This window comes from Garra rufa, chromosome 7 (genome assembly GCF_049309525.1).
Source record: "Garra rufa chromosome 7, GarRuf1.0, whole genome shotgun sequence".
In the NCBI taxonomy this organism is placed as follows: Eukaryota; Metazoa; Chordata; class Actinopteri; order Cypriniformes; family Cyprinidae; genus Garra; species Garra rufa.
Window position 1 is genome coordinate 49925594 of NC_133367.1, and position 115663 is coordinate 50041256.

General features: G+C 37.0%; 1 pseudogene; it reads left to right on the top strand.

The window, feature by feature from the left end:
- The first annotated feature begins 14946 nt into the window (after positions 1-14946).
- Positions 14947-81749, top strand: LOC141338223 (NACHT, LRR and PYD domains-containing protein 3-like; annotated as a pseudogene).
- The last annotated feature ends 33914 nt before the right edge of the window (positions 81750-115663 follow it).

Below are 115663 nucleotides of genomic sequence, written 5' to 3' on the forward strand. Positions count from 1 at the left end.
AAGTTTAATTTTTCTTAATCTTTTGCTATGTGACTGAATAGGACAAGTTCATGGTATAGTTCAGTAAAAAAATAAAAAAATAAAAAAACAACAACTGCAAAATACAAACAATGAAAGACTTAGTGACCCTTTATATTTTCTCAAAATATCAGACTCTCAAAGATCAGACGTATTTATTTCGATTACACTATATATATATATATATATATGTGCATTTCTCAAAGATGGTCTATAAGCAAGATAGCATGTTTCACTTTCTACCCCTCTCTCCCTCTCTGCCTCTCACCCCTCCCCCCTGCAATAATGAGCTTCTCTGTGCCTGACTCAACGCACACACATACTGTAGAGACATTCACCAGAGTGACAGCAGGTTTCTGAGTTCTTTTTTAAATTTTCTTTAATTCATAGAAGCTTGTATACATTTTTTATTTCCAGCACTTGCTCAGAATGATTAGATCTCTGTGTGAAAAAAGTTTTAAAGAGTTTGGATGCTGCACTTTAAAGATATAAAAATATTTTTTACTATATCTTTAAAAAATCACCACGTCCACACCGTTCAAGATATCCAAAATCCGGTCGCAATTTTACATCTTCAGAATATTCTCTTCATGTTAAAAAAGTTTGGTGTGAACAGCTGGTTGTTCTTAGAAGTAGTGTGCATTTGTTTACAGCCTGATTTTTCCAAAAATCCACATTCAAATCAAAATAGCCGGCTTCCTGTTGGTCTCAGCTAATGAGTTTGATTTAGAAAGTTGTCCAAATTGATGAGATTAATATATGTACAGAGTTTAGTGACTGTAGGAAAAACTAACCCCCCAACTTTTGTCAAAAGATGGCGCTATAGAGTGCCTGCTCCACGCCCATTTATGACCTTTTGCCAGTGTCTAACTATCATTAATATTGATGTGTGTGTTGAGTTTCATGAAATTCTAAGCATGTTAACTGCCTCGAAAAGACAGGAATCTAATTTTAAAGTTTGACATGTTGCCATGGCAACAGCATTCGATTTATCATCGACCCCTTTACATATTCTTATCGGCCGTGTTTTGACATGATTTTGATGAAGTTTAAAGAAAATCGAGTAAAATTAAGAGGCTGATTTCAAAGCATTTTGAAAATGACACACTTCCTGCTGCCAGTTGGTGGCGCTATAACTTTGACTCATAATAGTCACATTTATGGAATCGGCATCATACAACGAACAAACTGGTGAAGTTTCATCAGAATCAGGCAATGTGGTCAACAGTTATTAGACACTTCCTGTTTCTCATTTCTCGCCATAACTTTGTCGCCTTGCCACGGCCAAACCGTTCGAGATATCAAAAATCTCCTCGCAATTTAGCATCCCCAATGTCTTGAGATCATGCTGACCGAGTTTGGTGACAATCCCATGGAATTCCTGGGAGGAGTACGTTAAATTCCAGAGCATGCGCTTTTTAAACAGCCCTAAATATCTCACTTCCTGTCAGGTGGAGCCTATGACATAGAGTACAAAAGTTGTTTGGCTCAGTGAGATCTATATGTGTACCGAGTTTCATATCAATACATGCAAGTATGTGTGCGCAGTACATCAAGTTTTCAAACTGTGTTCCAGGGGGCGCTGTAGAGGCCCTGAACCACGCCCGGGTCCCAGCCTCTTTGGCGTCCTGATGGCCGCAGATTCCGACGTGTGTGCAAATTTTCAAGAGTTTTTGAGTATGTTAAGGCCCCCAAAAGTGCCCGGAAGGTTGAAAAAAAGAAAAAAAAAAAAAAAAATTAAAGCTGCGAGCAGCGATGAACGGGCCCTCGCACCCGGGCTCACCGCCGACCGGTGGCTTCAGGAAAACAGCAAACGGGGGGCAGTATGCTTTTAATACAGTAAATGTAGGAGAAATATGTCAAAGTCACTTAAATGTGCCAAACTTGCCGCTGCCAGCTGGTGGCGCTATGCCTATAACTGATTATTGGCATGTAGATGTGTTCAGGCCAGCACTATTATCAAACATATGAAGTTTGGTGCAGATTGACCTTGGTATGTTTGAGTTAGTGAAATATATGAGATATCCTGCTGCCAACAAGTGGCGCTATGATAATATCTGAATATTGGTCTTTAGGTGTCTTCAGGCCAGGACTCTTACCAAACCTGTGAATTTTGTGGCAGATCAGACATTTTCAGGCTAAGTTATAACCACTTCTATGTCTATGCAGAAACATCAAACTTTGTCAGGCCACCACGGACATGCCCTTTAATGAAAACTCAAGATCTTCACAATTTAACATCTCTAAGGCCTCAAGATCAGACTGACCAAATATAATGTTGATTTAACTAAATGCAATCAATGCAAGGACTTCAGATAAATGCCAACTGTGAACCAGTATGCTACAAATTGCCTATTTTCTGATGATGATAAGAACATGTAATTCATGATGATAGCAAAATGTTATTATTGCTTCCTTTACATCCACCACTTCTGCTTAAATGTCATTGTTACCTATCTGTACAATTTTTGTGTGGATATTGCTTTGCTGGTGACTCCTGTTATAAGACATCACTCTTAAGTGCTACATAACTAAGAATCAATAAGGAAGACGGTGCCCAGTTGGCACATGCATTCACAGTAACCATCTGCTAGTTTTGATTTTAAGTTTACAGAATTGAAAGGGTTACACTTTAAAATCAACACACAGACACATACACACAAAATATAAAATGTTGCTATCCAGTTTCATTTGTTAAAATTAACTATATTAGTTAACATGACCAATAAATAAATAGCATTTATTAATGTTAATTAATATTAAGCTAAAAAAAAGTACTCATATAAAGTTTATGTACTGTGAATTAACATGAACATGAACACAGTTCATGTGGGTGTACAGCAATACACAATAAAGTGCTCTATAAACGCTTCATTCTTTCAAAATATCTTTAAAAATCAAGTTGAGTATTTTAACGGGGTGATATATATATATATATATATATAACTGATCTTAAAATTATGGTTTTCAGATGTTTTGAAGAGATAACAGTAACGTTTGTTTTGTTGTCAAAGTCTGTCTTAATTTTTTATTATTATTATTTTATATTCAATAAATAACACTATGTAAATATTGTCTATCAATGAAGATAAATTGATCATGCTAAAAAGTTGTATTTTTAAATCTTTTGCTATGTGACTGAATAGGACAAGTTCATGGTACAGTTAAGTAAAAAATAAATAAAAAACAACAACTGCAAAATACGAACAATGAAAGACTTAATGACCCTTTATATTTTCTCAAAATATCGGACTCTCAAAGATCAGACATATTTATGTAATTACACTACATACAGTACATGCATTTTTTGATCAAAGATGGTCTGTAGGATGGATCTCTACTCTGTCACCCTCTCTGCCTCTCACCCCTCCCCCCTGCAATAATGAGCTTCTCGGTGCCTGACTGAACGCACACACATACTGTAGAGACATTCACCAGAGTGACAGCAGGTTTCTGAGTTATTTTTTTAATTTTCTTTAATTCATTGAAGCTTGTATAAAATTTATATTTCCAGCACTTGCTCAGAATGATTAGATCTCTGTGTGAAAAAAGTTTTAAAGAGTTTGGATGCTGCACTTTAAAGATATAAAAAATTAGGGTTATGTTTTTTACTACATCTTTAAAAAATCACCACGTCAACACCGTTCAAGATATCCAAAATCCGCTCGCAATTTAACATCTTCAGAATCTTCTCTTCATGTTAAAAAAGTTTGGTGTGAACAGCTGGTTGTTCTTAGAAGTAGTGTGAATTTGTTTACAGCCTGATTTTTCCAAAAATCCACCTTCAAATCAAAATAGCCGGCTTTCTGTTGGTCTTAGCTAATGAGTTTGATTTAGAAAGTTGTCCAGATTGATGAGAACAATATATGTACAGAGTTTGGTGACTGTAGGAAAAACTAACCCCCCAACTTTTGTCAAAAGATGGCGCTATAGAGTGCCTGCTCCACGCCCATTTATGACCTTTTGCCAGTGTCTAACTATCATTAATATTGATGTGTGTGTTGAGTTTCATGAAATTCTAAGCATGTTATCTGCCTCGAAAAGACAGGAATCAAATTTTAAAGTTTGACGCGTTGCCATGGCAACAGTATTTGATTTATCATCGACCCCTTTACATATTCTCATCGGCCGTGTTTTGACATTATTTTGATGAAGTTTGAAGAAAATCAAGTAAAATTAAGAGGCTGATTTCAAAGGATTTTGAAAATGACACGCTTCCTGCTGCCAGTTGGTGGCGCTATAACTTTGACTCATAATAGTCACATTTATGGAATCGACATCATACAACAAACAAACTGGTGAAGTTTCATAAGAATCAAGCAATGTGTGCAACAGTAATTAGACACTTCCTGTTTCTCATTTCTCGCCATAACTTTGTCGCCTTGCCACGGCCAAACCGTTCGAGATATCAAAAATCCCCTCGCAATTTAGCGTCCCCAATGTCTTGAGATCATGCTGACCGAGTTTGGTGACAATCCTATGGAAACCCTGGGAGGAGTACGTTAAATTCCAGAGCATGCGCTTTTTAAACAGCCCTAAATATCTCACTTCCTGTTGCGTGGAGCCCATGACATAGAGTACAAAAGTTGTTTGGCTCAGTGAGATCTATATGTGTACCGAGTTTCATATCAATACGTGCAAGTATGTGTGCGCAGTACATCAAGTTTTCAAACTGTGTTCCAGGGGGCGCTGTAGAGGCCCTGAACCACGCCCGGGTCCCAGCCTCTGTGGCGTCCGGACGACGGCAGATTCCGACATGTGTGCAAATTTTCAAGAGTTTTTGAGTATGTTAAGGCCCCCAAAAGTGCCCCAACGGTTGAAAAAAAAAAAAAAAAAAAAAAAAAAAAAAAGAACCCTTAGAAGAACAATAGGGCCTTCGCCCTTTTGGGCTCGGGCCCTAATAATAATTAAAGCTGCGAGCAGCGATGAACGGGCCCTCGCACCCGGGCTCACCGCCGACCAGTGGCTTCAGGAAAACAGCAAACGGGGGGCAGTATGCTTTTAATACAGTAAATGTAGGAGAAATATGTCAAAGTCACTTAAATGTGCCAAACTTGCCGCTGCCAGCTGGTGGCGCTATGCCTATAACTGATTATTGGCATGTAGATGTGTTCAGGCCAGCACTATTATCAAACATATGAAGTTTGGTGCAGATTGACCTTGGTATGTTTGAGTTAGTGAAATATATGAGATATCCTGCTGCCAACAGGTGGCGCTATGATAATATCTGAATATTGGTCTTTAGGTGTCTTCAGGCCAGGACTCTTACCAAACCTGTGAATTTTGTGGCAGATCAGACATTTTCAGGCTAAGTTACAACCACTTCTATGTCTATGCAGAAACATCAAACTTTGTCAGGCCACCACGGACATGCCCTTTAATGAAAACTCAAGATCTTCACAATTTAACATCTCTAAGGCCTCAAGATCAGACTGACCAAATATAATGTTGATTTAACTAAATGCAATTAATGCAAGGACTTCAGATAAATGCCAACTGTGAACCAGTATGCTACAAATTGCCTATTTTCTGATGATGATGATAAGAACATGATTCATGATGATAGCAAAATGTTATTATTGCTTGCTTTACGTCCACCACTTCTGCTTAAATGTCATTGTTACCTATCTGAACAATTTTTGTGTGGATATTGCTTTGCTGGTGACTCCTGTTATAAGACATCACTCTTAAGTGCTACATAACTAAGAATCAATAAGGAAGACGGTGCCCAGTTGGCACATGCATTCACAGTAACCCTCTGCTAGTTTTGATTTTAAGTTTACAGAATTGAAAGGGTTACACTTTAAAATCAACACACAGACACATACACACAAAATATAAAATGTTGCCATCCAGTTTCATTTGTTAAAATTAACTATATTAGTTAACATGACCAATAAATAAATAGCATTTATTAATGTTAATTAATATTAAGCTAAAAAAAGTATTCATATAAAGTTTATGTACTGTGAATTAACATGAACATGAACACAGTTCATGTGGGTGTACAGCAATACACAATAAAGTGCTCTATAAACGCTTCATTCTTTCAAAATATCTTTAAAAATCAAGTTGAGTATTTTAACGGGGTGATATATATATATATATATATATATATATATATATATAACTGATCTTAAAATTATGGTTTTCAGATGTTTTGAAGAGATAACAGTAACGTTTGTTTTGTTGTCAAAGTCTGTCTTAATTTTTTATTATTATTATTTTATATTCAATAAATAACACTATGTAAATATTGTCTATCAATGAAGATAAATTGATCATGCTAAAAAGTTGTATTTTTAAATCTTTTGCTATGTGACTGAATAGGACAAGTTCATGGTACAGTTAAGTAAAAAATAAATAAAAAACAACAACTGCAAAATACGAACAATGAAAGACTTAGTGACCCTTTATATTTTCTCAAAATATCAGACTCTCAAAGATCAGACATATTTATGTAATTACAATACATACAGTATGTGCATTTTTTGTTCAAAGATGGTCTGTAGGATGGCTCTCTACTCTGTCACCCTCTCTGCCTCTCACCCCTCCCCCCTGCAATAATGAGCTTCTCTGTGCCTGACTGAACGCACACACATACTGTAGAGACATTCACCAGAGTGACAGCAGGTTTCTGAGTTATTTTTTTAATTTTATTTAATTCATTGAAGCTTGTATAAAATTTATATTTCCAGCACTTGCTCAGAATGATTAGATCTCTGTGTGAAAAAAGTTTTAAAGAGTTTGGATGCTGCACTTTAAAGATATAAAAAATTAGGGTTATGTTTTTTACTACATCTTTAAAAAATCACCACGTCAACACCGTTCGAGATATCCAAAATCCGCTCGCAATTTAACATCTTCAGAATCTTCTCTTCATGTTAAAAAAGTTTGGTGTGAACAGCTGGTTGTTCTTAGGAGTAGTGTGAATTTGTTTACAGCCTGATTTTTCAAAAAATCCACCTTCAAATCAAAATAGCCGGCTTTCTGTTGGTCTTAGCTAATGAGTTTGATTTAGAAAGTTGTCCAGATTGATGAGAGCAATATAAGTACAGAGTTTGGTGACTGTAGGAAAAACTAACCCCCCAACTTTTGTCAAAAGATGGCGCTATAGAGTGCCTGCTCCACGCCCATTTATGACCTTTTGCCAGTGTCTAACTATAATTAATATTGATGTGTGTGTTGAGTTTCATGAAATTCTAAGCATGTTATCTGCCTCGAAAAGACAGGAATGTAATTTTAAAGTTTGACACGTTGCCATGGCAACAGCATTTGATTTATCATCGACCCCTTTACATATTCTTTATCGGCCGTGTTTTGACATGATTTTGATGAAGTTTAAAGAAAATCGAGTAAAATTAAGAGGCTGATTTCAAAGCATTTTGAAAATGACACGTTTCCTGCTGCCAGTTGGTGGCGCTATAACTTTGACTCATAATAGTCACATTTATGGAATCGGCATCATACAAGGAACAAACTGGTGAAGTTCCATCAGAATCAGGCAATGTGTGCAACAGTTATTAGACACTTCCTGTTTCTCATTTCTCGCCATAACTTTGTCGCCTTGCCACGGCCAAACCGTTCGAGATATCAAAAATCTCCTCGCAATTTAGCGTCCCCAATGTCTTGAGATCATGCTGACCGAGTTTGGTGACAATCCCATGGAATTCCTGGGAGGAGTACGTTAAATTCCAGAGCATGCGCTTTTTAAACAGCCCTAAATATCTCACTTCCTGTTGCGTGGAGCCCATGACATAGAGTACAAAAGTTGTTCAGCTCGATGAGTTCTATATGTGTACCGAGTTTCATATCAATACGCGCAAGTATGTGTGCGCAGTACATCAAGTTTTCAAACTGTGTTCCAGGGGGCGCTGTAGAGGCCCTGAACCACGCCCGGGTCCCAGCCTCTGTGGCATCCGGACGACGGCAGATTCCGACGTGTGTGCAAATTTTCAAGAGTTTTTGAGTATGTTAAGGCCCCCAAAAGTGCCCCAACGGTTGAAAAAAAAAAAAATAAAAAAAATAAAAAAAAAAAACAAATAAGAATCCTTAGAAGAACAATAGGGCCTTCGCCCTTTTGGGCTCGGGCCCTAATAAACGAAGCAGATCCAATAGGGTCCTCACACCATCGGTGCTCGGGCCCTAATAAACGGAGCAGATCCAATAGGGTCCTCACACCATCGGTGCTCGGGCCCTAATAATAATAAACGAAGCAGATCCAATAGGGTCCTCATACCATCGGTGCTCGGGCCCTAATAAACGGAGCAATTCCAATAGGGTCCTCGCACTGCAGTGCTCGGGCCCTAATTATCACTCAACTAGCTGATGACACAGCATTGTTTTTAAAAGATTCATCCCAAGTTTCAGTAGCTTTAAATACTCTTCAAGCATTTTCCAAAGCTTCTGGTCTAAAACTTAATATAGATAAATGTGAATTACTGCCCATTAATAACTCTTGTCTTGCTTCAGTCTGTGGTATAGCGGTTAAAAACACAGTAACATACCTTGGCATAAATATAACTAAGAATAAAAACAGATGTGATGTAAATTTTAATCCAATCATCACAAAAACAAAGGAAAAATGTAATGGCTGGCTACAGAGAGATTTATCTCTTAAAGGAAGAGTTTTGCGCACTAAAGCTGAGGGGCTCACGTCTCTCGTATGCTGCACAATCTCTATATGTAGATAAGCCTACATGTAAATTGATTGATCGAACTTCAACAGACTTTGTCTGAAAAAAAATGCCATTATATGAAAAAGTCTGTTATACTAAATCTAACTAATCTAAATATAACAAAGGTGGCCTACATTTTATAGATTTCAATTCTTTAAATTATGCTTTTAAAATAAATTGGCTTAATCAGTATTTGAAAAATCAAAATTCAATCTGGTATATCTTTCCACAGCAAGCATTTTCATTTGTTGGAGGTATTACATTTTTGTTGATGTGCAATTATAACATATCCAAAATTCCGGTTAAGCTTTCAAATTTCCACCAACAGGTACTTTTGGCCTGGGCTTTAATATATAAACACAATTTTACCCCCCATAGATTTTTTATTTGGAATAATCAAAATATTTGATATAAAAATAGATATCTATTTCTTAATCAGTGGTTTAATAATGGTTTGATTTTGGCGAGTCAGTTATTTAAAAACAGAGGTTTATTAATGAATTATAGAGAATTTATTTCAGAATATGTGACCCTGGACCACAAAACCAGTCATAAGGTTAAATTTGACAAAACTGAGATTTATACATCATATGAAAGTAATTTAAATAAGCTTTCTATTGATGTATTGTTTGTTAGGATAGGACAATATTTGGCCGAGATACATCTATTTGAAATCAGAAATCTGAGGATGCAAAAAAATCTAAAAGACTGAGAAAATCACCTTTAAAGTTGTCAAAATTAGGTTCTTAACAATGCATATTACAAATCAAAAATTACATTTTGATATGTTCACAGAAGGAATTTTACAAAAAATCTTCATGGAACATGAACTTTACTTAATTTCTTACTGATTTTTGGCATAAAAGAAAAATCTAAAATTTTGACCCATGCAATGTATTTTTGGCTATTGCTACAAATATACCCCAGCGACTTAAGACTGGTTTTGTAGTCCAGGGTCACATATAAGATACCGGTTAGTCCAAAGGATTATGCCATTGTTATGGGAACATTAACTTCAGGAATTATTATGATCTTCAAAAATAGCAATTTCTCCCCTATTAAAAATGCTTCTTTTTCTGACCCATTAGAGACAACTATAGGTAAAATGTTTTTTCTGTTAAAAAAGATAGAAATTACAAAATTAGGTCTCTTTTCATTGAAAAAGTTTCTTCTTTGTCGCCTGTCATTCCTTATTGGAATAGTTTATTTAGAAATTTGAATTGGAAAAAAATATGGTCTTTACAACAGAGGTTTTTTCTTACTAATAAAGTTAAAGAAGTATCTTTCAAACTAATCAACAAATTTTATTTTACCCTGTTAAACTTTATATGAAGAAGTATAAGGTTAATATTGATACAAAATGTTCATTTTGTCAATTTAATACTCAAACTGTTTTTCATTTATTTTGGACGTGTCAGTATACTGTACAACTCTGGGAAAATATTGGTTTATTTATTAAGAATAATATCCAGCGAGATGTACCTATTACTTTTAAAGAAATCTTTTTAGGACATTATGACTCTGACTCAACTAAGAGGAATGCTTGTTTTGTTATAAACTTAATTTATTTTCTTTGTAAATTTTATATTCATAAATGTAAGTTTACTAAAAACAAACCACCTTTTCTTGATTTTTTGAAAGAATTTGGAATTTATCTAAATACTATTTCGTTGTCACAGAATAAGAAAGCTAGAAGAACTATTTCATTTTGTAATGACTTTGATTTGTATAATGTAATTAACGTTTAGGTGTCTTACCCTCAAGTTTTTATATTTTTGTCCTTTTTTTTGGTTCTTCCATGCTTTACCTTGTATTCTTACACTGTCATTTCAGTTGACATAATGCATATATTTGTTTCTTTGTATATTATGTGCAAACGATCTGTCAACTCTTTCCTGTATTTTTTCCTGCATTAATAATAATAATAAAAAACAACAGTAACGTTAAACTAATTACTAAAAGCTTTGAGATATAACGTATAAGTATTTTGCATTAATATACATAATGATGAATTACACTTACCACCGCAATCTTCTCTCGCCTAAAGGAAATTACTCAACGCTTCTTCTTCTTCTTCTTTTAAGTTTTATGGCGGATTGCATTCATGACACATCAGGTGCATACCGCCACCTACTGTATCGGAGTATGTAGCATGAATTATATCTTTCCACTTTATACAGACAAAAAAAAAAAAAATAAATAAATAAATAAATTAAAAATTTATTTAATCCGTGAGCAAATATTATTTCCTGTATCCTATAATATACCCCTGTATCCTTCAGATATTCCAAAACAGCATCCTGTACATCTTTAACCCTTTCTCCTGTTGTTCCCAAAATACCCTCAAGGTTCCAGTTTCTTCCTGTCTGATTAATCTTTTGCTTTAATCTAATCCTCTCTTCCCTATACTTCCCACAGTGCAACAGTATATGTTCTACATCTTCTGTAATTTTACATTCCATACATTCATTTGATTTACTTTTACCTAACAAAAACAATGTTTTATTTAACCCAGTGTGGTCAAATCTCATCCTGGTTAAAACTGACTCCTCCCTTCTATTCCTTCCATTCACACCCTGTGCATTGATAGATTTCTGTATACTATAATATTTCCTTCCACTCTTATCTGTGTCCCACCTCTCTTGCCATTTCTTCTTCATTTCTTTTTTAATTATTGTCTTAACTTCTCCTTTACCAAAAGGAATATTTATAGTATCGCTCATCTTGGTTGATTTCTTTGCTATTTTGTCTGCCTTCTCATTTCCTTTTACATTTACATGAGCAGGTACCCAGCAGAATCTCACATCTATCTGTAGGCTCCATAATCTAAATAAATTTTGATGGATCTCTAGCATCAAGTCTTCTCTGCTAGACTTCATATTTTGAATACTATATATAGCTGCTATAGAATCCACACAAAATACCACTCTATCTGGTTTTACTTCCTCCACCCACTGCAACCCTACAATAATCGCCATCATCTCTGCCGTATAAACTGATAATTGATCGGGTAGTCTTTTCCCAATACTTACATTCAGTGTTGGTATATGTATTCCTATGCCTACTCTATTTTCTTCATCTTTGGATCCATCTGTATAAATATCTAGATAACTGTAAAATGTATTTTTAATGTATTGACTTGCCATATATCCTTTCTCACTCTCTTCCCATTTATTCTTTAGTTCCATTATATTTAAATCTACATTAGTTTTAGGAAACAACCAAATAGGGATATTACTAATAGGAGTAGGATTGTTAAACCAAATACTGTCTAGTCTATATTCATCTGATTTAGCCTTTATTGCCCATCCAAAGCCGTTACCTTGAAAAGAGTTATACTCCCAACATTCTTTAATAATACTATTGGTGGGATTTTTATCACCACAACCGCGTAAACGACACCAGTATGTAAGCATTAGTTTGTCTCTTCTTAAATCTAAGGGCATTTCTCCTAACTCTACCTGGATTGCCTTAGTTGGTGTTGATCTCATCGTACCAGAACAAATCCTCAAAGCTTTATTAATAACTCTATCCATTTTCATTAAATGTGTTTTAGCTGCTGCTCCATAAACAAAACATCCATAATCTATTGTTGATCTCATTAGAGCCCTATACACATACATTAATGATTGTTTATCTGCTCCCCAATCTTTTCCAGCTAATGCTCTCATTAAGTTTATAACTTTCCTACATTTTGATTCCACCTTTTCCATATGTACTTTCCATGTTCCTTTTTGATCTAACCACATACCTAAATATTTAAAACAATCTACTGTTTCCATATTTTGACCATATAACTTCAATTCCTGTTTGCATATCCCTTTCTTCCTGGTAAATAACATATGGCAAGATTTACTTGGAGAAATCTTAAAACCCCAATTATATGACCATTGTTCTACTTTTTTAACTGCTTCCTTAATTATACTCATCACACCAGTGGGATCTCGTCCTCTTACCCAAATGGCCCCATCATCTGCATACAAAGCTGACCCAACTCTTCTATCCAAGTTCATAAAAATATCATTAATCATAACATTAAATAACACTGGGCTTATGACGCTCCCTTGTGGAATTCCATTACTAATTTCAAATTCCTCAGATACTTCTAATCCTACTTTAACTCTAAATCTTCTTTCTGATAAAAAATCTAAGACCCAATTATAAAACCTACCTCTTATTCCAATCTCATTTAGTTTAATTAATAATCCTTCTCTCCACATAGAGTCGTAAGCCTTTTCAATGTCGAAAAATACAATATTCATTAATTGTTTCATTTTAAATGTTTTCTCTATCTCATTACTTACTTTCACAACAGCATCCATTGTAGAGCGTCCTTTCCTGAATCCACTTTGGTATGGCGCATATATACCTCTATATTCAAGGAAATAATTAAGTCTTCTGACTAAAATCTTCTCCATCCACTTGCATAGATGTGATGTTAGGGCAATGGGTCTGTAGTTGCCAGCATTATTAGAATCCTTTCCAGGCTTTTTAAAAGGCAATATCAATGCTCTCTTCCAACTTTTTGCCATTTACCCTTCTTCCCATATCTTATTAAATAAATAAAAAAATAAATAAATCTCTAAAAAAAATTTTGGTAATCTTTGAAACATGATATAACTTAATTGATCTTCTCCTGTAGCAGTATTTCTGACATCATTTAATACTATCATTATTTCATTCATATTAATTCCTTCATCCATGATACTCATCACATTATTTATTTTCTTAAAAAGTACATCCCTATTTTCATTTAAGATTTTTTCTTTATTTTGTCTGTGAATATCATCTAAATGATCTCCACTATGCACACTAGCAAACTTCTTTCCTAATAAATTTGCCTTTTCTTTATCTGTTATTGCCATTATTCCTGCATCCTCTAATACTGGTATTTTATTATACACTTTATTCCCACTCATTTTCTTCAGCATTGACCAAATCTATCCTACTTGAACTTCTTTACCAATAGTTGAACAGTAATTCCTCCATGCATTTCGTTTACTATTCTTAATTTCTCTCCGAACTTGAGCCTTTTTCCTCTGATAATTAATTAAATTTTCTTGGTTCAAGTTATTTCTTAATATTCTCAAAGCATTATTTCGTTCTTTTATCAATTCTGTACATTTATCATTCCACCATGGAACTGTTTTCCTTTTTCCACCTACTGCTTTAATTGGTATGCTATTTAGAGCTGCATTTAGAATTGATTGTGTAACTTCAGCTGTATATTCCTCAATATCACCCTCCATTGAAATTAAACCTGCTGATTCACAGCATATTTTTTTTAATTTTTCCCAGTCAGCTTTTGTAAAATCCCATTTCTTATGACTAGGCCTTTCTTGGATATCTATTTCAACATTCATAGAACAAATTATTGGAAAGTGATCACTTCCAATACTTGTATTGTCTTTAATATTCCACTCACAAGAATTTGCCAGATTATTAGAAACTAGGGTAAGATCAATACAAGACATTGTGTTAGAACGAATGTCAATTCTTGTGCCATTTCCATTATTAAGGCAAACTAACTGCCTAACATCCATCAATTCTTCTACTACTTCCCCATTATTATCTGTATGCTTACTTCCCCAAAGGCTATTGTGTGCATTGAAGTCTCCGCACCATATTTCTTTCCTATTTCCTTTTGTTCTATTTATGTTCACTAAAGCATCTAGGCTTAAATTTTTACAAGGATTATAAAAGTTGATAACTACCAGGTTTCCATCTGATTTATATACTTCAATAATTACACATTCTATTTCTATTGAAATTGCTATTCTTTTAAATGATATCCCATCTCTAACAAATGTTGCACAACCTCCACCCTGTCTTCCATCTCTATCAAATCTGACAGACTCAAATCCAGGTATAATAAAATCAAGATGTGGTTGAAGCCAAGTTTCTTGAATGCAAATAATATCAGGTTGAACTTTAGATTCTACTACAAACTTTTTAAATTCTTGACCATTTGCAATCAAGCTTCTAGCATTCCATTGTAAGAGGTGGAATACCATCGATTAAGTAATATTCTGAGATCCTCCATCATTATTAGTACTCAACATGCCATGTATATCTTCAGCTTTTACATCTTTAATGCCTAGAAACTCTTCTGCAGCTTCCACCACTGTCTTGATTTTATCGCTTTTTCTCTCTTGTCGTGTTGCAACATTAATAACTTTACATATAAAAGCTATAAAGCTTTTCTTTTCTACAATCAAGGTGTTCTCCTCAACTTTACACTTATGGTTGCATGGCTGCTGTGGAGGTGCTGATCTTCCTGACAGATTTCTTCCTATGTCTGAACTCTGTGGTACTGCATATCTGGTATTGCCATCCAAGTTTTCCTGATGTATTGGTTTATTTTGTTTGTTTCCATAATTATCAACACCCTTTAATGCCTCTGCATATGTAACCTTATTCATAACTTTGAATCTTTGTATTTCTTTAGCTTGTTTCTGAACCACACATCCAGCATATGCAGCACTATGCTCACCTCCACAGTTACAGCATTTTAACTTAGCATCCTTTTCACATTTGCCATAGTCATGCTCTCCTCCACATTTTGCACATCTTTGCCTCCATTTGCACTGTTGCACTGTATGTCCCATTCTCTGACATTTGAAACACCTTAATGGTTGTGGAATGTATTCCCTCACTTTGTATTTGATCCAACCCATTTGGACTTCATTAGGCATTATCTTTTCAAAAACAAGCATTACAGACAGGCTATCTGATTTAACACCACCTTTATTCATTTGCAGTCTTTTGGCTTCTATTATATTCCCACCTTGAATCTCTTTCTTCACATCTTCCATAGACATTTCCATAGGTACATTTGAGATCACTCCTCTTAACTTTGCTGCCATTCCTGGTACATGGACTTCAATCTTTCCACCCCCTAGACTACTCATTTTCAGAATCTTCTCCTGTTGTTTCTTATTTACTGCTGAAATTAGAATTCTTCTGCTATTCAGTAATTTAGCATATTTTATTTTGCCTATTTCCTTCTCAATCGCTTTAGTTATCTGTACTGGATGAAAATGTCCTTTATCATTACTAAGCGTAACAATAACTTTCCACTCTTCCTGTTTGTCATCATCAATCCTGCTGATTTCACTGTGTTTAGCTCTGATTTTTTTGCTAGTTTGTCTTGGGGTGCTTTCTCCTCCACTACTTGCTTCAGACCATGCTTTTTTCCTTGCCTTTTTTGTTTTATTAACCTCCATTTCTAAAGGCCACTCGTCACCATCACCATCGGAATCATAATCCATTGCTACACTCACGATACAGTTTGATTACAATCCACCGTCTCTTCCAAACGTTTTCGTTCTTCTCCAGTCCTTCCTCATTACTCAACGCTGATTGGCCTTCTTCTTCTTAAAGTTTGTTTGGCGGTTTGCAAACCAACTGAAAAGTAACCGCCACCAGCTGGACTGGAGTGTGGAACAAAAGTTTAACGCTGATTGGCCAATACAGTAAAAGCGAGACCAATGAGAAACCTTTCGGCACGCCCATTGCTCCAGACTGCAGTCACCCCTGTCTCTGTTCAGTCTGTGTTTTCAGTCAACTACAGGAACACACATTCAGTCCTATTACTGAGTTTAATGCAGGTAAATACTCCTGTTATGGAGTAGAGAGAGGAGGATCACGCTGGTCACAAATGAGTGATGAAGTTACACTGACAGTATCAGGTAAGTTTGATCATCTCTTCATAAACACACACAAGTTAAACATGTTATTAATGAGTGATTTGTCAACTTCAGTTCCCAGAGCAGCTTTAAGTGTTTCTCCACAGTCGTGGTTGACTGAAGGAGATCCAGTGACTCTGATCTGTGAGGTTAATGACTCCTCTACAGGCTGGACATTCAGCTGGTTCACTCGAACTGGTCCATCAGGTATGATATAATGTGTTTCATGTAGTAACATCTGAATAAACTGGTTTCATAAAAAATATTACAGAGATTAAAAATATTTAGTCAATCAGAATATACTCTGATTATACCAACACAGGTCATTTTTAAGACTCATGTATAAATGACTGCTAATTTCTTGATGTAACTGCACATTTTCACTTCATACAGACAACAGCAATCGTTATGAGCTGCTCTCAGACAGCAGCAGAGGAGCTGGAGGAAACTACACTGTCAGATCTGCTGCTCTAAATCACACAGGAGTTTATGTGTGCAGAGCAAAGAGAGGAAAACCAGCCTATTACACAACCATCAGCAACAAACAGTTAATATGGGTCACTGGTGAGTTTAAAATGAACCACAGAATGAGTGAAACACTGGAAAGCTGAAAAAACTAAAATATAACTATTGTGGCATAACAGTGTTACTTAAATGGACTTGTGGGAAAATAATCAAATAGGTGTCATAAAAATGTATAATCTGACCTATTTATTAAATAGTGTTTTCATTATGAAATGTATTTTAAATTTTTATCTCTCTGACCACACATCGATTCTAGGAGGCACTTTAACAAAAACACAGGACACTCCATCAATGTGCACATCAGCAAATTGTATATTTTAAATTGTATAAACACTTATGGTTTGATTAATATCTGCCTACTGAAATCTCAGTAAATTAATATAATTTCACATTAAGAATGTGATCTCAATTCAATCACCCACACAATATTATTCCTAAATGACATCAAATCCACAAGACTATCCAACAAATCCAAATCTGAGAATATGTATTATTATTCTTGTTGATACTTTCTTACAGTATTCCTACTATTTGTCAGTTGATGTTTGCTCTGTTTCTGTAGCTGGTGTGATTCTGGAGAGTCCTGTTCATCCTGTGACTGAAGGAGATACTCTGACTCTACGCTGTTTATATCAATTTACAACCCCACCAAACCTCAGAGCTGATTTCTATAAAGATGAATCACTCATCCAGAGTCAAACTACAGAGATGAGCATCTCTACTGTCTCAAAGTCACATGAGGGTTTCTACTACTGCAAACACACAGAGAGAGGAGAGTCACCCAAGAGCTGGATCTCAGTCAGAGGTGAGAGTCAATGAAACTGTGAGCTGATTTATTTCTTCTTATGTTCTTGTTCAGATATGGTGCTTGATAAAGTGATTGTGTGTCTCTTCTTCAGTGTCTCATTCAGAGTCTCAGATCTCAGTTCTCCACATACTCAGTTCAGTTCTGGCACTTTCTCCATATTTGTTAGTGACAGTCGTGCTGATTTTCAAATGCTGCAGGATGAGAGGTATTTGTCTGATTTATTACATTATGTTCAATTGGTCAGCATTATTGTTAATACTGTGTAGTTTGTCATCCTTTGGGTTTGTAAGGTGCTTACTAAAGCTGCTTTGAAGCATGTATTTTGAAAATTGCTGTAAAACAAATAAGTTAAATTGAATCCGTCTCGCACCTCCTGTTTTATCTTTTACTCTACAAATACATAACTTTCCTCACTGACAAAACACGTAACGTCTTTGTTTTGTCTTTTCTAGTCAAATTTGATTACTTATTGTTAAAAGATGATGGTAGGAAGATTATAAAAACCATAAACAGAGATAAAGAAAGCACAAACCTGTTCAAGTAATTGTTTGATTGTTCTGTGTGTATTTAACAGTTGCATCTGTTGATGAGCAAGAAACTGCAATCTGATCTTAATTTGTTGTGATGATGAGAAAACTTCAGCTTCATCCTGGAGTCTCAGTATCTCAGTCACAAGTTCAGACTGAAAGTGATTTCTTACTGTAAAAGTCACTTTTTGAGAGTGACTCCTTTGGCATCTCACAGCATCGCAACCCTTTTGACTTCATGTACTGTAGTAAGTGAGTGAAACAGGATCTTCAATGAAAAAACATGTAGGGAAGTCTATGTCTACGTATATTGTTTCATATTTCTTGTTCTGCTTTACTATTATGTAAAAAGTGATACACTATATTTACTCAATAAAATTGTCAACAAATTACAAGCAATATTATTAATTAAATTCAACACATAAGGACTAATCAAATGAGATGCTTACAAATTCGCCATTCAAAATGAGTAAAATTGCACAAAAATTATAAGTAACAAAAATACTGGTTTAAAAAAAAGAAAACAACTATGCTAATGAATACTGTTATGCATGCCAGACCAATAGTTGGTGATCAAGAAACCAATGTTTAAAAAAATGTTTACATGGAGATGATACAGGCATCATGTTCAAAAGCTTGTGTTTTCAGGCCCCAAAACAGAGTTGTTGAAGACACCTGATGTTACCAAACAGAATCACTGAAGGAGAAAATCATTGTTTAGTTTACCATTACAGTTGTCAGTGTTTGCTTTAGTTGGGCTCTGGACACATGACTAGCGTTAGATATTGTTCGACTGCTGTATAGAGAGAAAAAAACAGTTGGGTGGTGTTAGTTGTGTTTAAAAAACAACAATTTCTTTGTTTGAAAAAATATAGCAAGAACAGTGAATTACAAGAAAAACAAATATTTATCTAAATATAAGCAACAGTGATACTAATTAAAAGTCTTATGTGTTTATGTTTTGGGAATGTAACACTATTTCTTATCACGTTATCAGTATTATCACGGTATTGTTAGAATGTGCTGGAAATGTTGGAAAAGTACTGACACATAAATCACTTACATTTAAAATCAACAAACAGCAAGTAAAATGATTTTTTGTTTCCATAATCACTAAAACAATAACAGTACCAGTGAATTTTTTAAATAACAACATTAAGGGCAACAGTTTATCTAATAGCATGTTCAAATATCTAATGCAAATGTTCAAATAACTAACTTATCTGAATTGTTTAAATGTCTAGAATCCACATAAGCTTGTTTTTCATCACTGGTCAAAATTTACAGCAGGCCATGAAAATTCGGTTTTTTGGCCTGACAAAATCTGCACACAAGCTGAATGTAAACATAAGTCTCTGTAAATCCACTCTATGTGCTGAATTAAAGCTGTTTCTGTCAAATTCCTGGGATCTTATTTTATTATCTGCTTGTAACCCAGCCAACATGCATATGTGGGGCCCACATGGTTTATGCTTGGGCTATATGGGTACCAAGTGGGCATGGTCCCAAAATGGGCTTCTTATCTGGGGCCCACTTGAGGTAGCTAAGTAGGTCCCACATGGGTCAAAAGAGGTGGGCTCCCCATGTGGGTCCCAGCTGGGTCACTAATGAGAAATGAGCATATGGGCTCAAAATGGTCTATACAAGTGGGGCCCATATGGGTTTAACATATGGGTCAGTCATGGGCAAACTCAATCAATCCCATACAGGCTGCCTACAAGGGGCCAAGGTAGTACCCATATAGTTACCGTCTATATGGTTTAAGAATGGGGAAACACATACGGGGCCCGCTTTGATGAACCATATGGGTTTGGCATGGGCAAACTCAATCAATCCCATACAGGCTGCCTACATGGGGCCAATGTAGTACCCAGATAGTTACCATCTATATGGGTTCAAAATGGGGAAACACATATGGGGCCCACTTTGATAAACCATATTGGTTTGGCATGGGTAAACTCAAACAATCCCATATAGGCTGCCTACATGGGGCCAAGGTAGTACCCAGATAGTTAACGTCTATATGGGTTCAGAATGGGGAAACACATATGGGGCCCGGTTTGATAAACCAAATGGGTTTGGCATGGGCAAACTCAATCAATCCCATACAGGCTGCCTAGATGGGGCCAATGTAGTACCCACATAGTTACCATCTATATGGGTTCAAAACGGGGAAACACATATGGGGCCCACGTTGATAAACCATATGGGTTTGGCATGGGTAAACTCAATCAATCCCATATAGGCTGCCTACATGGGGCCAAGGTAGTACCCAGATAGTTAACGTCTATATGGGTTCAGAAAGGGGAAACACATATGGGGCCCACTTTGATAAACCATATGGGTTTGGCATGGGCAAACTCAATCAATCCCATACAGTCTGCCTAGATGGGGCCAATGTAGTACCCACATAGTTACCATCTATGTGGGTTCAAAACGGGAAAACACATATGGGGCCCATGTTGATAAACCATATGGGTTTGGCATGGGTAAACTCAATCAATCCCATATAGGCTGCCTACATGGGGCCAAGGTAGTACCCAGATAGTTAACGTCTATATGGGTTCAGAATGGGGAAACACATATGGGGCCCACTTTGATAAACCATATGGGTTTGGCATGGGCAAACTCAAACAATCCCATACAGTCTGCCTACATGGGGCCAAGGTAGTACCCAGATAGTTAACGTCTATATGGGTTCAGAATGGGGAAACACATATGGGGCCCACTTTGATAAACCATATGGGTTTGGCATGGGCAAACTCAAACAATCCCATACAGTCTGCCTACATGGGGCCAAGGTAGTACCCAGATAGTTAACGTCTATATGGGTTCAGAATGGGGAAACACATATGGGGCCCACTTTGATAAACCATATGGGTTTGGCATGGGCAAACTCAATCAGTCCCATACAGTCTGCCTACATGGGGCCAATGTAGTACCCAGATAGTTAACGTCTATATGGGCTCAGAATGGGGAAACACATATGGGGCCCGGTTTGATAAACCATATGGGTTTGGCATGGGCAAACTCAATCAATCCCATACAGTCTGCCTACATGGGGCCAATGTAGTACCCAGATAGTTACCATCTATATGGGTTCAAAACGGGGAAACACATATGGGGCCCACTTTGATAACCCACATGGGTTTGGCATGGGCAAACTCAATCAATCCCATACAGGCTGCCTAGATGGGGCCAATGTAGTACCCACATAGTTACCATCTATATGGGTTCAAAACGGGGAAACACATATGGGGCCCACGTTGATAAACCATATGGGTTTGGCATGGGTAAACTCAATCAATCCCATATAGGCTGCCTACATGGGGCCAAGGTAGTACCCAGATAGTTAAGGTCTATATGGGTTCAGAATGGGGAAACACATATGGGGCCCGGTTTGATAAACCATATGGGTTTGGCATGGGCAAACTCAATCAATCCCATACAGGCTGCCTACATGGGGCCAAGGTAGTACTCAGATAGTTAACGTCTATATGGGTTAAGAAAGGGGAAACACATATGGGGCCCACTTTGATAAAACATATGGGTTTGGCATGGGCAAACTCAATCAATCCCATACAGTCTGCCTAGATGGGGCCAATGTAGTACCCACATAGTTACCATCTATGTGGGTTCAAAACGGGGAAACACATATGGGGCCCACGTTGATAAACCATATGGGTTTGGCATGGGTAAACTCAATCAATCCCATATAGGCTGCCTACATGGGGCCAAGGTAGTACCCAGATAGTTAACGTCTATATGGGTTCAGAATGGGGAAACACATATGGGGCCCGGTTTGATAAACCATATGGGTTTGGCATGGGCAAACTCAATCAATCCCATACAGGCTGCCTACATGGGGCCAAGGTAGTACCCAGATAGTTAACGTCTATATGGGTTCAGAATGGGGAAACACATATGGGGCCCGGTTTGATAAACCATATGGGTTTGGCATGGGCAAACTCAATCAATCCCAGACAGTCTGCCTAGATGGGGCCAATGTAGTACCGACATAGTTACCATCTATGTGGGTTCAAAACGGGGAAACACATATGGGGCCCATGTTGATAAACCATATGGGTTTGGCATGGGTAAACTCAATCAATCCCATATAGGCTGCCTACATGGGGCCAAGGTAGTACCCAGATAGTTAACGTCTATATGGGTTCAGAAAGGGGAAACACATATGGGGCCCACTTTGATAAACCATATGGGTTTGGCATGGGCAAACTCAATCAATCCCATACAGTCTGCCTAGATGGGGCCAATGTAGTACCCACATAGTTACCATCTATGTGGGTTCAAAACGGGGAAACACATATGGGGCCCACGTTGATAAACCATATGGGTTTGGCATGGGTAAACTCAATCAATCCCATATAGGCTGCCTACATGGGGCCAAGGTAGTACCCAGATAGTTAACGTCTATATGGGTTCAGAATGGGGAAACACATATGGGGCCCGGTTTGATAAACCATATGGGTTTGGCATGGGCAAACTCAATCAATCCCATACAGGCTGCCTACATGGGGCCAAGGTAGTACCCAGATAGTTAACGTCTATATGGGTTCAGAATGGGGAAACACATATGGGGCCGGTTTGATAAACCATATGGGTTTGGCATGGGCAAACTCAATCAATCCCATACAGTCTGCCTAGATGGGGCCAATGTAGTACCGACATAGTTACCATCTATGTGGGTTCAAAACGGGGAAACACATATGGGGCCCATGTTGATAAACCATATGGGTTTGGCATGGGCAAACTCAATTAGTCCCATACAGTCTGCCTACATGGGGCCAATGTAGTACCCAGATAGTTAACGTCTATATGGGTTCAGAATGGGGAAAAACATATGGGTTCCGGTTTGATAAACCATATGGGTTTGGCATGGGCAAACTCAATCAATCCCATACAGGCTGCCTACATGGGGCCAAGGTAGTACTCAGATAGTTAACGTCTATATGGGTTCAGAATGGGGAAACACATATGTGGCCCACGTTGATAAACCATATGGGTTTGGCATGGGCAAAGTCAATCAATCTCATACAGGCTGCCTACATGGGGCCAATGTAGTACTCAGATAGTTAACGTCTATATGGGTTCAGAATGGGGAAACACATATGGGGCCCGGTTTGATAAACCATATGGGTTTGGCATGGGCAAACTCAATCAATCCCATACAGGCTGCCTACATGGGGCCAAGGTAGTACCCAGATAGTTAACGTCTATATGGGTTCAGAATGGGGAAACACATATGGGGCCCACTTTGATAAACCATATGGGTTTGGCATGGGCAAACTCAATCAATCCCATACAGTCTTCCTACATGGGGCCAATGTAGTACCCAGATAGTTAACGTCTATATGGGTTCAGAATGGGGAAACACATATGGGGCCCACTTTGATAAACCATATTGGTTTGGCATGGGCTAACTCAATCAATCCCATACAGTCTGCCTACATGGGGCCAATGTAGTACCCAGATAGTTAATGTCTATATGGGTTCAGAATGGGGAAACACATATGGGGCCCGGTTTGATAAACCAAAAGGGTTTGGCATGGGCAAACTCAATCAGTCCCATACAGTCTGCCTACATGGGGCCAATGTAGTACCCAGATAGTTAACGTCTATATGGGTTCAGAATGGGGAAACACATATGGGGCCCGCTTTGATAAACCATATGGGTTTGGCATGGGCAAACTCAATCTGTCCCATACAGTCTGCCTACATGGGGCCAATGTAGTACCCAGATAGTTAACGTCTATATGGGTTCAGAATGGGGAAACCCATATGGGGCCCGCTTTGATAAACCATATGGGTTTGGCATGGGCAAACTCAATCAGTCCCATACAGTCTGCCTACATGGGGCCAATGTAGTACCCAGATAGTTAACGTCTATATGGGTTCAGAATGGGGAAACCCATATGGGGCCCGCTTTGATAAACCATATGGGTTTGGCATGGGCAAACTCAATCAGTCCCATACAGTCTGCCTACATGGGGCCAATGTAGTACCCAGATAGTTAACGTCTATATGGGTTCAGAATAGGGAAACACATATGGGGCCCGCTTTGATAAACCATATGGGTTTGGCATGGGCAAACTCAATCAATCCCATACAGTCTGCCTACATGGGGCCAAGGTAGTACCCACATAGTTAACGTCTATGTGGGTTCAAAACGGGGAAACACATATGGGGCCCATGTTGATAAACCATATGGGTTTGGCATGGGCAAACTCAATTAGTCCCATACAGTCTGCCTACATGGGGCCAATGTAGTACCCAGATAGTTAACGTCTATATGGGTTCAGAATGGGGAAAAACATATGGGTTCCGGTTTGATAAACCATATGGGTTTGGCATGGGCAAACTCAATCAATCCCATACAGGCTGCCTACATGGGGCCAAGGTAGTACTCAGATAGTTAACGTCTATATGGGTTCAGAATGGGGAAACACATATGTGGCCCACGTTGATAAACCATATGGGTTTGGCATGGGCAAAGTCAATCAATCTCATACAGGCTGCCTACATGGGGCCAATGTAGTACTCAGATAGTTAACGTCTATATGGGTTCAGAATGGGGAAACACATATGGGGCCCGGTTTGATAAACCATATGGGTTTGGCATGGGCAAACTCAATCAATCCCATACAGGCTGCCTACATGGGGCCAAGGTAGTACCCAGATAGTTAACGTCTATATGGGTTCAGAATGGGGAAACACATATGGGGCCCACTTTGATAAACCATATGGGTTTGGCATGGGCAAACTCAATCAATCCCATACAGTCTTCCTACATGGGGCCAATGTAGTACCCAGATAGTTAACGTCTATATGGGTTCAGAATGGGGAAACACATATGGGGCCCACTTTGATAAACCATATTGGTTTGGCATGGGCTAACTCAATCAATCCCATACAGTCTGCCTACATGGGGCCAATGTAGTACCCAGATAGTTAATGTCTATATGGGTTCAGAATGGGGAAACACATATGGGGCCCGGTTTGATAAACCAAAAGGGTTTGGCATGGGCAAACTCAATCAGTCCCATACAGTCTGCCTACATGGGGCCAATGTAGTACCCAGATAGTTAACGTCTATATGGGTTCAGAATGGGGAAACACATATGGGGCCCGCTTTGATAAACCATATGGGTTTGGCATGGGCAAACTCAATCTGTCCCATACAGTCTGCCTACATGGGGCCAATGTAGTACCCAGATAGTTAACGTCTATATGGGTTCAGAATGGGGAAACCCATATGGGGCCCGCTTTGATAAACCATATGGGTTTGGCATGGGCAAACTCAATCAGTCCCATACAGTCTGCCTACATGGGGCCAATGTAGTACCCAGATAGTTAACGTCTATATGGGTTCAGAATGGGGAAACCCATATGGGGCCCGCTTTGATAAACCATATGGGTTTGGCATGGGCAAACTCAATCAATCCCATACAGTCTGCCTACATGGGGCCAAGGTAGTACCCACATAGTTAACGTCTAGATGGGTTCAAAACTGGGAAACACATATGGGGCCCGGTTTCATAAACCATATGGGTTTGGCATGGGCAAACACAATCAGTCCCATATAGGGAGCCCACATGGGGCCAAATTGGTAACCACATAGTTAATTGATAGTTACCAAAAAATAACTACAATACTTATATATTTTTTTCATTGTAAAACCATTATAAATTTTCATAAGGGACATGGGGTCCTCTTGGCCAAACCAAATATGATTCTAACCCTAATCAAACATGACTGTGTCTAATTTACAAATAGTTTGGAGCATTATGATTAGCTTTTGGTTAGAGCCGTGTTTGGTTAGAGTTAGAACTAAACTCAGCAAGACAATCGTCACAATTCTGTCGTCATTTGCTCATTCTCTGTTCAAAACCTGCATGAAGTCTTTCTTCTGTTGAACATTATCTAAATTATTTTTGGAATAGTTATTTTAAAGAATGTTGGAAGCCAGTTGCTGGACACATCTTGGGAAATAAAAATTAATAAATAAAAAGGCTATGGAAGTCATTGGGGGCCAGAAACTTTTTGTTAAGATAATTTCCCAAAATATTTGTGTATATTGTTTTTATTACACAGAAAAAAATAATACAGGTTTGGTACAACTTAAGGTGAGGTAATGATAGCAGAATTTTGGAGCTGAAGAACCCAGCTGGTACAGGCAAACCAGGTCAAACCTGGGTGTGGTCAAAAATGTCCTGCATAGCACATGTCTTTTGATATCTGAAATTGGGCAAATGACCTGTACACTCATTGGACATTACATATTCAAAGTGTCAGTTTTTAGTGGTCTGATTTTGTGAGTTACAGCACAATGCTTATCACAATAGATGTTTTTATATAAGAAAAAAATAAGGAAAACTGTGCACTTTAATGAAAAGGTTAGAGATTACTAATTATCTCTAAATAAACATATTTGGATTGTAATCGCTTTGAGACGGGTAGAAGAAATCAAACCCTCTAGCAGCTTGTCATGTGCCCTGATTTAATGGAACTCCTCCAGTTTTATGGTCAGTCGGAGTGACAAATGCATTTCTAGAGATATTCTTTTAAATTTTGTAAGGTCATCAGTTCATGTAATAAAATAGCCCAAGTAAAGAAAGATATAATGGAATTTTATGTTTCTGAAATGTATCATTAGCTTTTTTTTATTTTATGTCCCAGCACATGACAAACCATCAAAGTTATAAAATGGCTTGCTAAATGATTGAAAAGGGTTGACAAAAATACTTGTAAATCAAAGTTGATTTTTTTTTTTTTACATGATACACTATTGCCAGTATTTTCTCCCTTCTAATGAACAGGTTTGACTACTTTAGTAATTTCCATTAGAACAAACTTAATGTTTAAGCATAAAATGATATTATAGGGAATTGTGTGCTTCTAATTTTATAGCAACAGTTTGGACAGGAGCCTCTTCAATTGTAAGATGACAATGCCTTTGTGTATAAGGCAAGGTTCAAACCGAAATGACTGATTCAGTCAGTGTGGAAGAACTTGACTGGTCTGCATAAAGCCAAGTCCTAATCCCAGTTGAACACCTCTGGACTGATTTTTAAATGACCTTGAGCCAAAAACTCATCGCCAAACACCAATGACTTGTACAAACACCACATGGACAAAAGTATTAGGACACCCCTTCTTTAAAACAGAAATAGGCACTTCTAAAACTGTGGCAACAAAAATGGGAACATAATTAATGTAGCCTATTTAAAAATTGTATTTCCATCTCTGTTGAAAAAGTTTTGGATTTGTCCAAAATGACTGTACCGATATGTACAAGTCATTGGTGTTTGGTGATAACTTTTTGGCTCAATGTCTGCATTTAAAGTCACACAGAGGTGTTCAACTGGGATTAAGACTTGGCTTTATGCAGACCAGTCAAGTTCTTCCACACTGACTGAATCAATCATTTCAATTTGAACCTTGCCTTATACACAAAGGCATTGTTATGTTAAAACTGTTGCTATTAAAATTAATTCCCTAGAATATAATTTTATGCTTAAACATTAAGATTTGTACTCATGGAAATTACTAAAGTAGTCAAACCGGTTCTATATAGTGTATGTATTTTGAATCAATATCTTTGTTTTGATTTTGTGGACCTACAATTTTGTGAATGGCTACAACTGCATTTTTATTTCATACACTGAAAACAATTTATGAACAACTATTAAAATAATACAGCCTACAAATGACACTAAACACACATATTTCTTTAAAAAAATCTTTATCTTGCCATTACCACGCTGGTTGTATAACCTTGCTGGAGGGATCATGATTGGTTAAGCTGACTGCCATCTGACAAGTAACTGGCCAATGACAACTGTGCGCGCCTTTACTGGTCAAGTTTGAAAATACGTTAGTTTGTTACATTTTTATTTTAAATTAACTGGCGTTGTGACATGTGGAGAACAAAAGCTGGAATGTGAACACAGAGGAAGACCGGACTGGATCTGTGAGGTCCTGCAAGCAGATTGCTTATATCAGGTAAGGGAACATATTTCAGTCTTTCTAGCTTTATGTTCTTTCTGTGTAAATTCCACATGAGGTAACAGACGCACTATGACTTGCATCTGTGCTTCATCAAAGATGTTACACCAGATGCTAATCGCGATTAGCATATTAGCACGTATTTGTAGCCCCTGATATTGCTATGTGTTATAGATAGGCTACGAATGTTGTCAGCTAATTTAAACGCAATGCATGAGAAGGAGCAATGAGTACAGTGATGAAAGTGCTATTAAAGCTCGGAAACACAGGAATCTAACTATAAAACACAAACTGCTACCAATAACATTATTTTTAATCTTTGATTCTAAATCTTTCATGGGATTAAAATATAAAGTTAAAAGTATGGTTCTTCTCATAATCAAAAATACATTTGTAAGACATTTGCCCCACTGATTATCAATATGACTAACTTTTTTATTCTTTTGTCTTTCTTCATCTGAGATAACAAATACGGAGAAAATGCTACCATCATCAGTCCTTTAGTTGTTTCACTACAAAAAATATTATGAGTCCTTCATGAGCCTTAAATGGGTCTGGATAAATGCAGCTGCAGGTAAAATTATGTTAAGTTTTGGTTTGATTTGGGTGCACTAATTTTTAAGCTACAATTGTGTTTACCTTGTTTTGATACATTTATAAAAAGAGTCTATTGTTGTGAATCCAGTGTCTTTTTGGGGATTCACATTTTTTCTTTTTGGATTGCCATGAGTTAGGCATATTCTTACATTTTTAATTATATAATAACTAACAGTCTCAAAGCTGACTGTTCATGTTTTCTGAATGATTTATAGTGGCAAATGTTGGTACGATTGAAAAACATTTTGTATAAGAGTTCAAAAGAATTTTAAAAGTGAAATCTTTATTTTTAAGGACTTATCAGCCCACCCCAGACGACTGAGGATTCAGCTGATTACTGGCAATATAGTGGAGGGCTCTTCTTTATCTGCTACACTCCACTAGAACTTCTGGTATGGATTTATTAACTATTTGCAAAGTTTTGATTTGATGTAATTTAATAAAATGTACTTTTTAATTTACTTTTATGTCCTATTTAAATTTGTTTTTACATAATTTACTTAATACAGTGTGCAGTTAGGATTCTGAATTATGTGTAATGATTTAAATTCTAAATTGACTCTAAAAATTAATTTGCCAGAACCTACAATTACGTGTTATTTTATTTTTTATTTTATTATTATATATTTTTTGTTAAATCTTCAGGTAGTAAAAAAAAAAAAAGTTTTAGTATTTTAGTTTATCTAAGAGCTCTAACTTATGTTATTAAAACTGTAACCCTTAAGTCGATCCATCCTGGAAATTTAAGAATGGTCCAAATTTGTGATCAACTCAGTTGTTTTCCAACGGCACAAAGAAGAATATTTTAACATTTCTATTTTAAATCACTCATAAATCATCAGCATTAATAATATTAATAATAATAAAAAATACTTTAAAGGGATAGTTCACCCAAAAATGAAAATTTGATGTTTATCTGCTTACCCCAAATGCATCCAAGATGTAGGTGACTTTGTTTCCTCAGAAAAACACAAACGAAGATTTTTAACGAAAACTGGTGCGGTCTGCCAGCCTTATCATGGACGTGGATGGGCACCAAACCTTTAAAAGTAAACAAAAACATGCACAGACAAATCCAAATTATACCCTGCTACTCGTGAGGATACATTGATGTCCTAAGACACGAAACGATCGATTTTTGTGAGAAACTGAACAGTTTTTATATCATTTTTTACCTTTGATACACAGCCACGTCCATCTGTCCTGAGCACGAGTTCATCATCCATCGTTATACGTGTAGCACTCTGGCATAGTATACACAAACACCGGAAGCGATCTGTCGCATGAATACAACACTCATTGTTTCCACAGTGCTCAGAGATTGTGGCTATAGTGGCTATTCAAAATGGTAATTACTTGCGCGTATCCTGATTGTTCAAACCGATTTAAAACTCATCCGGGACTTTTCACTGATTTCCCCTTACGGCGTTTGCGTATTCTTCGGACGTGGCTGTGTATCAAAGGTAAAAAATTATATAAATACTGTTCAGTTTCTCGCAAAAACCGATCGTTTCGTGTCTTAAGACATCAATGTATCGTCACAAGCCGCAGGGTGTAATTTGGATTTGTCTGTGCATGTTTTTGTTTACTTTTAAAGGTTTGGTGCCCATCCACGTCCATGATAAGGCTGGCAGACTGCACCGGTTTTCGTTAAAAATCTTCGTTTGTGTTTTTCTTAGGAAACAAAGTCACCTACATCTTGGATGCATTGGGGGTAAGCAGATAAACATCAAATTGTCATTTTTGGGTGAACTATCCCTTTAAGCATTATTTTGTTGGTCGATTCCATCCATGGACATAGAATATAAATGTGAGAATCTGCCTAATAGTAAAATGACAAAGTCTTGATAAAAAAATGTATTATCATTTTTGTTGTTATTATTATTATTATTATTATTTTCTAAATGGTTAACTCATAACAATAATTGAAGTGGTCCTTTAAAACACATTGCATATTCATGCTTCATAAACTGATTTTATCAATAAAAAATTTAATTAGATTAGTTTGAATGAATGAACAGTAATTCTCTATTGATTTCCCTAATGCCCCTCCAATGACACTCCAATTCTATGACAATTTAGAATTATTTTTATAATTATTATTATTTTTAGTATTATCCTGAGTAATAGTTGTTTTTCTTTAATATGTTGTTTTAACATGTAAGTTACATTTTTTTTAACAATTTACTAAACACATCCTAGAAAACCTGTCTATTGGAATAGAATCTGTACAGCTTGTTTTTTACTCTGTTGTTTTCCTCTCTGTAGGTGAGGGCAGTTTCCTTATTTTATGTCATCTTTTTGACAAAATTATTTTCATTTTAAGCATTAGCCTAATTCAGTCAAGCACAAAAATGCTATTTGTAATTTGATCTTGCATATTCAGTATATTTAAACAAATTTGTTTTGCAGAGGTTCTTAAGAAAGCTGAAATGATTGGCAAGAAGCTGATGGGGATCTCTCAAAATTGGAACAAGAGACGGAGGAGTACAGAGGATGTCTAGAATGCACAAGTGACTGTCTGCACTGTAAGCACAAATGTATCGTTGCTGATGCTTCTAATTGTTTCCCATTTATTTCCTGTTCAAATGTTTGAAGGTTTCAGTAAATATTAGGTCAAATACAGGTTAAAAAAAGTATTAACTTTTACATTATTTTGAACAAGTAGGTTTATAACTTTGAAGAGATGCTCTTTAAAGGACAGTCAGTGGTTACCAAATCTTTTTACCAAAAACAAAAAAAAAACTAAACCCACAGGGCATCCAAGATGTAGGTGACTTTGTTTCTTCAGATATTTAACTCAAACCCTTGCAGTCTGTCAGCCACATAATAACAGTGGATGGGCTTGGTGCTTGGTTTTACCTTTAAAAGTAAAAAAAAACAAAACATGCACAGACAAATCGAAATTACACCCTGCGTATCATGACGATACATTGATGTCCTAAGACACAAAACAATAGTGTTTTTTTTTGTGAGAAACTGAACAGTATTTATATAATTTTTTACCTTTGATACACAGCCACGTCCATCTGTCCTGAGTGTGAGCTCAACCTCCGGCTCATTTCATGTGTACGCTCGCTGGCGTAGTATACGCAAACGTCGTAAGGGGAAATCGGTGAACAGTCAGCAGTCCTGGATGAGTTTGCGCAAACGTAATTTTTAGCTTTCAATCGGTTTGAACAATCAGGATAAGTGCAAGTAATTACCATTTTGAATAGCCGCTATACACACAATATCTGTGCACTGTGTAAACAATGAGTGTCGTACACACGGGATAGATGACATCCGGCATTTACGTATACTACGCCAGAACGCGTACACATGTAACGAGCCGGATGATGAGTTCGTGCTCAGGACAGTTAGACGTGGCTGTGTATCAAAGGTAAAAAATTATATAAATACTGTTCAGTTTCTCATAAAAAAACGATCGTTTCGTGTCTTAGGACATCAATGTATCGTCACGAGCCGCAGGGTGTAATTTGGATTTGTCTGTGCATGTTTTTTATTTTTTTTTTTTTTTCACTTTTAAAGGTTTGTGCCCATCCACTGCCATCATATGGCTGACAGACTACAAACAAAGTCACCTACATCTTGGATGCCCTGGGGGTAAGCTGATAAACATCACATTTTCATTTTTGGGTGAACTATCCCTTTAAGACATAAAACGATCGGTCTGTGCAAAAAACTGAACAGTATTTATATTATTATTTACCTCTGATCCACCGGAACGTTCTACTGTCCTGAGAATGTTCACCCAGTCCGTGTGTGATCTATCACGCGTATACTCTCATTGTTTACATGAGCATATTGGCTTATCAAAATGGTAATTACTTGTGCTTATACAAATTCTGGTAACCGATTAAAAACTAAAAGATTACATTTCCTTGTGTGAACTCATCTGGGAGTATTGACTTTTCACCTACAAAGACAAACTTTTGACTACATTGCCAGAGCATGTTGATGCACCACACGTCAGCTACTGTGAACATGCTCCATTAGGGGTGGGCGGTACACCGGTGTCATAGTCAGCACTGGTGTGACATTGCGCAACGACATGGATTTTCTAATACCGTCAATACCGTAATAAATCAATTATGTGCCTCGAATGGCTGCATTTACATCAATAATAGCTAATTCTAAATAATAAGGCATTAAATTTTCTTCAAACGTTCAGTTGTGGTCTGAATACCTGACCTTATACTATATATCTTGTTGTAAATAAAAAAGTAAAACATATTCGTATCAGCTTTGCAGGTGGTAGGTAAAAGGGGAGTGGCCATTAAACGACTGGTGAAACATCGTGAAGAAAGGTCGGGCCTGTAGCCTATACCAGAGGCGGACTTTTCCCGGTCGGCCAGCCGAAGGATTTACACAGCGGATCACAAATTGAGCGGGCGCGAGGCGAACTAATATTGTATATAATTTTCGCACTTTCAATATGCAGGGTATAGAAATTGCTTTTAACTGAGCGCTCGCGCTGTTTTTACTTTTAGTTACGATTTTGCGATAACGCACACTCTGTGTAAAGGGGGCAGCACATCTTATAATAGATATTTGTCAGTGAGTACAAGATTACAGAAAATTCTCCAGTCTGTTTTTGTCATCTCTCTTTACTTTCGACCCGTGATCATTCAAATCTAAAGGTCATTGTACACTGAGTCCGATTTTCGTATGCGTTTTTTTTTTTTTTTGTTTTGTTTGTTTTCTCATATTCGCCATCCTTATCAAAATGCTTATTATGGATGCGAACATGCAGAAAATCAAACACGATCCGAATTTTTTTATGACGGACGAAAGTTTCAGAGGCAGTGTGTAAACTCGATTAAAATAACCTGTATTTTTTTTAACGTGCAAAAATCTCGGACGAAAATTTCGTACTCATGTGTACAATGACATTAACTCCAGCAGCTGGTGTTGGATGCAGGGTTGCCAAGTCCGCGTTTTTCCCCACAGAATTGGTCTACTTTTAAACTGTTGCTATGGGTTGATTTCCCCCAGTTATTTAAAGGTTTTATATATTGCAGAAATTAAATTTCAATAAAAAATAATTTGTCTTTTGTTGTACACTAAGTAAGATCTTTAGGTTTTTTGCAAAATAAATATGTTGAGAATGGATAATACTCTCCCATGTCTCTTTTTGATAAGGATACATACCATTTACTTATTATATTATAAAAAATATTAACTGTATTCACATACTAAAGGGAGAGGACAGGCTACTCCTCCCAAAATGTACCAAAAAAAGTAATACCGTGATATTATACCGTCACCGTTCAAAAGATGAAAAATACCGTGATATTAATTTTAGGTCATATCGCCCACCCCTATGCTCCATACACCTGAATGTTCCGGTGGATCAGAGTTTAATAATGATATAAATGCTGTTCAGTTACATGTACAGACCCATCGTTATGTGTCTCAAGACCTCAATGCATCGTCTCAAGCCACAGTGTTTAATTTGGTTTTGTCTGTGCATGTTTTTTTTTGACTCTTAATGATTTGGTAACTATTGACTGCCATTATATGACTGACAGACTGCAATGGTTTCAGTTAAAAATCTTTGTTTGTGTTTTACTAAGAAACAAAGTCACCTACATCTTGGATCCCCTCAGAGTAAGCAAATGAACATCAAATTTTAATTTTTTTTAGTGAACTATTCCTTTAATCTGACATTAATCTGCTTATTTAAATGCTGTCCTTGTGTGTCTTCAATAAAATTTAAATTTGAAAATATTTTAATCTCACTGTGTGCTTTAATCCTTAAAAATTTATTTGTGTGGTGTTGATATTATTTTAGATGGAACCCAGATGATTGCTAGCTTGGCCCCATGCATAAGTTGCTGGGGCCAGCATGGAACCCATGGACAATCCCAGTTACAGCCCGTATTTCAGCCCATGTCGTAACCTTGTAGTACCCAAATCTGGGAACAAGATGGGTCTTGCGCATGTTGCCCAGTTGGGTCCCACCTAGTGGCAAGTGCAATCTAATTTGAAATCCATGTGGGCAGTTAACATGGGGCCATTATGGAACCCGCGGACAATCCCATATAGAGCCCATTTTTCAGCCCATTTAAGACCCACATTGGCCCTACATACAAAACTTAGCTGGGTTAAAGCTGGGACCGATGTGGGTCTTGTGCATGTTGCCCAGTTAGGTCCCACCTAGTGGCAAGTGTAGTCCTATATGAAATCCATGTGGGCAGTTAACATGGGGCCATTATGGAACCCGCGGACAATCCCATATAGAGCCCATTTTTCAGCCCATTTAAAACCCACATTGGCCCCACATATAAAACTTAGCTGGTTTAAAGCTGGGACCCATGTGGGTCTTAAGCATGTTGCCCAGTTAGGTCCCACCTAGCGGCAAGTGTAGTCCTATATGAAATCCATGTGGGCAGTTAACATGGGGCCATTATGGAACCCGCGGACAATCCCATATAGAGCCCATTTTTCAGCCCATTTAAAACCCACATTGGCCCCACATATAAAACTTAGCTGGTTTAAAGCTGGGACCCATGTGGGTCTTAAGCATGTTGCCCAGTTAGGTCCCACCTAGCGGCAATTGTAGTCCTATATGAAATCCATGTGGGCAGTTAACATGGGGCCATTATGGAACCCGCGGACAATCCCATATAGAGCCCATTTTTCAGCCCACTTAAGACCCACATTGGCCCCACATATAAAACTTAGCTGGTTTAAAGCTGGGACCCATGTGGGTCTTGTGCATGTTGCCCAGTTAGGTCCCACCTAGCTGCAAGTGTAGTCCTATATGAAATCCATGTGGGCAGTTAACATGGGGCCATTATGGAACCCGCGGACAATCCCATATAGAGCCCATTTTTCAGCCCATTTAAGACCCACATTGGCCCCACATATAAAACTTAGCTGGGTTAAAGCTGGGACCCATGTGGGTCTTGTGCATGTTGCCCAGTTAGGTCCCACCTAGTGGCGAGTGCAATCCTATATGATATCCATGTGGGCAATTAACATAGGGCCATTATGGAACCCGCGGACAATCCTACATGGGGCCCATTTTTCAGCCCATTTCAAACCCACATGGGCCCCACATACAAATGTTGGCTGGGAAGCTGCTGTCTGCTCGTTATTTTATGTTCTTTGATATCATTTCAATCAGCTGTATACAACCCTTTACTTAAAAAAATGGAATCACCACACTTTGAAGATGTTAACCCATTTTTTTTTTCATCACAAATAAATCACATATATTTTTTTTGTTTAATGATTGAACACATAAAAGATTAACCATGTTGCAAATGCCCCTCGTTGCAACCGCCCCCACTCTCCCCTACATATTCCTGCAGAGTTTTGCTCCAACCTTGATCAAACTGTATCTGAAATCAACCCTATACCCTCATTCACTATTCCCTACATTAGGCCACTAATACAGTTCACTTGAAGGAGAGAATGAAAGCAAGTGAGTGAATTCAGACACTGAGTGCACCGAAAGGACTGGCGTTTTTGCAGAGTTTGTGCTGCTTGCTGTTTAATAATCATTTGAAAGTGGCAGCTGGCAGCTAAGATGAAAGAATTTCTCTTGAACTGGAACTTGTCATGAAAAATATGTACAAATCTTAATAAATTTAATAAATAAAATGTAAGTTTTACATTCTGTAAAAAAAGGACGAACCAAGACTATAAAATGCTGGGTTAAAAACAACCCTATGCTGAATAAAATATGGACAAACCCTGTGACTAGGTTTAATGTTCAACCCAACCTTTTTTATTTAACTCAGTCATTGCTTAAAAATGAATATATTTCTTATTTAAAATGAACCCAAAATAGGCTGTAAATGATCAACACCTCAGTTTTGTGGTACATTATAAAACAGTATGCAATAATAATGTATTTTGTAATTTAATTCAAATTATTAAACGGATGCCACCTTATTGGGATAATAAAACCCTCCCTACACCTACCCCAACTCTAGCCAATATTTATTGTCAATTTTTCAATTATCTCTTATTTTTTATTGAAAATAAAGGCTTTTCTGATGTAATGGGATTTGAAAAGGGAGAAAAAAAAGGTCAGCAAAAGTCAGATTCAAACTCGATCAATAAATTAACCAATAATTTACCATTTATTCATAAGCTGAAAAATAATAATTAAATAATAAGCATTTTCTAAGTGCTTAAGAATAAATGTTCATCTTTTGATTATTGCTGATGCCTCTAATAATTAAATTGTACTCAAAAGTCTGTAAAATCATTGGCATTAACTAAATGACATAAATGTATGTAAAATTACAAAAAAATTATCAGTAAACAATACAATAATAAAACTGTCAGATGATAAAATTGTCACGGTGAGAAGGAAGGGTCTGGGTCCAAGTGCAGGAAGAGGGTTTTTAATTAAACAAACAAAATAAACATAAACCAAAAAGGCCAACACGGCACAAAACTAAACATAAGAACTTAAACACAAAATAAACAAGATCTAGAACATAACTTGAGTCCGGGAATTCAGGAGCATGAAAAACAAACATGACACGAGACAATGCAGACATGAATGCAGAGTGAGTGGAGATGATACTTATAGTCCTGATAGTAATTGTGAACAGGTGTGGGTGATCAGTGCTAATGACAAAACAGACGTGAAGAATCAGAGGAGTGAGTGCAAACAGCGACCTCAGGTGGCTGAGGGAAAACCCACAGCCCCGATCATGACAGTACCCCCTCTCTAGGGAACGGCTTCCAGACGTTCCCAAAACCAAAATTCTGGAGGGAGGAGGAACGGTGGAAGGTGCATCAGGGGGAGGGATGGCGGGCCAGGCCCATGCAGCGGAGTCACGTGAGCGGACCTCACCGCCAGAGGAACGCGAGCTGGCCTCGCCGCCAGCAGAACATCAGCGGACGCTGCCGCCTGAGGAACGTGAGCTGGCCTCGCTGCCAGAGGAACGTCAGCGGACGCCGCCAGAGGAACGTGAGCTGGCCTCGTCGTCTGAGGAACGTGTGCTGGCCTCGCCGCCTGAGGAACGTGAGCTGGCCTCGCCGCCAGAGGAACGTGAGCTGGCCTCGCCGCCAGAGGAACGTGAGCTGGCCTCGCCGCCACCAGAGGAACGTCAGCTGACGCCGCCGCCAGAGGAACGTCAGCGGTCACCGCCGCGGCCGGAACAGAGAGAGCGGTCAACGCCGCGTCAGGAGCAGAGAGAGCGGTCACCGCCGCGTCCGGAGCAGAGAGAGCGGTCACCGCCGCATCCGGATCAGAGAGAGCGGTCACCGCCGCGTCCGGAGCAGAGAGAGCGGTCACCGCCGCGTCCGGAGCAGAGAGCGCGGTCACCGCCGCGTCCGGAGCAGAGAGAGCGGTCACCGGCGCGTCAGGAGCAGAGAGAGCGGTCACCGCCGCGTCCGGATCAGAGAGAGCGGTCACCGCCGCGTCAGGAGCAGAGAGCGCGGTCACCGCCACGTCAGGAGCAGAGAGAGCGGTCACCGGCGCGTCCGGAGCAGAGAGCGCGGTCACCGCCGCGTCAGGAGCAGAGAGAGCGGTCACCGGCGCGTCCGGAGCAGAGAGCGCGGTCACCGCCGCGTCAGGATCAGAGAGAGCGGTCACCGCCGCGTCCGGAGCAGAGAGAGCGGTCACCGGCGCGTCAGGAGCAGAGAGAGCGGTCACCGGCGCGTCAGGAGCAGAGAGAGCGGTCACCGCCGCGTCCGGATCAGAGAGAGCGGTCACCGCCGCGTCAGGAGCAGAGAGCGCGGTCACCGCCGCGTCAGGATCAGAGAGAGCGGTCACCGCCGCGTCAGGATCAGAGAGAGCGGTCACCGCCGCGTCAGGAGCAGAGAGAGCGGTCACCGGCGCGTCAGGAGCAGAGAGAGCGGTCACCGCCGCGTCCGGATCAGAGAGAGCGGTCACCGCCGCGTCAGGATCAGAGAGAGCGGTCACCGCCGCGTCAGGATCAGAGAGAGCGGTCACCGCCGCGTCAGGATCAGAGAGAGCGGTCACCGCCGCGTCAGGATCAGAGAGAGCGGTCACCGCCGCGTCCGGAGCAGAGAGAGCGGTCACCGGCGCGTCAGGAGCAGAGAGAGCGGTCACCGGCGCGTCAGGAGCAGAGAGAGCGGTCACCGGCGCGTCAGTAGCAGAGAGAGCGGTCACCGGCGCGTCAGGAGCAGAGAGAGCGGTCACCGCCGCGTCCGGAGCAGAGAGAGCGGTCACCGGCGCGTCAGGAGCAGAGAGAGCGGTCACCGGCGCGTCAGGAGCAGAGAGAGCGGTCACCGGCGCGTCAGGAGCAGAGAGAGCGGTCACCGCCGCGTCCGGAGCAGAGAGAGCGGTCACCGGCGCGTCAGGAGCAGAGAGAGCGGTCACCGGCGCGTCAGGAGCAGAGAGAGCGGTCACCGCCGCGTCCGGATCAGAGAGAGCGGTCACCGCCGCGTCAGGAGCAGAGAGCGCGGTCACCGCCGCGTCAGGATCAGAGAGAGCGGTCACCGCCGCGTCAGGATCAGAGAGAGCGGTCACCGCCGCGTCAGGAGCAGAGAGAGCGGTCACCGGCGCGTCAGGAGCAGAGAGAGCGGTCACCGCCGCGTCCGGATCAGAGAGAGCGGTCACCGCCGCGTCAGGAGCAGAGAGCGCGGTCACCGCCGCGTCAGGAGCAGAGAGAGCGGTCACCGGCGCGTCCGGAGCAGAGAGCGCGGTCACCGCCGCGTCAGGAGCAGAGAGAGCGGTCACCGCCGCGTCCGGAGCAGAGAGCGCGGTCACCGCCGCGTCAGGATCAGAGAGAGCGGTCACCGCCGCGTCCGGAGCAGAGAGCGCGGTCACCGCCGCGTCAGGAGCAGAGAGAGCGGTCACCGGCGCGTCCGGAGCAGAGAGCGCGGTCACCGCCGCATCAGGAGCAGAGAGAGCGGTCACCGGCGCGTCAGGAGCAGAGAGAGCGGTCACCGCCGCGTCCGGATCAGAGAGAGCGGTCACCGGCGCGTCAGGAGCAGAGAGAGCGGTCACCGGCGCGTCAGGAGCAGAGAGAGCGGTCACCGCCGCGTCCGGATCAGAGAGAGCGGTCACCGCCGCGTCAGGAGCAGAGAGCGCGGTCACCGCCGCGTCAGGATCAGAGAGAGCGGTCACCGCCGCGTCAGGATCAGAGAGAGCGGTCACCGCCGCGTCAGGAGCAGAGAGAGCGGTCACCGGCGCGTCAGGATCAGAGAGAGCGGTCACCGGCGCGTCCGGAGCAGAGAGCGCGGTCACCGCCGCGTCAGGATCAGAGAGAGCGGTCACCGCCGCGTCCGGAGCAGAGAGCGCGGTCACCGCCGCGTCAGGAGCAGAGAGAGCGGTCACCGGCGCGTCCGGAACAGAGAGAGCGGTCACCGCCGCGTCCAGAACAGAGAGCGCGGTCACCGCCGCGTCCGGAACAGAGAGCGCGGTCACCGCCGCGTCCGGAACAGAGAGCGCGGTCACCGCCGCGTCCGGAACAGAGAGCGCGGTCACCGCCGCGTCCGGAACAGAGAGCGCGGTCACCGCCGCGTCCGGAACAGAGAGCGCGGTCACCGCCGCGTCCGGAACAGAGAGAGCGGTCACCGCCGCGTCAGGAACAGGACGCGCAGCCATCTCAGCGTCAGAGACAGGGATGGCGGTTGTCACCACATCCCCGCGAAAGAGCGTCTCCGCCCCCGCCGCAAAGCAGGGACCCTTCCGTGCAGCCTCGGCACTGCGGGTGTCCAGTGCCGCCAAGCAGGCATAAATGAACTCAAACCGCTTGGCCGACGCCGCCTCGAAAGACATCCCGGCAGTGTCAGGAACAGAGCAGATGGTCACCGCCCCCAAACGTGCGTCCGCCGCCTCTTCAAAAAAATTCCTCCCCGCTGGACCCATCAGTGATGTCTGCATTCTGTCACGGTGAGAAGGAAGGGTCTGGGTCCAAGTGCAGGAAGAGGGTTTTTAATTAAACAAACAAAATAAACATAAACCAAAAAGGCCAACACGGCACAAAACTAAACATAAGAACTTAAACACAAAATAAACAAGATCTAGAACATAACTTGAGTCCGGGAATTCAGGAGCATGAAAAACAAACATGACACGAGACAATGCAGACATGAATGCAGAGTGAGTGGAGATGATACTTATAGTCCTGATAGTAATTGTGAACAGGTGTGGGTGATCAGTGCTAATGACAAAACAGACGTGAAGAATCAGAGGAGTGAGTGCAAACAGCGACCTCAGGTGGCTGAGGGAAAACCCACAGCCCCGATCATGACAAAAATGGTCAAATGACTGGCAACAATAGCTTCCTCCTTATTATAACACTGTTATTTTACAAGTGTTTCCTGAATTATTATGATCAAACACATTTACTGTATAAATAAATGAATAAAACATCAGCAACAGAACATTAAACACTAACAGATCTCTCTAGATCTCAGCATCTTCACTCATTACAAACCAGTCGGACTTTATTTCTTTAATACAAAACTTATTATTGAGAATTAACAGCGGTTTCAGTGTTGCAGTTCAGTTTAACAACAGCCAAAGTACACCTGTGAGGAAAGTATATTCAGGTGTTTTAACTTGGAATAATAAAGAATAAAAAATCAATATTATGAGACTCAAACTCCTCCTTGTCAGGTGACACTTGAAAGTGAAACTATTACAGCAGGATCTGTTTTGTCATATGAGGAAGTAAACTACGTTAAGAGAGAAAAACACAGTGAGTAACACAATTTCACAATCATCTTTGATAGACAAAATCAATCCTGAGACTGGTTTAAAGTACAACATTAAACATAAAGTACAACATTAAGCAGCTTTAGATATTTTTTTAAGTAATTTAAATGACATTAGAAGAGAAAAAACAGGGTCTGTAAATGGTCAGATTGCACCTTTACTTTCATTTTAACACAGTGCTTGTCTGAATTTGTTACGCTGTTTATGAATAATTTGATTCTGTGTAGATAATGTCAGTATGAAATAGTTTTTCATGAGTGCAGGTCATTACTGTGAACTGACTGTTGAGACAGAGCTGGATTTGAGGAAATTAATTTCTGAGATGATTCATAACTCACTCTGTGGATCAACATCTGGATCTGCTTTTAGATGAAACCATGGCCTCCAGAATGAATATCTTTAAAAAACATGAAACAAAGAAAAAGACAGTCAAGAGGTGAGAGAACTTAAATTTTTTTGCATTTTTAATGCTCAGAAACAGTAAATGTGTTTCTGTCAGAGCAGTGTGAGATTTTCAGAAACAGTTTGTATTGCTGTTATATTTCAGTCTGTGGCAGAATCAATCTCCTGAACCCAGCTGTGTGTCCATGAAGAGTGACGCGTCAATGGGTCATCCAATTGGATTCAGTTTGGGAGAATCATCTGCTGATCTGAGGTGTTGTTTAGTTTACAGTATAAGAAATATATGATATTCATTCATTTACTGATGTGCATTAAATACATTAGTATATTTACAAAAATGTTCAATATTTGTCTAACTACAGTCAAAAACATAAAGGACCAGAATCACAAACAGCAAAGAAGAACTTAGACTCCATTTTCAAGGTTGGTTTTGTGTGTGTCCATCCCAATACAATAATCCTCTGGGTAAAATTATTTAAAAAATTATCTGTAAAATCGTCTCTGGAATAGTCACATTTACTTCCCTACCCAAAAAAAGTATTAAGAAACTGAGAAATCTGTGAAATTTTCTCTTTAGTCATATTTACTTTCTAACACACGTAAGATATTAGGTTACTAAAGTAGAGAAGATGAATCCATATGTAACCTGACTGCTGCACAAAGATGAACATCAATCTAGCAAACAGACAATCCAGTCAAACTCCCTCTTTTAACCTCAGTATCTGTAGACGCTGATGTTTGAGCATACAGTGGAAGTTATTATCAGATGTGAATAATTCAGTGATGTTTATAAGTATTCATGCTCTAACTCTTGTGTATTGATCCTTTGGTTCACTTTCTCTGTGACTGAATAGATGTTTATTGTTTGAATATTTACTATGATTTCAGGAGATTGAGCACAGAATCGTCTCTGAGTTAAAGAGTTTTAAGAGACTACTGAGTCCAGATTACCCAGAATGCTCTGAAATAGACCATTATGATGATGAGGGTCATAACAGAGTCAGAGAGGGGCTTCTGAAGATCACACTGCTCATCCTGAGGAAGATGAACCAGACAGACCTCGCTAACACACTACAGACCAGTAAGAGCTCTGGATCAGCAGATTATAGCCTGTATTTTTATGATCAACCTTCTGTCTTCAGTCGCTAATGTTCCTGAATGTCACGACACATCTAACATATCAAACCTCAAAATACATTTCTAAAATATTGCTCTGCCGATAACAACAGTTATTTCCTTTGCTCAGAACTGATGCCTGTGTATCAACAAAAACTCAAATCCAGACTCCAGGACAAATATCAGAGAATCAGTGAAGGAATGTCCAATCATGGAGACTCAACACGTCTGAATGAGATCTACACAGAGCTCTACATCACAGAGGGAGGCAGTGGAGAGGTCAATAATGAACATGAGGTGAGACAGATTGAGACAGTGTCCAGGAGACCAGAGACACAGGAAACACCAATCAACTGCAATGACATCTTTAAACCCTCACCTGGACAAGACAAACCCATCAGGACTGTGCTGACTAAAGGAGTCGCTGGAATTGGAAAAACAGTCTCTGTGCAGAAGTTCATTCTGGACTGGGCTGAAGGAAAAGACAATCAGGATGTTCATTTCATATTTCCACTTCCTTTCAGGGAGCTGAATCTGATACAGAAAAATCTCAGTCTTGTGGATCTCCTAAACCACCTTCACACAGAAACCAAAGAATTTAAGTCGTCAGATTATGAAGACTACAAAGTCATGTTCATATTTGATGGTCTGGATGAGTGTCGACTACGTCTAGATTTCCAAAACAATCGGAGCTTGTCTGATGTAACAGAATCAGCCTCAGTGGATGTGCTGCTGACCAACCTCATCAAGGGGAATCTACTTCCTTCTGCTCTCCTCTGGATCACCTCTCGACCAGCAGCAGCCAATCAGATCCCTCCTGAGTGTGTCCACCAGGTCACAGAGGTACGAGGATTCAACGACCCTCAGAAAGATGAATATTTCAGGAAGAGAATAAATGATCAGAGTCTGGCTGATAGAGTCGTCACACACATCCGATCATCAAGAAGTCTGTTCATCATGTGTCACATACCAGTCTTCTGCTGGATTTCAGCCGCTGTTCTAGAGAGGATGATGGGTAAAGCAGAGAGAGCAGAGATTCCCAAGACTCTCACACAAATGTTCACACACTTCCTGATCTTTCAGACCAAACTGAAGACACAGAAGTATGATGGGAAATATGAAATCAATCCTGATCAGGCTAGAAAGACTATTCTGTCTCTAGGAAAACTGGCTTTTGAACAGCTGGAAAAAGGGAACCTGATCTTCTACGAGGAGGACCTGAAAGAGAGCGGCATTGATGTCAGAGAAGTGTCAGTGTACTCAGGAGTTTGTACCCAGATCTTCAGAGAGGAGTTTGGACTGCAGCTGGGGAAGGTGTACAGCTTTGTTCATCTGAGTATTCAGGAGTTTCTTGCTGCTTTATTCAAGCTGCTGTCCTTTTCTGAACAAAACACAGGACTGAGGAATGAGTTCAGGTCACCAATGACCAGTTTACTGAAGAGAGAAGTGGACAAGGCCTTACAGAGTGAGAACGGACACTGGGACCTTTTCCTCCGGTTCCTTCTAGGTCTCTCACTAGAGTCTAATCAGACTCTCTTACAAGGCCTCCTGAGAAAGACAGTAAGCAGCTCTGATATCAATCAGGAAACAGCTGAATACATTAAACAGAAGATCAGAGAGAATCCCTCTCCAGAGAAATCCATCAATCTGTTCCACTGTCTGAATGAACTGAATGATCGCTCACTAGAGCAGGAAGTCCAGACATACCTGAGCAGAGGAAATAGATATGATTTCTTTGGAGCCAAATGTCTCTCTGGAGTGTCTCTGTCTGCTGCTCAGTGGTCGGCTCTGGTGTTTGTGTTGTTGAACTCAGAAGAAGAGCTGGATGAGTTTATACTGAGTAATTATGATCCATCAGAAGAATGTCTCCTGAGGCTGCTGCCAGTGATCAAAGCATCTAGAAAGGCTGAGTGAGTATTTTACATTGTCTTTGTTTTATTGACATTGTTTTATACGGTATAGGTTTGTGTTTCTCTGTGTTACTGTATATTTGAAGGTCTTTCTTATTTGACACTCAGCTATCATCATAAAGCGCTCTACTAATGACCTGATGAGTTGAATCCAGTGTTTGATTAGAGAGATTTGTCTAATCTGTGCAAAGTCAATATGCCTTTAGGAACAGGGTTGTGACTCTCTGATATTATAAAAATTGGAATTGGGATCATTACCAATCACTTAAAAGTTACATTCAGATCTTTAAAAAAAAAAAACAAACTTAAATTCAATCTAATAATTCATAAGTTATTAGCAGAGGTGGAAAGAGTAATAAAATATGCTACTCAAGTAAAAGTACTGTTACTTCAATGAAATTTTACTTAAGTACAAGTAAAAGTACTGGTCAAATAATCTACTCAAGTAAAAGTAAAAAGTAACTCATTTAAAACTTTACTCTAAGTAAAATTTAGTGAGTAATTTTTTTATTTATTTTTTTGAACAGCAGTGCTGGGTGGGGGATTCTAGTGTTCAGGGATGTGATTTTTCCGGATTAATCCGGAATTCCGGATTTTTCGACCTGAAAATGTGACCTATGTCACGTATTTGTGACTGTTCGCAAATGGCGGATGGCGAAGTATGATTCCGGACCGCAAGATGCGTCCATGCCGACCGTGAAAGCTTTTGACATAATAATAATAAAAAAAATGCCAAACGCTATTTCTAATAAATACATTTATATCAAGCACACTAGGATCTTCCGTGCAGTGAGGAGAGGAGAGATCGGCAGACAGATGTAGCTTTCAGTGAGTGAAAAACGTTGATGGAAAATGCATTATTTTGGGGTTACGTCGCAAAATATTGTAAATATATCTTTTTATACTGTATTTTTATACATATTTATATTTTAAACCACGACGGTGAGCCAATGGAAATCACACAAGCAACGTGAAAACTGCATATATTAAAGTGAAAGTAAAAACAGCGCTTTCAGCATCTAATGTGCACATTCTCTAAGATACAATGATAGACGAATATACTTCATATGCTGATATTAATTTACTTCCCTAATATTTCTCTTCTGCAAAATAAAAAGAAACGTATTTTGTGTAGGCTAAGGGTTTTTAAAAAGTCAGTTCTTGAAATAAAGCTCTTCATTTTTATTGATGACTGTAGTGTTATTAGGGTTTAAGAAAGACTTAATTATTTCAGGTGGTCTTAAATGTGAGGACTAAAAGGCAAGAATTGCGATGAAACTTTATAAGGTTATCCATTGAATAAATATGAGCGCTGAGCGTTTCAAAGTCATCTGCGGCGCTGCTTTGTGTATCATTCTGATAGCACCTCCTGCTGGAAGAGAATGATCTGACATTTTTAATCAGCTCGTACGTCTACTGTTGTCAAAAAGACCAATGTAAACAAATCAGTCCATGGTTTTAAGCACCAAACACGTAGAGTTGTAAATGTTATCTGATGGATCGACAAGATCATGTGTTATACAAATTTAAACAATTTAGGCAATAAAATATATGTTAATTAATATAATACTTGATTGACAATAATTGTTTCAATTAATATAAGAATTGATACTTTTGACTCTTGAAGGCTGGAATGTAAATTTTATAATTTAAGAAATCTTTTTTGTTTTGTGAAATCTGCATCTCATTTTAATAATTTATTTATTAAATTTTGTTCAGGTCTTTAAAAAAGTATTTAAATGTGTAGAATTTAAGATAAAAAACAAAACAAAACATAAATAGTTTTTTATATATAATTGTCTGGACCTCGGCTGGTGTGTAGGGTTCATTACTGGACCTCGAGCTGTTTTAGTTGAAGACCCCTGGATTAGATTATCGATTTTGAGTGATTTTCTACTATGGCAGGATGTTTAAGCTGCATTAACATTAACTTACTTGTATTTGCTAGCTATTAGGGATGCTCATTTCGGTTAATTTTTTTCGGGGGGGGGGTGTTGTCTTAGTATATTTTCCTGCTTTTTTGTCCTTAGCCAATCACATGCCTGAGTGTTATTCAAAAAAACAAACAAGGGGATATACTTGAGGAAACAACTTTACAAATTAAAGTGCAATAAAAACTAATAAATAAGATACAATAAAAAAATAACCATATAAAACATTTAGGCAAATAATCCCATAAAACTTTAAATATCACACTCTCTTCTATGGGTGAGCATTCATTATAAAACACTCACAGGACAATAATTTGGACAACTAGGCAAATGTTTTAACGCAAAAATACGCTAGTGATCAGAGCCCAGAGAACGCGCATAGTTTGTGAATCAATAGCGGACTTATGCGTGCAGAATGTACGACTCTGATATACACGAGTGTTATACATTAGGTACGTACAAGTTTGTTATTACCTTGACATTAGCGCGACGGTTTGCTTCATACATGCAGCCGAGAGATGTAACTCTGCAAAACTGTCCGTCTCCATCTTTCTTGAGTTAGCGCGCTGTGTTTGTTCTCCCGCTCACCAAACAATCAGTAGTTTCCGGTGCGCGATCCCCTCCTTCCCTCCACGCACATTTTTTATAATTTATTATTATTATTATTATTATTATTTATTTTTTTTATTTTTTTAAGTAACGGATGATATTTAAAATGTAGTTAATAAGAATATTTAAATGAAAACGTACTTAAGTAAAAGTAAAATTACAATATTTAAAAGTTACTTTAAAAAGTAGAAGTACACAAAAAACCTACTCAATTACAGTAACGCGAGTAAATGTAATTGACCATATGCACGAATTACTTCCTTGTTTACTCAAGCCAGCTAAGTCATTTCCGGTCAACTGTACTGTGCCGTAATATGAGCGTACTTTGTTCGTTTTCTCTACATAATCCATTCACAATCGAAGAAAAGTGTTGTTTGTCTAAGAGGACCAAACGTCCATGTACACCGTTTCAAGAATGACAAATGCCAGTTTAAAAAAATACGCAGTAAATCGGCTAAATATGCGCGAGTCATTGCTATGATTGACAGTAATAACCGGACCAAACAAATGACAAGCTGATGTCAAAAAAAGAGCTTAAATGATTCAGACTAATTTCACAGTAACAAAACTACAGCAGTAGCAAGTTTGTGTTGGTTAAATATAGGCTATTAAATAGCTTTAATAAATATTTTATATAATATATAATATAATTTTATATTTAAATAATTTTAAGATAAAACTTAAAAGATGTAGTTATTAAATTTTATAAAATATTTCAAATTCATATTGATTCATATTGAGTGCATTATTTAATTATTATACCATCAATATTTAAATGTATTTGTAGTGAACTATATATTAGTATTTAAATAATTCATCTTTATTGGCTGTTTGTGTGTAAGCTTAATGACTTTCTGCACTTGCTATACTATATATATATATATATATATAAAAGTACTACAATTTATTATACTAGTAATTTTATAATAAATCGAAAAGCAAGACGTCTTGAAAAATATATAGGGATTTTAAAAGTCAGCTTCATAATAAATAATCCTCTGCTGCCATCTATTGGTTAAATGGGTAATTCCATAAATAGACGTTGTTTTCCGTGAAGTCATTTTTTTTCCGATGCCGTTTTTATGAATGAAAAGTGAGTCCCTGAAGTACATTTGATTTCACAGCTGTAGAGTTAGAAAATAAAAAAGGCTTTAAAATATTGTAAGATTTTAAAAATGTGTTCATGACTATGAAGGCAAGTTAGTGATTATCAAGAATACGATTAAGATGTCCTTGAAGAGAATTATCGCTAGCTAGTTAACGTTAGCTTAAACACGTTATGATAGTGTTTAGCTGTCAGTATTTAAATGTTCAACTATGCAGATACAGAGAGTACGGGATTGCCAGGCTCCGCATTTAAATGATATGTTGTTAAATAATATGAATCTGAATGTTCATGCCACAAACATTGTTTATAATGTTGCAATTATAATTTTTCTCAGTTTCTGATAAGAACGAGGAAGTAGATGAGTCTCAATTAGTGTCCACCTAATATGTAGCACATAGAAAATGAGCTTCAGCGGAAGTTTACGAGCTGGCTTATCTTTATGCGGAAGTTCTAAAGAACGCTCCGTGCATAAGGTCAATTCGTTACTTTCCACTTCTGGTTAATGAGCATTGAGAATAGCTGGATGGCTGAAACGTCTGCTCTTGCTCTATTAAAATCATTAATTCTGTTTGTTAAAGACTTTGTCTAGTTTTTCAGAGTGTTTTTCTCTTCTACACTTCTGGTTACTAGACAAAATGTTTTTTGGTGAAACTGGGGAAGAACAGTGAAAGATTTTTAGTCAATGCCACTCAAGGGACAATAGATGCAAGCATGTAGTCATGTGACATTTTACTTTTTTTTTCTCCAGAAAAATATGGTTACTGTTTGGTATGCAGTTTGTTAATAAAGATAACGTCTATTTGAAAATGTGCTTTATCGTTTTCGGACGTGTGAGAGCCATATCGTCAGGGGGCGTTCTGCACTCATCAATCCGCTCGAGAGCGCTCTCACCATGGCCAGATTTTCTGGAATTTACCGATGTCTCTGTAGTGGTTACACAGGGCTGCCACCTCTCACGTATTCAGTGCGAGACTCACGCAATTGACTCCAATTCGCGATTCGCTCCAGGGCGTATTTGTGTTTGTGCTCTTGAAATCGCCAAAAGACAGTGTTTTCGTAGCGCTGAGCAATGTAGCCAATCACAGACATTTATATTGATCTAGAACGCCTGTGATTGGCCATTGTGTTCTGAATTCGCTCACCTCTAAACGCCAGATTGCACTTGTGGACTCTCACTGTAAATAAGCGGTTCATTGATAATAAAAGGACTTTTGCGATTAACTGCAGCGACACGTTTTAGTGATTATCAAGGAAGGGCTATTGCGCACACCAAGGCTACGTACAATCCGTTTAGAATTTGAATAAAAGTTTTGTTTTTCGTTCTGCTAACAGCTGTATATCTGGTACAAGAAGCAGAATTTCGGGAGTGATAAATCCCTCATGAATGAAGGATTAATTTTCGAATATGAGAAAAATATAATTCCTCAGAACAGCAGACTACAGAAAAATATTTGAATTTTCGTGTCAAAATATATATTGTTTTAAATGCAGTTGCAATTATTTATAATGACTAAATCTAGGAATTCTTTTACTGCACATAACTTTTTACCACAACAAGAAAAGTAAATAGTTTTGCAGCACTGCAGCAGTTATTTTACGTTATTTCGTGATAAAAACACAGTATGACATTTTTATAAATATATAAAAAAAAAATAACAAATAATTTCACAATGCTGAAGTCAGATCAAATTTTAATAAAAAAAAACTGCTCATGCGAACATGTGTGTAGCACCTTTTTTGTATCATGATTTAAAATGCAGTGTTTAGTTCTAATTTTCAATTTATTATTATTTTTTAATTGCAAAAACAGTTTCATTGCCAGAAAAAAATATATATTTATGGCTGGTAAATTCTCTCAAATCACCAAAAAATGTTGTTTGTATCATGAATAAAATGGCAGATATGGCAAAAAGTTTTAGGCCCTGCTTGTAAGTGTAGAAATTACAACAAAAGTATTGGAGCTCTGAATTGTGAACTCTCAAAGTGCACCAGATAGATGAATTTAACTGTAAAATGTACAACATTTTCTTACGGGGGAGCATGCTCCCGGACCCCCCTAAAGACACTGTGGGAATACTCACTCCAAGCTGAACTCAAAAGTTGGCAGCCCTGGGTTACACATGACATGTAATTCGTTGTGAGTAAATCTAAGGGGCAGTCTTTGGTCTCATTTATCTATTATTTGTTCCAGAGAAGAAGATAGTTTATGTAGCATGTTTATGTCAATTCAATGCTGTATATCAGAAAGCTGCCTTTACTCTTTTCTAGCAACTTTTTGATAGCTGTTTTTGTTGTTGTTGTTTATTAAATATTATTACTCAATAAATAAAAATGTAAACTATATTTTAAATGATGTATTTAATGATAATTGTTTAGTATTAAGAAGCGTGCCTGTGTTCGTGATGGTGATTTTAGTTAACGTTACATTGTTCCGCCTTTAGATGGCGACAAGAGACTGTTTTATGAGTGAACAGTTAAAAGTGACTTTGGGACTTTTAAACTGAAAATTTAAGCGGAAGTTATGTTTAGCTTCAACAACAGTTTGCCACAGCGAATAAATGGACTGAGCAGCAAAATCACCTTTAACAGAAGAATGGATGTTAATATTTTCTTCAGTAAACTTTTAAACTAATGTCATATGATCGTGAATATGAATAATGAATCAGATGCAGGTCCGTTAATCACTTGCTCAGTCCATCTCTCTCTCTCATAATACTCAAACATGATACAGTGAGGTTTTAATACAGTAATCATAGGCTTTTAATGAAGCAACTCAACTTTCCTTCGTTACTAGTTCTAAACTGACGTTTTGGAATTAGTGAGATTTGTAATATTACTTGCATATCATTGCTCTTTTGTTGATTCTGATTGCTTTCATTTTCCTCATTTGTAAGTCGCTTTGGATGAAAACGTCTGCTAAATGACTAAATGTAAATGTACTGCTGCACAATAAACGGGCTGAATACAAATTAAAATATAGTTCAGGGTTAAGACTCAAGTCATTTTGGGGAATATTTATGGGAATATTTGGGTCCTATTTTTTGAGTCAAATGTGAATTTATTTAATTTTGAGTCTGAAATCTATTAAAATGGGACTTGACTCTGAGTCTCTCTCAGTGCCTGGTTTAATAATTGATATCTATGATATGTATTACATCTGTGTTTATCAGCAATTACATTAGACACATGAGTCCAGCACTAATAACTCATCTTTAGTTGTTCTGTTTATTCTCTGCAGTCTTTCCAGCTGTCCTATTACACAGAAAGGTGTTGCTCTGATTTCTGCTCTACTGGAGGATCCACACTGTAAACTGGAGAAACTAGAGTGAGTCTCATCACATCTCAGTAACTATAAGGTTTGGAGTAAAAAGTAAAAACTCAGATGTGTTTTCTGTAGCAGTGGTTTTGTTTGCTGCCCTTTCACCCTCAGTTCAAACCCTTTTAAAATAAATGTATAAATAATTAATAAATAAAAGTAATTAAATTGACATCTTATTAATTGCAATATTTTGATGAAGCCTTTAGTGTTTGTCTTTAATATCACAGCGGCAGTGACTGCTAGAATCTAGAAGTGCTTCTTTCATTACTGCACACCAGTATTAGAGTACAATCGGGCCAAAGACGCGTGTCTCCTCAGAGTTATCAGACAAATGAATATTGAATGCAACTTCCAAAGGGAAAATATAGAAATATAGATCTTGTGAGTGATATCATATTTCTAAATATTTATCAATTTCATGAATAACAGATCTACAAATACTCAGTGGCACCAAGACTTGAATATTTTAATCTGTTTGAAGAGTACTTATTTAAGAGGAAACAGCATTCATAAATGCTACTTTAATAGAGTGATGTCTATTTTACAAATTTCCCTGCCCTCTCAACCACCTCACAATCTCAAAAACACCAGAGTAATATGTTATACTATAATGTTACTATTCATATTTTAATATTATTGTCTATATAGTACTACACATGTTTTGATGAACGAAAATGATGAACTAGTTCAGTGTCAGGAATCGTGTGGTAAAGTGCATTTCAATTAGTTTCTTAGCTTGTGCTTGTTCTGTCAAGTTGAAATCTCCATAGTGCCAATCCTGGTGTATAGGAAAAGTAGTGCTCATACAAACACACAAACAAACACACTCTCACCCTAAAGATTAAACACAATCTCAGAGATCATTCATGTTCTTCACTCTCTGCAGGCTGATTAACTGCAGTATTGGAGAGGAAGGCTGTGCTGCTCTGATTTCAGCTCTGAGATCAAACCCCTCACACCTGAGAGAACTGAGTCTGAGCGGTAATAAACCAGGAGACTCAGGAGTGAAGCTGTTGTCTGCTCTACTGGAGGATCCACACTGTAAAATGGAGACACTAGGGTGAGTCTCATCACATATCAGTAACTACAAGGTTTGGAGTAAAAAGTAAAAAAAAAAAAAAAGTTTTTTGTAGAAGTGGTTTTGTTCGCTGCCCTCTCGCCCTCAGTTCAAACCATTTTAAAATACATGTAAAAATTAATAAATAATCATTTAATTGGCTTCTTATTAATTGCAATACTTTGCTGGAACCTTTTTTTCAACACCAGCACTTTAGTGTTTGTCTTTAATATCACAGCGACAGTTACCTCATATTGTTACATAGACAAACTACATTTTGGGGCGTTGAATTCTTTCTTGAAAAACAATTTTTGAAAACCTATTTCTTAATATTGAACGAATAAAACAGGAAAAACACAAAACTTGTAAATAAAATAAAAATGTTATATATATAATTTAATAACAATAGTCTACATATGAATGGGTGTTCATCAACTGATTGCATGTCGTCAGAGTTTACAGTGTTGACAGCTTCATAAAAAATAGTCTAATGGAAGCGCTGTAGTTTTGCTGTATATAGCTACTAAAAATATGAAAAGTATAGCACACAAATAACATTTTAATTTACTTGCATTTTTGACCAAAGACAGTAATTGATTTCATGAATACAGGAGCCTGATTTTTGTTTGAATTGTCAGAATCTATAGTACATAACAAATAAAATAATATGCAAACAAATCACAAACATTTGCAGTCAAGACTGTGAAAAAACAAGTTCTGAATGTAAAACAGATTTGTCCAGGTTCACATTTAATGGTTCACATCGATATTTTATAACTTGAGCCAAAGAAAAATAAATGACTTGCACTAAACAATATTTCTATGAAAACTATTTTATAAAATCTGGCACGAAAGTATATTTTTCTTGTTGAAGAAAGTCAATGAATTTAAATTTTAGTTGTGATCTAAACAAAAAGATATAGATTTAATCAAAGCAAGAATTCCCATTTAAGAAATAATATTACAAATGATTTATAATTACTACAACTGACTTCCAGTCACAGCCTCAGATGAAATCAACTGAAATAAAAGCAGAGGAGGATTAAACAGCTCCACACACAGCATTACCAGCTTCACACATTACTAACCAGGGCTGCGTTTCCCAAAACCAACTTTGGTCACAAGTTCAGTCGTTACCAACAGAGTTCAACAGAAGTTGTGACCATAGTTGGCTAATGATGCTTTTGGGAAACGCACCCCAGTTTGACTTTATTTGTCACACAGAAGTTCACACTGAGAATTAACAGAGGTTTATTTTCATAGTTTTAGTGAATTTCATTTGAAGGTTACCATTTTTTGAATAGTGTTTGCTTTAGTTGGTCACTAGGTCATTGTCTTTATAACATTGTTTTTTAAAGCACATTATCATAACAAAGAAAAATTCAGATATACAGATCTTTGAACATCACGAAACAAGCTACTAAAAAATCACAACACAAATAGCAAAAACTAAAGCAAATAGTTAGTATAAAAGAAAATACTAAGACAATTCATTTATTCATATTGCAGTGCATTTTGGGAGGCATGGATGACTTTTGATTGGTGCTCCCAGAATGCACTGCAGCATAAAGCATTTTGCTTATTTTGAGGTTCATTTGCTGATTCTTAATGAATGTGTGTGAACAGGTCATATGTGCAAAGTGTTTTGGGAAGCATCATATTACCAGATTAAAACATAACTTTAACGACAATATAAAATTAATTTAGCAATCACACATTTAGACTCTGGATGAGATCAGTGTATCAGGCCATTACACGACAATTATGTCATTGTTAATAACCAGCCAACACCACCTGATCATGTTTTCTTTTGGCTTTTTTGAGGCCAACTAAAGGAAACACTGACCACATTAATGTTGACTTTAAACAAACCATTCAACATCTAAACCTCTGTTCTCAATAATAACTTTTTTGTTAGACATATGACAGAAATGAAGTCAAAGCGGTTAGTAATGCGTGAAGCTGGTGCTGCTGTTTGTTTAAAAAAAAAAAAAGTGTTGTTTTTATTGTGAATATAGCCTACACAAATATAATAAATATTTAGAATAGTTTTGAAAAATGTCTTACTCTTAAAATACCACAGAAGGAGTAGCCTATTGTTGAGTAAAGTTGTTTCCACATTTATAAGGGAGGAATAAATCAAGTGATGGTGTCGGCGCCTCTGGCAGTTAAGCATTAGGCTACTAACTGGACAACGCAGTCTGTTCATTGACAATAAAATACAGCCAATACAGGTAAATAATTACAAAAATACAAATTGACAAATCTTTTTCCTGTTCATGAATAACAGATTTGCAAGTACTCAGTGGCACCAAGACTTGAATATTTTAATCAGTTTGAAGAGTATTTATATAAGAGAGAACATCATTCATAAATACTACTTTCTCTAATTCAGTGTGAGAAAAAAAATACAGTGATGTTCATTTTCTTCATTTCCCTGCCCTCTAAACCACTTCACAATCTTAAAAACAGCAGAGTAATATGTCAAATTAAATTGTTAAAAATGTAAGGGTCAAGAGATCAACTAATGCAAACACTGACCACTTTAAAGGTTGCTTACAAAATGTGATTTTCTCCTTTGGTGATTCTGCTTGTTAACATCAGGTGTCTTCAATAATGATCAATCATCACTTAATTAATCACTAATTATCTCATTAACTTTAATGTCATAAACTCTGCTTCAGTGTTAATTTACACTCTTGAGAGGAAACTCAAATAAACTCCCGGGAGAGATAAATTAACTCTGGCCTCAGTCGCACTTGAGTTGCATTTTTATAGTCTTCAGACTTGACTTGACGATTACTTTTGACCCGACTCCAGGAGAAGGACTTGTGAATATGTTAAAAGCAACTCGAGTCTTTTATCCTTAAATACTGATATTCACAGTAGGGTGTTCAATTGCGTTGAGGTACAATTCATATTTCTTTATTAAATAACTTACAAAATAATTAGAAATCTTTCTGTGAGGAATTATTTTACAAACAGCACGAGTGAATCTCCGCAAGCTCTCTGTCTTTAAATGACCACATCGCGTCTGCACTATAAGCGAGCTGCACACTGCACGGTTGAAACAGGAATTGTCACAGTTTACATCGTCACTAAAGTTTATAATTTGCATTTATTTTCAAGTTTGGCCAGTATTTAAACCATTCAGCACTTCTGCGCTCTCCAGAGACGGTGTGCTCATGCTCACTCAATAATTGCCCTATTGTAAAAACTAAAGTACACAGCATGATCAAACATTTAATAACATATTGAAAAAAAGCCCCCCTCAACCGCTTAAATAATAAAAAAATCCTCCCTCCCACAAGAGTCACGTAAAAGGGAAATTCACCCCAATTTCAAAAATTGTGTGTAGTCTAAAATGAAGCCACTGTTTTTTTTTTTGTTTTTTTTTTTCACAAAAATAACATTTATTGACTTTAAAATGTGAAAATACATTTAAAAATATCCTACAATACATTTCAATTTTGTATTTTTCAGTCTGTAAACATTTTTTATTTTGCATAAACCTAAAAATGTATAGATTTTAACTATAAAATCTTTAGTTCCAGTACAGGGTATATGTCAAACATTACATGACAAACCAGTTTTCATGACTGCTGCTTGTCAGAGAAAGTGTTAACAGCATTATAAAATAACACTGATATCTATTGATTTTATTTTGAGTTAAAAGCTAACTTAGAAAAGTGTTTTCAATATCATTTTTAATATCCGTGAGAATAAAAATAATGAACATTTATACAGTGGTGGCCAAAATGATTCGAACACTAGTATTTTCACCAGCTGAAATCTCACAGAAATCTCACTGGATTATTTCAATTAATGGCAAAATGAATGTTAGGAAATGAAAACTGATATTTCCTACTTACACACTACAGCAAAAGATAGAAATAACTGACCTTAAACCAGCCGGTTTAGCCGGTAAAAATACTAATGTTCAAGTAATTTTGGCCACCAATATATATATATCAATCTTCATATATTACAGACATCAATTTATCTTATCTTTTGGTGTCTTTTCTTCAAATAATTTTATGTAAAACAGCTCTATATGTATCGAGTGCATACAGAAGACCTAAACGGGATGCATTGATTCTGGTTTCTGCGTGTGACGTTCAGCATGAATCCTTTTTTTTTCTTTCCTGAGATGGACATGAGCTGGCATCATCTTGCTGGGCTGGAGTCTTCTTCCCTGCAGTAAATAAAAAAATTGTTATTAATGTAAAAGTTAACAAGCAAAACTGACAGCTTGATGACAATATACAGTAGAGCTGCACGATTCTGAATAAAATGAGAATCACGATTTTTTTGCTTAAAATAAAGATCACGATTCTCTCACGATTCTGGAGAACTTTTTTATTTTAAATATTTACCCCTGAACATTAGGTTATCAAACAGCAGTAAAATAAGACATAATAAACTTTGCTTTAAATTTAAAGACATTTAATGAAAAATAATGTAATAATGTAAGGGGGAAAAATCACCATTAAAGATAAAAAAACAAACATACAAAGGTATTATGTCAGAGTAAAGAGATTTAAAGATTCTTAGCTAGAAACACTTGCCTATCAACATTTTATGGCTTTCATCGTCCAGTCTGTGGGATGCCCAAGTTTTCTTCACCATTTTACAAATAAACTCTAATCTAATCATAACAAACCATATAATGTTGGAAAGGTCTAAGGCTCCTAAATAGATATTTGACTTTTTGTTGTGCTACAAATTATGTCGGAAAAATTATTTATGACAAGAGTGTCATAGATTATTTTATGACTAGAGTGCACCTCAAAAATCTACTTCATAACAGGAGTTCCTTTTAAACAAACAGACTTCCTCATTGCCTTTTTCCCTATAACACTTTATAAATAATAAGAAATGATATATCAGATGAATAAAACTTAATTTCAAAATTCATCCTTTGAAACCATTTTAAAATCAGACATTGCATTAACATGGACAATGTACATAAATCATATTACAAAATGTTTTTGCCCATGAATTATAAAGATTTAAGTTTCAATTCTTCATTTTCACGTCTCTGTTCAAAAATGGGAGTAACAGTTAAGAGGTTAATTGATCGTCATGCTCATATATTGTTCCATTGCTCTGCTAGTTCATAAATCTGGCATGATCAAAGTACTACTCTTTCAATATTCAAAGTGCAAATAGAGACCGAATCTTTGCAGCATGATACAGAGCTAATACACAACTTATTATAGGCCACATACTAATAACAGCCTAGATATTTTATGTAGCCTAATTTGCGCGCATTGGGGAGTCGCTCTGTAAACGCAGGGCATTAAAATTGCTTTTGAATGTGCGTCAGTGTTTTAGCCTACTTTTGGGTTGTTTTAACGATCGCGCGGAAATCTCGGCGGCGCAGAGCGTGCATTCTGCAATGCAAGAAATTACTTTAACAAAGCCATCTGAAGGTGGGTGTAGGGCTGGGCGATAAAACGATAACGATATATATCGCGATAGACAAGAGATCGATATCAATAAAAAATGTGTTCGATAAAACGTTCGATATTTTGTATTCTTCGTCGGCCCGCCCAGCCCCCCTTTAACGTTCAGTTCATAGCGCCAGATCACAATAGAAGTTAAGGTTATCTTTCCTACAGAACGGGTCCATGTTGTTGTATTAAACAAACTAAATAGCTTTATGTTATTTATCTTATTTACATGACGGCATTTGATTTCTGTCTCTACATGATCGCGCGTTTACAATGTCTCCTCACAGACGCGGACTCCATTAATAAAACCGGACTTTACTATAGGGCGGAATGCCGCGGAATTCGTCGATTTTTGGACCAATAAATCAAAAGTTGGTCTGTTAATTAATTCAGATCGCGATATGGACTAGTGTCTGTGAAAACTGAAGTGCAAAAAGACCGTTTCAATAAGAATCCTGCATATTCCGTTTGCCTCTATATGTATGAATGGAGGAGACACGTTTTATTTTCACTACACGCATATTGCACACGTGACGCTCCCGCTAATTTTTGGCCTTTGCATCTCACATGAACACTGAACAGACAAACTCCAATAAATACATCTCCAAAGCTGCTGTGAGTGTCACTTTTTGTCAATTTTACCGTTTCATTAGTGAAACTAGCATCATTCATCCTGAATTACACACTGAAATTTCATGGCAACCTGTCAAAATAAAAGTCAGTCCCTCCAGTTTTTCGCGATTCTGCGATCGCTGAATTTAATGCAAAATCAACAAAATGTCGCATTTTTTTGCGATCCTGCATAATTTGTCATTTAACCGCAAAATAATCGCAAAAAATAGTTATTCAAATATTTCAATAATAAAAAGATATATATATATATATCATGTTGATAAAGACGCTGCTCACGTGATGTCTGTGAGCTGTCTGTCTGCAGGGCTCGCAAGATCGATGTCCCGGGGGCTGTGTTTTTCAGTCGAGCTACCAAAATGTTTCACTGGCCTGCCGACCCGCTATCGTAAAGTAGAGGGCTTCTGTTGTTGCAAATGGAACGCCATAAAAGTTTTGAATTTGTTAAATAGTATAAGAAAAGTCTTAATTATAATTTTAAAAGTCAGTTAGGGACGGAAAGACGAATCACGATAGGGCTGGATAAAACTTCTAAAGGCAATGATGTCATTGAATAAATATGAGCCCTGCACATTTCAAAGTCAAAACGCAGCACTGATGTCTTTAAATGAATGTATCTGAGAAGAACCGACTGTCCTCAGAAACGTGTTGTTGTCATTTTCATTTCATGCTGATAAAACAGCGTTAAAGCTGATTTGTATACAGCCGTTACTAGGGAAACGATAAGATTTCAGCGCTCCTAAAGCGCCCCCTTGTGACAGAATTTTTAATTTTAATTTTTTAGAATTTTTTCCAATACATTTTTCAGCTGTTTGTTTTTATGCAGCAAACACATAGGGTTTTTAATGTGCCTTCTAAAAAATCTAAACAATTAAGACAGTAATTTGTTTTAAATATGATAAATTTTATACTTGATTTATCCCTTTTAATGGTATAAAGGCTGAAATGCCATTGTATAAGATATTGTTTTTGTGTGAATCTGTATCTGAATTATAAATCATGTAATTTTATGACCTAAAATTCTACCTTACATTGTCCAACCCCACTCATTCTGTTCATTTTACTTGTGCAGCTCTTAAAAAGGATCATACATTGCTTTAAATTTATATTAAAAAATTATGCAGATACACTAAAGAGCGAAATAAAATTCCTTCCTTGATATTTGTTTATATTTGTGTATTGAAAACATATTTGATTGACATTTAGACTCCTGTTTGAATTTCTATATTTAAAAAAAAAAATTAAAAAGCTTTTTTATTTGGGCTAGTTCAATTAATTTTTGGGCTACCAAAATGTAAAAAGCACCTGAGATGCGACTGAAATGAAGTAGGCTATGTACAGTATAAATTTCTACACCTGCTGTTAATGTTTACAAAGGTCACATAAGAATATTGCCCATAGGTTATTTTAAAAGTTCAAATGTATCAGAATAAACAAATTTTATGTTTGATTTGTGTTATGTATGATAATTGAGCCTCTAACATAATACCTAATATGGTAAATGTGATATCCTAATTATTAATAAATAAATTAAATAATTAAATTAATCGCAAAATTTTTCGCAAAATTCAAGGACTTGCCACCACAAAATTTATAATTTTCATCGCAAAAATCACAAAAAAAAATCGTGAAATCCTGGAGGGACTGAAAAGTACGGTTTAACATGTAACAGAACAATATTAGTCTTGTATTACTGTACAGTATAATGTAGGTGTTTATATATTCACATTTAAATAATTTACATAAAACAATATATATGATAAAAAATAAAAGAAAGAGTCACCACTTAATTGTTGCCAAAATACTATTATTATTAAACCTTTTTTTTTAACTGAATATAATTTTCTTCTATGTATTAATTTTAACAGCAAAGCTCCGTTTATTTTTATTTTTAAAAATAAATCAGTGATTTTGCTTTCATTTGATTATCAGAAAAATTAAAACAAGAATTTCTGAAAAAAAAAAAAAAAAAGATTGTAGGGCCCTATTGTTCAAAATGTTGAAAGTTTTGGACTTTTTTTTTTCACTTAAATAAATATTTTTTTTATTACACGAAGTATAGGCTGAAGTACCGAGAAAGAAGTAATGTTGGCTACTGGCAACCAGCAATCTGTGCAGAAAAAAATATAATCAGCCAAATACTTTGCAACAACCTCTGACCTGTGGTCAAGCCGTACTTCTGGGCCATACATTAGCTTGACCATTCACTTCATTGACCAATGAAAGGGGTTTGAATTGAGGATTAAGAGATAATTAAGTGTATATTGTGACTTTAGACTTATGTTTACATTTTAATTATTTGAGTTTTCCATGGTTGTTGACATTTCTGTCTTAATAACTGAGGGGATAATGATCAGAGGCAGGTTAAGTTTAAAATAAAAATGCTTGAGTGTAATATATTTTTCTCCTGGTCCTTATTTTAAATGGGTCATAAAAATATCAATAATTATCGATATCGACCGATATGAAACACTGATATCGTGATACAGTTTTCAGCCATATCGCCCAGCCCTAGGTGGGTGGACACCAACGGGATTTTGAAAAGCGTGTCCCCAGTGGAAATTACTCCCCTGCAGAGGTGGGTAGAGTACCCAAAATCTGTACTCAAGTAAAAGTACTTATGGAAATATTTACTCAAGTAAGAGTAAAAGTAACAATCTTAATAGTTCCTTGAGTAAGATTAAAAAATTATCCAATGAAAAAAGTACTCAAGTAGCTAGTTACTAGTTACTTCTTGATATGAAGTGAAGACCCTGAATTTCAAACTGTTTGGAAAGCTTCCGCACACCTCTCCTTGAAAACATATATATATATATATATATATATATATACATACATACATACATACATACATACATATACATATACATACATACATACATACACAGGGCTCGCAAAATTTCTGGTAGCCCTTTGGGCAGGTGCTCTTCAGATTTTGGTAGCCCGAAAATTAATTTAACTAGCCCAAATAAAAAAAAGACCTTTTTATTTAATATAGAAAATTAGTCAGGAATCTAATCAAAAATGTTTTTAATACACAAATATAAACAAATATCAAGGAAGTAATTTTATTTCATTATATTTATTTCATTTAGTGTATCTGCAGAATTTTTAAATATTAATTTAAAGCAATTCATAACCATTTTTAAGATCTGCAAAAGTAAAATTAAAAACATTAATTGGATTGGACAATGTAAAGTAGAATATTAAGCCATAAAATGGCATGATTTATCATTCAGATACAGTTTCACACAAAAACAAAATATGTTACACTATGGCATTTCATCCTTTATAACATTAAAAGGGATAAATTGAGTATATCATTTATTATATTTATTTGTAACATAAATATTACTGTACTTGTTTAGATTTTTAGAAGGCACCTTAACTTTTTACATTTACAACTCTGTGTTTGCTGCATAAAAACATGGGTCGATAATTGCAATCATTTAACCATAAACAGCTGAAAAGAATGTTTTGAAATGAAAAATTAATTCTCTGTCACGAGGGGGCGCTTTAGGAGCGCTGAAATATTACGGTTTCCATAGTAACAGCTGAATACAAAGCAGCATTAACGCAGTTTCATCAGACATGAAATGAAGATTCCAACGACACAGTAACAGAGGAACTGCATCAAATGTAGCGAAGTAAAAGTAAAGTTTTTTCACTATAAATGTACTTGAGTAAGAGTAAAAGTACCTATCTTTAAATATACTCTAAAAGTACTAGTTACCCCAATAATTTACTCAAGTAAATGTAACGAAGTAAATGTAATTCGTTACTACCCACCTCTGCTCCCCTGTGTGAGTGGAACTCTGCCGCTGACTTACCGGGGGAAACATCAATGATCATTTGATGTGAATGTATTCCGCGTCGTACAGTACATTGAGACAGAGGCTCCATGAATTGCATCTGACAGTATATTTCTTCAAAAGCAGATTGTAAAAACCTTTTAATTGTCCAACATCAAAAATCGTCAGATCACACCCCCCTAATTGCAATGCTGTTTGTGCAGAACCGGAGTTTGGTTGAGAGAGAAAAAAAGCGGCCGGTTCCGAGTTCAGCGGAGCGCAGTTTCAGTGTCAGGGAGCGATTGACGGCTAATATATCAAATCTTTATTAAATGTAATTTAGATGAAGATGAAGTTTAAATGGTTATGTAATGTTGGAGAGAACGGCGAACCTGTCACTGCATCAGCTCACAGCAGTCTGTGCAGTAGTTAGACTAGCGAAAGTTTTGTAAAATATAAATAAAATATAATTAGCTGAATCGTGAATTGGCTGGATTAAGATCGTGTCGAATCGGGGGTCGAATCGAGATTGCGATCTTTTAACGATTAATTGTGCAGCTCTAATATACAGTACAAGTTGGATTGGCCAGACTGTGTCAGATAAGACTTACATACAAAATGTGCAGAGCAGAGTATTTTTACAGCTAAGAGCAGTTTAGAAATAAATTAACACAAATAATAAAAGTACAAACATGCAATATGTGTGAAAATACAGCACATTCAACAAATTAAAAATAGGTCACAAAAAATTAAACAGGCAAAACAAGGGACACCCTTATGATGTCACACCAAACATAAACATAGCTTAATCCCTTCACGAAAGGCCCTTCCAGAAGTCTGTGGGCGAAGGGAATATTTCAGGGTCTCTTCACGTAAGTGATTTTGGTTAGTGATCATGTGATCTTCAGTTAGGAGCTTTTGCGATGCATTTTAAGCAAAGTTGGGGTTGATTTCAACTTCACATACAAACGTAAACAGAATATGCTGATTAACTTTGTCTTTATTTTAATGTAATACAAAATAATTTCCATCAGTGATAGAAGTATTATTTAAGACGCAGTAATGTATAGCAGAAATGCACCACGTTTTGAAGTATATTTAAAAACTGTATTGTATTGTATTTAGTGGTGGGCCGTTATCGGCGTTAGCGTGCTGCGTTAACGTGAGACTCTTATCGGCCGTTAAAAAAAATATCGCCGTTAATCTGTTCTCAAAGTTGGGTTGGGAGCTGGGTCTAAACTACGGAAGATATGATGACTTTCACCTTGATATTTTAGCGTGGATGACGTATACCTGGTCGAATTGCACTGTAGGGGGCGAGAACGAGTCTTCAACTTCTGTGAAATGACCACATCAAATGAGACGAGCAAACATGGATGCAGCTATGAAGCCGCTTCAGGGCAGGTGCGTGCGTTGCTAGACCCTTTTTACTGGGGCACGTCGTGCAGCCTTTTGCGCAGAAGTACTTGGTTACACAAGTTTGTATAGGTAATTATGTTGTAAATGTAATTGTCAAGCAGTTTGTGATGCATTTTGGAAACAGAAGATGAGCGCCTGATCTAATGCGCCACCTGGCCCGTTCTCGAAGACTTACTTTTAGTCATTATTTGGGGAGCACACATATTCTGAATGCCTTCAGCAGAATTCAAATTAGCCATTTTAATCTAGATTAATTCAAAAATTTGAGTGACGCAGTTTTGCTTAGAATTGATGGCATTAAGTCTGTGGCGCGATGCTATTTTAACTGATATCCGAGGACTGACGCTCAAGTACAAAACTCATAGTCCTATGAAAAATGTTGTGCAGTTTTAAAGTCTTACCTGTTGCTGCATTTTCTTTTCATTTTAAAGCAATATCCATCACGCGGTATGAAAATATATAAAAATGTTATGCTCTTTTTGGAATTTGATTACAGAAAAACTGTTTTGAACATAGTAATGGATTAAAACATATAAGTAACAGGCTGGATGTACATTAACCTTACAACTCAACACCTCTTAAAAAAGCAAGATCAAAATTAAAAGAAGCAGATCACAGATCACACATTTTGTCTATAGACCTTTTTCCTGAACACGGAAGTAAGTCCGACTCTTAACTGAAAGAATGGTTTGCATTTCCGGTCTGCATTGTTTCTAGTCAAATTAGGGTATATTCCGAGCTAATAAACTAATGTTAAACCTATTAAAATGTTTTTAAAAAGCACATGGCTCCATAGCGCCATCACTTGGCAATGTCTCAATGACCGTCATTTGTCAGTGCCTCACTTTCATGAGTGTGTAGGTGACACGAAGCAGCGGACGTTAGCTACATTAAAAACAGATGGACGCTATTTGAATGGGTTCCTATGGAAACCGGAACAAAAAAGCATTCAATCTGACGTTAGAATTCGTAATGGTGGTGCTCATCGTTTACTCAGGAAAAAGGTCTATAAATTTTGTCTAACAGCTTCATAAATAGGAAGATTTCAATACATGAGGATTTTAAATGGATTTTTTTAGCAAGCCATTAAATGACTCGAGACTCGACTCTGACTCGTGACCAAAGACTTAAGATACGACTCAGACTTCAGGTTAAAGACTTGTGAACATCTCTGCTATAATGTTACTCTTAATATTTTAATATTATTGTCTATATAATACTTCACAGGGCTCGACATTAAGGCTTGTCCGGGACAAGTGGATTTTGTGAAAGGGCAAGTGAAAGAGGATTTTACTTGCACGACCGGACAAGTAACCCAATTTAAACATCAATTACAAACAGTAACTAGCGCAGCAACAAAACTTTGGTGAGCATAATTCAGATTTTATTACTTTAGATGACTGAAAACGAGCAGTATCAAGTATCAAGCTCGTGCAGGCTATCTGACTCACGGAAAATCAAAACTAATAGGCGCAACAGCATAACGTTACACAAAGAAACAAGCATGAACAAACCTACTGCGGTAGAAAAGCACCATTGCGATTGCAAACGTGACATTGATTTTATACAACAGTGGTTCAATAAACTAGTAGTTAATATTAACTGACTTACATTTTAGACACATCATTAACTGTTTTTGCTAACGAAAATAGTTCTAAGCAAAGTAACAGCAGAACCTCCATGAATCTCCGAGCAACACAGCGGTGTTTCAGAACTGAATGATTTAGCATTTAATGAATCGAGTGCAACATTATCAAGCTGCAGACTCGGAGCCTGCTGCATCGACAGTCCCGCACCCAGAGTCCCGCATTCTCAGACCCCTCGTTTTTCGAGACAGCGCCTCCTGCTGTTCGGAAGATCGTATAACACCCTTATCCAAATGCCATCTATATGGGGAGGCTGCAGACCTGGAGCAAGGCAGATCTACGGCCCAGACAGTTTTACGGCCCAGGCAGTTTTACGCCCCTGTTGTTCCTGATGCGTCCAGTAGGGGGAGATTGATGTACAGCGAAAAAACATAATTCAAAATCAACGCACACACTTTACACATTAATACACGTCCCATTCATAGATGTTGACTTTGTGAATTTAAATTTAAACGCTACATTAACACAGCAGATAGATTATGTAATAATGCACTAATGACACTTAGTTATAGATATGATTTTAACTGTTTGTATTTATACATAGCCCACAAAGGACAACTGAATTGCAATTAAATGTAGGCTAATGTTTTTGTAAATTGAAAAATTAATACACAGTTGGATCAAATGGATGTAATGTGATCAGCTGTAACCTATTCACCGTATGTTTACATATAGAGAGATTGTGTGATAAAGTTACATTCAGATAATAACCTAATTTATCCCATCAGACACACAGTGATATGGGCCATTGATAAAATATATGTTGTATTCACTACTGGTTGTCCTACAGCTAGAGAACTTTATTAAGACAAACAGAATTCACCCCTTTCTAACATTCCAAGGCCATTTCTCCATTTGAGAAGAAAAAGACAACTTTTGTGAACAACATTTTTTTTTTTATTTACACCATTATTAATGACAAACAGTGATGACCCTAGGGCTTGTCGATCTTCTTTAAGTGTAGTTCTATCCTCATGTCAAAATACTCCCTCTCACTGATAAAAAAGAAAAGAAAATGGTTAATTGTAAATAATATCAGGATGTCATGTTTGATCATTTTTCCTTTATACATTATCCCTGCAATATCTTGTTGATGACAGGTCCTTCTCTCTCCTAGGCCTCCACAATTAACATATAATTAGTCAGCAAACAATTAAAATGTTCTCTTAGCTTTATATTAATAAATACAAGATACACCATAAATAAATGAGCACCAACAATCACAAACATGATAAAACCACATTAAGTTCAAATAAACTTTAATTAGGTATTAGATAATCTCATTTATAAAAGAAACAACTCAAACCAAATTTTTACACTCAAACAATATGGGACCAAAGTTTTTAATGTGGGATTTATCATGTTTGTGATTTTTGGTGCTCAATTATTGATAGCGAATAATTTGTTTTCTTAATATAAACTTAAGAAATACTCTTTTAGTTGTTTGCTGTAATAAAAAATACAGGTATGTGCCAAAAAACTAGAATATAGAGGGAAAGTTCATTTATTTCAACAATTTTTTTGTTTGTAGAATTTGTTTTTGTAGTTCACTACACACAAAGTGAAATATTTCAAGCCTTTATTTCTTTTAATTTTAATGATTATGATAACAAAACAACAACAAAAAAATCCAGTATTTGATCAAATTAGAATATTTAATGTGACCAATAAAAAAACGGATCTTAAACCCCAAAATGCAGACGAGCTGAAGGCCAAATATCAAAGCAACTTGGGCTACCATAACACCTCAACTGTGTCAAAGGCTGATCGCCTCCATGCCACGCTGCATTGATGCTGGAATTAGTGCAAAAGGAGGCCCAACAAAGTACTGAGGACATAATACATTACGTTAACACACTTTTCAGAAGGCCAACATGTGTTTAAGATCCTTTTATTATTGGTCACATAAAATATTCTAATTTAGTCAAATGCTGGATTTGTTTTTGTTTTTTTGTCTTTAATTCATAAAAATTGAAATTGAAACAAATAAAGGCTTGAAATATTTCACTTTGTGTGTGGTGAACTAATATAACATACAAGTTTCCCTTTTTGAAACAAATTATTGAAATAAATGGACTTTCCCTCAATATTCAATTTTTTGGGGACATACTTGTACATACATTCTTGCCTATAAATCTGCTTTTGTATGTTCATATCCAACATGTAAATCTAATGTTGCTGCAAAATCCATGTAGAGTGTGAAAAGACTAAACAATTAGAGGAATATCTTACCAGAAACGGCCATCTCATGCAAATTAGAGGACAGAAAACAAAAAATGTAAAAGACAATTAAATAAGTGAGACAGAGCCAGCAGGCCTACATAAAATATGAGGCAGCTAAATTTACACGTGGTTAAGTTAGCTAAAAATGAGCCAGACAAACTATCAACCTGATCATCAGTAATGTCTTTGCAAATAAATAAAGATGTCTCTTATCATATTGAAACAAATAGTTTGAGACCTTTGGCTTATCGCATATAAATATAGAACAACAATAACTTTAACGAGTAATTAACATACCTCTTTTTCATCGTCTTTTTGCTTTTTATGGCAGTTGGCAAACACACTTTTTCGTTTTGCTTCTAGATTTGATTTTGGTTTGATTCAGTTCTGATGGCTTATATACTGTGTTAATGTAGCATTTAAATTTAAATTCACAAAGTCAACATCTATGAATGGGTCGTGTATTAATGTGTAAAGTGTGTGCGTTGATTTGAATTATGTAATTTCGCCGTACATCAATCTCCCCCTACTGGACGCATCAGGAACAACAGGGGCGTAAAACTGCCTGGGCCGTAAAACTGTCTGGGCCGTAGATCTGCCTTGCTCCAGGTCTGCAGCCTCCCCATACTCAATGCCATTGAAAACATTAGAATGCAATATTACGGTCTCTTTTTATTTAAAGTTATCCAAATATATATTTGCGTTCCCTGCTTAATGCATGTGCCAAAAAAAAAAAAAAAAATCATTGTGTTCTCAAACTAACTAATTACCCAGTATTTATTTTTTGAGCGTGGGTGTAGTTGAAAGGAAATTACTGATGCAACCGATACAAATACAAATTGAACTATCATCTGAAAAATATTATGTGACATTATATTGCTACAATGTTTTATTTTGTTTTTGTACAATGTTTCAAATTCCATTTTTTTTCTTTCAGCTCAACATATAATGGTCTAATTAACATTATACCATGCTAACATTACAAAACCTGTTTTTTGATATTTTGAATGTGAACCAAAAATCAAATAATAGACAAAACACCAATAATGAACAATTCTGTATTTTATTTAACGATCACCTTAATCACTGTCATCTTGCTGTAAACAGGACAAAGCAAAGAAAAAAGGAAGAAAGAATCGTGTTAGTGACTTTATTTTCGTCTTCAATTGCATTAAAAAAAACTCCTCATTTATAAGTTGCTTTGGATAAAAACGTCTGCTAAATGAATAAATATAAAATGTAATGTAAATGCATAAGGTAAAATAATTACTTTCTGGGAGGCAAATGTTGCTTCTTTTCTCATTCTTTTTGCAATCACCCGGTCAAATTCCTCAACTTCACTAAAAGAAAAGATGAATGCCATTGTCAAAAATATTGTGTAATAATAATTTTTTTTTTGCAAATGCAAATTACAAGCATACCTAGGGTGATAAGTAGGGCCACGAAGGAACACCTCCTCAGCCTCCTGCCAGGATAATGCCTGCAGCTCACATAGGCCATGAATGATGGCCTGTCCATATAAATAAATACATTAATTAATGTATAAAACATTTCATATATGGCAATAATAGAAACAATCCAATTGACAAACATGTGCCGGCCTACCTCAGGAAAAAGAAAACAGTAAAATTAATATTGATCCATTTTAATACTTACGTTTTAAGAACTAATTTAAGTAGTCTATATAAATTATATAAAGTAAAATAATTACTCTGGCATTAATTAATTCAATTTATAGTTTTAGGAGAAAAGTTCCGATAATTAAAAAAAGGTAAAAAATAATTAATGATGACATTCTTTGATATTAACACACTTAATGTATTTAATTGGTCTACTTTAATGTCAACTAATTTTAATCAATTTTTTTACAATGGCTTGTCTACAAAAAGTCCAAGGTTAAAGGCTAACGTTAGCTATCAAAATATTTTCGGGGAAAAAAGGCGAAAAAACATACATTAACGGCTCAAATTTTGTTACAAACTATCATTACAAATATTAAATAGACTGTTCATATGTTGGTGTATCGATGAGCTATAAAGTAGTTGGATTAAAAAAGAAATCATTGAATAAAATTGACGATACTCACCGTGTTTCGGTTCTTCACGTGTTTATCCATGTGTTTATCCGATCCAATTTGAAAGGTGGTGCTGTCTCGAAAAACGAGGGGTCTGAGAATGCGGGACTCTGGGTGCGGGACTGTAGATGCAGCAGGCTCCGAGTCTGCAGTTTCATACTACTCATCGAGTGAGTCAGTGAACGAACTGGTTGAATCCATCTATGGTTGAATCCGTGACTCGCTCATTAAGACAGTGACTACTGCCACCTATTGGTGGTTCGGTTTTATATTTAAAGGTATTGCATTTTTCCAATATTTTAGATTTATGTTTTAAAAAAAGTATAACATTAATCTTATTACATTATTTATGTATTTGCAATTTTACTGTGTAAATGCATTTTTTTGGAACCTCTTATCTTCATGAAACAGTCTAAGTAAATACAGTTAAATGTCTATTTCATTGCATGCTCGTCTTTCCTGTGCTATGGAAAGATGGAGTTTGTTGATACTAATTTAATTTGTGTAACCATACAGAGTCTAATTATTCTAATTTGATGTACTGATAAAATTTAAGAATTTGATGTGAATGGTGACACATACAGTCAGTAAGGTTACGAAAATAAATTTAAAAAGTGTCCTAGAAATCAGTTTAAAGTAAATATCACAAATATTCAGATTAAAGAAAGCCTATAGAGTAGTGATGAGACTATTGCTTTAGAATGGATTAATTTACTGCAAAAAAAGCCTTTTTTTTTTTTTTTTTTTGCCCCGGACAAGTACATTTTTCATTCGGACAAGTGAATGTCTAATTTACAAGCACATGTCAAAGCTTAATGTCAAGCCCTGCTTCAAATGGTTTGAAGAACAAAAATGATGAACTAGTGTCAGGAATCATGTGGTAAAGTGCATTTCAATTAGTTTCTTAGCTTGTGCTTGTTCTGGCAAGTTGAAATCTCCATAGTGCCAATCCTGGTGTATAGAAAAAGTAGTGCTCATACAAACACACAAACAAACACACTCTCACCCTAAAGATTAAACACAATCTCAGAGATCATTCATGTTCTTCACTCTCTACAGGCTGTTTGACTGCAGTATTGGAGAGGAAGGCTGTGCTGCTCTGATTTCAGCTCTGAGATCAAACCCCTCACACCTGAGAGAACTGGATCTGAGCCGTAATAAACCAGGAGACTCAGGAGTGAAGCTGTTGTCTGCTCTACTGGAGGATCCACACTGTAAACTGGAGAAACTCTGGTGAGTGTTATTATATTATTGAACACAAAAACTGTGTGAAAATCATGGGCGTCGGAAGCAAAATAAATGTGGGTGGGTCCTCCCCCAGAAAAAAAAAAATACTGTAGTATATGCCATTTTCTGTAGACTGGTGCCTTTTATTTAATGCATTTTTATACAATGCCATATTTACAAATATTACAAAATACGGCGATTGAAACAACATCTTCAGTGGCGCGATTGATAACACGAGTAACATATCGTTTTTGACGCGGGAGACCCGAGTTCGCGTCCGCCTTTTGTTGAAATCATTTTCGAAATCGTCTCCCTTTTCACTTATATCACATCGGAAAGGCATTTGTTTATTTGTAAATTAATGAAATAATTGAAAAGTTGAAATAAAGTATCAACTAGGGTTAGGTACCGTGTATCTGAGCAGAAGTTACGCTGTTTTACTTTGCTGTGTCTCGGGAGTGCAGCAGGCACGACCAACTAGTGAAAACCCGGAATGAGTTTAATTGATATGGACTCTGAATAAGCCAAGTGGAATAAATTTGAGGAAACCACAGCATGTAATTTAAGGCTTTATCTAAATGCAGTTTAATTTATTAAGGCATACCTCATACAATGGATTTGACTGAGTCTGACGAAAAGTGCAAAGACATACTCGCTGAATTAGAGACGGTAAAAGTGGGTGGGTCCAATATCATTGGTCTTCAAAAGTGGGTGGGTCCTGTCCCACCCACGTTCAATGGTTCCGACGCCCATGGTGAAAATACTGCCAAAAAATTCATGTTAAAGGGATAGATGACCCAAAAAATGAAAATTCTGTTGTCACTTTACTTCTCTTTAAGTCATTTCAAAACAGTATGACTTTCTTCTGTGGAAAATAAAAATAGAATAACAAATAATAGCCCGTACTGGGCAGAGCCTATAGACAGGCCTTACTTCTGTAGGCATAAATTCGACAACCTGTGTGAGAAATACAATTAATTATTTTCTCATAGCCTAAATATAAATTTATTCACTCACAGCTACCCCCATCTTTGGCACATTGCCTGTTTTATTGAGCTGACATATCAAAGTATGTGACCATGGAGAACTCTATAGATCAGTGCATGCGGCACACTGGACACTGCATTTTGCAGACCACTATCCATTAGGTGTAAATAAGCAACAGTCATAGCTTTTGTTTTAAACAATGATTTTTTCATTAATATTCAGTATTAACTGATGTCTCACAAAATGGTGTTTTATTTTTCTGCCAAATAAACATTTTAAGTAAAGACACAGAACCGCTTTGCAACTGACTCCAGCATAACGCACAGAATGGTGCTTCGTTCTTGAATGAATATGACTCTTTGAATGCATCTGTTGAGTGAGTGATTTATAATGACCCAATAGTAGAGAAAGACTTTTGATTCTTATTCCAGAATGTAGTGTTGTCACGATACTGGAATTTCTAACTTCGATACGATACCTTGAAAAATATCGATATTCGATATGATTTTCGATACCACAGAGATAAAAACTACCACAATATTGAGGATTTTTTTTTTTTTAAATAAATACAGTCTAGAACATGAAAATGAGGTATATGCATATGTACACTGCTACAGCTCTGTTCAGCTTCTTAACTTCATTTGTGTTTTAGCTTCATACTTTATTTGCTGTTTAAATACAACTGGTATTGTAGGTCGTAAATTTTTTTTTTTTTTTTTAGACCACACTTTAAAAAAAAAAAAAAACTTAACTATCTAACTAATCTTAGAACTTAAGTTAATGGTAAAAGATATTTGTTAACATTAGTTAACATGAATAAACAATGAAAAATACTTCCAAAATATTTATTAATCTTAGTTAAAGTTAGTAGTTAAAGTTCATTTAAACTAGGGCTGCAACAACCAGTCGATAAAATCGATTATTATCGATAATGAAATCCGTCGACAACAATTCTCATTATGGATTAATCAGGTCCGCCCACAGTGCATGTACAACTTCAAATTACAGCACTGAATGATTTATTTATAGACACAATGCATCTGAGAATAGTGGAGGAAACAGACTGAGATGCTGCAGGAGAGTTACTGATCCAAGCTGCCCAAAACATGAGGATTACTTATTTTTAACTATCTCTATTTTGAAGCTGATAGCGTAATGACTTGCCCTGTGAGGCGCTATCCTTATCTGTAAATGTCACAAATTCACACGAGCATTTCCATTTATGCCTAGAAGTCCATTCTGGCGGTCTGTGTTCAGTTAAAATCTTTACTGAATGAGCGTCAGACAAGAACACATACAGGTACACAATAAATACTCAGTCAGCGCAAAAACATTCATGTCAGTCTTTGATTGTTAAATTTAGATTTAAATACAACATGTAGTGCACGTATTTATGAAGGGTAGGATCTGTATGGCTGTGACGGTGGCAGATTTTTACTACAGCGGTGGTGCGGTGTTTATATATTAAAAAAAATTAGGCTCAAACATTATTCACCAACGTGCGTGGTTAACAGTTCCGTCGGTGAACAAGCAGCCTACATAACGCTAAAATAAATCAACAAAATAATACATTTAAATAAGAAAGAAGCCTAAATAAGAGTTAAATGGGCTATTAAACAAACATTAATTACATTTATTTTCATTTCTTTAGTTTATAAAGTTAATTTAGAAATATATTTGGAACACGTTTTATTTTTGAAATTCAAGTTTTTGTTTTTTTAAATAACGAAGAAGCGGCCAGCGGCAGACAGATCAATTTAGCCTTCTCAAATCATCACGATTTAAATTAAAATCCTTAGATATATATATAAAAAAAAAAACTGAAAGCATATCACAATATTAGTTTAATCGTTTAACTTAGATAAATGTGTACAAATAGGCGCAAATCCAATCGTTTGTGCGGAGAGTCAAAGCTTTGCAGGACATGGAGGTGCAAGCGCTAGTGGTGCAACGGATCACAAAACTCACGGTTCGGATCATATCACGGATTTGGAGTCACGGATCGGATAATTTTTCGGATCAGCAAAAACAAACAAAACAAAAAAAGTTCGTTTTTTTTTATTATTACTGAATGCTAACTTTAAGTACTTCTAATCCACAGCAAAAACTACTAGCTGAACTAATAAAGTCAATTACTAAAATGACAAGTGTAGATGAATACAACATAAAGTTACTAATTAAATCAATAACACTAGTATTCAGGTGCAGAAATGTAATATTTAATGGTAAAATAACTAGTGCTTCTCACTGCAGGTATTTATAGGACGCTGTCTCTTTAAGGCCTAATGCAGGGCTGCTCAACCCTGCTCCTGGAGATCTACCTACCTGCAGACTTTTGTTCCAGCCCTGCTCCAACACAGCTGTCTGTAATTATCAAGTGCTACTTAAGAGGTTAATTAGCGGGTTCAGGTGTATTTGTTTAGGGTTGGAGCTGAACTCTGTAGGATAGTAGATCTCCAGGAACAGGGTTGAGCAGCCCTGGCCTAATGCATGTCTCTAATACTGGCACGCATCGTTCTCAGCTGTTTTGGTTTACTGAAGACATAACCGACTGTGTTTACCAGAATACCAAAAAGGGTATTAAACATAACTTTGTATGTATGCATGTTAAGATAAGTTTTAAAGAGGAATCAATCTGTGAATCACGCAGTCTGAACCGCGCGTCTCTCTCTGTCTCTCTCTCTCTGTGCGTGTGCTCGCTTCAGGTAGCCTATGAGCTGCAGCGGTAAAAAAAAAAAAAAAAAGAAAGAGCGCGCGTGTTCTCTTTTGCTGCAGCAGTTTAACTAGTTTGAATGGGTAAATTGGCAAGACAAAACATGTGCAAATTATACACTTTTACTCTATGATGGTTAAATTTAACAGTTAATCCGCGAACCACATGCGTACCGAACCGTGGAGTGATCATCTGCGATCTGTTGCACCGCTAGCAAGCGCCATGTGAAACTTCATTTTTGCTCATAAATGTAAGAGTAATAAATTTACTTTAAATTATTACTTCACTACTGTAAAACGAAATAATTCAAATCGAAAACAAAACTCTTTTATTAGCTATAGGCCTAATCCATAAAGATACATTTAGGCTTTAAAAGCGCGTCCAGTGAGCAGATGGTGAGTTAGGATCGTCAATTTCATCTTTGCCACACTGACTCAGAAAATACTAGTTTATTAATAAATCATTTTAATATCTCCTTACTTTTTCCGTGCCACATTCATGGTAATTACTTTAGCTGTGGCTTTGCTCACCAGTTTAGCCTTTACTGCGTGCATCTGAACGTGGACCTCTGCTGAAGAGACTTGCGCTCGCTGATGCTGCTGCTGCTGTTGGCGGGACACTAAACACCTCCACGGCAGAATAAATAGCAGAAACAGTGGATTTTATGCTTGTTAGTGTGTTTTTCTTCAGATATTTGTCTTTTCTCTTTATTACGACAGGTGAATTGTTGTAAATTGTTAAGCACTGTGTTTTCATAGCATTCAGAATGTGGAATAGTGTGATTTAAAAAATAAATACATTTTGCGAAGTTAGTGGTGTTAGCGCCTTTTGATAGCACTGCTCTGTAACAACTCTTGCATATTGGCTTCGGCTTTCCATGTTCATTTGTTTCATATCTGAAATATTTCCAGATATCACTCCTGCTGTGTTCTTTATCAAACAAAGTCGGTCGCAGGGTGCCGCACTCGCCTTTCTGTTGGCTTCTCTTGAATGAGACGAGACCGATACTGCGGTCACGTGTGCTGTAGAAGTGAAAGTGACATCTCGGCTAGTATCGATACTTCGGGAAATTAGTATTGGTATCCTTCAGATATTTCAATATCGACATTTTTGACAACACTACCAGAATGAATCAGAGTTTTGAACGAATCTGTTGGACGTCTCCTTCATAAACTCAATGATTTACTGCCACCTTCTAGCGATAATCCTTTTATATTTCAAGAATCATTTCATTCTGTAATTCATTTCAAATTTCTTTATTCAAAATGTTATGTTTAAAACATTAATCACATTATGTTCTACAACTGTGGTGTGTAAACACATTTACTGCCTTCTGATCAACATTAACCCATAAATACACCTGTGCAAAGATGACTTTGGTTGATGCTGATTTATTAACCGCCTATAGTGTCATATTTATCTAAAATAACTGAATTTTACATTACAATTGAACATTAAAGATGACATACATATTTAATAATAATAAAAAACATATAATAGTAAAAGATCGACAGTCTCTTTTAGAAATACATACTACAACTACTACTAATAATTGGCTAATATTCTTGTAACTGAGATGTGCTATTTTATAGTGGCTATTCAACATTACTCCTAAAACTTAACAATGCAGTCTGGAGCAATGGACGTGTCAAAAGGTTTTGTGTAAACTGATGTTACTGACATCATCACCACGACAAGTTTAGGTTATAGTTTACAAAACCTATAAAAAGTTAATATAAATTATATATATATATATATATATATATATATATATATATATATTCCTTTGTCTTTTTTTTCTCTCTTTTATTACCATTGTTTTGTTTCAACATGTTATTGTATATTCTCAGTTTTACATATTGTAGTCTTTTACAATAATAAAAAAAGTTTACAAAACCTATAATATACAGTAAATATAGTAATCAAAAACAAACTACAACTATATTTAGGATACAAAAGCCTCTTAACACAGTCACTAGCTGTTCTTAGGTTAAAGTAAATTAAAAGTTGTATTTTTATTAACTAATACTAACAAATCTTTAAAAAATACTGTAACAAAATGTATTGCTTATAGTTTATTTTAGTTCATACATTAATTTTAACAAACAAAACCGATTGTAGTATGTTACCCTGAAAACAAAGTTTTGCTTGATAGAGAAAACTAGTTAATAAAACACCACAGAATTGAAAAATTAGTCAAGTGTTTAGTAACTTTCTGCTAAATGACAACCAATTTAACAAACAGACACAGCTTTATTCACAAAAAAGGTGTTTTTGTAGATGTATCCACAGTAAGAGCACCTTGAGCTCAAACTCCACTCTGTATTCTTCCCTCACTTCTGGACTGACAGATTTACAGTCAACGATACCTACAAGTAAAAAAAAAAAATATAAATAAATTAAAATAAATATTCTGAATTAATGCAATAAACTTTATATATATTTTTAAAACCTTGTTTAGTTAATAAAATAGTTAAATATATACTGCCCAGCCAGTTTTTCTGACTGTAACATGTGTCTGTCAACAACAGTAACGTTAAACTGATTACTAAATGCTGCAAGATATAACACAAAGTAATTTGCATTAGAATAAGCTATTGTAATATACATACTTACGTTATATAAAGCAAAGATAAACATATGAATTACACCATATCTTACCACCGCCATCTTCTCTTTTCTAAAGGCTAATTACTTGTGTTTAATGCTGATTGGCCTTCTTCTTAAAGTTTGTTTGGCAATTTGCAAATCAACTGATGAGTGTTTTACGTTACTTCTCCAGGCACCACTACACTGCAATTTGCCGCGCATGTGATAATGCGTTGTTTGTTTTGCTTACGGCCACATGTGAATGAATGGTGCGTACACCGTACATTTGTACTTTTTGCAACATGACAACATTTTGACATCTTGGAATGAGTGATAAACATCTGCGCATGTCCTCTGACGTAACATTAGGAACTAGCGACAACCTATGATGACGTATCACAGTGTTGTAGTGGTGTCCCATTTCTTAGGGGAAATATTTTAGCCCTTCCCCTTTACACTTTGTTTCAAGGGACAAGGGGAAGGGGCGAGGGGTAGGTGGAGGGGAAGAAAATAGAATTGGGATCGGGCCTTAGTCATACAAATTAGAGATATACATCATTGGAAACTGTAAAGTGTGTACTTTTATTTGTGCACACTCACAAGAACAGCAGAAAGTTGTGTTTTTTTATTTAGAATAAAGAAAACAAACAGGGTGATTTCTTCTTTCTCTGTCTCCGTGAACTGCTTTTAGAAATGCGTCACTTAAATCATTCAAACTCGGTGAATACTCAGCACACAAACAGAAAAGTGGTATCTACTGAAAGCTTGAGATTTATGCTTTTAAACGAAGTAAGTTTTATCAAAAACAAATAATCTGTGATAAATTAATCTATATGAAACAAAGGAGATGTCTAGTCTATCCAGTTCCAACTAATTATCTCTAATGTGACCGCGCCCACTAGCGAAATTCCTTTAGATATGCAAATTAGCCATGTGCACGAGGAAACTCCCACATCACCGCAACAAAGCAACATGACTTCAAGTTCATCTTGGTTACAGTTTGTTTCTGAATGAAGATATGCTGTGAGGAATAAGACTTATATCTACCTCAATCCTAAGAAGGACGCGATGCGACGCAAACCCAGCAGGAGGAGACATTTACATGAGTAAGTCTTACTTTCATTTTCCTACTAGCTTTCGCTGTTATTTACTTTGACAAAACATTTACACATTTTACTAGTTAGACTTATTCCAAAACTAAAATTCCTGACTTTATCAAATGAAACATTATGAAGTACATTTGATGGCATCTCACATAATGGCAGGATATTTATAATGTTCTAGAAAAACGATGTGATTATGACTGTGAGATGCATTTATGACGATATCTTTATGAATGTAGAATCATACTTTATTTATTTATTTTATTGTATAACAGTGTAAAAGTAATATGAGTGCTTACACTGAATGTGTGTTTACATCACGTTTATTAGTAATATAGTGCTAAACGATAATTATTAGTTTCTCAGATATTACATGTCCTTTTTTACATTAGTACAAATTCTAGAGTATAGACTGTATTCTGACAGATGATCCTGATATGATTTTTGGTTTGTTTTGTTTTTGTAGTGATCTCAAACCTGCTCAAAAGATGAATCCTGCCCTCTTTCCCATGAGTCCCTTCAAACCGTTTTCCTCTGAGAGCACTAGAAACTTGAGATGTTAAACTACACTGATATTCTAGTGTAAAACAAGTTTTTGACTTTTTTTGTGTGCACGCAAAATAGCAGGTAAGATTTGTTTCATTTGTTGAACAGAATTCAGAAGAAGTTTTCAGAAATGCCACAAAGTCTGTGCACATCCGTGTGGTTAGATGAGGGAGCTCAATAATGTGTCTGACCTTCATTATGTATGTTTTGTTTATACAGTGATAGTAAATAAAATAAAAATAATCTAAAACTCCATTCTCTGAATCTTCTCACATTGTTTCCTATAGTCAAGTCAGACATTGATGGGGCCATTAGGGAGGGCTCTTTTGTCTTTCAGGTGTGAATTGCTAAATATTCATGGGCCATTGCCACACCTATGAATAATCCCTTTCGATCACAAAACATGTTTTATAAAATTTAAATCAATATATTGTTTTCTCTGAACGAGTGAACGAGATGATTTTCACATCATTTGGTTGAAAAAATTCTAGCCTACGACATCCTATTATCTAAAGTCTTGTAAAGAAATGTCCTGTATGTGCTTCTTGGCCTTATTTCAGTGACTTCAAAACTTTAGATTTTCAATAACCACGCATAAACATAGTTTTCTCAAAAACACAAACATGCACATTAATGTTGCTTGCATATTATTGTAGCCCAATATGTGCTGATTACAATGTAATCTGACTTTAACCATTCATATGTTTTTAAGATACTGAAAAAAGCACAAATGTCAGGGCATGTCAAAACTTCTTCAGGGCCACAAAACACCTCAGGCCCCAGAGGGTTAATACTTGTTGAAAACTATCACTTTAGCTAAGTTATACTATTTTCTGCTTATTTTGTAATAATAAAATAATCAATAAATAAATATAGGCTACTGTTATGTTAAATATGTTAAATAAAACATTTTACAACAGAGAAAAAAATCATTTTATAAAATGAAGATTCTGAAAGCATTGAAGTAGATCCCATAATAATTTAATATGGATTTACAGTAGTAACAACAAATGATATGTTTTATGTTTAATATGTTTTTAAATATGATTGTTTGATTATAAACATGGTGATGATCTCTAAGATACACATCCAACATAATATATGATATTTACCATCTGAGTCATGTCAACAAATGGAAAAGTCAGTCATCTATTCATTATTTTGTAAATTATTGTGCCTTTAGCCCCAACAGCAGGGCGATTTTTACCCCAAACACCATACTTTGACATATTCTTTTCGTTATTGAAAAACTGTTGCTTTAATTATCTTAAACCAAAATGGGAATCATTAAGACGACCTTTGTCTCAAAATATATTCAATAATTTTAGTGATTCTCATTTGCTTCTTAAATCTACAACATAAAAAAAAAAAAATGAGTTTGCACAGAATCAACTACACGAAAACGCATCACTGCCTGCGGGGAGTTATTGGCCAAACATAAAATACCTGTTTAAATTATTAAAACTAGAGATATTTATTAACTAGATGATTTTTTTTATCTTGTAAACTACCAAAGTGCAGCATGTTATATTCACGTGTGGGGAACACAGCCACATCACAGCATGCTGCCCATATCATAAATCAAAGCACATGACAGACAGTTGTCGGAGAACACTCATATTGTTCATACCTATATAACAAGTTGAGCATCACAATCAGGAATCATGTGGGTAGAGTGCATTTAAATTAATGTTTTAGCTGATGGCAAGTCAAAAAACCTCTAGCGCTGATTTAAAAATTGAAAAAGTAGTGCTCACACAAACACACTCTCACCCTAAAGATTAAACACAATCTCAGAGATCATTCATGTTCTTCACTCTCTACAGGCTGAGTAACTGCAGTATTGGAGAGGAAGGCTGTGCTGCTCTGATTTCAGCTCTGAGATCAAACTCCTCACACCTGAGAGAACTGGATCTGAGATTTAATAAACCAGGAGACTCAGGAGAGAAGTTACGCACTGCTCTACAGAACGACCCACACTGTAAACTGAAGAAACTACGGTAAGTTATTGAGTCAATGCTTTCATTAATTATCTTCTATTAAAGCAGATCTTAGTGTATTTAATCTTTCTCTTTATTGTACAGTATTTGACAGAGGAAACTCTACAAGCTCCGAACAAGTGAATCAAAACAACACGTCCTGAACAAGACTGTCACCTGGACAAATTCAGACACTGATCCAGCAGTTTCATATGTCAAGGAGTTTAATGTTCATTCAGTCTAGACTTATTTCCAGTCTCATGGGATTTTTTTTAATAAGTAGTTTGGACATACTAGACTGTAAAATAATTTTAGTGTCAAATTACAGTATATTTTAGGTTAATAATTGCACACTGTAAAACTATTCACTGTAAATTTTCAGTAATTAACAAGCTTGAAAATAAAATACAAAAGATGGATTTAACAGCGGTGTTTCAGTTTTCCTCAGTAGCGTGCTGTTTTATGTCACTGAATTTAGGGAGCGTCTCTAAAGTTACATACAATATTTGTGCACACATTTCTAACTTAAATAGCATTTGAAGAGTATTACCTTACTTGAGATAAAGAGGCAGCGTAGAAAAGATATTATGCTACTCTGTGTTCAACTAAGTTAGTTAACTTGGGCTAACTGACAATACTAACTAGCAGTTGATGTTATCATCGATGGCGTTCACAAGAAGAGGCTCCAAAATACACCTCCACCGTTGCAGATGAAATCCTGAAAATAACAAATAAAAGAAAGGCTTGAAAACAGAAATAATATACTAACCTTTTTGTCAAGTTGACAGTGCAACATTTCTCTTTTGTCTTTTTACTGCCACTTCCACTCAACAGGAGAAAAGAAGATTTGAGGGTCAAGAGCCCAACTAATGCAAACATTGACCACTATAACGGTGGCTTAAAAATGTTGGTTTTCTCCTTTGGTGATTCTGCTTATTAACATCAGGTGTCTTCAATAATGATCAACCATCACTTCGTTAATCACCTAATTACCTCATTAACTTCAACACTGCTTCAGTGTATATATGAGTCCACAATTAACACTGGGGATTATAGTGAAGACACCGCCAAACGTCGTAAAGAATGCTACAAAGTAATGTACGACGCAAGAGGAACTTTGCCAGTATTTTGTTTATTGTTTGGTTTATGTTAATGATTACGACTACAGTAATTAGTAGACCTGCTGACTTGTCAAGTGATGTTGGAATGTATGACAATGGATGAACATGACGGGGGAGAATATAAAATTCATGACTTTGATAAGAATCTGGATCCTGACAACCACTTGTGGAATAATCTTAAAAACACCTGTAGATCTTACACAGATGAAGAATATAATTCAGAAATTAAATCACCTCATGATTTATCTTTTATTCATTTCAATATCAGGAGTCTGAATGCTAACTTTAGTGAATTTAAAGATTATTTGAGTACATTTACTCATCGGTTCAAAATAATAGCACTTTCAGAAACCTGGCTCAATAATGAGAAAGAGGCTGAATATGAAACGGAAGGTTACAGTTTTTTTTCACATAGACAGACCAGAAAAGAGAGGAGGAGGTGTGGCATTGTACGAGGATATTAGAATGAAGTGTAAAATTGTTGAATCAATGTCTGTAGCGATTAAGGGAATTATGGAATGCATTGCAGTGGAAATTGAGATGCATAAAAATAGAAACGTTATTGCAGCCTGTGTTTATAGGGCCCAGGGTTCAAATGTGGATGCATTTCAGGAAAGTTTTGAAAGCTTAATTGATTCACAAAAAAGTCCAAAGTCTGTTTTGATAGGTGGTGACTTCAACATTGATTTTCTTAATCCGACTGAAACCAAAGTGGCATCTGATTTTTTAGACATGCTATCTAGTAGGCCCCTTGTTTCTTTGATAAAGCATCCAAGTAGAATAACCACCTCATGTGCAACATTAATAGACAATATTATCACAAATGATATTGAGCATGTTAAACAAAGTGGTCTGTTAGAAAACGATATCAGTGATCACCTGCCTGTTTTTACTGCCCTGGATACACAGCCCTTGAAACATGATCCATTAAATCTTCTGAAATACTTTAGAGTTAGAACTGAAAAAAATATTAATGCATTTACGAGTGAACTTTCTAATGTGGACTGGTCTGGAATATATGTGAATGATGTGAATGAAGCATATAGCCATTTTCTGAGAATTTATAAATCAATTTATAATAAATGCTGCCCACTGAAACTATTAAAAAAGACTTCAAGAGACGGAAAATCTTGGTTAACACCGGGATTAATAAAGGCATGTAAAAAAAAAAAAAAAAAAAAAAAAAAAAAAAAAAATTGTATAAAGACTATCTAAAAAATCAGTCACCAAAAAGTGAAAAATATAGTTTACAAAAACAAACTAATTACTATTCTAAGAAATGCCAAAAGGGACTATTACAATAGAAAGTTGACTGAGAATAAAGGTAATATGAAAGCAACATGGAATATACTGAATAAAGTAATTAGGCCAAATGAACAAGTAGATAAATTACCAGACTGGTTTGTGGAAAACAAAGTGATGTTAAAAATTTTTAAAGACATTACAAATGAATTTAATTCTTTTTTTTTTTACTCATGTTGGTGCGAATATTGCTAGATCTATGGACATGTCTAATAAAAATAAGAGGGTTGTAACGGGAAGCAGAATAATGCAGTCAATATTTCTTGGAGAGATAAGTGAAAGTGAGGTATTGTCTATTGTGAGGAAGTGTGAGAATAAAACATCTACTGATAATGATGGGATTGACATGACAATAGTTAAAAGTACAATTGACTGCATCGTGAAACCTCTGACATTTATCTGTAACCTGTCCATTCAAACCGGAGTGTTTCCAGAACAGATGAAAATTGCTAAAGTTATCCCCCTTTTTAAAAGTGGGGATAAGCATAAATTTAACAATTACAGACCAGTGTCACTGTTATCCCAGTTCTCAAAAATATTAGAGAAATGGTTTGCTAAACAAATGATTAATTTTTTGGAGAAATATAATTTGATCACTGAAAAACGGTATGGATTTAGATCACAACGGTCTGCAGGATTAGCACTTATCGAATTAACAGAAAAGATTATTGCAGCTATAGAACGTAAGGAATATACTGTTGGAGTTTTTATTGATGTGCGCAAAGCTTTTGATACCATAAATCATGAAATTTTAATGTCCAAACTGTACAGCTATGGTTTCAGGGGCATAGCACATCAATGGCTTTGTAGAGATATGAAAGAAAGAAAACAATTTGTTCACATAAATGGGAGAGACTCAGAGTGTAAGAATGTCATTTGTGGAGTGCCGCAAGGGTCAGTTTTGGGACCATTACTTTTTATTTTGTTCATCAATGATATCTGTGAGTCCTCAAAAATACTACAATTTCTTTTGTTTGCTGATGATACAAGCATTTTCCACTCTGGAGGTAATTTGGTTGAAGTAATATCAAATATAGAAAGAGAAATGGTCAAAGTCAGAACTTGGTTTCATGATAATAAGTTATTTTTAAACTGGGATAAAACTACATATATGATTTTTGGCAATCGAAAAAAGGATGAAAATGTTCAAATAACCATTGATGGTGTTAATATAGATGAGGTAAATGAGATCAAGTTCTTGGGTATTTTGCTAGATGAAAAACTAAGTTGGAAAGCCCATATTAATCATATAAAAAGTAAAGTCAGATGTATTTTTGTTTAAAGTTAAAGATTTGCTTGACCAGAGTTCACTGTATATGTTATATTCCTCTATGATACTCCCATATTTTTGTTATTGCACTGAGGTCTGGGGGAATACATATAGCCGTAATACCAAGCCTTTGTTTCCTTACAAAAAAGAGCCATAAGAGTGGTAAATAAAGCCAAGTACAGAGAACACACCAACTGCCTTTTCATTAAGTCCAAGCAACTCAAGTTCAAGCACTTGGTTGATTTGAAAATGTTGCTGGTTGTCTGGAAGGCTAAAAGAAGAATATTGCCTCAATTTCCTCAATTTATTTTCCTCAGTGTCACAGGATGAGGAACATAGAAGGAGGTATAATTTTCGGACTTTGTTTTCACGGACTGCTTTAAAACAGAGGTGTGTGTCTGTCCATGGAGTTAAACTATGGAAAGCTTTAACTGATGAAATGAAGCAATCTACACACATTTGCAAGATTTAAAAAAATGTATAAAGACAAAATAATTGCAGAATATGTTGTTAATCAGGAACTTGGAATATAGTGGTGTAATCTAGAAACATAACTTTTATTGAATGAAGTAATATGTTAACATTGGTGAAGGGTGTTTAGGAATGGGTTTATGAGCTATAAATGCAACTGTAGTCTAATTGCCTTGTTTATTATTATTATTTTTTTTATTTATTTATTTTTTCGCCAAAAAGGAGCATGTTTATAAGATTTATCTTCTTTGTTCCTTTTTGTCATGTCATTCCCTTTTTTGTCATGCTTTCTATTTTTTGTGCTGCCACATGATGATAAATGATAAAACCTCTTATCCTGGCTAGTCTTTGGTTGTTAGTTGTATGTCTTTATTGTTTTACATCTTTTTACTTTTAATAAGAACTTGGTGATTTTTGGCAGCACTTAGCTAAAGGCTAAATGATCCTAAAATATTGGCCTAATTCTATTCTTAGGGGGTCTAAAATGAAATTTACAGGAAACAGTAAATGGCAAAATACCAACCTTTTTTAAAGGATTCAATCTACAAATCAGTCACAACAGTAAAAAGCACAGTTAAATTCTCTCTGAGAAAGCGGTTCCCAGCAACAATGATCACACAGTCCTTAAATACCCGTTTTAACAGAATTATTTTAACTAACTTACTAATGAAACTAACTTAGTAATATAGAAAAAAGTTTAAAATGTGTTTTTGATTTTTGAAAACTCATCATTTACTCACCTTAATGTTGTTCCAAACAAACATACTATGGGAAAAAAAAAATAATACTTGTGGTAGCCACTGACATCCATAGTATTTTTTTCAAGTCAAGGGCTACCAGCTACTTTTTGTTTACCAACCAATAACCATTTTAGGGTGAACTATCCCTTTAAGAACCCCAAAATTACCTGAAACTTTGGGGGGTAAAAACTTAGAAAAGGTGCTTGGGCCAAATAAACATTTAGACATAATTTTTAATGTATCTCTAAGCTTCGTGGACTCACCTTCCTCCGAGTTACCCTGCACACAAGGTTGGTTGGAGTATGAGTCCTCTATGGTAGGTGATGTTTGGTGCAATTGTGCAGAGCTGGAGAAAGACAGGTCCAGCTGATCCAACTCTACTGTCTATAACATACACAGACAAAATGAAATGTTGCAAGAGTGTTTCTGTTCAATATGCCACCATTAGAAAGACAGAAAAGAAAAGAATACATTAAAAAAAACAGATGATAAACAGGAAATTAATTAATATACAGTGCTTTGCAAAAGTATTCATTATATTCACATTTAGTTTTGTTGCAGCATTATGTTAAACTGCTTTAAATTAGTTTTCCCCACATCAATTTACACTCCATACACCACAATAATGACAAAGCAAAAAACAGATTTGCAAATTTTACACATTTATTAAAAATGAATCACTGAAATAAGTACATTGCATAAGTATGCATACCCTTAACTCAGTACATAGTTGAAGCACCTTTACAGCCTCAAGTCTTTTTGGGTATGATCTATGATGTGACAAGCTTTGCACTTCTGCATTTGGCAATTATCTGCCATTCTTTGCTTCACCTTTTCACGTCTCAAGTTCTGTCAGCTTGGATGGGGGCTGACAGACATTTTTTAGAGTCCTAGTTGTTCCAATCGTCTTCCATTATGGATAATGCTTCTGTGACCCTTCAATGCAGCAGATTTTTTTCTGAACTCTTCCCTAGATCATTGCCTTAACACAAGTCTGTGACTGAGCTCTACAGGCAGTTATCTTGACCTCAGGACTTGGTTTTTGCTCTGATATGCATTTTCAGCTGTTAGACCTTTTCTGAGAGGTGTGTGTCTTTCTAAATCAAACTCATTCAAATGAATTTGCCACAGTTTAACTCCACTCCAAGTGTAGTAACATCTAGAAGCAATATGAATGCTCCCGAGCTAAATTTCGAGTGTCCCAGAAAAGGGTATGAATACTTATGCAATGGGTTCTTTTACAGTTTTTTTTATTTCTAATAAATTTGTTACAAACCTGTTTTGTGTTTTATCATTATGGTGTATGAGATGTAGATTGATGTGAAAAAAAAGTAATTTAAAGCAGTTTAACATAAGGGTGCAACAAAACGAGAAAAAAATGAATACTTTTGCAAGGCACTGTAATAAATGAATAGTTAACTATCTAAAGAAGGTAAAAACAGCATCAGTCAGTGTGTGACAACCTATGCTGAAAAGAAATAATTACCTTTTGTTATTTTCAGCAGCTCAGCGGTTGTGGGGAGAAAGTTTATGGAGGTGATGTTTTAATTTTGCACAACTGCTGCCTGGTGTTTGCATGGTGCCCCACTATAGCCAGCTGGACACGTGTAGAGCTCCAATATTTGATGTTTCTCAATTCTAATGCACAGAATACACTTGCATTATTATTGTACAAATGCACAGAAGTTGGGATAATTATAGACAGACAGAATATGAATGTTTAAATATGTACAAAAACGTGAACAAATCGTATTTTTCCACCTATTATTATTCTTATTATTTCATTTATTAAGGAAAACATCCAATTAACATACAACATCACTCCTTTCAGGGATAAAGTGGCAGAAACAACAAATAAAATAAGCCAATAAGAATTTTGTATTCACAAGATCTGATCTCACAATCATCAAGTCTAACAGGATTTACATGCAGAGGCAAAAATGAGACAGACTAAATCCTGTGCCAATATCTTCAAGACTTTTGGAGAAATCTACCTGCAAACTGAAAAATATGCATTTGTGGAAAATGCTGTTAATTGAGGATGCTTTCACAAATAATGTCATAAATACATTTTGTATTATTGATTTAGATTTTATTACTTAGATTTGCAGGTAGATGTTTTGTGAAGATTTAGTGGCCAGTCCATCACAGGGATAAAAATCTTGCTTGACTATTACATTTGAAATATTATATATACTTAAAATAATAATAATAATAATAATAATAATAATAATAATAATAATAATATATATATATATATATATATATATATATATATATATATATAATTTTTTTTTTTTTTTTTAAACTGTCTTGAAGTTTGGGTAAAGAATCTAATATACATTTTGCACAGTACTTTAATGTAAATGTAAAGTCATTTTCAGTGTAACTAATTGTCCTCCGCTTATAAAGTGTAAAGATAAATGTGACATTACCTTATAAAGCACACGTTGTGGCTTATTTGGTTTGGTGACTGCCGCTCTCCAAGTCACTCCAGATGACACACTAAGATTTTTCACCAATTCTTTTACTTCAGAAATCTCTGTCAATGCAATCCTTAGCAATGCCTCAAAACTTGTGTGGTCCAGGTGTAATTCTTCTTGTGTTGTGCAGAAGTGATATTTATACCCAGGAGGCAACCAGCTCTGTAGAAGTAAAAAGAAGTCACCGGCCTGAGAGTTCGCCCATAAGCATTTTAACTGAGATGGCCCAAATAAAGTTCACACACATAACAGTAAACTTGAGAATCAAAATTGACATATTTTCTAACAATGTATCAATTTAACACATTGAAGGATTAAAAATTTAAGAATCTGTTAAAGATTTGTTGATCCTACATTGTATTTAGCATTTATGGTAAATATGAGGACATCAGACAAATTACTCTCTCAAGCAAAGTTTGTAGCCAGAGGTTCCTGCCAGCTCCTGTTCTCTTACAGTTCCTGAACAGGTTACCCAAGTTAAGTGTGAATTCTAAGCTCAAAGTACAGCTATGCCTTTGTCTCTATGATAATGTGAAGGTATGGGCAATACTGTCAGACTGATTGGATTAGCACATATGCCTTTGAATGACACTGTTATGATAATGAGATCAGGGCTGAGACTCCGGTAACGGGCTGATTCCTGTACTGCATTTGCATGCTTTGTTTAGATTGACTCCACCTCTATGTATCCCTCCCCCTTGGAAAGGTATATCAACTGTAATGTATCTGACATTAGTCAGACGAATTTTGAAGAACTGCAGCAACGAACAGCTAGGATCTCAATAAAGAGAAACTTCTGCTTCAAAAGATCCAAACGTCTCCTGGTCTCTGAGAGAAATTCACAACAACAAAAGCATTAATTTATTTAAAAGACAAAATAAAGAAACCAAATAAATACTGACCCCAAACTTTTGAACAGTAGTGTATATTGAAAATTATATTCTGTATAAATACTGTTCTTTTTAACTTTTATTCATTAAAAAAATCCTGAAAAAATGTTTACAAAAAAAAAAAAAAAAAGCAGCACAACTGTATCCAACATTGATAATAAATCAGCATGTTAGAATGATTTCTAAAGGATCATGTGACACTGAAGACTGGTGTAATATTGATGAAAATTCAGCTTTGCATCACAGGAAAACCTGTATTTTATATTGCAATAATACGTCACAATATAACATTTTTCTTCTGTATTTTTTATTTAATTAAATGCAGCGTTGATGAGCAGAAGTGACTTATTAAAAAAAGCATATTTTACCTTCAGATGTAGGGCTAGGTCTTCACCACAGCCTAAACAAGCTCTCCAGAGGCAGATCGAAATTAATAAGATAAAGATAAATGTTAAAACGAAAACTATAACAATAATAAAAACAGACATTAAAATCTACATCTACTTCTAACAAATGATTAAAAATATTCGTTTACCGTTTGTCAGCGACCCATCAACGTCTAAAATTTGGCTAGTTTGAGATGCGCCTAGCCTCGCCTGAAATGTAGGCGAGAGTCGGCGGCTGCAGTCAGGGGAGGAGTGAAATAAGGGCAGTCAAGACGGACAGTTCTGAGCTTTGGAAGCGGAACAGATACCTACGAGATCAAAGGCGGATATCGCGTTATTCACAATCACCTGCTGTGTTGCTGATAAACATGATATCATTTAAGTTCTATTGCTTTTATATGAAAATAAATACGATGAACAAAACACTCAAAGTGCCTGCTTTTTAATTCCATACGAAAGGTGTATTTATCATCCATTTTAGTACAAACGTGTATTTTATATTTTTATAGTAATATGACAACAATCACAAATCACACACAGATATCGATATTGTCATAGTGTTTGGGAATATTCATTCAGAATTTAAACACATAACCAAATGATAATAGATAAAAAAATAAAACATTTTAGAAAAGAACGCAACATTGCAGTTGTTTGAACCAATCAGCATTAAGATGTGTCGTCAGCCAGTCGTTTCCCATCGTGCTTTTGCTCAGCGCAGTCGGTGAAAAGCTACTGCGCTCGACTGATCAGTCCGACACAGCCGCCTCGCCATCGCGAGAGTTTTTTGGCACACGTCAGCACGATGTCAGAGCAAGTCGGACGTAACTCGGACACTTTTCTAACCGGCATGCATCTTGCGTTGATCACCGGTGATCGAATTAAGCTGTTAATATTGTGATAAAATCATGCTAGTAACTAGTGTAGCTTTTGTCAACGAAAATTATGACTAAATATCGTCGTCAACGAACCTTTATCACGTGACGAAAACTAGACAAGACGAAACGAAAATGCTGGTCATGTGACAATGACTATAATTAAAGGTTTAATGCAATATCGTTGACGAATAAAAACGAGACTAAATGTGGTTTACAAAATAAAAACTATGCTAAAATGTCTCTTCGTTTTTGTTGACGAAACGAGACGAAACGAAATGTTACAACCTAACGTTAGATTGATGTGCACATGCCCAGTAGCCAGAGCTGCATCCCTTCTAGCCTAAACCGCAGGAAACGTCACTTTCTCAAGCCCCACTCGCGTATTTATCTAGAAGACGGAGGGAGTCTAAGATGGCTGCCTAATCAGACGTGTTTGTACGAGACAGTGCAAAAGGGACTTTTAATTAGTTGTTTGCCGCTTGTGTTACTTTGCTACCTCTTTGACCTTTTTCCCCCTGTACTGCGGTTCCATTGAACGCAAACGTGGTCATTTGAGCGGCTCTTCGGCGGATGCTAAGGTGGTTAGTGTTAGTACTGGCGCGTGCCCACCTGCCGCCAGTGGCCATGATTACGTAGTTTCTCGCACGAGTGAGGAAGATATGTTTAGTTTAGCCGAAGAGGAATTCCCGAGTAAATCGCCAGTCATAAAGAAAAGAGCAAGTGACGATACTCGAGTTGATATCTCATCGCAGCTGGTAGGCATTACACAGTTGATCAACAGCCGTTCTGATGGAATAGAAAAAAAGATTTCGAACATATCAGCTGAACTGAAAGCAGTTGTTGAGAAGGTTTCTCGTCTTGAGTGGCGTATGAATGATGTTGAGCGGCCTGTGGCTCAGATGCAGCGGAGGATGGATGATATGGAAACATATGCGAGAAGACGTAATTTGAGGTTAGCTGGGATTCCTGAATCTGCGCATGAAGACATTCGGCTTGAGGTGGTCAAAATCTGCCAAAAAGCTCTTTTTTCTGATGCAAAGGAAAAACTTGCAGATGTTATCGACGTAGTCCATCGTCTCAGGAAGATACAACAAGGTGGCACGGAGCGTCCCAGGGTGACCATTATGCAGTTTTCCGTTCGCTCTTACAGAGATGCTGTTTGGGAGGCCGCGAAGAATTCTTCCTATTTGAAAGATAACGGTCTGCGTTTCATGGAGGATTTTTCAGCTGGAGATCGTGAAAGGAGGAGGAGGCTGTGGCCAGAGGTCCAAAGAGCACGTGCGGAGGGGAAGACGGCATTCTTCGTCAGAGGCAGAGCTTTCATTCAAGGACAGGGTGAAATCATCCTACCTTCGTAAAGTGCCTTCATCTTATGAACAGATGTGGTCAGTTCTGACTGTTTAGTCAAGTGCACTTTTCAGACAATAATATGGGTGTGTTGTACACACTCTAGAGATTGCCTCTAATTTTATATTTTTAGTTAAAGTTCTTTTTGCAGTTTTTGATATTTGATATGGTGCTGCTTCTTTCCAGCATTTTTGTTTTTGTGACCTATTTCCAAAATTCGAGTTCATAGAGCTTTCTTAAAGCAGGTTAATTGTTCTAGTGTTCTTTATGTCTTTTTCTGTTGTGTCCTTAAATGTCAGGGGTTTAAGAGATGTTGTTAAACGCAAGGCCTTATTTTTGTTTTCTAGACAGTTTGGTTCTGACTTTGTTTTACAAGAATCTCATTCTAATGATAATGATGTTCATTTCTGGAAGTCGCAGTGGGGTAGTGACATATGGTTCTCACATGGTTCGGAGCACTCAGCGGGGGTTTCCCGTTTAAAAAATAATTTTGCAGGTGATGTGTTACACACATATTGTGATGACTGCGGGCACTTTATTTTGTTAATTCTAAAGTGTTATAATGTGAATTGTATTGTTGTTAATTATTATAGGTATAACTCTAAATCTGATAATGATCAGCTTTTGTTTGTTTTGGAAGATAAGCTTACTTACTGGCAGTCAAAATTTCCAAATGCTTACTTAGTAATTGGCGGTGACTTTAATACTGTCCTGAATGAAGCCCTCGATAGGTGGCCACCTGGTCGCCTAACTAACTTAAACTCCGCTTTAAAAGATGTAAAGGTTAGACCTTATTGATATATGGAGAGTTAAAAATATAAATGATAGAGCATACACGTGGAGCAATAAAAATTCATCTAGACTTTCACGAATTGATTTTTGGTTAGTCTCTAGAAATTTTGACAAAGATAATATTCATGTTGATATCTCTACAACATCATTAACAGATCATAAGGCTATTTCTATTACAATTATGTTTTCTCCTGAGGCTAGATTTAACAAGGGCTCCTCTTATTGGAAAATTAATACTTCGTTACTTAAACATAATGAGGTTCAATCTGAGGTGGAACGACTTGTTTTTTTATTGGAACAAAGCAAAACGAGAAAATTCATTCCGTTTAAATTGGGAATTGATAAAATATGAAATTGGGAAGCACCTAAGAAAATTATTGCTCACTTGGCTAAATTAAAACGGTATGAAGAAGCTAATATTGTTAGTGAAATTTCCTCTATTACTAGGATCTTGCCTGAAAATCTGTCCGATAGTCAGGGCGCTTGTTTAGTTGATTTGCAAATTAAGTTGGATGACTTGTATAAAATAAAAGCAGAAGGCGCTTTTATTAGGTCAAGGCAAAGGTGGCTTGAATATGGAGAACAGGGCCCGTATCCCTAAAGATTCTGAGAATCCTCTCAGAGAGCTCCTAACTTAACCTAAAAATTCCTTGCCAGGAGTTTTAGCTTAGAAGTGGTTCCAGAACATTTTCAGTGAACTCTGAGCAAGGAACGGATGGAAAATCCTATCTTAGTGAGGAGGTGTGGTTGACCCCGTTGCTAGGTATGAGTCATCATTTCAAAAGCCGTGATTGGTTGATCCTACAAGTTTGATGAAAATGAACTTTTGGTGATAATGAGCAAAGGATGTACCTTCGAATCAATAAGCATAATTATACATTATAATCCTTTGCAGACTGTAATTGTAAATAATATTTCACATTCAAGAAAATATCTGGAAAATGTAAGCTGTAGGGGTTATAGCCTAACATTAGAATCTAAAACATGTGAAAACTTAAGCTCATCACACCCTGTTCAATTAATGATTTGTGTCTTATTTGCTCATGTTAATATCCTAGCTGGCATATTTTGTACTTTCACTCCCATATGGACCCCATTGAAAACAAGATGGCCTATCTCAAGGGGCGGTCCTTAATGAAGTAGAAATTGCAACGTTAACACTCAGCGTGGTCTTAACGAGGGTAACACGGCTCAGCTTTTATCAATGTCTGTGATTGCTGGCTGGTCTATTTACCTTTTACCAGTTTTTACGAAGGCTTGTTAACAAATATCCTACAAACACAGAAAATGGAGAAAAAAGGCTTGTTAACAAATATCCTACAAACATAGAAAATGGAGAAAAAAAGGAATTGCAAGCCGAACTGGACTGAGGAGCAAGGTTTGTTGCTGGCCCAGTTGGTGAACGAACATAAAGGTATACAATATCCCAAACAATCAATGCCTCTTAGGGGAACTCCTAAGCCACTAAAAGTCTTCTTCCCTGCTCTTAGCAGATCTCGCCTTAGGAGCCCTTTTAAGCGCTAGGACTCTTGAGTTAATGTTAATTCTCTTAGTCAGGAAGAAAAACATTTGTGTGACTTACCAATTACTATTGATGAGGTTGAGGAAGCAATTTTACATTTAAAAAATAACAAATCGCCTGGTAGTGATGGGATAACGGCTGAATTTTATAAATTGTATTCTGAGCTTTTATCCCCTTTCCTCCTGCAAGTGTACATATGAGAGTTTAAATTCCTCTGAGCCTACTGTTAGTATGAAGAAAGGTGTTATTTGTTTAATACCTAAGCCTAAAAAAGACACTCTTCTTTTAGACAACTGGAGACCTATCAGCCTTCTTAATAATGATTAAAAAATGTTTGCGTTTTAAGTTAGTTATGAACTCCATTGTAGATGAAAATCAATCAGGTTTCATGAAAAATCGTCATATTTTTAATAATATTAGACTTGTTTTTGACCTGATTGATTACTCTGAACTTATCAAGGATGATAGCTTAATTCTGTTTTTGGACTTCTTTAAAGCTTTTGACACTATTGAGCATACTTTTATTTCTTTTTGTTTAGAGCGTCTTGGTTTTGGGCCATATTTTTATAATGCAATGAAAACGTTGTATGCAGGGGAAACACGGAGTTTTTTATAGAAAGAGGTATTCGGCAAGGCTGTCCATAAGCTTCCGTATACCTCTTTCTTATTACAGCTCAAGCCTTCTGTCATTTTATTAAGGACAGTAAGGTAGAAGGAATTAATATTGCTGGTAAAAGTATTTTAATTAGTCAGCTAGCTGATGACACTGCCTTATTTTTAAAAAATTCTAACCAGGTTCATCAGGCAATTAAAACTATTCAGTTGTTTTCTAATGCTTCAGATTTGTGCCTTAATATTAAAAAATGTAAAATTTTAGCCTTAAAGAATTCCTCTCTTTTGTCTGTAGATGGTATTCCCGTTAAAGAAGCAGTTAATTACTTAGGTGTTATTATTTCAAAAAGTGAACAAGATAGAGTTTCTCTGAATTTTAACCCTGCCTTTGAAAAGATAAAACGTAAACTTAATCTTTGGTTATTAAGGGACTTGTCAAAAATAGAAGGAATCTCTAGACTAACCTACATTGCTTCGACTATACATTTAGACAGTAAAACTGTTAAAACTGTTGATCAGACCTTAGTTAACTTTTTATGGAAGAATCGTGTACACTATATTCGTAAATCTGTTATTGTAAATTCTCTTAAAAACGGTGGACTTGACTTTCTGGATTTTAACTACTTTAAATAATACTTTCAAAATTAATTGGTTGAAATTTTGTTTAAATAAACCCTCTTTATGGAACTTTATTCCTAATTTTATTTTTGACCAACTTGGGGGTCTTTCTTTTTTTACTAATGTGTGATTATATGATTGAGAAACTGCCAGTAAAACTTTCTGTCTTAAAATTCGTTTTCGCATATGAAAAATAACAAGGCAATTCGTTCTCTTTTTTTAAAGGAGGTCGCTACCCAGCCTTGCTCTATTGCATATTGGACTAAATTTGTTAGAAACCCTAGATGGGGAGGTGTTTTGTTATTACCTCACAAGTTTTTGTTCCAAACAAGATAAGACAATTTTTTTTTTAAGCTATAATCCACAAATTCTATCCCTATTAAACATTTTCTCAGCAAATTTAAGAGGGATATTGATGTCAATTGCTCTTTTTGCTCTTTATATTTGGAAACTGTATCCCACATCTTTTGGCACTGTAGTCATGTTAAAAAGTTATGGTATGATACCTCTGTGTTTATCAAAAAAAAGATACTGTCTAATTTTAATTTGCATTTTGAAAATGTTGTTTTTGGATATTTTGATACTGATAATATGAATAATGAAGCATTCGTTATTCATCTATTTATATTACTAATTAAGTTTCACATTCATAAATGCAAATTTACCAACAAAAAAACTTGTTTTACAGTGTTTTATAAAGAACTGGAAAACTATTTCTATACTATTCTTCATAGTACTAATAGAAAAGCAATCAAAACTGTCCGTTTGTTTTCTGTCTTCAAAATCTTTGAGTAATATAAAGGCCATGCATCTCTTCAATTGTAACTTTATTTATTTTTATTGTATTTATTTATATTTTTGTTAAGTTTCCCTGACTTTATAATTTCTGTTGTGTTTGTTTGTATGAGTTGTGTAAAGCATAAAAAAAATAAAATAAAATAAAAATAAAAATTATCTAGAAGACGACTACAAACAAAGTTAAGTCTGACACAGATAAACGGACCGATGGCCGGTCAGCTGGGATTCGTCTTTGGGAGAAAAAGAAGGACATTTCTTCGAAGCGTTCTCTATCGTAAAAAGGTTCATTATTCAAAGCTTTTCAACATGTTGTACACTAATGACATCTTGTGGTCAAAGGTGGAAAAAGTTTATTTTGCGTCCCAGATGCCTCCAATGCCCAAGCGATTTTTGGACAGTTGCATAAAATAGATACATTTGTGCTACGAAAAACATAAGAAATATTTTACTTACACAAGGTATAAATTAATTAATCTGTAAATAAACTTATAAAAATATAAGCATGATTCGTGTTGGCATAAATGATGTAAAATTAAAGAAATGAAGTAAATTAAGAATATTGTTAAGCTGACTAATAATAGAAGTGCTTGCGAAGCAAAATGAACATGCACAAAACTACACATGTATTTATTTGTTATGATTTATTCTTAAAAAGTGAATGACACTTGAAACCAGTGCAAGGGGCTTTTTATTTGATTTTGTTGTAAATTCAAATTAGAGCATCTTCCGTCTGGAATGGATGTATTCTACCATTCTATACTACTAGGTAGTTTATACTATATTGAATGGGTTAAATAAAGTTGCATTACTAAAAAGAGACTAAAATAATAGACTTAATGTAATCAGTTTTCGTCGACTAAAACTAGACGAAAATAGTCATGGGTAATTCTGACTAAAATAAGACTAAAATGCTCAGACTTTTAGTTGACTAAAACTTGACTAAACTAAAAAGAGTATGAAAGTGACTAAAACTAATAAAAACTAAAATGACAGCTTCACACAAAGACTAGACTAAAACTAAAATTAAAACCGGCCGCCAAAAACAACACTACTAGCAAAGAGTATAGAATACCAAGAGGCGAAACTCTGTTGCTGTTTTGGTAACAGCCACTAGGTGGCGCTTCGGTAGCGCGGCCGCCATTCTGGAGTGAAAATTCCAACTGGACAAGAGCACAGAAGCAGACAGAATGACAACGAAATAGAAGTCAAAGTGGGAATAAAAGAACACAATGACTGCAGGGAGGTAGTGTGTGACCTTAAAAAGTGCAAAAAGTCACTCTACACTGTTAGGTTTATTTTACGGATCAGAATTCATCATATCTTACGCACCCAAAATTTTCACAGCCAATTCAGAAGTGCAATAGACAATTTCTCAAATTAAGTCACCAGTAAATGTTATGACTACTACAGTAAAAGTTGTATTGTATTATTATATATGTTTTATGTTATCAGTTGTGGAATCCAACCATTACATTTGAGGCAGCCTGCTGTATTTTTATTTTATGCAACTTAATGCATTTACTATTACTACTATTATTTACTATTATAGGTCTGAAATATATATTGTATTTATACATTATATTGTACGTGTTAAACCCATGGATCACACTACAAATATCGATGATCTTACAGAACATGATGTATTGCTTAAATAATTTTGGAGTTTTTAGTCATGCTTTAACGGACATTAATAATACTGCAAAAACAGTTTACTGTTAAGCTGTTATATTCCTGTCGTATATTTATTGTCTAACATTCCCAATTTTCTGACGCATGTCCTTAATTTAAATATATATGTTGGTATTAGTTCAGCGTTTATAATGCTAGAGCAAAGATTTTGCGAAAAATAAATGCAAGACAAAGTCTGTTTTTGATAATATACGTTATTTTGTGTTGTCATATTTTTTAATTGCATTAATAACAAAGGTTAGGGTACGTACAAAACATACAAAAATCCTTTTAATAACAAACGAGTTATGGTTTAATAATTAACAGAAGTAGCCTAATTTAATACAAAAATTCTTAAGAAATAAACGGAAAGGAGTAAAAAAAAATATTTAAAAATGTTGTCATGATTCAGGTTGTGTATTTTAGCTTTAAAGTACTTTTTTTTAAAACAAAGCAGCTGATATTTGCCATAGCGACAGCATGGACGTAGTGGACTGCCGAGTGGCTTTCACACCAAAATGGCGGAAGCGTAGGGCTGCTACTGGGCGGCGCTGTTGCAATGGAACGTTCTATTGACTTTCACTTCTTGTCAGTATAAGTTCTTTGCTACTAGTAACCTACTAATCATGCTAGAAGAATACAACATGCTAGTAACTTACAAATGATGCTAACAATATGCTAGTAACATGCTGAATGCTAGTAACATGCTAATCATGCTAGAAATTTGCTAACATGTTAGTAACGTGTCAATAATGCTAGTAACTTGCTAATCATACCTACAACATGCTAGTAATTTACTAATAATGCTAACATGCTAGTAACATGCAGAATGCTAGTATCACTAGGGTGACCATACGTCCTCTTTTCCCCGGACATGTCCTCTTTTTGGACTTAAAAAAATGCGTCCGGCCGGGATTCCTAAATTGCCCAAAATGTCCGGGGTTTGGCTTTTGCTTTCTACAGTCGCCATTCATTGTCTCCATTTTTGTATTAAGGCCTTGCGCGGGACTGTTGTCTCCCGCAAACATTCTAATATTGAATATAATTTTCGCGCATCATGGAGTATTTAAATCGCTTTGGATGCAGTTCGTGTTGGATGTAGGGTTGCCAAATCCGCATTTTTTCCACGGAAAACCTTTTTATAATCTTACCTTTTTATAATCTGAAGAACCTTCTTTCGCCCAAAAAAATTCACAAATAAATTTATGGAACCAATTTAACAAAAAAGGTTCTTCTCTGCCATTGTGAAGCACCTCATTTTTTAAGAGTGTAGGAAGCTTTTTAGCTGTTGTTGAGAATTCTTCCCCTTTAAGTAAGAAACTTGTGATCTGCGTCATGTTAGTAATGACTTGCGTAAATAACGTAGTGCAGGGTTCATAGCATGTATGGTCTTAACGTAATTGGCTATTCACAAAGATACTTCAGCGCAGCATATCGCATGCTCTCCCTCAGGTGCAGCGTTTATGTGCAAGAGAAAGTATTCGACAAAGTAAGTTACTTTGTATACTGTTAATCACTTAGATTGTTACGGTGTATCACAAGTGTGTTAGCGTGGCAGTGTTTATGATGTTATTAATGTTTAGCGATCTTTCTGGGTGTAATTTGATCCTGTTTAACGAGCGGATTAACCCGTTTGCATTGTGATGTGCGTTGTTCATGTTCACAACTTTATTACATTTGTATGTAATATTTTCAGAGTGATAATATCTTTTAACGATCGTTATTACTAACGCATATATTAATGGTGCAGTTTCCTTCCTATACATAATTATATTTCATCGTTTGTAATCTTCATTGCACTACATAGATTGTTATTCTCATGGAGATATTTCTCATTTATATTTTATTTATCAGTGCACTTTACAAAGTTGTTTATTATAGAGTTTGTGATATGTTGAGGCATTGGTTGTATTTATACCATGAGTATTTATTTCTGTTGTTTTATTTATTTTCAGAAACTACCTCAAATGCACTAACTTGTGTATATGGTCAAATCTTGCACAATAAATGGCCAAACTCAATATAATGACTCTGACTCCCTGACAAGAGTTCTGCAGCGGTCAATAACATACTAACCAGCATTCAGTGGGCAATCCCCAATATTGGTCCTTCGAGCCGGATCTGTTGACTACTGCAGTGATGTCATTGAAAGAGCAAGCCACTTCTCTCCCTCCTGCTGAGACGTCAGACAGATCCTCACGGAATCGTCGCACACCCAAGTATCTGGAGGAGTATCTTCTTGACTATAGCCATAATCGACCTACTCCTTCCTCCCTACCCACAGAAGAGGTACAAGCGGAGCAGAGAGGAGCAGCAGCCACGGTGGACTTAGCTAGTCAGTCGAGACCAGGCTCCAGCCAGGGTGAGCTTCCAGACATAAGTTCCACGGACTTGTTGAGCTTGAGTTCATTGAGGAAAATCTTGAAGTCTATTTCTGACAAGGAGAAAGATGAGGCTGCAGATATGGCTGCACTTCACAGTAAATTGAAGCAATATGAAAAACGGCAGCGTAGGCGTAAAGAACTGATGGAGCACATCACATCGTTCTTGCAGGAAGAGGAGGATGAGGATGGTCAAAGCGGAAAGCCCGTAACACCACCAGCAAGATCCCCTTCCGTAACTTCTTCACATCCACCTCCTTCGAGTCATTCTACTCCTTTATCACAGTCACCCGACATTGAGCTACTTACTCAGGGACATGTGAGTGACACACAAAGGAATGCAAGTAAACCTTCAGCGGAGGTTGAGGACATCAACCCTGGATTTGTTCCGATACGTCTAGCCAGTTCACTTCCTCTGTATTCACCAGTTTCATCGGGAACGTTACCTTCTGCTTTGCAACAACAACAACAGGATACAAGATCAAAGACTGTGCCAACACTGTTCACGAAGCAGTATTCCCTTTATGATGATGCTGGGAAAGCTTTTCAGCCCCAAGTGCAGCAACATCTAATGGCACCTACCCCGGCCTACCAGCCCATCAATGCAGCATATAGCCACTTGAAAGTGTCACCTTCACAACCCCAGGTTACGGCTCCGCCTACAGTAAGTTTTGCCACGCCTCATCATACTCTCATGACTCCCGCAGCATCGGCCTCTCAAGCCCAGCTTAGAGTTCCAGATACGACCTTGAATCCTCCTGCCTTTGCTACCTCCCCTCTGCAGGTATTTAATCAGAGACTGTATCAACCAGAACATTATTTGTCTCCACGCCCTTTGCATGCTGCCCCCCAGCCAAAGATTCCTGATTTTGTGAATGACAATGAACGGGAATTTGCTAACCTGAAGTTAGCACTGGACAACCTTCTTGAACCTCATGCAGAGTTAGATGAGAAATACAAGTATCATGTTTTGCTGGAACACCTCAAATTGCCTGAGGCACAGATGATTGGACAGTCTTGTCGCCATCACCCATACCCATACTCGACAGCTATGCAAGCCCTTCAGCTGCAGTATGGTCAACCGCACCAGCTGGCTCAGAGCGAAATAGCAGCAATCCTCACCGCACCAGAGGTGAAACCAAATGATGCTCGCAGCTTTCAGAGTTTTGCTCTCCGTGTTCACCTTTTAGTGAGTATGCTGTTGTCGTTGGAGGGTCCCAGAGGGATGGAATTGAATTGTTGCTCCCATGTAGATCGCTTGCTCAGTAAGCTGCCTAAGTACTTAAGAGATGGCTTTATAGAGTTCCTTCAGCTGCAAGGGAAGCTCAACTCTCCAAGTATTAACCCGTATAACCTACAAGACTTTGCTGGATGGCTCCAAGTCAAGGCTCAGCAGCAGAGACTGTCCAGCAGGTTAGTGCAACATTACCAGTATGAAAGAGCTCCCAGCAGTTCAAAGGAGAAGAATGGAACTAAGTTGAAAAGCCAGAGTACAACTTTGTATTACGGTGCATCACCCACAGAGTCTAAAGCATCCCCTAGTAGTAAGGTGTCTTGGAAGAGAACATCACCCAAAGTTCTCTGCCTTTTCTGTGGCAGTAAAGACCACTACATCACTCGATGCAGCAGTATCAAAGAGCAGTCTGTGGCTGAACTTTGCAAGTGGATTTCAGAGGGGAAGCGCTGCTGGAAATGTGCTCGCTCCCATGCACCAGAGACCTGTAATCTGAAGAAACCCTGCAGTGACTGTGGTGGTATTCACCTTCAAGTGCTTCATGGTGTAGCCCAAAGTCATGCAACTGACACCTCATCAGCTAGCTCTGAGAGTCGCATCTATCTCTTACCATCCATTGCATCAGCCAGAGTCCTTTTGAAAGTGGTACCAGTTCTGCTTCACCACAAATCGAAGACACTTGAAACTTATGCTATACTAGACGATGGAGCACAACGTACCATGATTCTGCCCACTGCCGTCCAGCAGCTCCAGCTGAAAGGTGAACCTGAGACTCTAGCCCTTCGTACAGTCCGACCAGACACCACTCACCTCAATGGCACAAAGGTAACCTTTGAAATCTCCCCAAGAGGTAATCCAGAGAAACGTTATCAGGTGTTGGAAGCATTTACAGCTTCTGGTCTTGATCTGGTGGAGCAGACATATCCAGTTCAAGCTCTTCGGAGACGGTATGTACATCTAAGGGAAGTACCACTACAGCCATTTCACAAGGTGCGTCCACTGGTGCTTATAGGTTCAGATCAAGTTCATCTCATCACAGCTAAAGAGCCTATTCGGCAAGGCACCAAAGGGGGTCCAGTGGCAGTCCATACCGCTCTTGGGTGGGCTCTTCAAGGAGCAGTAATGTGTACCCCAGACCAGGTATCAGTGCAGCAATGTTTCTTTATCTCCACCGCCCATCCAGATGACCTCCTCTATAGAAATGTAGAAAAATTGTGGCAACTGGACGTGTTGCCCTTTCGCAGTGAGAAGCTGGTGGTCCGGTCCAGGCAAGATAACGAAGCTATGCGGCTGCTTGAGTCTCAAACGCAGCAAGTCAGCATACAGGGGGTACAACGCTATGCCACCCCTCTACTGTGGAAGCCAGATGCACTGAAGCTGGAGGGGTCCCTGCAATCCGTTCTTGCAAACCTGAGGAGTACTGAAAGGCGACTCCAGAAAGACCCTGAGAAGGCCTTAATCTATTCAAGAGAGATTGCCAAGCTCATCGAAGCAGGTTACATAGCCAAACTTAAGCAAACAGAGGCACCTCTGGCAGAAGAGTCATGGTACCTGCCCCACCATCTGGTAATCCATAGCAACAAGCCACGACTGGTCTTCAACTGTTCGTTCAGACACCAGGGTCTGTCTCTTAATGATCAACTCCTGCCTGGTCCTGCACTTGGACCATCACTGTTAGGTGTCCTGCTAAGATTCAGACAACATCATGTGGCTATAAGCGCAGATATCAAGGGCATGTTCCATCAGGTTCGTCTCCTGCCAAAGGACAGACCCTTTCTCCGATTCATTTGGAGAGATCTGCAGAGGGAGGAAACCCCAGATGTGTATGAATGGCAGGTTCTACCATTTGGCACAACAAGCAGTCCATGCTGTGCCATCTTCGCTCTGCAACATCATGCTCGCAGATCTGAAGCTGAATATCCAGGGTTGCAAGAGATCGTACACCAGAACTTTTACGTGGACAATTGCCTCGCAAGCTTTCCTACTGTTGCGGCAGCCAAACAAATGGTGGATCAACTACGCAGTATGTTAGCGGAAGGAGGATTTGACCTCAGACAGTGGGCCAGTAGTCACCCAGCCGTGGTCGCTCATCTTCCGATTGAAGCCCGCTCCTCCGCCACAGAACAGTGGTTAGTTCAAACCCATGTTGACCCAATGGAGCCCGCATTAGGGCTTCAGTGGAACTGCGCGACTGATACCCTTGGCTATCATTATCGGCCCATTGAGCATACAGCCCTAACTATGAGAGCAGCCTACCAGGTGCTGGCATCTCAGTATGATCCATTGGGGTTCATACTACCATTTACCACCAGGGCTAAGGTGATCATCCAACAGTTGTGGGCGAAAAAGAGAGACTGGGATGACCCTGATCTACCACTGACCCTTAAGGCAGCCTGGATAAATTGGGAGAGCGAACTTGAACATCTCAGGGCAGTATCCATTCCTCGCTGTTACTTAACAGCCTTCACACCTACATCAGAACAGAATGTTTCCCTTCATGTGTTCTGTGACGCCTCTGAAAAGGCATATGGAGCAGTGGCATATTTTGCAGTTCAAACTGACCGTGACATTCACGTTTCCTTCATAATGGCCAGATCGAGGGTTGCTCCAAAAAGGCAGCAGTCTATGCCTCGTCTGGAGCTTTGTGCTGCCTTGGCTGGAGCTCAGCTAGCCAAACTGGTGAAGAATGAGATGACTCTCTCCATAAGTCAGACAATCTTATGGACTGACTCCTTGACTGTGCTGGAGTGGATTCAGTCAGACTCCTGTCGGTATAAGGTGTTTGTAGGAACCCGAGTCTCCGAAATACAGGAGTTAACCGATCACAAATCATGGAGGTACGTCAATACACAGGACAACCCCGCTGACGACATCACAAGAGGTACATCGCTCCAAAGTCTTACCGAGCTTAGTCGATGGAGTCAAGGGCCTCCATTCTTAAAGCAGAGTCAAGAGCACTGGCCCAAGAAACCTGAACTCACACAGTCAGAGGGAGCATCTGAATTGAAAGGACTTCCATGCTACTGCCTAATAGCCGTTGACACTTCCTCCAAACTCCCTGAATTTACCCAGTTCAATTCATGGTGTGAATTAGTCGAGGCTTCTCGACAGGCCTGCCAAGGGACGGCCACACCTGATTCTGCAACCAGTGAGTCTATGACGAGTAGAGAGGCAGAGGCTGTCCTGCTAAGAACATGCCAACTCCAAAGTTTTCCTGAGGAAGTTGCTGCCCTCAAGGCACAGAAACCAGTTTCTGCACACAGCCGATTAGTCAGTCTTGCTCCAGAATGGGACCCGTTGACCAACATGATACGAGTTGGAGGCCGACTAAGGAGGTTTGCAAACTCAGACCCAGAACAAATCCACCCCATTGTACTGGACCCAAGACATGCGGTAACAAAGCTCCTGATCAAAGAATTTGATGAGCGTCTGTTACACCCAGGAGCAGAAAGAGTCTATGCTGAAATACGCAGACAGTACTGGATTCTCAGAGGACGTCAGGCCATAAAGTATCATCAACTTCACTGTCTGTCTTGTCAGCGATGGAGAGCTCAGCCAAAGGTTCCACAAATGGCAGATTTGCCACCAGAACGCCTCCGACTGCTCTGTCCACCGTTCCACTCAACTGGCGTTGACTGCTTCGGCCCGTACTTGGTGAAGATAGGGAGGCGAAATGAGAAACGCTGGGGGCTAATCTTCAAATGTCTCACAACTAGGGCAGTACATATTGAGCTCCTAAATTCAATGGATGTAGATGCCTTCCTTCTTGCGCTCCGCCGATTCATAGCCAGAAGAGGCAAACCACATGATATCCGCTCTGATTGTGGTACCAACTTCCGGGGAGCTGACAGAGAACTACGGGAAGCTTTCTCAACTATGGAGCCAGAACTCAAAGCCCAGCTTGCAGACTATCAAATTAGCTTCAAGTTTAATCCACCCAGCGCTCCACACTTTGGCGGGATATGGGAGCGTGAAGTCCGTTCCATAAAGAACGCCCTACAGGTGGCTGTCGGAACCCAAGCTGTTACAGAAGATGTTCTGTCCACAGTCCTAGTGGAAGTGGAAGGGATCCTTAATTCGAAGCCGCTGGGATACACCTCAACAGATGTCGCTGACATGGATCCGATTGCTCCTAATATTCTCCTTATGGGGCGGCGGGATGCATCACTACCTCAGGTGACATATGCTCTAGGAGATATGGGGCGGCGGAGGTGGCGGCACTGTCAAAATATGGTGGACCAGTTCTGGATACACTTCACCAGGAACTACTTGCCTGGGCTTCAGACCCGGCAGAAGTGGCATAAAGCTTCAAAGAACCTGGAAGTTGACTCAGTCGTACTGATTGTCGATCCGCAACTCCCAAGAGCACAGTGGCCCATAGGCAGAGTTCGGAAGACATTGCCCAGTAGCGATGGATGTGTGCGGACTGCTGAAGTTGACGTCAATGGTAAAGTTTACATCAGACCAGTAGCCCGGCTGATAGAGTTGCCTGACTTAGAAGGTAACACTAAAGACATTTAGAGAATTCCCTTGACTACCCATTTGCAGCTCAAATGTGGGGGCGGCTGTTGAGAATTCTTCCCCTTTAAGTAAGAAACTTGTGATCTGCGTCATGTTAGTAATGACTTGCGTAAATAACGTAGTGCAGGGTTCATAGCATGTATGGTCTTAACGTAATTGGCTATTCACAAAGATACTTCAGCGCAGCATATCGCATGCTCTCCCTCAGGTGCAGCGTTTATGTGCAAGAGATAGTATTCGACAAAGTAAGTTACTTTGTATACTGTTAATCACTTAGATTGTTACGGTGTATCACAAGTGTGTTAGCGTGGCAGTGTTTATGATGTTATTAATGTTTAGCGATCTTTCTGGGTGTAATTTGATCCTGTTTAACGAGCGGATTAACCCGTTTGCATTGTGATGTGCGTTGTTCATGTTCACAACTTTATTACATTTGTATGTAATATTTTCAGAGTGATAATATCTTTTAACGATCGTTATTACTAACGCATATATTAATGGTGCAGTTTCCTTCCTATACATAATTATATTTCATCGTTTGTAATCTTCATTGCACTACATAGATTGTTATTCTCATGGAGATATTTCTCATTTATATTTTATTTATCAGTGCACTTTACAAAGTTGTTTATTATAGAGTTTGTGATATGTTGAGGCATTGGTTGTATTTATACCATGAGTATTTATTTCTGTTGTTTTATTTATTTTCAGAAACTACCTCAAATGCACTAACTTGTGTATATGGTCAAATCTTGCACAATAAATGGCCAAACTCAATATAATGACTCTGACTCCCTGACAAGAGTTCTGCAGCGGTCAATAACATACTAACCAGCATTCAGTGGGCAATCCCCAATAGCTGTGTTTATAATCATTCTCTATAACAGTGACTGTAAAATATGTAGTTTTGGTATGGAAATGACATATTTTGATACCAAAACTAGGACCCCACCCCTCGTCCTAGGTCCTCTTTTTTAGAAAACTAAAATATGGTCACCCTAAGTATCACACTAGAAACGGGCTAACAACATGTTAGTAACTTGCTAATCATGCTAGCAACATGCTAGTAACTTACTAATAATGGTAGAAACATGCCAGTAACATGCTAGAAACCTGCTAACAAGATGCTAACATGTTTGTCATGCTGTAAACATGCTAGCAACATGGTGGTAATTTGCAAATAATGTTTATAACATGGTAGCAACATGCTAGTAATCAGCTAACATGCTAATCATATATCTATCTTTAAGCTTTTAAAACTATGTTAAACTTTTAACATTTTTTTAAAGCAATTGTGATAAATGTGTAAATGATTAGGAAACCTGCATCCCTGTGTTGTGTGTTTAATAAGAGTTAGTTTAGGGCCAATCCAAAATATACCACAGTGTGACAAATGACAGAGTTTTGTTTGTTGTGTTTGGACAAATGGTGCATAAATGTTTGTGATTTGGGTAAAACCAATAAAAGGAGCTACAACTGCTTTCTTCAGATATTTTAAAGTATTGGTTGGTTATATTAACTATTATGAAAACTGTTTTTAGCACTGTTTTGATGAAATATGCTTTGTAATTTGAATTAAATGAATGAAAACTCACTATCAGTTTAGGACAATAATAAGAATATTGTATGTATATATATATATATATATATATATATATATATATATATATATATACACATTTTTTTTATGATAATCAGTTTATTGCCAAAGCATGGCATTTCAGGATACAAGCAACAGTAGTAATTGTTTTGATTGTTGTTATTATTTCAATTAATCTTGATTTCCTCTGCTTGAATCTGTATGAGTAGCATGTGTTGCTCTCTGCAGCCATCTACTGGACAATTCATTAAAACTCCTCCTTGTCAGGTGACACATGAAAGTGAAACTATTACAGCAGGATCTGTTTTGTCAAATGAGGAAGTAAACAACGTTAAGAGAGAAAAACACAGTGAGTAACACAATTTCACAATCATCTTTGATTCGATTCTAACTGGTTTAAAGTACAACATTAAGCAGTTTTATATAATTTTAAAGTAGTTTAAATGACATTAGAAGAGAAAACACAGAGTCTGTAAATCGTCTGATTGCAGTTTACTTTCAGTTTAACACAGTGCTTGTCTGAATTTGTTGTGCTGTTTATGAATAATTTGATTCTGTGTAGATAATGTCAGTATGAAATAGTTTTTCATGAGTGCAGGTCATTACTGTGAACTGACTGTTGAGACAGAGCTGGATTTGAGGAAATTAATTGCTGAGATGATTCATAACTCACTCTGTGGATCAACATCTGGATCTGCTTTTAGATGAAACCATGGCCTCCAGAATGAATCTCTCTGAAGAACATGAAACAAAGAAAAAGACAGTCAAGAGGTGAGAGAACTTAAAATGTTTCGCATTTTTAATGCTCAGAAACAATAAATGTATACTACAACAGCATTTTCATGTTCAGTCAGATTCAGGAGGTGAGTCAGATTTACTTGAACACATCGATGTGTCTGTGAGGAAAAAACAACTGATGGATCTTTCAAACATTTCTATAATGCATGAATGAAAAAAGCACATGGGGCAGATTCATTTTATTTATATGAAAATAATACTTTAATCTTTTATCTCTCAAGTCACAACAGACTACTCAAGTGAAATATCAACATTAATGGGAGTTTGAAACAGTAAATGTGTTTCTGTCAGAGCAGTGTGAGATTTTCAGAAACAGTTTGTATTGCTGTTATATTTCAGTCTGTGGCAGAATCAATCTCCTGAACCCAGCTGTGTGTCCATGAAGAGTGACCGGTCAATGCATAGGCCAATTGGATTCAGTTTGGGAGAATCATCTGCTGATCTGAGGTATTGTTTAGTTTACAGTATAAGAAATATATGATATTCATTCATTTACTGATGTGCATTAAATACATTAGTATATTTACAAAAATGTTCAATATTTGTTTAACTACAGTCAAAAACATAAAGGACCAGAATCACAAACAGCAAAGAAGAACTTAGACTCCATTTTCAAGGTTGGTTTTGTGTGTGTCCATCCCAACACAATAATCCTCTGGATAAAATTATTAAAAAATTACCTGTAAAATCGTCTCTGGAATAGTCACATTTACTTCCCTACCCAAAAAAAGTATTAAGAAACTGAGAAATCTGTGAAATTTTCTCTTTAATAGTCATATTTACTTTCTAACATGTAAGATATTAGGTTACTAAAGTAGAGAAGATGAATCCATATGTAACCTGACTGCTGCACAAAGATGAACATCAATCTAGCAAACAGACAATCCAGTCAAACTCCCTCTTTTAACCTCAGTATCTGTAGACGCTGATGTTTGAGCATACAGTGGAAGTTATTATCAGATGTGATATAATTCAGTGATGTTTATAAGTATTCATGCTCTAACTCTTGTGTATTGATCCTTTGGTTCACCTTCTCTGAGACTGAATGGAGGTTTATTGTTTGAATATTTACTATGATTTCAGGAGATTGAGCACAGAATCGTCTCTGAGTTAAAGAGTTTAAGAGACTACTGAGTCCAGATTACCCAGAATGCTCTGAAAGAGACCATTATGATGATGAGGGTCATAACAGAGTCAGAGAGGGGCTTCTGAAGATCACACTGCTCATCCTGAGGAAGATGAACCAGACAGACCTCGCTAACACACTACAGACCAGTAAGAGCTCTGGATCAGCAGATTATAGCCTGTATTTTTATGATCAACCTTCTGTCTTCAGTCACTAATGTTCCTGAATGTCACGACACATCTAACATATCAAACCTAAAAATACATTTCTAAAACATTGCTCTGCCGATAACAACAGTTATTTCCTTTGCTCAGAACTGATGCCTGTGTATCAACAAAAACTCAAATCCAGACTCCAGGACAAATATCAGAGAATCAGTGAAGGAATGTCCAATCATGGAGACTCAACACGTCTGAATGAGATCTACACAGAGCTCTACATCACAGAGGGAGGCAGTGGAGAGGTCAATAATGAACATGAGGTGAGACAGATTGAGACAGTGTCCAGGAGACCAGAGACACAGGAAACACCAATCAACTGCAATGACATCTTTAAACCCTCACCTGGACAAGACAAACCCATCAGGACTGTGCTGACTAAAGGAGTCGCTGGAATTGGAAAAACAGTCTCTGTGCAGAAGTTCATTCTGGACTGGGCTGAAGGAAAAACCAATCAGGATGTTCATTTCATATTTCCACTTCCTTTCAGGGAGCTGAACTTGATACAGAAAAATCTCAGTCTTGTGGATCTCCTAAACCACCTTCACACAGAAACCAAAGAATTTAAGTCGTCAGATTATGAAGACTACAAAGTCATGTTCATATTTGATGGTCTGGATGAGTGTCGACTACGTCTAGATTTCCAAAACAATCGGAGCTTGTCTGATGTAACAGAATCAGCCTCAGTGGATGTGCTGCTGACCAACCTCATCAAGGGGAATCTACTTCCTTCTGCTCTCCTCTGGATCACCTCTCGACCAGCAGCAGCCAATCAGATCCCTCCTGAGTGTGTCCACCAGGTCACAGAGGTACGAGGATTCAACGACCCTCAGAAGGAGGAATATTTCAGGAAGAGAATAAATGATCAGAGTCTGGCTGATAGAGTCGTCACACACATCCGATCATCAAGAAGTCTGTTCATCATGTGTCACATACCAGTCTTCTGCTGGATTTCAGCCGCTGTTCTAGAGAGGATGATGGGTAAAGCAGAGAGAGCAGAGATTCCCAAGACTCTCACACAAATGTTCACACACTTCCTGATCTTTCAGACCAAACTGAAGACACAGAAGTATGATGGGAAATATGAAATCAATCCTGATCAGGCTAGAAAGACTATTCTGTCTCTAGGAAAACTGGCTTTTGAACAGCTGGAAAAAGGGAACCTGATCTTCTATGAGGAGGACCTGAAAGAGAGCGGCATTGATGTCAGAGAAGTGTCAGTGTACTCAGGAGTTTGTACCCAGATCTTCAGAGAGGAGTTTGGACTGCAGCTGGGGAAGGTGTACAGCTTTGTTCATCTGAGTATTCAGGAGTTTCTTGCTGCTTTATTCAAGCTGCTGTCCTTTTCTGAACAAAACACAGGACTGAGGAATGAGTTCAGGTCACCAATGACCAGTTTACTGAAGAGAGAAGTGGACAAGGCCTTACAGAGTGAGAACGGACACTGGGACCTTTTCCTCCGGTTCCTTCTAGGTCTCTCACTAGAGTCTAATCAGACTCTCTTACAAGGCCTCCTGAGAAAGACAGTAAGCAGCTCTGATATCAATCAGGAAACAGCTGAATACATTAAACAGAAGATCAGAGAGAATCCCTCTCCAGAGAAATCCATCAATCTGTTCCACTGTCTGAATGAACTGAATGATCGCTCACTAGAGCAGGAAGTCCAGACATACCTCAGCAGAAAAGATAGACAAGATGTCTTAGGAGCCAATTGTCTCTCTGGAGTGTCTCTGTCTGCTGCTCAGTGGTCGGCTCTGGTGTTTGTGTTGTTGAACTCAGAAGAAGAGCTGGATGAGTTTAAACTGAGTAAATATGATCGATCAGAAGAATGTCTCCTGAGGCTGCTGCCAGTGATCAAAGCATCTAGAAAGGCTGAGTGAGTATTTTACATTGTCTTTGTTTTATTGGCATTGTTTTATACGGTATAGGTTTGTGTTTCTCTGTGTTACTGTATATTTTAAGGTCTTTCTTATTTGACACTCAGCTATCATCATAAAGCGCTCTACTAATGACCTGATGAGTTGAATCAAGTGTTTGATTAGAGAGATTTGTCTAATCTGTGCAAAGTCAATATGTCTTTAGGAACAGGGTTGTGACTCTCTGATATTATAAATATTGGAATTGGGATCATTACCAATCACTTAAAAGTTACATTCAGATTTTTTGAAAAAAAAAAAACTTAAATTCAATCTAATAATTCATAAGTTATTAGCAGAGGTGGAAAGAGTAATAAAATATGCTACTCAAGTAAAAGTACTGTTACTTCAATGAAATTTTACTTAAGTACAAGTAAAAGTACTGGTCAAAAAATCTACTCAAGTAAAAGAAAAAAGTAACTCATAAAATTTTACTCTGAGTTAAATTTAGTCAGTATTTTTTTTTTTTTTTAACAGCAGTGCTGGGTGGGGGATTCTAGTGTTATTCAAAAAAAAAAAAAAAAGAACAAGGGGATATAATTCTCAACCTGGTTGTTTTTATTTGAGGAAACAACTTTACAAATTAAAGTGCAATAAAAACAAATAAATAAGATACAATAAAAAAAAATAACCATATAAAACATTTAGGGAAATTTTAAGGCAAATAATCCCATAAAAATTTAAACATCACAACCACTGAATGTTGCATAAACTGTGAATTCAGTAGAGCAGGGGCTCCCAACCTTTTTTACTGCGGGCCCCCCCTCCTTCTCCGTTCAATTTTGCAAGGCCCCCCTATGCCAGACATGTCCTCTTATTTATTATTATCTTATTTATTTATTTACTTCTGCAGTAAAGAGAAAAGTATTTATTTTTAAGTCTTTTTTTATTAACCAAAACATTTGTTTTGCCTTACTATTCTTCTACTGCATCTTATAAAAAACTTAAAATTCAAACAAACTTTAAAATAAAACTTTAAATATACCTTATAACCTTTAAAGAAAACCTCTGCTAAATTCTAACTTTTTAAAATTATATATACAGATTTAAAGCACCTGAATTCCTTACTGAAGACATTCTTTACAACTTCAGAGAACTTTTTCTTAAATAAGTGAACCTGCCTTACCAAACAGGACAGGGAGATGCCAAAAGACCACTAAACCTATCCCTTTGAACCTGACTGACTGAATATCTACTGTTTCCATTAAAAAATTAACACACGAACTCAAACTACAGCAAATACATTCTAAATCTGTTGAAACGCATCGATGTGAAGGTTCGACACAGACACAATCATTGAACTGTCAGTGCGCGCCTGATGCTCATAAACACAGAGCCTCACTCCTCTTCTATGGGTGAGCATTCATTATAAAACACTCACAGGACAATAATTTGGACAACTAGGCAAATGTTTTGACGCAAAAATACGATAGGGATCAGAGCCCAGAGAACGCGCATTGTGAATCAATAGCGGACTTATGCGTGCAGAATGTACGACTCTGATATACACGAGTGTTATACTGCGGTCAAGCCAGCCGCGCCTTAAAATACACGGTCAAGCCAGCCGCACTTTTTTTTTTACTTGCGCGTGTAATCGTGCACTTACGGTACGGGTACTGAGCGCAGGCAAAATGCATGTGAAGAAGCTGTCAAACCGGCGTTTCCTATATACTTTATATTCGTATGTTTATAAATACTTTACATTAGTCCATAAACGTTTGCATTGTATATTAATTATTCTAAATAATTTATTAATGTAAAAAAAAATAATACTATTAATGTGTTTTATTCCGTTTTTTTTATTTTGATGTTTGTGTGTGTGTGTGTGTGTGTGTGTGTGTGTAGGCTCTCTCTCTCACTGACTTTATATAGAAGAAGAAAAAGCCGTCACACCGGCGTTTCCTTTTAGTTTATGTAATTTTGTGCATAAACGTTTGTATTTGTACATTATTAAAAATAATTTATTAATGTTAATAAATGTTAATGTTTTTATTTAATCTTTTATTTTAATGTTTGTATGTGTGTGTGTGTGTGTGTGTGTGTGTGTGTGTGTGTGTATATATATATATAAATATGTATATGTTTGTAAATACTTTTACTTTGATCCTGGCTATCAATGTTTTAATTTCAAGTCATTTTACTGTACAGTTTCAGTGAAAATTAAAGGCATAATCATCCCAAACAAACTTGCACTTGTATAATTTCCTTATATAGGTTAGCTCATACAAAACAACATATGTCCTAGCACTTGGATTATTTCCATATATTTAAATACTCATAAAAAAATGTTCCTCTATAGGTTAGCTTATTCTTTCACTCCATCTGTATTCAGAGTGACCTTGACTATCAGTGTAGTTATTTTCAAGACATTTTACTGTATACTTTTGGAGAAAAACAATAACAAAATCACCCTAAACTACAAAATGAGTCCTATAGCACTTGCACTGTATCCCATTTTCCAACACTCATAAAAAATATTCCTCTATAGGTTAGCTCATTCTTTCACTCCATCTGTATTCAGAGTGACCTTGACTATCAGTGTAGTTATTTTCAAGACATTTTACTGTATACTTTTGGAGAAAAACAATAACAAAATCACCCTAAACTACAAAATGAGTCCTATAGCACTTGCACTGTATCCCATTTTCCAACACTCATAAAAAATATTCCTCTATAGGTTAGCTCATTCTTTCACTCCATCTGTATTCAGAGTGACCCTGACTATCAGTGTAGTTATTTTCAAGACATTTTACTGTATACTTTTGGAGAAAAACAATAACAAAATCACCCTAAACAACAAAATGCATCCTGTTATTTGCACTGTTTCCCATTTTCCAACACTCATAAAAAATATTCCTCTATAGGTTAGCTCATTCTGTCAATTGATCTGTATTCAGAGTGAGCCTGACTATCACTGTAATTATTTTAAAGACATTTTACTGTATAGTTTTGGAGAAAATTAGAAATAAAATCACCCTAAACTACAAAATGAGTCCTATAGCACTTGCACTGTATCCCATTTTCCAACACTCATAAAAAATATTCCTCTATAGGTTAGCTCATTCTTTCACTCCATCTGTATTCAGAGTGACCTTGACTATCAGTGTAGTTATTTTCAAGACATTTTACTGTATAGTTTTGGAGAAAAACAATTACAAAATCACCCTAAACTACAAAACGAGTCCTAAAGCACTTGCACTGTATCCCATTTTCCAACACTCATAATAAATATTCCTCTATAGGTTAGCTCATTCTTTCAATTGATCTGTATTCAGAGTGACCTTGACTATCAGTGTAGTTATTTTCAAGACATTTTACTGTATACTTTTGGAGAAAAACAATAACAAAATCACCCTAAACTACAAAATGAGTCCTATAGCACTTGCACTGTATCCCATTTTCCAACACTCATAAAAAATATTCCTCTATAGGTTAGCTCATTCTTTCACTCCATCTGTATTCAGAGTGACCCTGACTATCAGTGTAGTTATTTTCAAGACATTTTACTGTATACTTTTGGAGAAAAACAATAACAAAATCACCCTAAACAACAAAATGCATCCTGTTATTTGCACTGTTTCCCATTTTCCAACACTCATAAAAAA